Source organism: Xyrauchen texanus, chromosome 20 (genome assembly GCF_025860055.1).
Source record: "Xyrauchen texanus isolate HMW12.3.18 chromosome 20, RBS_HiC_50CHRs, whole genome shotgun sequence".
Lineage (NCBI taxonomy): Eukaryota > Metazoa > Chordata > Actinopteri > Cypriniformes > Catostomidae > Xyrauchen > Xyrauchen texanus.
In genome coordinates, this window is record NC_068295.1 from 5,435,524 (window position 1) to 5,579,702 (window position 144,179).

Below are 144,179 nucleotides of genomic sequence, written 5' to 3' on the forward strand. Positions count from 1 at the left end.
ACGGCCACGCCACCCCCAGACGGAAGAGAGAGAACGACACGAGTGACAGATGTAGATGCAGTGACTGGCGAGTCTTATTGAGTGATTTATTTTATTGTGGAGCTGAAGAATCAGAGAAGTTTATGTTGACAAAGTTTGTGTTACACTGATCTGATTGAACTGAGAAAAGCACCGACAAGAGTGCACACAGAGTGTTGAGGCACAGAAATAAAGAGCCTTAACTTGACTGCATCACTGCTCTCCATCTCCTCCCTTCCATCTCCGAGCTTGATCTCGTTACAGTCAATTTCAAAATATCACTGTCCTGGTCACAAAAGCAAAGTTTGTGGGGAATAATAGCCATTTTCTATACTTTTGAGGCATAATCAATTAGGAAATAACACTTACTACCCATGAACCAAAAACCAAAAAAAGCCAACTAACAAGGAACAATGAATCTGTTAACTTCTGCAGTTAATCCAGGATGGACTTTAAAGACATTAGTCATTTACATTTTATGCATTTGGCAGAGGCTTTTATCCAAAGCGACTTACAGTGCAATTATTACAGGGAGCAAGTGCCTTGCTCAAGGACACAATGGTGGTGGCTGTGGGGATCAAACCAGCGACCTTCTGATTAACAGCCCTGTCCTTTAGCCACTATGCCACCACCACTCCACATCAGTCATTTATCTTAAAGATATTTAATCAAAAAGACATTATAGATATTAGAGTTTAATTGTTTGTTTTCGTTAATGCACTATTTCCTGTAAAGCTGCTTTGAAACGATGTGTGTTGTGAAAAGCGCTATACAAATGAAAACAACTTGACTTATATTCAATGCAATATTTAATGCATATACTGTATTTCTTGAAACATAAACCATATAATGATCTCTTGCTGATCTTATTTAGAAGAACATAGAGCAGGACATTTTTATTACCAAACCGGAGGCATGACAAAAGATTGAGTCGACCAGAGAATGAGAGACGGATGGTGTGTAAGAGAGAAAGATAGAGTGAGATAGATATCAAAGAGACATACACTGAAGGTAGAGACACTTCTTTGCCTTCACTGGAAGAATAGAAGTAATCATGTGTATGAAATTCCATCTCAGGTTTAATATACATTGAGTCTATGAAACTCTGTCTGAGACAGACTACCTCCACCCAGGCCACAGTGGTCAGGCAATGGAGGCAAATACAGTGATCTCTCTCTCTCTCTCTCTCTCTGTCTGTTTTTAAAATTTGATAACGATCAATTGTCATTAGTTTCTTCTAACTCGGGAAACTGAGCCTTTACTCTGAAAACCTCAGCTTGAGCTCACTATCAGCAGGTCAAAGTCATTAAAACCTCTATAATGGTTTATATCTATAGAGAGCCTCTCATGCCAAAACCTCTATGTTAGTCCTGATGTTATTCCTTGTGTTCGTTCTTTGATATAAACTATTTCATATACATTTAAAATCACACACTTTTAGTAATCGAACAACATCAGATTTTGACTTTCGTTGCATTTAATCCATGTCTGTTTTCTTTGAGGACACATAAACTGTATGGAAGTACGTTGTCTGAGTATTTTAGCACAGTGTTCAATCTGCATCGGAGGAAGAATGCATGTTCGAGAACCGTTAATCGACTATCATTTGATTGCGGATTTCTTTTTAAATGTGTTCTCGGTACCCAAACCTAACGAGAACTGATGGAGCCTTAAATGTGATGGGTGGCTGGTAAAAGAAAGGGTGAGGCCTAAACAAGCTCTACACTCACTTTTCTTCATGTTTAGTGGTTGGTTTTATGTTGTATCATAAGTCTTTTATGGTTAGCAAATGTAATCCCTGTTACTCTTATCTCTAAGTACATGAGAACCTGCCTCACCTTGGTTTGTGGCAGTAACCCTCACCAACAGCAGGCTTTCCACATCTCTGTAACTCATTGAAACCTCATCACAAACGATGAAGTGAGGGCCTTTCTTTCTTCCTCAAATGAAATCGTGGAGAGGAGAGTGGCTTTTAAGAACCCGACTGTAGCCACTACATGTCTTGAATCTGTCGACGGGCCACCACAGGCTCTTATTTGCCTGTGGCTACTGTGGATTCATGCAGCTGGGATCAGGTAATTGTGGGTGATATCACTGATACCATCTTACCACTTGTGAAAGTACAGTACAGATTTCTCAATGCTGTCTGACTGAAAACAGCACACCTAGTCATGACCTCACCTATGGTGTGAAGACTTTAAGAGCTGAAACTTCTAAAATCACACTTAATAAAAAATCACACGTTTGGAGTCGTGGGCTCCAAACGTGACCAAATTTTGTGCACTGCATTAAGAGGCCGGGTTTGACGTCATTGATGTCAAATTGGCACGATGAGTCTTGATATTTCATATTTGAATTGAATAGTTAGAAAACTCACATAATGTAAGATGTACACACAATTTCTGAAATTAAAAAATATTTATTTTACACAATATCTACCTTAAATTCACTTAAATTGATTGAAATTAATTTCACATAAATACAAATAATAAAATTTATTTTATTTTGTTCTATCAATTGTTTTTGGTTTTTTAATTTTTTCATTTAGATTTTTGAATTATATCTTTCTATGTGAAAATGGCAATTTGTAAAAACACTGTTTTAGTAGTTGCTATACAAATAAATCTTTACTTACAAAAAATTTGTAACCCAAAACGTGCACTATGCATTGACAATCTGTATATTTTGGATCGGACATATGGTCAAATGACCACTTCTGTTAATCGGCCAATCATGCACAGTAACTGGAAAATGGCGATCATCTCAAAATGACCAAATTTCGGCCAACTTATCGGCCTTGCTGATATATCAGTCTGTTTCTAATTAGGAATGTTAAACCATCATCAGCTCCCTGAGAACAGTGAAAGGAAGTGAAGATGGACATTTTTAAGCAGGATTTTCCAGCGCAAGTCAGCGGTTCTGTGATCGGCCACAACAGAAACTCATTTTTACTAAGTTATTTACCTCAAAGAGACACAAGTGGTGTCTCATGGCATAAAACTACACAGTAAGAAACTGCAATAAGTGTTTGCCCAGTTTTGGTTTCATGTAGGCCTGAGTCATAACTAATAACTTCAAAATTTTGCCCTGCCATGGTTTGTCCTGCCAAGCGTGAGATGTGGTATCACAGGGCAGGAAGGTGACTGGTCTGAGGTGGGAATTATGGTTTCTTACGTTTTGTCAAAAACAAAATTGTGATTTGGTTATTCTGTTGCATGCATGATTCTAAAAATTACCATTTTATTTTGTATCTGTTAATTTATGGTATGTTTGTCTTGATGTCTTCTACTTTTTGGCTGTTTTTACTCTTGGTTTGATTGCTTGATTCCATTTCAACATCCCCAACAGGTTTCTTTTCAAATTGTCCCCACCGTACATTTTACGGCATCAACTTAAGTACCAACAAAGTCTTTCTAGCAAGTCAGTCCACTCGGCGGCATCTTTTGAATGCTCCCGGGCAGCTTTTATCTATGTAAACAAGAGGCATACAAGATCAGTTCCTATCTACATGAATGGGAAAATACCGAAATCTCCAAAGCGGTTGATCAAGATTATGATCAAAGTACTGATTTCAAATCAGCATTAAAATCTGACAACACTGGAAAAATAAATTGTGCATCTTTGCCTCAGATTAAGCTAAATAACTCATTTTACCTGTAATACGGGACTTCTACATCCATTGACAATTTGTTGTTCTACTTTCTCCCATTTATTTTAATACAAGTGGCCTGTATGACACTCCTGTTCTACCTGCTCCGTACGGGACTCGAACCGGCATCGCTGGCATGGGAGGCAGGTGCGCTAACAAGGATGCTAAAGGCTACAGCCTCTAGCATCAGTCGCTAGTGCGCCTCTTGAGGTCAGGAGAGTGAGGTTTATACAATCGTACAGCTATCTATCAGCTGGCTCACGTTACCCCTGTCTCTGTTAAATAGTATCTGATACCACCTAACATGATTATTGGCAGCAGCAGTTTATCACTGTAGGGAGGTAAGAACACTGGTGGAAAAGACGCCATTTTCACTGTTATTATAGTATTTATCCTTATGGTTTAACCAATGAAACTGTACACGCACAGAATGACACTTGCATTCGTCTGACGTGAATGAATTACAAAAGGTGCGCTAAAGCATTCAAATAATGCTAGAGCTTGTTGTCAACCCATGCCACTCCGAACGAGCAACAGAAGTCAAGATTTTCTCTGATTTTCTCGTCACCAAAACCATTGAATGGCTTCAGAATGGTCCATTTTGAAAGCTAAAGTGTGTGAATTCTGTGCCACTATCGTTTATTAAGCGGAACTGCAAAAATAAACACGGTTTTCAAACTTATAACAGAAAAATCTGCCTGTTTTTCATTGGATGAACAAACAGATTGCCCCAAATCATACCATTAATTGAGCCAACGTTGTGGTGTTGGGCTGGACGGGCCACCAACAAACAGAGCCAAAAGCACCACAGAGCCAAAGTCTTGCACTTTTAGGTGAAATAAATCTACAAATGGCTGTTGACTCTCCATATTTAGCTGGGAAACGAGAATTTAACACTGAAAAAATGACACGCATTAGCTTTAAACTTTAAAGTTAGGCACTATGTACTGCGACTGAACTATTCCTGTAAGTTCGAAATTCTATAAACTGTAAATACCTTTAAATATAATTTAAAAAAGGACCTAAAAGCCAAATTAAGTATATACTGTCTGTTAATACAAATTTAGTGTATATAATGTTCGACTCTCGTTCTAGACGTCTGCTGAGTTTTACAGAATTTAGGGTCAGACATTAACTGTTAATGATAATGTTTTAAAGGGACCATACAACTTGTTGTGGGTGGCTGTTAATACAAGGGGCGATGTCTGTTTATTTTTAAATTAAAAAATAAAAAATGTATTTGTTTTCAATAACAAAAATATCTTTCCCACGCCAAACATCTGACTGCCACCCCCCTCTGTGAGAGAAGTCTCAAAACCACGGCAATGGCCATCAAAAAACCAACAACTTCCTCTGTCGCCTGCTCACTTCCTGTTTCTGCGTCTGTGAGTCCAACGGTGCTATGATGATTAGCACTGCCTTTGCGTGACAGCCAGGCAGCCAGACACTCTTAGTTTCCCCCATACAGACCGGAAACTGCACTATTGCAACGGTAAACTGTTTTTCACTTCTGCTACGACACTCACACACACTGTCTGAAGATCTTATAAAACATGTATTGTTTTTTTCTCTAATTTATGCAAGATCATCTGTGAAATCTGTCTGCGCCTTGCAAAAACAGGAAGTGTGATAGATGTGATAAAGAACCTCTCCATTTCAACTTTATGATCATATGGGCATCAGACATCAGCTGTCTCATTGGCTGTTTGCTGTCCTCTGATTTTTCCCCCTTACTCTGTTTTATTATTTGCTTGTTCCATTGACTCAGTACCTTAACCTATGGAGTCATTTATGCATCATACAATTATTTAGACACTTATAGAAATATTTAAGATTCATTACAAGTTAAACTCAATCGACAGCATTTGTGGCATAGTGTTGATTACAGTGAGACACTTACAATGGAAGTGAATGGTGTCACTCTGTAAAGGGTAAAGTAAAATAATGGGCCCATTCACTTCTAGTGTAAATGCCTCTTTGTAAACTTTAGTTTTTGCTTTTTTTAATGAAAAGGAGGGATTAGTCGAAATTATTTTCTGTGGCAATCAACATTATGCCACAAATGTTGTCGCAACATTTTAACATGTATGATTTCACCATCTTGTACTAATATTACAACTTGTTATGAGACCAGGTGGGACTTCATACAACCACTGAAAGTCACCATGACACCAGTTGGTTAAAGGTAATTGCAAAATTGGCTCAGAAAAGTAAAGTTAAAGGTGAACAGGAAGAGGAAAGCTCTAGCATTATTTGTAGATGACATCGTTTTTGCAAATGCAGATTGTCAGTCAGTTATAAAATTAAGAAACAAATTACAAGCAATAGAACCAATCAGAACAATAGAAATAAGATACTTGAGGGAGAACTAATAATACATTTGGAATCTAACACCAAATTAAATTTTCTGAAAGTACAAATAAATATGAGAATAAAAATACATTAAATATAAAAAGTTTAATCCAATGTAAAAAGATGTGTTCATGCATACTTGTTTACTTAGCATATTGGAAAAACAAACTCTTTTGATTATTTCTAAAGAACAAGTACTGTGTGAGTGATTTTGAGCTCTGCTGAAGAGAGATCTGAAGTTTCCGTGAATCACTGGGCTCATCATAACGTCTGTCCAATAAACCTGCATTAAATGTATCATATTAGCATTAAATACCGCCGAGATTAATTTTCATTAACAAAACATATGGGTTGGTCATCAATGTTTTTTAGTGTGTATAAAACAGAAATGGAGAAAGGAAACTATTTCCCCTGCTGAAAAGACCAAAATTTACATGCTGGTTTGGTGCTGATCTGGCTGGTGAACCAGTAAAGCCAGAGTTAGCTGGTGAGACTGGTGAGACTGGTTGACCACCATGGTCTTTATGGTGTAAACCATAGAAGTCTTGCTGGTTAAGGAATAGTTTACCGAAAAATGAACATTCTGTCATTATTTACTCACCCTCATGTATGCTTTATTTCTTTTGTAGAACAAAAACATATTTTTTTTAAGAATGTGCACACAGCTCTTTTCCATACAGCAAAACTTTATAGTGACTTTATATTGTAACAGTAAAAGAATGGGCATGGAGGAGACAGGAACCGGCTGAACAATAAACATCAAATTTAAGGATATAAATGAACTTAAAACAAAAGGACACATACACACAAGCAACGCGGCTGCGTGCATCTCTCTCTCAAACTGGCGTCTCCAGCTGCCCCTTATCTCGCTGTCCCGCTGATCATCTGATTCAGCGCCGGCCATGCTCCATCACGGCCCAGCCACGGCCTCCTCCTCGTCACATCTATACACTGGCATATATACAAAAGTATAAACATATTTATAAAAGTTTGGAATAATGTTTTTGATTTAGCAGTTGCTGAAGGAAATTGGTACTTTAAATCACCAAAGTGGCATTCAACTGATCACAATGTATATTCAGGACACTACTGATGTAAAAAACAGCACCATCACTATTTGAAAAAAGTAATTTTTGATCAAATCTAGACACCAGCATCACTCCAACATCTTATCCTTGAGTAATCATGCTAAATTGCTAATTTGGTACTAGAAAATAATTTGTGATTATCTCAAACACAGTAACAAGGACAGAAAGAGATGTGGAAGACCAGATGTGCAACTAAACAAGAGGATAAGTACATCAGAGTCTCTAGTTTGAGAAATAGACGCCTCACATGTCCTCCGCTGACAGCTTCATTGAATTCTACCTGCTAAACACCAGTTTCATGTACAACAGTAAAGAGAAGACTCATGATTGGAAAAGAGTGTTATGAATCTTAACCCCATTGAGCTTTTGTGGGATCAGCTAGACTGTAAGGTGCTCATGATGAACACAACTACTTCCTGTTTTCCACAGGACTAGAGCTGGTCTTGGAAGCTGCACGCACAACATGCTATCAGTAATGCCAAATGAAATGGTAAGCACATTTAAAATGATGCAAAAATGTATGATTGGAAGTGTTGATGTAAGTTACTTGAAAATAGTAATCCATTACAATTTAACTAATTATTTTTCTAAAAATTGTATTAGAGTACTTTACTAATTACTTCATGTGAAAAGTAATCACATTACAAATTACTTTACTTTTAATAACATAATAAATTTCAGTGAATAACGGCTTAAAATCTGGTCTATTCCCCACACAAAGCTATCTAATGTGAGTAGAGTTCATAATATAAATCGGAACAGTAAGTTGGCTCCCATTCTGTTTGTTATGCAATGAATGATCACATGACTTCAAAACGCTGATGCAATAATATATTAAACCAGCCATTTTTCTTTCATTGGGCTTCAGATATATATATATACGTATATATCAGTGGGGATTTCTTTAAGACTGCAAGGGAAGCTCAGCTTCCCCTATAATGTCAAAAAAATAATGGTCAAATATGTACTATTGTGTAAACAATTTATTGACTAAAAATGCGTTAGAACACGTTCATCTCGAAGACGAGTTCATTCAGAATCAGCTACATTACATATAGCAGGTCGGCTGACTCGATTTACTTCTCATACATTCCCGTAGCGTCAGTGCATTTCCCTGTTGAAGCCGAGCGTCCATTGACTTCAATGGGGCTGCTCTGAACAGTTTTTTCAGTGCTCGAAAATAGACGGTCATTGGATAAATGCTGCGATTATGTCCGCCCACGGACGCTCAGCGTCTCTGGGGGTGAATGAGGAGTGGGCTGGCCCGGACTCCGGGCTTCAGCGTGATGATTGGAGGATCTGTCGAAAGACTGCATCTCCTTTTGATTGACAGCGAATCTGTACTATAAGAAGTCACTGAAGCTATTTCACGCTCAGTCCCATCGCGGATTTCTCAAGTGTAGTCGAAAGACAAACTGCTGCAACCTATTTCTTTATATTTGTTTGGCGAAATTGCTAGTCAATTTGCATAATACATTTCACACAATTATACACCACATTCCTTGTTTCAGTTTTACCAAGTTTAATATATTTTTGTTTTAGAGCGTTCGTTCGTTCGTTCGTTCGTTCGTTCGTTCGTTCATTCATTCATTCATACAGTAGGCTAGGCTAGCGTCGTATGGGTGAAACTGCGCACGATGGCAGACGGTGCTAATATTGTCGACCTGATTTTGGCGAAGCCATTTGAAAGTCTTCCTTACGAGGAAAAAATTAGAATTAAACAGCAGGGCAGATCAACACCTAAGATTGATTTAGTGCAAAAAATAGGGTAAATAAGTTTATAATGTAGGCCGAAAATGAGCTTCCCCTCTTTGAAAGACCAGCAGCCGCCACTGATATATATATATTTGCTCTAAAACAATGGTTCTCAACCCTGTTCCTGGAGGCCCCCAAAACTACACATTTTGAATATCTACCTAATAAAACACACCTGATTCAACTTATCAGCTCATTAGTAGAGACCCTAAGACCTGAACTGGATGTGTCAGATAAGGGAGGTTTGCAAAATGTGCTGTTTTTGTTGGCCTCCAGGAACAAGGTTTGGAAATACTGCTTTAAAAGATCTACTGAGTAAAGCTAAAGAGTTTTACAGAAACAAAAGTTTGAGTTGTGTGTGGTTATATGAGTCATAGTGGGACCAGTGGTTTGTTTAGAAGTGTTTTCATGGCCTTTTATATATTCATGTCACCCACATTTCGCAGAAATAAAGGTACATTTCTTCACATTAGGTTGTATGTGCATGTGACCCATGCATGCGGGCATATGTGTTCACATAGGCACGGTAATATTCCATGCCAGTTCAAATAATAAAATGTAACAAATGTATTCCTAATTTGTCAAAAATATTTGAATTTGAATGTTCTGAACAGCTTAATTAAATACCAAATGACTGATATTGTAAAAGTAGTTATAATAGGTCAACTCAGTGGATTATGCCGATAACGATAACTAAGGAGGTGGGAAACCGATAACCGATTATTCTGCCGATAGTTTTTAAAATCGATTTATATAATGTCAATTTATTGCTTCTTTACTACGTTGGGCAAAGTCAAAGAGTCCAAAATGACTAAAATCCCAGATGTAGATTTTTGTTCAAACAAAAACCCAATAATAACCAGAAAAAAATATATAGATTTGGTGCATAATGTGGGACTTTTAAGTATAAACAAGCCTGAAACCCACCTGGGACTCTTATTTTGAAATGACAAAATGATCTAAATCTATCGTCAGATTTTTGCTGATTATTGAAAGTTCCAAAATAGAACTATCGGCACTGATTAATCGGGACAACTGATATATCGATCTACCTTTTAGTTATTATTTTTGCACTTTTTCACTTTTCATAAAAACTAACATTATGTTGTAATTAGTTCAATTTACTTTTAAAAGCAACTTTTGCAGATACTGTCACAGGAATGGGTTTCACAGTCTTTTGCATATTGCTTGATTCTGTCATGTCAATTATTATTTGAGAGACATTTGTCAGGGAATAAAGATCCTTTCTTCCTCTCACTTTAGCATTAGTCTCAGAGAGCATGCTTGAGCAATGAACCATAACTGGTTTAAATGGTTTAAATTAAAACCAAACTGCTGCAGTATGCTCTCAGTGTTGCTCTTATGGCGGTGTGAGTGTGTGCATGCACTTGATTTGCTCTGATTTCCTTAGCTTTATAATGCAGAGTCTTTTGCCCACAAACCTCTGCTGTGGCCCCAATCACAGAGCCCACAGGAGCACTGGGCTCTTTTAACCTCCTACTGCAAACCTCTCGTATTGATAAACCTGTCCACTCTTCTACACTATAAACACACACCTATCTGCTTTACTACACTACAAGATGATTACATGGAATTATGTATCCCTATAAACCCCTTCACACACAGTAAGAATTTGCTCTGTACCAGGTGCCAGGAAAAAAAATCTAGTTCCAAAAAAAACCATCCTAAATTCACTAACTTTCAATGGGATTTGGCCATTTTATGCACAGCTGACTTACTGACATATAGTAGTAACATTGATCATTATTCATGTTTCTCGCCAAATGTAAAGAATAGAACAGGATATCTATTTCTTTGTGTATTACAAGAGAAATTAGTACTATATTCATACAAATGAATCCTATGTCACATTGACTTTCTGTGCAAAAATGAACTAACAACAGTGGTGAATTATCAGTGTGTACACACATACATAATACGCATGTTATTTTTCCTCAAGGTGACACTGATGTTTCAGTGATTGACTTGATTTACATTTGACATTGCTATCTAAGTACAACATCTAAGTAAACTATAGCAAGTGTAACACATGAACAGTACGATATGACTATTGCCATTTTGGTGTGCTACTGATATAATGTAAATTGTGCATCTATTTAGACCCAACAAGTGCCTGTGAAAATACACATAAGATACACATACATTACACTTGTGTAGATTATGTGTTATGTATAGCTCAATTATGTGTTTGACAGCCTGTTGCATCTCATGAAATTTCAGTGTGAAAATAATTAATCCTATTCGACGTTTGTCCTGATTTGTTGCATTATTTCTTTAATTTAAGAAAAATAAAAACATAAAAATATATCAAAATATGTTTTATTTTATTGTTTTCTAATTGTCTTGAAAATATACAAAAAATGTTACACTATATGGGCATTTTGCACATCCATTTTTGATAGATATAAGTGCCGGGTCTCTAAAGACCCAAATATGTAAGAGCGTTTGGGAAAATTACCATGCATTTAAGGGTTAACCAATGAGGTTTGATGTTATTGATCTCAGTGCTTTATTAATGATTTTACTTATGAGTGAATAATGACTTAAATTGAATTTACAAAGTAATTGAATGGCTTCAGAAGAGGTTATTTTTTTTGTTTTGTTGTTGTCGTCACTATTCATTTTCATTATACGGCTAAGAAACCCTGAGAAACTTTTTTTAAATTCACCTTTTGTGGAGCACAGTGTTCCACAGAAGAAAGTGGGTTTGGAGTGACATTAGGGTGAGTAAGTAATGACAACATTTACATTTTTTGAGTAAACTAAATCTTTAATGTCAGTTGGCCAGTAACTTTATAAGGAACTTGAACATAATACGTGGTTTCAACCAAATTGTAAGAATGATGCAATTCAAATCAAAGACATACAAACCAGCAACTAAAAAAAACAACTCATGACTTGCATCTTTTCTATAAAAAAAAAGTACCTCAATGGAGATGAGTTTATAAGTTTTTTGTTTTTTCCATTTAGCAAAATATTCCTCATATTACCCACCAAAACATGAAAAGATGAGGAACAATAACACGTGTTTTCACTTCTCACGACAGGTGTAGTTTCACCAAGAGACAGACACATACGTATATGCAAAGAAAAGGATCCCATTTTCACAGGGCCAAAAATAAAAATCTTTATAAAATAATGCTAAATACGTTTCTATGTTAGGTAATATTTATCGGCAGAGTGTTTGCTTAACTCACCTACAACTAGACAGTCTTATCTTAACACTATCAAACAAGTGACGACAATATCACTTCATCTATTGTTTCGGTATGTTTTTCAGTAGGGGATGATCTTAAAAGGTCAACCCTGTTACAGGGTAGTATAGTAAACAAATGATAATTGTAAAGTGGATATTTGTGCAAAAATCTGAATTAAATTGTGTTTCTAAGAAGCACATTTTAGTTTCACGACTTAGTCCACTATGCTTGTAACGTCAAATTAGACTGTAAAACTGTCAAACTTGTTAACTTTCTGAATGCATAGTTATATCCAAAAATATTGTGGTGGTGGGGACGTGGTTAAGCTCCGGTTTGTGAATGGAGAGCAAGATCAGGAGATGAGAACGGTAACTGGTACACTGCGGAGGATTGGCAGATGTTCCGGTGCTTGCTGCACCAGGAGGGTGCTGCCGCCACGACCCTGTGACCGCCCCGCCCCAGGTTCCGCTAATCAAGATGGCCCCCTAGATGATCCAGAGGCCTTCTTGGAGCTCTTTAAATGGATGGCGGGGGCATGTGGATGGCCGAGCACCCAGTGGGCGGTGCAGTTAATTTATCTTCCGTCCGGGGAAGCCCAACTCGTGGCGCAGCAGTTACCAGTGGAGAACCTCCTGGTGCACGCTGACTTGAGAAAAGCCATCCTGCAATGGGCCGGCCAAACACCCGAACAGCAGTGAGGGACGGTGGAGTGGGTCCAGTGCCACTGCCTGGCGTCGCTCCAAACCAGTTGGCAGAGGACAACATGATGGCATATTCGGGAGGAGTATTCTATTGGCTGGGCATTCGCAGGGATGTTCGCACATGGTGTGGGACGGTGTGGGACGATGTGGGTATGTGGTGATGGGGGCGTGGTTAAGTGCCGGTTTGTGAATGAAGAGCGAGATCAAGATATGAGAACGGTAAGGATCATCGCCTGGCAATGTTTGTCTCTAACAGCTGTTTGTCATTGCAGTGAGAGTGGAGACGGGCTTTAAGCGTGAGACAGTCACCAGTCCCGACATAGAGTGATGAGACACGAGCTGGAGAAAGACTCAATTGTTTTATATCCGCTGAAAAGCGTAGTTCTGAGTGCAACTACTGAAATGCGGAAATATTGAGTTTAAAAGAATTAAAAACGTACCGCTCCCGCTTCCTCCTCTTCCCTGACTGTGAACATTGTTTCACATATAGTGTTTCTTTTTTTATTATTTAATTTATTTTCATTTATTATTTAACACAATTTTAATATGAAAGAATGTATAAAATCAGAAATGTGCTTTTAAAATGACCTGCAAGATCAACCTGCAAAAGATCTTTATTTCATAGAATTATCCGTCTTATATGTATAAAAAGTTGTGGAAACTTGAATTACTGTATAAAGATTTACACACACACTGAGAGAGAAAAAGAAAGAGAGAGAGAGAGAGAGAGAGAGAGAGAGAGAGGGAGATGTTTCCACACACCCACGCTAAGGCTCATATCGCAGTTGCGGAAACCAGACCTGAGACTATTGTCACGAAAGGTTTGTGTGTGACACAAATGATGCAGAATTCAGCTTGGTGTGTTCTGCAAAACGCACTCGAGCCCGCACAGAGTCAATTCCTTCATTTGTGTGCACAGAAGAGCTTTGACTAAAACCACAAACCCTGCAAACACCTGCCACCATGAGAAAGAGACAGAAAGCTGTGACTATCTCATCTTTAAATCAAACATTTGTTTAAGATCTTTCTACATGATTATTTCACTGATGCTCTAAAACAAGACAACAGATTAGGGCTGTCACGATTCTGACATTTAGGCTTGCAATATTATGTTTAATATATCTTATATAATGTATACATCACACTGTGTGTGTGTGCTGCGCGTGTGAGCGTGTATTTATCACTTTGTGGGGACCAAATGTCCCCATAAGGATAGTAAAACCCGAACTTTTTGACCTAGTGGGGACATTTTGTCTGTCCCCAAACAGCTTATAAATCATACTAAATTATGTTTTTTGAAAATGTAAAAATGCAGAAAGTTTTCTGTGAGGGTTAGGTTTAGGGGTAGGGTTAGGTTTAGGGGATAGAATATAAAGTTTGTTCAGTATAAAAACCATTATGTCTATGGAAAGTCCCCATAAAACATGGAAACACAACAAGTGTGTGTGTGTGTGTGTGTGTGTGTGTGTGTGTGTGTGTGTGTGTGCGTGTGTGTGGCGTGTGTGTGTGTGTGTGTATAGAAAACATTGCAGGGGGTAAAATAACATAATATATTCAGCAGTACTGACAGCATTTAAAGTATAATATTTAAAATATTTTTGCATTACTTTCCATTCACATAGTTTATATGTATATACGTATATATTGTATTATTGTAATAATTATTATTATTATTTGTATCCCAGCCCACCTGAATAGTAATATTATATCAGTATTATTTTTTTTTATTATTTGCATGTCATCACGTCACATGACATCATGTCTTTTGGTCACGAGACGCGCAAGAAACAATTACATTTTATGTCATCGATGCCACTGACGTATTGGATTGACGCACTGTTTACTTATTTTATCAATGATTTCACTTGATCTGTGAATAAAACAACCTTAATTACGTTCTGTTTGTCATACAGGTTGATCATGTGCCTTCAGAAGACTTCAAATGTGATGTACAAGTTGCATGGACTACTTTTATGACACTTTTGTTAAACGTTAAAGTAAGTCTCTGTGTAGGAGGAATGAATGAATGAACGAACATTACATTTATATAGTGCTTTTCAGACACTACACTCAAATACATGGTGAACAGGGGACTCTCCTCAACCACCACCAGTGTGCAGCTTCCACCTGGATACTGCGACGGCAGTCATAGTGCGCCAGTATGCTCACCACACACCAGCTATTGGTGCAGAGGAGAGAGTGGAGTGATGGAGCCAATTAATGGATGAGGATTATTAGGAAGCCATGATTGATAAGGGCCAATGGGGGGGAATTTAGCCAGGACACCTACACTTTTCTACACCTACACCTACTACAGAGAGTCAGGACCTCGGTTTAACACCTCATCCAAAAGACAGGTTCACTGCCATTGTATTGAATCCAGCCAACAGGACTGGATTAAATTATCATTAAATAATCTTTAGTGTTCAACAGAATTTTCATTTTTGGTTGAACTATTTCTTTAAAGTACGTTTTTAAGTTTTGCAAAAAATAATACAATAAATGTACATTTGAAATATAAATTAATTTTCTTCATTTTGGAAAGCATTTCACTATTGTATGGTTTTATATATTCATAATTTAATATTCTCATTGGGCCCAGACGATGGTGGGGGCGATGAATTTAAGCAACAGTCGTGGACAGGCCTGGAATAGACAGCGTTTTTAAATATAAGGCACCAATGACAGTTTTAGCCTTGTGTGTTTGTGTGCTCTGTGATGATATGCAGTAGTGCATCAGTATTTTTCTCACCTCATGTTCACGACTATATGCAGAGTAACAGAGAAAAGTGTGGGAAACATTGAGAATAGAAAATATGTAGAGAAAGAAATAACTTTTATCAGTACTGAGTCAAAAACAATAACATCTCTACACAGTGCAAAACAGAGCAGAATGCTTGCCACAACCACCAAATGAACCAAACACAGAGAGAAACACATTAGATGATGTAAGACAACATACAGGCACACATGATCCTATACAATAAGATGACATGAAAATACCAATTTTTGCAATGTCTTTTAAATTCCCCTCAAGTTCACACAGGTGTCCTATCAGAGTAACCACACGCGTCGTTCATCACATTAACTATGGACATGTTCCACTAACATTTGCCAATGTTAAATGTTTACCTTCATTTTGAACAGTATATCAATTGTTTCATCATTTTCTGTTTGTGAACTATTTTGCATGAAAAGTTCTCTTTAAATGCCACTTTAAATCTTGTTATCTAACGTAATTACATGAATAGTTTTTTAAGTGTCTCAATACTTTTTGGGGCCACTAAATGTCAAGTAAGGACAGATTAATTGGAATTGAAAAGATTGAAATAAATCTCTTTTTCTTACACACACAAACACGTTCTCTGATTCACAGGATGTCTCTGAACTATATGAGTGATGGTCCAACTGAAAGCAGGTCAAACCAGCCGCACGCTTAACCATGGAACACACACATGCAGGTTTTCTACCATGGAAAAAAACACTTTACACACACTTTGCCATGGAACACTAATTTCTCAACCTGTGGTCACATCCCTACCCAGAATGCACTCTGGCTGTGGTGACTCATGGCATTCTGATAATCACCCAAAAACTGAAGTTCAACTGAACTCAAACGTGTGTGTGTGTGTGTGTGTGTGTGGTGGGGGGCGGGGGGCGGGGGGCGGGGTTGGGGTGGATGGATGGATGTTCAGATAGAAATAGCCAACTAAAGAACTGGATGAATAAATAAGTGATTGATGTAAGGTTTATGAACAAATGGATAAATAGATGGATGATGAACAAATGGTTGAATCGATGGAAGGATGATGTGCAAATAGATAATAGATGGATGATGAATGGATGAATGGATGATTTATGTAAGGATGATGAAGAAATGGATGGATGGATGGATGGATAATAGATAAACAGATGGATGGATGGATGGATGGATGGATGGATGGATGGATGGATAGATTGAATAATGGATGATAAACATGGATTATGGATGAATGGATGGATGATAAATGGATGAAGATGTGGAAAATGAACAAATGGATGGACAAGAATTGATGGATGCATGGATTGATGGATGATGAACACATGATGAGTGGATGAAGAACAAATGGATAGATGGATGGATGATAAACAAATGGATGATAAATGAATTGATGGATAATGAACATATGGTAGATGGAAGGATGATGAAGAAGTGGATGGATGGATGGATGGATGGATGGATGGATGTTAAACAAATTGATGATTGATGAATGGATGGATTATGGATGAATGGATGAATAATGCACTAATAGTGGATGATGGATGGATGGATAATATATGGATTAATGGATGATGTATGGAATGTAAAAATGATGATGAAGAAGTGGATGGATGGATGGATGGATGGATGTTAAACAAATTGATGATTGATGAATGGATGGATTATGGATGAATGGATGGATAATGTGCTAATAGTGGATGATGGATGGATGGATGATAAATGGATTAATGGATGATGTAAAAAGGATGATGGATTATGAACATGTTTTAATGAATGATGGATGGATGATGCATGGTTGATTAAAAAATGTATGATGGATGAACAGATGGATGATGAGCAAATGAATGATGGATGGATGGATGGATGATTATGATAGAATTAACATAGTTGATGGATGTTGAACTATTTGGTAAATACACAGATGGATGGATAATAAACAAATGGATGATGGATTAACAGATGGATGAGGGATAGAAAATGGATTGATAATGAACAGATGGATGGATGATTGACAAATGGATAATGATGAACAAATGGATGGATAATGATAAACAAATGGATCATGAACAGATTAATGAATAGATTATGGATGAATGGATGGATGAAGAACAAATGGATAGATGATTAACAAATGGATGATAAACATATGGATGGATGGATGATGAACAAATGGATGGAAGGATGATTAAAGAATTTATAAAACTTTTGATGTTCAAACGGCTCCATATTTAATTCTAAGGAACACACTTGGATCTAGTGTTTAAACATACTGTATAGACTGAATGTATTCATACGGAAGAGACTTTAATTCAAAGTGATTTACGGTGCTAGTTTTATAATCGGTGTCTCACTTTAATGTTCTGTGTGCACTTATTTCTCTTATCACCCAAACAAATTCCTTGTGTATGTGAGAACACTTGGCAGTAAAGCTCATTCTGATTCTGATTCATTCATTTTAAGTGTGGCTTAAGAGTGCTAATACGTTTTTTGTTATCATACATGCATCGTTAACCTGGAAGCCTGGTACAGTATGTGCAAGTGCACACACACACTGCAAGCAGATGTCTCTCTATATTCAGTGAGAACAACATCTCAACTTCCTGTTCCAAGATCTGAGCTTTTCTTTTTGTCTGGCACTTTCAAACCTCTGTCTGCACCACAGGAAATCAACAGGTCTAATACACACTAACACTAACCCATACGTAGACACACATGCAGCCATGCACACTCGCACATACACGCACATTATAAACACAAATGCATTTATGCGTAACCAAAATATTATTGCACTGTCAAACACACACACACACACACACACCAATGCCAGCAAAGGAAGGCAAATAGGTGCATTTGAGGTTATCTAAATCAGTTAGTTGCCATGGTTTCAGAAGTGCAACATTTCTCAAAACAATCACAAATGAGATTACTTTAATATCTCAAGTGTTTCTCGTAGACTGCAGTGAGATGTAAAAGAGAACAATTAAAGACTTCTGAGAGGTTGGTGGTTGGGTTTTTGGTCGACCATGCTCTGGCCCAGATCTGGTGTGATCAGGTCTGGTCTGGTTTGAGGAAAGAAAGATGGTGAATCTTGAGGTGGAGCCCGTGGCTTTCAGCGCTCCCACGCATTGGAGTCTGCCAGTGGAACTCTGTAACCCTACATTAGTGTTTTACCCCGTCAGCAGTACTGATGAGTAATCCCTAACATAGAGGAGGTCATTGTTGTGATGCTATTTTTGCAATCATTTCATCTGCCATTTTATCCTCCATGAAGACAAAGCAGATTAATTAGCCGAGGAAGGTCACTATTAACAAAATCAGACCAGATTTACACTGATTCATTTGCCAAAAAAAAATCGAATTCTCAATCAAAAGCATTTGTGGCATAATGTTAATTTCCATAAAAACTTTTTGGACTCGTCCCCTTTTTATTTATATTAAAAAAAGCGAAAATCACATTTACAGAAAGGCACTTACAATGGAAGTGAATGGGCCAAGTCCACAAACATTAAAATACTGTTCCAAAAGTATATCTACAAGCCGAAAAGTTGTTAAAACGATTTTACAATCATTTACTAACTGTGTGTTATCTGTGTAAAGTTATATCATAAGTAATACCTGTAATCCCGGTATTGGAAATAATTTTACACAGATAAGATAAGAAAGCATTTTTTTCACACTAAAATCATGTTAACAAGTACAGTATAATGTTTGCATCTTGTGGCTATACTTTAGAAACTGTGTGTATTTTAGCATTTATGGACTGACCTCATATACTTCCATTGTAAGTGCCTTATTAGTACCACTCTTTTTTTTTTTTGCAGAGGCTATTTTACATGTGTAAAAAGCAACAAAACCCATCTCCTTTGCACAAAGTGCAAATAGCATTAGATGCTATTCTTTTTGCACTCTAGTGTAAATAGTGGGACATACTATTACACCCCTATTTAAATACTAGTATACTGTATAGTGGCATCACTGCAGCGTTTTAATCATGGTTTTGCAACAGTATCACCACATTTATGGTATTTTGTAGTAAATCATAGTAACCACAAAATGAAACATGGTTCCTATATTAACAACATATTACTGTAGTTACATGGTTACTACAATATTACTCCAGTAAATCCATGGTTCATTTTATCCTGATCAGACCCTTCTCTCAATATCCCCGATCTTTTAATAAACAAGGCATTGGTCTAAATACATTTTTGTATACATATTGTTCAACATTATGCTACAAAAGCTATTGGTTGAGCTTAACTTCTATTGAATCAAGAACATATCTTTTATGAATATCCTTTTTCCATTAAAAATGTATCTACACATCCTCAAACACCTCATGTAATGGCTTGACGAGTGCAAATATTTTTTTCCTGTGTTGACGTTTTCCCTATTAAAACAGTAAGTTGGGGCGGGATGTATTCAAGGGCATGTCCATTTTTTATAAAATAAACAATTTCCATTAAAGCCATGAACCCTAATTGGCTGAAATAGTCATAAAAACAAATGTTGGTCCATTTTTCTGGGAAACGACAGTAGAATTGAAATGTGTATATAGTATCTGCTAAAAGGTCATTGGCTATATGCTAACAGATTTCGACTAAAAGCTACAAAACTCAAATTTAGATGCTATGGGATGTTTAAAGGAATGCTAGCAGAGCTGTATGCGAGCTAGCACAGCATTTTAGCGTTGACTAGTGAGGTCTTTATGATTCCACACATGACTTTTTCAAGTTACGTCTTGTCGTTTTTCAAATTATGTAACTCTCAAGTTGTCAGCTGTGTAGGTGAAGTCAATAATTTTCTGGGAAATATTATGTTATTTTGCACATGTACATTTGGTGCTTTTTATTATTATTAACAAAACACTACTGTCACTCCTAGGTCAATTTCAGAGCAAAAAACATTTGTGAAGAAATTACTCACCATTACGAATTGCACAAGTCAAGTGTGCTAGAGTTTAACGTATTATAATATTAGCTAAGTGAATAGTGACTTTTGTTTTACATGAGTCAAAGTCTGATTATATACGCATATCGTAAAAGAGAACTAACAGTGAGAGCTCAGTCCTTTCTCACGAGAAAGAGTTCCATTGGCCTGCTCTGTAAAAGCCACGTAAACCCGACAGACATAGTCTGTAAGGAACCTAACATGGGTCTGTGGGTGTTAGGAGAAAATTTGACAAATTAAAGTCAGAATTGTGTATTTCAGGCACAAGGAATTTCAAAGCAGTTCATTTGTGTGGAGATCTGACAATCATTCAAGGTTTTGAATTTTGCATCTTTGACGAAGGAAGCCTGTAAATTGATCGAACAACCTGAAAAAATCCATAAAAAAATAAATATATATAAAAAATCATCAAGTAAATAAATAAACAACAGATACATAATTAGTTGACATGTCAATACCATATAATTTGCATCCCCTGAAGGACTTTAAACTTGCAAAATTACTTCGAAACTCGCAACAATAGTGTCTTAGGATTCTATTTTGAATACACAAATTTTGAATAACAAATAATATATTAATTTATATTAATACCCTGACTATGCCTCTTTGAAGGTTGTATTCCTTGTATTGAGCCAAGAAGTCAATATGTGACATTTAAATGCTTTTTCGCTCTACAAATATGAAGGTCAGAGTTTGCCACACTTGGCATGAAAAAAAATTCATACACTTGTGTTATTGTTTTTTCACCTTTGTAGGGCAATGAATTAAATTGAATGAAACTCAAAGTATAGAGTGACCGCACAATTTGAGCTTTTTTCCACATAAAGTTAATGTAACATCCTTTGGGGTGATCATACTTGATGTTCTTTATTATTAAAAGCGCCACATTAAAAAGCACCAATGGGAAAACACATAGCCAGAGCAATTTTGTCGTTAATAAATGTTGAGATTAAAGAGAGAATTTGAGGAGAAATGTGTTTTCGTGCCAGTAAAGGCCCTGTGGTTGAGAGAGAGTGTGAGAAAGCGGAAGGCAAGAGGTGTGGGTACAACTCTGTGGAAATGGGTGGAGCTTATCAGGCTGGCAAGGTGATAAACATGGTAAAGTTATTTTCTATCTATCTTTGTTTTCTCAGACAAGTCTTAATGTTCAAATCCAGTGTTTTTCAAGATTCAAGATTGACAATTACATTGGCGTGACATACTGTTATTGAACAAACTTGAGTTCGGTACGTTTTCAAAATCCCAAATATTTCAACAGTAACTCCTCCTAGAGCTTTCAAGCTACATTTACCAAACTCGGCAAAGTTCTTCATTGTGTTCTACATGCTATGGTTAATTTTTCGATTGTTATTCACGCTAATGCAATAAATGCAAAGCTTGGAGAGGACTAAATACAGTGAAAGCTCAATCCCTTCTCATGCCAAAGAGTTCAGTAGGCTTTTGCAAAAGCCACATAAACAAGACAGACATTATCTTTGAGGAACCCAACTAGTGCTAGTGTGTGTTAGGAGACCAAGTTATATATTTTACTTATTAATATATTCATACTTTGTTTTTTTGAACTTGGATTAGCATTTTTTTCCCCTTCAAAGTCCAATATTATAACAAAGCCCTAGCTTTATCAACTTTCAAAACATTGTACAATTAAAAGTTGGTCTTGAATCAATTTATTTTTCTAGTTTTTATTAATTTGCTTGCTGCATTACGTTATTTTATTTGCTGACTTATTGGATCAAAAAACGTACTACACCATATAAAGAAAACCAGAAGGACTACTGCCAACAAGGAAACTGAATTGAAAAAACTGAAGCTGAAAAAAACTCTACCAGCAGCTATAGGGTACCTGTGAAAAAAGGATACAACACTTTATTTTAGCTGTATATTATTTATGACATGTGAGATACCAGGGATTGACCCAAATGTTATCTTTTGCTAACACATCTGAGTATCCACTTCCCCATAGAGAGGATCTTGAACAGGCTGGTCAAAAACAGGCACAAAAATTCAGCGTAGAGAGAGTGATATTCTAATATAATAATGATGTCGAGTGAACTACAGTAGGGTTCCAAAAGTACCAAAAAAACAAAAGAAACATAAATAAATCCATTTATTTTCTCCACATAAATAGATTTTTAACACTAGCACATCAAACCCTCAAGACAGACCTACTATGAGCTCCAAGGTTGTAAAGGGATGGTATATGCTTTTGTGTAGGCCACAAGCCAATGTGATTCCAACATATTTTTTTCAACCATATTTAATTGCAGAATTCCTGTTGAAGAACTACACTACCTATAATCCTGGCGAGAGATCCACCAATCAGAGAAGATCTCCCCAGTAACCGCCCACCCCAATGAGACATGACATATTTGAGTCAGTCTCGTGCTCTCAAACGGCCTATTTATTTTCATAATTACTAATATTTTACAATAAATCTCAAATATATATAATTGTAGCATATGTAGCTTTGTATAATGAGTCATGTTTAATAACTTAAAATCAGTAGATTTATATTTTACCATATTTTTGGATGCAATTACCTCATTCCCAATGATTCATGGGATTAGTAGATAATTTACAAGGTAGAAGATACACCGTTTTGTATCATATCAAAGTGATATAATGTTAATTGAACATTCTGAGTGTGACATTTTTCATTTTCATAGAGAAAGAGGTGACCGAAAAACAGAAAGCGATTGTGAGACATACAGAAAGTACACCAACATATAATTCGAACATTGCTTGTAAGTGCTTGGTTTTGAATTGTGGTGCATTTTCTGCTGAAATGGCCTAACAAACTATCTATTTTGCCTGTCGTTGAATAACGACACCTTCACACCTTTTGGTGGATGTCGACACAGCTTGACAAAGAAACATGTCAGCAAATAACTAATTGTTGATCATGCATTTTCATATAGAAAACATTGCACCAAAGGAAGTGCAAAAATACTGAAAAATAAAGGTTTGCCGGATACTAAATGTTAAACAGATAGACCCGCCCCAAACTCACGCCATTGGTTAAGCTGGTCAGGATGCTCAAACAAAAACAGAATAATGTTTTGACAGAGCTGCAGTTTTTACACTTTCTGCAAATTTAACCTAAAAAAAAAGCGTACTTATAGTTGTCTTTGCATATTAAGGGATTGGAGAAAGTATTTTTACCGAACAAAATGACACACTGCACCTTAAATATGGTCAATTTTCATTGCAAGTTGTCTTTAATATTAGCAGATGAAACATCACAGGATAAACTTTGCACAGTAGTATAATATTTAAAGTCATTCATCAAATCAAAGATGGCGGACTCTTCTGATTTGGTTTGTTTCTCACATTCGTTTCTCATCCAAGATCCTTGATCCCCCTTCAGCAGGACAAACAGATTTAAAACGTCTGGGCGTTCACTTTTTGGTCCGAGAAAGCGTTTGAAGTGAAGATGGCCACCTCATCACTGTATTTTCCCTTCTGTCCTTTGCTGTGTTCCCCTTTATGAGTTACACATGGGGCAGCCTGCAATTTATACACCACAAAATAAGCCCCAGCACATCTGCACTCGCGACCGCATGCTCTAGCCACCACCCCGCTCTGCCCCACCCATGGGGTGGAGGGACATTGGCAGCATTCGGCCCACCACAGTTCTTTCACAGCAAAACACTGCAGTTATATTAAGCTTAAATACAGGGGCTTGATAAACAAGAGAGAGAGAACGAAAAAAAAACATCTCCATCCGATCGCAGCACTGCTGCGTCGCCATTTTTGCTTGTGGTTTGTGAATGATGGTCCTATGAAACCCTTTTCCCAAAACACAGAGCAGATGGTGTTTTTGTCTGTGGAAAGAAGCTGGACAGCCCCATCCCCAAAATCTGTTCGGGATACACACGCTTCAGGAATACACGCACTAGTGGTCTCCATGCTAAGTTTATACAGTTACAAAAGCAAAGATTGAGAGTGTCTTTATGGTTTTCCTCCTTTAAGACAAAATGTGAATGTTGGAAGTGAACATCAAATAAAACATTTAAAATGGCCCCTGTTTAATTTTCTGTGCCTTTAGTGTGACAACAATAATTACTGTTTGCAAACAGGGTTTCCAAACCACTCCCACATTAGCCATTTGTCTGATAAATGGATAGCCCTGCCCAAATTCTTTTTTTTACAGTGTTTTGTGCAGATGCCGTATAAAATTGAAAACAACTTGTTAAAAACGTGTTGCGAGACACATGCGTTGTTTTTTATTCGTGGTGCTGTGTCTAACACTATTTTTTGCCATGGACAAGTCAGGCTTAATTGACAGCATTTGTAGTATAATATTGATTACCACAAAACAATTATTTCGACTCATTCCTCCTTTTTATAAAAAGAATGAGCAAAAATGTAGGTTACAGTGAAGCACTTAAATGGAGGTAAAAGTTCTGCACATATAGCACCTTTTTTAACCTTATCGGTTACCAAAGCACTTTACACTGTGTCCCATTCACACACACACACACACACACACACTCACACACACACACACTCACACACTCACACACCAATGATTGAAGAGCTGCCATGAAAGGCATTAGCCTGCCATTGGGAGCAACTTGGGGTAGTGTCTTGCCCAAGGACACTTCGGCATGTGGAGTCATGTGGGCCGGGAATCGAACCACCAAACCAGGGATTAGCGGCCGACCCGCTCTACCACCTGAGCCACAGCCGCCCCATTTTAAAATAGCACTTACATTTATTCTTCTGTTAAAACACTTTATTAAGTTGTAAATCTTTATTGAGCTGTAAAGTTGTTTAAATTGACGTTTTCACGGTGAAAATCTAATTAACGGTATTAACGGTATTAAAGGCAAAAGATTTTTGCTTCTTCTTTTTTTAAGGAGGAAAAAGACAAGATTAATTTATATAATAATCCACATTATGCCACAAATGTTGTAGATTGATCTTAAAGCTGCATTCTGTACATTTCTTTGGTTAAAAATGAACAAAATGCCATCATTGATAAGTACATAAACAATCAGCATTCAAAACAATGTCCTTACCTTACCCCAATTCGTTTCGGTAAGCCTTTACAAATAATTTGTATTTTGAGCTGTTGGGTCGAATTTGGCGTGAAATCGCTGGCTTATGTTGGTCCTGTCCGTAAACACAGGAAATAAGTGCCGACTGTCACGTATTCTGGCTGAGAACGCTGTTCGGTTTAGTCAGTCACAATCACGCAGTTCACAGCACCGCTGCAGTCTGGATGTATGTTTCCATGTTATCCGTTTGGTGAAGTCGCTAACCTGCTATAATGCTTGGAATTGGATACAGTATGTTGCCTGGTAGGGTTTTCATGCTTTTATGAATCGAACATTACTTGTGGGTTTTACTGTGCATGTTTACTAATATGCATGACATTTTGAAATTGACATATATGACTTTACACTTTATTTTCATGCTTAATAAAGTATATTTTTCCCCATTATTGGTCGTTTTATGTTTTTAGTTTACAGTGTTATTTGGCCTACAGTTTCACTTGCTTTATCAACTGCCGTGTTCATTTTTTCCGTTTTTAATTTCAGTCACATTTTTAGTATTTTGACAAAAATTTATTTTAAAAATAGATCATATTTTGTCATGTTATATTCATATATTTTAGACAGTTTTACAAAAATGGCATACATTTTACTCAACAAAAATAATATATTTTACTTGATGATGATGTGCAAAATGGACAAAAAAGTGTCAAACTATAACAGAATAAACTTTAATGAAATATTCAAATATTTATAAAAAGAATGATATACATTTTCTAATGTAAACATGTGTCAAACATGCAGTATAAATGTGAATAGGCCTACTTTCCATGTTGTGAAAAACATGAGCTCCTGAAAAAATTATGAATAGACTGAAGTATTGGCTAATTTTGAGAAGTCAGACTATTGTTTTCTCAATTCCACATTCTTTAGAGACATTCATTTTCAGTGAACTCTTTAGAGACTTATTCACCAGCTCGCTGCACCGCATGCAACAACAAAACCAGCGCGAGAGCGTCTTGAACAAATGACTCTTTTGAACCGGATCTTTCACATGAATCACCCAAAAGAACTGAGGGTGTGAACTCAGGAGCTCAGATTAGTTTGAATCAGACTCACTTTCTCAGAGAATAATCCATCGGTGTGTTCACAACTGGAAGCGCAGACATTTCAAAATAAGAGTCCAGTGTTTATTTCAGGCTTCTTTAAAATTAAAAGTCCCTTATTGTGTACCAATTATTTCTTCTTCTCTTAATTACTGACTGGGATTGGAGTAGCACAATACACTGCATCTGGGATTTCAGTCAATTTGCACTCTTGTAGTCTCTGTGTCTAGGGCCATCTGGTAACAGTCAAGAAAGACTAAGGCAATATTTTAAACCAATAATAAAAAAAAAGAAATATATATATATATATAGAGTACATATATATGTATATATATATACAGAGTACATATATATGTATATATATATATATATATACATAGCATATGTACATACATAGAATTTTATATATACCTCAGCCAAATACATTTAAACAACAATCACAATTCCTGACATTTAATCATAGAAAAAACTCCCTGTCTTAGATCAGTTTGGATCCCTACTTTATTTTAAGAATGTGAAATGTCAGAATAACTGTAGAGAGAATTATTTATTTCAGCTTTTCTTTCTTTCATCACATTCCCAGTGGGTCAGAAGTTTACATAAAATGTGTTAGTTTTGGTAGCATTGCCTTTAAATTGTTTACTTGTGTCAATCCTCTTGGGAAGCCTTCCACGAGCCAGGTTTGAAGGTCTCCTTGCTCGCACATGGTTTTTCAGTTCTGCCCACAAATTTTAAAATCAGATTGAGGTCACGGCTTTGTGATGTAACTTGGCTTTGTTATCTTTGGGTATGCTTGGGGTCATTGTCCATTTGGAAGACCCATTTGCGAACGCTCTTTAACTTCATGGCTGATATCTTGAGATGTTGCTTCAATATACCCTCATCATTTTCCTTCCTCATGATTCCATCTATTTTGTGAAGTGCACCAGTCCCTCCTGCAGCAAAGCACCCCCACAACATGATGCTGCCACCCACATGCTTCACGGTGTTCTTCGGCTTGCAAGCCCTCACCTTTATTCGATGGCCAAACAGTTAAAATAAATTTCATCAGACCAGAGGAAATGTATCCAAAATTAAGATCTTTGCCCCAAGGTGCACTTGCAAACTGTAGTCTGGCTTTTTATTGTGGTTTTGGAGCAGTGGCTTCTTCCTTGCTAAGCAGCCTTTCAGGTTATGTCGACGTAGGACACGTTTTACTGTAGATATAGATACTTGTCTGCCTGTTTCCTCCAGCATCTTCACAGGGTCCTTTGCTGTTGTTCTGGGTTTGATTTGCACTTTTTGCCCCAAAATACATCCATCTCTAGGAGACAGAATGCATCTCCTTCCTGAGCGGTATGATGGCCGCATGGTCCCATGATGTTTATAATTGCGTACTATTGTTTCTACAGTTGAACATGGTACCTTCAGGCATTTGGAAATGACTTCCAAGGATGAACCAGACTTGTATTTTCTGAAGTCTTGGCTGATTTATTTTGATTTTCACATGATGTCAAGCAAAGAGGCACTGATTTTGAATGTAATCCTTAAAATAAATCCACAGGTACACCTCCTATCCTAATTTTCTGGAATTTTACAAGCTGCTTAAAGGCACTGTTAACTTAGTGTATGTAAACTTCTGACTCACTGGAATTGTGTTATAGTCAATTAAAAGTGAAACAATCTGATTTTAAACCATTGTTGGAAACATTACTTGTGTCATGCACAAAGTAGATGTCCTAAATTACTTGCCAAAGCTATAGTTTGCTAATATTAAATCTGTGGAGTAGATAAAAAATTTGTTTAAATGACTTCAACCTAAGTGTATTTATAATTTCAACTGTATACATATGTAATAGTTGTGGACAAGTTCCTCAATTGTCCTAAGTGTCAAAAGTTAGATTTTATATATATATATATATATATATATATATATATATATATATATATATATGGACAATTGAGGAACTTGTACACAACTATTACACACGTTGCAAAAATTCATTGACGCTCAAGAAGACAACACACTACTATATGCATACTATAATTTATGTAAATATCTGTAATGTAGATTCTGAAGAGCAGTACTAAATAAAACGATTGTTTTTTTATCTCTTATGTTTGTATAAATTCTGAAAAGGGTGTGAATATTTATGAGACAAAAGACAATGCAAACTTATCTTCTCAACTATATGTCAGGGGCGTAGCAGTCATTTTAGAAGTGGGAGGGACACAGCTGTAAGTAGGTGGCTCGCACAGACCCAACACTTACACTGTAGTATTAATATATTACAGTATATATTAATATACTAGTATAAGTATTATATAAATATATACATATTATTTGCTTTTATTATTTGTAGCATTTCAAAGATTCAAGTTTTGCAAAATAATTGCCAAATTTAGCTAAATTAGCTGCAAAAATAAAGGGCATCATGTGGAGCACTTACTCCACTTACATCATGTGAATACATTTTTTAATAAATTACAATAATGACAGTTGTGCATGTGCACAAATAAATGTTTTACTCTGTGCTTGTGCATTATGGGATTTATGCACATCCTTCGGATAATAAGTTAAACTGAGGCCCTGACTCTTTGTGGTCATTTAAAATCCCAGGACACTTCTCGAAAAAGAGTAGGGGTTGCTGTTTGTGAGCTGCTGAATATGACTTTTATCGAAAGACAACAATAATAGTCTTATAATAATTATAATGACTTCCGATAATGTATGTACATTTTCATGTAGAAAAAGGTATGTGTACATAACTATTAACTTCAGTAAAGTGTGTTCTAAGAACACAGCAGATCTGTCTTTTTCCTACAGTTTGTTGACTGCATACCAACATATAGATAAAAAGCAGGAGGTGATATTAAAAATAGCTTTACATATTTAACACAGACCTTGTAATCAGCTTAAATTGGCAAAAACAACTGATCGAACTATTACCTCACAAGCATAATGTAAAAAGCATTTAACATTATTATATCAACATGAAAATAGCACATTATAACTCTGAATAACTTCCAGTCATGATCACACAGGCGATGTCCAGGTAACCTTAAATCATGAGATTCATTCATAGTGTTGAAATATGACAGATGTAAAGCACTCTTCGGCAAATTGCTTGCCATTTCAAACACAGATGTCGCTAGAGAGAACAAAGTTACATCGTGCAGCTTTAACTTGTATCGATCTATGAATATTCCTCTAAGCTCAGATAGGGGAAATCTGCTGTAGCCCCCACCCCCTCCCCATGCTAGTAGCACCCCATGCCACCCCCTGAAAGATGCCGCCGCAGGCCTCTGCCCATGTTGCCCATGCCTAAATCCACCCCTGCCCATAAGTCATTCTGTGGCCTCACCATAGGCCACACTATCTGGAAGTGTGTCATTTGCCTTACACATACAGTACACATATACACACTTCTACTGTGTCATTTTCCCTGTGTTGCCAGCTGACCAGCACACAAGTGCTCATTTTCAGGGCACTGTGGGTGCAAAGTGACATCAACATCAGCTCAATCATAAACACACACACTAGGCAACATGTTCAGCAATAAATCAGCATGCAAACGTAAGCATGGAGTCCTTCAGTCACACACACAGCATATAGAGTGTATGCATGACATTATAGGGACCGGTTCAAAAACTTGCTAGGAACCGTCTTGCAAGCAGCCTGAACACATTAATTATCTATCTATCTATCTATCTATCTATCTATCTATCTATCTATCTATCTATCTATCTATCTATCTATCTATCTATCTATCTATCTATCTATCTGTCTGTCTGTCTGTCTGTCTGTCTGTCTGTCTGTCTGTCTGTCTGTCTGTCTGTCTGTCTATTATTGTATCCAGTCATTCATCCATCCATCATTGCATGTATCCATCCATCCATCATTGCATCCAGCCATCCATCCGTTGATCATTGCATTCATCCTTCCATCATCATTGTATCCATCTATCATTCCACTCATCCATCCATTATTTTATTCATTCCTCCAACCATCCATCAATCCATTATTGTATCCATCCATTTATCCATCCATCATTGCACCATTCATCCATCCATCCATCATTGCATCATCCATCCATCATTGTGTCTATCCATCTATTCATCCATCCATCATTGTGTCTATCCATCTATTCATCCATCCATCATTGCATCCATCCTTTCATAATCATTGTATACGTCATCCATCCTTGACTGTATTCATCCATCCATTATTGTATCCATCCATCCATCATTTCATCCATCCTTCCTTTATCATTGTATTCATCTATCTATCCATCCATCCATCATTGTATTCATCCATTTATCCATCCATAATTGCACCATCTATCCATCATTGCATCATCCATCCATCCATTAATCCATCCATCCATTAATCCATCCATCCATCATTGTGTCAATCCATCCATTCGTCCTTCCATTATTGCATCCAGCCTTCCATCATCATTGTATCCATCTATCCATCCTTGACTGTATTCATCCATCCATTATTGTATCCATCCATTCATCATTTCATCCATCTTTCCATTAGCATTCTATCTATCCAGCAATCTATCCATCATTGTATCCTTCATCCATCCTTATATTCATCCATTCATCCATCCATCATTGCATCCATCCTTCCATCATAATTGTATCCATCCATCCATCCATCCATCCCTGATTGTATTCATCCATCCATCCATCCATCATTGCATCCATCATTGCATCCATCCTTCCATCATAATTCTAACCATCCATCCATCCATCCATCCCTGATTCTATCCATCCATCCATTATTGCATTATCCATCCAATACATCGATCCATCCAATCCATCCATCCAACCTCTTTGCAATTTTTAGAATAAAAGAAACAAATTTTCTCTATTATGAATGACTTTTACCTTGAGGACTTCCCCATATGGATGTTTTTTTCTGATTTATCTTGCTTCTGGGGACAATTTGGGCCCCAAAGTACCCCCCCCCACCCCACCCCCACACACACACACACACCACCACCACCACACACACACACACACACACACACACACACGTATATGTTCACCTTTATAAGCAGTTACTTAACTGCTTTGTAGATGGTGTAGTAGATAAACAGATAAAAAGTATAAAAAAGCGTTATTAAAACCAGGCCATACATGCAAAGTGTGTCAAATAATGTAGATATTTCGGAAATAAAAAAGTAGGCCACCACAACCAAGTCAAATCCCTGAAACATTGAGTACTGGGTAAAAATAAGGGTGGGGAGTGGTGAAATGACCGGGACGGCTGTTTATAATGAGGCTAACATTGAGATACTATCAAGTGGTGAGTGAAGGTAGATGGGATGGTTTAACAGGCCCCAAAATCACCAAAACACACTTACACACACCCTCACACACATTTAAACACAACTCTACATTCTCTTTTCCCTTTATAATCCTCATCAGTCCTGCATTTTTCAAGATTTTCCTTCATTCAAGGGTTTGTGAGCAGCGTATTTTTGTGGTTACTATTCTGGAACGTCCGACAAGCTCTTAGAAGCCATTCAAAAACACCTGTCAGCCAATCAAAGGGACCAGAAACACACCGTGAAGGAAAAGAGAACTATTTTTCATGCGAGTGAGAGAGTGAGAGTCACATGCCCTGAGTTCCACCAATCAAATCGTAGGATGGCCATGTAGCAGCATTACCGCGGGAGCTCTGACCTCGGATACCTCAGACATGCGTCTGACAGGCCGTTACCACGGAGATCACTGCTGTGAGAGCGAAAGACACCTGAACTTTCAACTATCTGTCTCTCTGGCGTAAAACCACGTAGAAATTATAACAACCACATTGAGAGAGAGACACAGAGAGAGAGAGAGTTGTCGTCATCAAAGGTAAGTCCATCTCAGGGTTGGTTGGTGTTCTTTACTCGGTGTCTCTCTCTGTTTCACTCTTGCTCTATCGTTCACCACACTGCACATATGCTGTTCTGTTAGTCGGCTTGTGGCGAAAGATTCCTGTGGCACTCTCAAACCCCAAATTCTTGGTTGCAGGCAGTCTATGTAGCTCCAAAGATCTCTCTCTCTCTCTCTCTCTCTTTGCCGCTCTCTCAGGCTGTTGTCACTAAGGCAGTGGAGAGGCCAGTTCATTGCCTCCTGAACGGGACATATGGCTTCAAACAGCATTTTCGACACGTTCTCCAGTTACCCATCCAGTTTACTGCGAGGTAAGTCATCCATCGTAGCGGTCCTTTCCTCTTTAACTTGACGGTGGTGTCCAGCAAACTGACAGTTACCGTTTTGGTAGTTATATCGGTCATGTGTAGTGTAACTCTGGCAGTTAAACAGTTATGAATGTGTTACAGTGCATGTGTGTGTTTGTGCATGTTGAAGGATATATGTAATACAAACTCCCCTGAGAACTATTATCATAACACCTTTGAGAGTGCAACTGCAATACAGTTTATAGCCTGTCAATTTACAGTAAAGCCCAGTTTTGGACATTATAACAGTTGTTGTGTCTTGTATTGCTCTGCTTTTGTGCAAACCAACTGCTGTAAGTACTTTGTTGATGTATAAGAGCACATAAGAGTGATGTATGAATGTATCGTATGGATTAGAGTCTGTGTTTTGCTTCAGATCCTTCTTAGAAACCATGACATGCTTGTTTAGGGTATGAACACTGACTCAAATTAGGGTATTCAATGCAGAAATGCGTCATTTAAACCCAATCAGACTTCAAATGCATCCAGGAACTCTGGCCCCTACTTGAGGAGCATCGTATACCTGCACGTTTATCTGCTGCCTCATGTTTGTTTTATAACGCTTGGAGCAGTTCTGATGGGTTTGGATCATAATGGGCTGCTCACCGCAAGCATTAGCACAATAAACGCACTCTCAGCGCAAGACGCAAGGGAGGAACCAGCAAGACCAACCTTTACTGGAACTCGCAAACCAGTCAACTTCTGGAGCCAGGGCACTCTCGGCCTCTCTGTGGTCGCTGTGTATATGTGTGGGTACGAGCCCAAGTCAACATTAGTGATTTACTGGCATCTACATCTCCTGAGCTCCTCAGAAGGGGCCATTTGTCACCATGGCAACGTCGACACATGTAATGAGGTGCTTCCTATTTTCAGATTGAGTCCTGTTTTGATTTGAAACATGTTTTAAGAACAATGCAGTGGTGAGTTCAAACGGTTATCTTCATGTAAGGGTCATTTAGAGTGAAAAGATTCAACATGAAATCAAGATCCAATCAATTCCCAATGGATACAATTAAATCCCATTCTACATTTTTACTTGTTGAGTATCCTGTGATTAATTTTGTCCTTAAAGGGACAGTTCACACAAAAATGAAAATTCTCAGTCACCATTAACTTTCATTGTATGAAAAAAAGTTGCACTGGACGTGAATAGTAACAGAATTCCATGGATGAAAAAAGTCAAATAGTTTTGGAATGAAATTAGGGTGACTACATTTTTATAGATTTCTCATTTTGAGTAAACTATCGATTTAATCAGGCAATAATTTGGTATAATAACACTAATTTTAGTATCTTTAATGGGAGAAATGGTGCTATTATGTCATAAATAATGCAATACACCAATCTGCTTCACAGTGGTTTTAAAAACACCCCTTTTTATGTTCAAATCTCTAGAAGCACGGTCTTGAGTGACTTATTGCTTTTATAAAATGGCAGCAGCAATATGATAGAATACACTATTTTTCAATAAATAGTGACTAGTTTTCATGATAAGAATAATCTGATTTAAATATTCTTCCACTTAGTAAAATAGCTTGTAAGCCTTATTGTAGGCTATTTATGGTTGCCAAGCAAAATAGAAACTTTAATGGCATTAAACAACATCTATAGGCATTTTACAACAGCTTTGAATGTGGCTCATCCAATCAGAACATTGAATCATAACTAACCTTTTAATATAGTTAGTTTTATAACTCTTGAGAACATTGTGAAAAAAGACGTGGGGAACAAATCATTCCTTGCCAGATTATAAGTGATGATTTTGGTCTTTTTAGAGGAATAGTTCATCATTCAGTCATCATTTACTCAACCTCGTGTTGTTCCAAACCAGTATGATTTCTTCCATGGATAACAAAAGGAGATGTTTGGCAGAACGTTAGCCTCAGTTAACTTTCACTCGCCTTGTATCATTTTTCCATACTGTGAAAGTGCATGGTGACTAAGGGTTGATTCCTCCATTGCCATTCAGAAACAAATATTTACGCCTTCCACTTTGTGGACACTTTTCATCCACACATACATCCGTCTCAAACCACTCTCTGGAAATTGAATTGGTCCAATGTCTCAGACTGAATGCCTGAGTTTGTGTTTACATGCAACAGCAGAACACTGAGCTGGTTAACATTACCAACAGAGCCTGGGACGGATCTGTGTGTTAAATAAAGTAGCTCAATACAGAAGTCAACGCTGATGTAATCCACTGTATGTAGTAAACAGTAGCTAAACGCTAGCAGGGTTTATGTTTGCTATTTTCCAATAAACTCCTAGCATGCCGTTTCACTCTCACTCTAATCTGTGTAGGGATGAGGCAAGGGTTTTTGGGATTCTTCACAATCCTCATATCCAAATGTGGGGAGAAAAGGGAAAACAGTGACGGACAAATTCAGAAGGGTTCAAAAGTGTCTTTGCTATAGAAACTGGATTGCCCAAACAAGTCTGGGCCAACAGTGGGACCAGCTCCAAACTCTTTGCATGATATTTTTTAACCATTTGGTTTCTGATTAAACTTAAAGCAAGAAATGCTGTTCTCAACCCACTTTACTTTCATGATCTAATGTTCTTCTGTGTAAAACAGGATATTTGTGGAAAAAATGCATTGGGCTGTGAAAAGTGGGCATTAAAAACCAAGTGGTCTTTCTTTCTTTCTATCTTTTTTTTGGCAAATTGTGAAAGACTGAATGGGCTCTGAATGCTGCTTTTGAGTATGTCAGTGTCAAAGCCGTCTGGCTCGGCGCAGATATCAGAAAGTAAAACACTGCTATAATCACCACTGGAAGTCATTAGTGAATATGCAATATCCTTTTTCAATTCGTTCAGCTGTGAAAATGAAACCAGTGTGAATCAGTTGAAAAGCCAAAAGCCTTTAAGTTCTCCAGTCTGGGTTGATCAGATATTTTTTTCATATCGTGAATGTAAAAACTCACAAGCTAGCACAGCGTGTGCTTTTGTAGCAAGACATACACTTTTTCTTTATGAAATTCGAATCCATTTTAGAGCATTTGCAGTGTTTGTATTTAAACTATTAAAATCCTAAAATGTAATGCAAAAATGTATATTACACTCTATATTAAAAGCCATTTTTACTGATCCAAAATAAAAGATAAATATTTTAGAGTCAAGTGCAATAATTTTCCAACATTTCTTCCTAATTTCAGACATTTTGATTGTTTAATACTGAAGTTACTGCATGTATGTTGCTCTAAGTCCATCTAATGAAACACAAATTCAGTCTTTATTGGATAATGAGAGCCAATACAAATATCCAACTAATGGACAATCAATGTACGATACAGACTAGTCATGCAAAACACTATACATACAAGAAAGAGAGTGAGAACGAGTGTGGGAAAGAATATTTTCGATAAAAGTTGTGTGTGTGAGTGTTTGCGTGTTCATCTGATGCAGACTCTGTTTGCTTCTGCTGCTCAACAGCAACCACAATGAGGTCACACCTGTTGCACTGAAACAGCGATCTAAAATACACACACACACACACACCAACACATACTAAATATATAAGCCTGTATACTCACATAAATGGACACACGCAGATACACTACCACATTGCCACACGTAGAAAAGCAGGTGTCCACATGCATGTTTACTTTTAAAAAGGACAATAGTATGTCAACACAACCTCAAACACAAAGGTTACACAAACATACGTCTGAGTTCATGCTAGTTGTCCAAAAAAGTTGTTGGCGAGTCTATGTTTACTCTATGTAAATGACTTGCTACTCTCCATGCTTGAGCGGTCTAACGTCTATCTAGACGTGATTCTGCTTGTGTTGTCATTACCAAATAATTCAAAATGAATTTGGATCATCTTAGAAGTCAACCGTGTGGTTCATTTAGATTCACTTGTGCATTTTTACTGCAAAGCTCTAAAATTTCAATAACTTTTCACATTCTCATAAGTCTGCTCAATATCTGGTTATACTGTTTACCATTTAAAACAAATAACACACAAAAACAACCCAGATTGTAGATGGAAGAATTCTCCTCCTGCCGTCACCATATATAGCCAATGCAAATGAGGTCCATGACTAGTTGAAACAGGCCCAAAGCATTGACTAGCTGTGGATGTAATCGACTAGCTTGTACAAATCTTGGTTCACATCTAGTTGTCACAGGTCCAAAACATCAACTACTATAGTTGCCAAACTAATTCATTAGTATGTACAACATCTAGCCTATGACTAGTTGACAAATGTATAAAGCATCAACTAGTGACTAGTCAACACAAGCCAAAAGCATTGACAAGTTGTAAAACTAATTGACTAGTCTGTAAATACCCTAGATCATGACTAGTTGACAAAGGCCCAAAGCATCAACTAGCTGTAAAACAAATTATATAGTCAGTACAACTTCTATTTCACGACTTGTCGACACAGGCCCAAAACATCAACTAGTTATAGAACTAATAGACTACTTGGTACAACCCATAGACCATGAGAAGTCAAAACAGACCCAAAACATCAACTAGTTATAGAACTAAATAACTAGTCAGTACAACGCCTACATTAGTTCACTGTCAACACGATCCAAATGGATGGACTAGTTGTAAAAACAATCGTCAAGTCTGTACAAACCCTAGTTCACAACTTGATGCCCATAACATTAACTAGTTACATAACTAATTGACTAGATGGTACAAATCATAGTCCATGACAAGTCAACACCGGCTCAAAACGTCAGCTAGTTATAAAACTAATTGACTAGTTTGTACAAACCATAGTCCATAAGAAGTCAGCACAGGCCCAAAATATTAACTAGTTATAGGACTAATCAACTAGATGGTAAAACACATAGTCCGTGACAATTCAACACAGGCCCAAAACATCAACTTGTCATAGAACTAATTGACAAGACGGGACATCTCATTGTCCGTGACAAAATAGCACAGGCCCAAAACACCAAATAGTTATACAGAACTAGTCAACTAGTCAGTGCAACCCATAGACCATGAGAAGTCAACACAGGCCCAAAACATCAATAACTGCATAACTAACCGACTAGTTTGCACAACCCCTTGCCCATCTCTAGTATCAGAGTGAATGGACTAGTCTGCAAAACCACTAGATCAGGACTTGTCAACACAGGCCCAAAACATACACTAGTCATAGAACTAATCAACTAGATGGCACAACTCATAGTCCTTGACAAGTCAACACAGGCCCAAAACATCAACTAGTTATAGATCTAATCAACTAGATGGCACAACTCATAGTCCTTGACAAGTTAACACAGGCCCAAAACATCAACTAGTTATAGAACTAGTACAACACCTAGTCCACAACTAGTTGTAGAATGAATCGACTAGTCTGCACAACCCATAGTTCACGACTTGTCAGCACATGCCCAAAACATCAACTAGGCATTGTACTAATCGAATAGTTGGCACAGGTCAAGAACATCAAATAGTTATAGAACTGATTAACTAGTCAGTACTATCCCTACAGTAGTTCACTGTTAATACAAGTCCAAAGTATTGACTAGTTGTAGAACTAATCTATCAGCATAATCCCTAGTGCACAACTAGTCAATACAGGCCCAAAGCAGTAAATAGTTGCAGAACTAAACCGAATAGTCAGTACAACCCCTGAAGCCTGCACACACAAAGTGAAGCCACAATTGAATTCTGCCCAAATCTTTTGCCTGAATCCTACTACTGACGTGACCTTACATAACTCCAAGAACAGAATTCCAAAGCAAAGAAAAACTCTCACTCTTCTGTCAGTTGGAGCTAAAGAAAACATCTTTCATGGCACAACTTAAGAACACTGAGCGCTTAGACTGCAAATGTGCCAATGCAGTATGTAGGTCCTGCACGACGTTGAGTTGTCTACACAGAGTTTATTAATTTCATAAACACATGGTTCGTGCTCCTTTAAATTGATACTTCACTGCACTGGAGCGCATTCAAAGGCTTTCTACTCCTGCCCCATTACCCTCGGCCCCCAAAATATCAGCATCCACAGCAAGAACTGAAATCTGTAACCAGATATTGAGGATCTGAATATTGGACAGGGAAGATGGTAATGAAAACTGCATGAGAGTCTCAGCGGAGGGTCCGGCTTCTGTGTCTAATTTAGCTCAGAACAATTCCTATTTATAAAGCGCCATCTCATGTGGCTCTGGAGTTGATTAGGGAAATGTTCCGAGTAAGGGGGAGTGTTTTACAGGGATTTGTTGTCACTGGTCCTGAAGCTGCTGATCAGAGTTAGGGGGTATCACAGTGATGAGTGAGGGAGCTTTTCTCCTGTAATCACTCTGTGTTTTCTATGGGATCATTATTTAGGTTACAAGGGACGTTTTGAAAGCTTCCTTCTTGTGCAAAGAGGAACTTTAAGGGGGTGCTATTCTGTGTTTTGCAATGGAACATGCCTTTGGATGTTTTAAGTTGTTTGCTTTGTTGTCAAATACTATTTCAAACTAATTCTATTTAGACTTGGTGCATTTTCTATAATGCTTCTTAAATGGTTCTTTGCAGCAATCTTAGCACTTTGACTGTACAGGGTTCTTGAGTTGGCTATATGGAACTTTAAAAATGTTCTTGATGTTACATTACAGGTTCTTTAGATCAATATTTTGGCTTTAAAGCTCAAGAACTTCAATGTTTTCTAAAATTGTCTCTAGAGAAGTCTAGAACATTCTCTTGGCCCAACATTCCGTCAATGTAAGTCTGTGGGAGTTTGTGGATAATTAATTGTCCGCTATGGGATAACCATAAGTCTGATCATTTCGAAAAGACGTAGTGACCCGAGTTGAAATAGTCTGAAGGTCTGTGCCAAATTTGGTGGATTTGAGTTGTAGTCAGAAATATTGGTCTTGGTTTAGGGATTAAAAAAAGAAAGAAAAAACCCCCTAAACAAAGTCTTTAGAATGCCAGTATGTTCGCTTTGTCAGGCCAACATAATAACTTCAATACAGAAAAGTATCAATGAAAATAGTTCTGTAATTAAAAATGTACTATTTTACCCAATATTTGTTTGTGCAATGTAATTCTATGCTCATTAAGTATCACATGCAACATGCTAACATCAAAAACTACAAAGTTTTCTTCATATAAGGAGCTCTATTCAAATGATACACAAAGTTTCTACCCATGTAAAGTGTTCCAAATCAGTTACTGATCTGCTTCCATTTTAGTTAGGATGGTTTCTTGAAATGTTAGGATGGTTTCTTAAAATGTAGCTTCCTAGAGTATGTAGGCAATTGACGTCAAAGCAGCTCACTATAGGCTCTCCAGAGCCAATGTGTCTCTTTTGTGACCTTTAAAATCCTCATTTAGTATGCATCAAAAATGTCTTTTATGCATGCGATCCATTTTTATGCATGCAATCCATGTTTTTTATGCAGCGGAGTGTACTGAGTTCACCCAGAGTTAGTGTGTATTTTCAGTGCTCGACTGTGTGATTGTGTGTGACAGTGGCGAGGGAAGCCGATTCCTAAACACATTACCACAACACACACTATTTGAGGAACAAGAGATATACGGTGGTCCTTACATAACCAAGTGCAATGATATGAGGAGGTAGATGGATGTCAATGTCATTTATAATGTCTAGACAAGCTATTTTTGAGAGACTTTCTCTGCAGTGGAACAGAATACAATCCAGAATATCCACAGCACTGGAAAGCTCAGTGGAAATGCTCATAAAATCGGTTCTGTTTGAATGCATGCTGAAATAAATCTAAAAATCATCTCTATAGCTCATGTGTTCCAGTGAGTAATGGACTATTATGACTGATTGGAATTCTACAGTACAGTTTAATACTTTTGAAACTTTTCTATGAAGTAGTTTTTCTACATTAATTGTCATACTGCTATGCTAATATTGTTGGCTTCATATGGTTAGTTGCCATATGGTTATTTATTTATTTGATTTTTGTTTTCGGTTTGTAAGTCGTTTCGTATAAGTGTATGCTAAATGAATACATGCAAATGTACTACATTTATAGACCAATGCAGCACAAAGTGTTTTGCTGTATTAAAGTAATACTTCACCCAAAAAATGTAAATTCTCTCATCATTTACTCAATCCCAGATGTGACTTTCGTTTTTTTCTGCTAAGCACAAATAAAGATTTTTAGCTCTGTAGGTCCATACAATGCAAGTGAATGGTGGCCACAACTTTGCAGGTTCAAAAAGTGTATAAAGGCAGCATAAATGTAATCCATAAGACTCCAGTGGTTAAATCTACTTTCACACAGCCCTCCTATGCACATTTACGAGAGTTCATCCTCTGTTTTTCTTCGATTCGCATTCTTTGTGCAAATCACCACCTACTGGGCTGTTATGCAAATATGATTTATTTATTATTTTCCTTTGCTTTATCCCTCCCCCTTTTTATCTTTCTCCTCCCTGCCCAGTAGGTGGCGATATGCAAATCGGCAAAACAACTGTGAACGTGCATAGGAAGGGTTGGTGAATGAGTACATTTATAGTAAAAAAGGACTTAAATATTGATCTGTTTCTCACCCACACCTATCATATCACTTCTGAAGACATGGATTGAACAACTGGAGACATATTGAAGGCAAATATGCTTTTTGTACATTCAAAGTTCTTGCCACCATTCACTTACATTGTATGGACCTACAGAGTTGAAATATTGTTCTAAAATCTTTTTCATTTGGGTTCAGCAGAAGAAGGAAAGTCATACACATCTGGGATGGCATGAGGGGGGGAGTAAATGATGAGAGAATTTTCATTTTGGAGTGAACTGTCCTTTTAAGTGCTATGGGTCTTCAATGCACAGTGGCCCCCAACATTTCTATGAACATTTCTATGAATTTTATTTAATTAAATAACAAACCAAGTGACATCTGCAAACAATTAATTTTTTGTCCCATATTTGCATATTTAACCAACTGATACATTTGATTGATTTGTTTAATTAAGTACTAAATATTTCTATTGTCTCATCAGTTAAAACCAAACACCAAAATGTTGTGAACTTGTGTGCTATCTTGAAAATAAAAAACGATTGGTTTGATACGCTACCTAATAAGTGACATTTTAATTTATAATGCAATTTAATGTAATTTCAATGCAAAATACTTGCAGAAACACACAGTCTGACTTGCACTTGTGCTGAGCTAGATGAGTATATAAAACACATCCTGTATAGTTGACCTTCCACAAGAGAAATCAGCTTGTTGTAGTTATACATGCAAATAGAGGCTGTCATGATGTCAGTGTGTGGAGACAACTTATTTGACAGTTGTGTAACATACAATACTGTTGTTTATGTTATGTTCTAAATATAAAAACAAAAACAAGTTAGAGGAAGTAACATGTTTACATCGTATATACATAAACTCTGTCAACAGCTTGCAGTATTAATAATCCTTTTGGGGGAAAATTTGATTTGCTTTTCCAATATATTTGTCTCATTTTTTTTTTTTGCTATGGTGGGCTTTATGGCTCTTAAAATGTTCCTTCATTTAAACCTTTGCAACAATTCGGAAAGAAAGTGGCATAGTGAAATGGAACTCTAATGCGGTCAACAAATCTGGATCTACTTGATGGCCGCGTAGTTATAGAAAATTGATCAACAACTTGGAATTTTTGTCAACCAATTAGAATCAAGCACTCGACTGCCATGGTGTAAAACTTAATAATGGGTTTACAGATTGGACAATTACAGTCATTTTGACTAATAAGAACACACAAAATAAAATTTGAAACAGACTGAGTCGTGCTGAGCCACAGACCACAAGAATTTTATCAGACAGAGTGTGTCTCTACAGAGTGTGCTTCAGAAAAACGCCATTTTGAACATGAATTTGAATTTTATTGTAGTGTTTCAGCCCTGGATCTTGCTAGTGTTTGATCTTGCATGGTTACCACAGCTATACACCTGCTCTTAAACACTATTAAGCTTGTTTTCCATTTCTATATATCATGAGCAGACCTCACCCAACACCTGAATGAAAGAGAATTGCACCAAACAAACATTCGCTGTTTTCAGTAGATGCACACAGACCCTCCCAAACACACCCCATAACTGTTTTTACTACTGCCCCACCAAGATGCAAAACCACAAAAAATATTAGCGCAGCATTTTCAACCCTCACGCTGTATTTTTGTAGAGCTGCATTGCTTTTGATGGAAACTGATGTTTAAAAACTACACCTAGAGACCCAGCTAAATTGCAACACATGTTTAAAGCATTTGAATAGGAGTTTCTTTAAATTTGGGCATTTACATAGATTTTTATTAAAAGTAAAAAAAATTTTTTGGTGATATGTCTCATTAAACCTCAATTTTTTACCAGGACTTTGTTTATTTTTGGTACTTTTGAAATGCCTTTTATGTATAGATTTAACTTTTTTTTTGCCTTGTCCCAGACCCAGATTTTCAATATGAAATGCATACCTAAACAAAGGGTGAAATAAACAAACCATTTCGAATGTCCGACAGTTGTGGATTTTTAGATATTTTAAAATATTTGTATTGTTAATATTATATTCAATATTCTCAGATCAAAAAAATTGTTCTCCAGTATAGCTGCGAACAGTAGCGGTTCTAGCTTGATTGGCGGCGCCCTTGGCGAAACCCGCTTCAACAAGCCCCCAATGGTTCTGCCACCTCATGCCGCTACTGGGCGCTACTGCCCTGGGCGACTGCCCATGTCGCTCATGCCTAAATACGCCACTGGCTGCTAAAGTAAATGTATGTTGTTTCAAAGGAGTTTTAGATATTTATATTGGGGAAAATAAGCCAAAACAAAAACAAATCAAAAACATATTTTGTTGCCCTGTATAATGGGGCAAAGACTTCACCTCTCACACATTTGGTTAATGGTTAATTTCAATCCATCTTTAACTCACAAAAAAACTAACTCTCTTATTAATAAATCTGCATATTGCCAAATTTCTCCATGATAAGAAATGCAGTGATACATATATATTATGATTCGATAAGTTGCGAGCCATCACGTTATAATCTAGCTGCATTTAGCGAGTGTGCATCAGCCGGGTGCAGTTTAAATCTCTTCCCCCTAAGATTGGGACACTTTGTACAACTCATAGAAGAGGCGCTGACCGCACAGAGAAAAGCCAGTTTTGGAGTTTGAAGTCATTTACATGATCTGCTTTCGTGTCATTTGAACTCATTAAATATAATTGCATTTAAGATGTAACACTGGGGTGTTTCCTTTAAAGATGCTCCAGCTCCACTTATTCCACCACGAGAGTGTTTCTGTATTTACTTATTTTGTATTTTTGCATTATAATTCTCTCATAATGTGCGATCTACATCACCTGACGCTGTTTGGAATAATTAGGGTGCATCTGGACTGTGATCTGTGTAATTCTTGCTCTCCTCAGTCAGAACTGCAGTGCTGCTCTCACGCATCATCATTAGAGTTTAATGTGGTCTCATCGTACGTTAAATGAGATCAAACAACTATTCAAAAACTAGCATTTTTGTCAAAATTGTTTTAACATCGACTAATCGTTTTAGCCCTACTTGTGAGCAGGATATTTTATTGAGCGTCATTTTTAATCAAGCTTTAATTTAGCCAACTCACTCAAAAAGTGTGAAATTGTTATTTAATTGTGCGTATTTAGGATACATAAAATGTTACCTATGAAATTACCCTTAGCAAGACAAAGGAAGTGGCTATTTTATTTAGAAAATTATGAAAAGGTCATTTCCATCAGCATGATTTCCACCACAGATTTATACACAATTCAGAATTTGAGGTGTACTGGAAATGACACTGTGGTGGGAATTTTATTTTTATGACTTTCAGAAAAAATTACAACGCCCTGTGGTTCATGTACACTCACTGTTGGACATTGTTATTAGACAATAACAAATGTTTTAATGAGACTTTGCTTTCTAGAAATCTACAGTGCTTAAAGTGCCTGAAGTTGAAGAAACTCCCACTAATTGTTCACAAAATATGGGTTAAATCAGCTTGCACAATTTGAACATCCAAGCATGTCAAAGTCACGCAACACCTCCTTAAAACTACTGATGGTTTAGGATTCAATTTAGCCTTCTTCCAAGCAAGTATTTGACCTGTAGTAATTTGTTCTCAGTTCTCATCATGTTTAGTTATATAAAAATGTAATCAAATTGTGGAATGTGTCGATTTCATTTGGCTCTTTAAAAAAATGCCCTGAAGGGTCCAAACATAATCGTTTTATTTGTCGTTAAAATTATGAATCATCGGCACCTCCAATTTACCGTCTGATACGCGACGGAGACGAGACTCTTCCACCGTGAGAATTCTCTGACACAGACAAAAATCCTTAATCATCTTCAAAACCTCTCCCTTCCTCTCCCCTTATTTGCCAGAGTGCAATAAAACAAGTTAATTATGGTGTTGAAAATATGAGGATAATGATAGGTTATAAGATGATGGACGCCCTGGGTTATGAGTTTTTGATTCTCTCAGTTGATTCTCTTTTTATTTTTTTAGCTAGCTAAATCCCAGGCACTCTTCCCAGAAAACTGAGTTGTTTACAAGCAGTTCGCTGACATTGTGTCGGGTGATGGGAGATTTTCAGATTCATCTTTGTGAAAGAAAACAGATCAGCCATATTAAAAATAAACAAGACAGTTATTTTAATTCACTTACATTTACATTTATGCATTTGGCAGATGCTTTTATCTAAAGCGACTTACAGAGCACTTATTACAGGGACAATCCCCCTGGAGCAACCTGGAGTTAAGTGTCTTGCTCAAGGACACAATGGTGGTGGCTGTGGGGATTGAACCAGCAACCTTCTGATGACCAGTTATGTGATTTAGCCCACTACACCACCTCCACTCTGTGTGCACTTGTCGTACACTCTTAAACAAATGTTTCAGATAGAACCAATTCCATATAACAGAACATTTTCTGTTACACAAATAACTTTTTACACCATAGTTCTTTGGAAAGGTTTCTATGTAGTGGCGCTTTAAAGAATCCAGAAAGCAATATGCTGATCTGAAGAACCTATTATGTAAATGTAATAACTTTTTTTTTATCTCTAAAGAGGTGGAGCAAGTTATTAGGCTACATTTTGATAAAACCTTATGAAGACAAACTTTGTTGTTGTTGTTGTTGTTGTTGTTGTTGTTGTTGTTGTTGTTGAAAATAAGACCGGGAACATGTATTAAGAAAGTAAATGGAAACGTAAAAAAAACTCCATACGATGCAGTTAGTGGAGAGACAAACATTGAGAGGAACAGGACTCTGACTTTACAATAAATGTGCGTATGCAAATAGCTATAATTAACTATATAGTAAGCGTATATATAGTATTTATAGAATATGTATATAGCAAGTGTTATACAGGACGTGTGTTCAATGCAGATGTTAAAGGTGTCCATAGAAATGATTAGTTGTTGTTTTTTTTCTTGCTTATGTGGATATATTACAGTGAGGGACAGGGTGAGGACAGCAGCCAGGCAGACATTTCAAAAGAGCAGGTAAGAATTAACATTTTCTGATAGGGAAGAATGTTTGAAATAACACACGATACAATACACAAATATTTAAAGGTATGCAATGAAAGTGATTTGAAAGTGAGTTTTGTTTTTAGTCAATCTGTGCATTAATTCGAACTGTTATTATGCACTGTGTAATGTATCGTAATGAAACATAATCTTTTAATCATTAGTACTTGGGGACTCACAGTCCCGTAGTTATTATTGTAGTCTATAAGGATAAATTATGTTTAGGGAATGATAATTATTGTACTAGTACAAACTCAAATATACATATAGATAGAGAAGCTAAGGGAAATTAAAGGTGCTGTAAGTGATTTTAGCCATTCTGCAACTTCCACCAGACTATGTAGAATTAGCCACGCCCCTCTTTCCAAAACCCAGCAGTCCAAAGAAACGCTTACAAACACAGACACACGATAGACAGTTGTATTCGACCAGATGGAGGGCAAGGGGTTATTTCATTGTCCGATCGTTAGCATTTCACAGGAGTAGGACACCATACAGGCACTTATACCAGCATATATGGGCTACCCTGTGAACACGCACAATGATCGAAAGGCAGAAAGTGTTCTGACCGCTGACATCTTTACCCCGCTGTTTACAGAGTCCAGGGCTGTTACAGAGACAGGTGTGATATTTCATGGCACCTATTTCAGTGATATCTGACAGGTGAAATGGACGTTTTCTGTATGTCATTTCATTAAAAAAAATCACATACAGAACCTTTAAGAAATTACACAAAGATAGAAAGGTCTTTTATATATACAAATATATATATATAATTCTACTTGATTGGAATTACAGTTTTCGCACAGCAAATCTCGGAAAAACCAAATAGACTTACATTAACGGAATGTTCAAACGGGCCAAGACTATTAAAACTCTAACTGTCTGTCTATTTGTCTGTCTATCTATCTATCTGTCTGTCTGTCGGTCTGTCTGTCTATCTATCTGTTTGTCTGTCTGTCTGTCTATCTATCTATTTGTCTGTCTGTCTATCTATCTATCTATCTATCTATCTATCTAACCAACATCAAAGTTTTTTTTTTCCCCCTTTTCTCCCTAATTTGGAATGCCCATTTCCCAATGCGCGTGGTGGCGTAGTCAATCCGGGTGGTGGAGGACGAATCTCAGATGCCTCCACGTCTGACACCGTCAATCCGCGCATTTTATCACGTGGCTTGTTTAGAGCATTACCGCGGAGACCTAGCGCGTGTGGAGGCTTCACAAATGGAAATTGTGTGTAGGGTGGCCAATGGGGTGCCCCCTAGCTCCGCCACTGCCCACCCTAGTAACCGGGCCAATTGGTTGCTTAGGAAGTCTGACTGGAGTCACTCAGCATGCCCTGGATTCAAACATGCGACTCCAGGTGTGGTAGTCAGCGTCTTTACTTGCGGAGCTACCCAGGCCCCCTTGTCTGGACAAACTTGACTAGTTTTAGTATCACAAGTAAACATTCTAGTTCTCATTTTAATTGAGAATATCTGTTGTAATTTATTCTGAAATTGTGTGTGCGCTTGACCTGAAGTAACACTACGTGTGTGTGTGCGTGTGTGTGTGTGTGCGTGTGTGTGTGTGCGCGTGTGTGTGCGCGTGCACGCGCGGTGTGTGTGTGTGTGTGTGTGCGCGCGCGCGCGCGTGTGTGTGTGTGTGTGTGTCTAGCTATTGCAGGAAAAGCCCCAGACATATAGACAGGGATTCCCCTGTCTGACACACTTTCTCTTTTCCCATTCCACTGCACTTCCATGTCTGGACTTTGGTCAGACTGTCTGGATTGCTCTCACGACATTCCCACACACACAAACACAAACATGTTACAAAATCTCTCACACTGTCTTTCCGGCAGACAGATGATCGACAGCACGTTGCTGACTCGTTATGTCACAGTGATGACTATGTGAAATCAGCCCATCTAGAAAACTTTACAAATATTCGCACTGTCACTTCCTTTTGGGCATTCCATGCTTAATTTCTCTGTTGTCTTAAGTGTGAGTGCGAGAACTAATTTAAGGAACTGAATTCAGAGTCAAACAAATGAATCATTTTCATAGCATGAATTGAACTCAGTAGTGTGAAAACACTATGCTTTTCTTTATGGGCCGGTTAGTCAAACTTGGCAAGTCCTTTAACAAGCTTGTTTGAGGGCTTTGTCTATAATCAACTCAATGACAAAAGCTTAATATGTGCTTGGATTGCACTGTCCAGCACTATGATTGTTTTTACATGCACACATTCACAGGTTGCATTTTCCCTCTAAAATAAAATCTTTACTCCATTGACGGTTAGGTTGGTTGGGGTTTGGGTTACGGGGTGTGGTTAATAAAATATGCATTCTTGTTGACTCTATTACATAATTTATAACTAAAAACAACTTCCTTTACAATTCGCTTTTGGCGCCACTCTGTGGAGATTTCAGGCAGAAACTAGAGCTCACATGTGCCCATATATTCAACAACACTTCCAGCTTTGACCACTGGGGGCAGTGGATTTAATTTCGGGAAGCACTGACTGTAAGTGATGTTTTTGATATCTTTTTGAATTTTTCTGGGAAAATCTTGTTTCTCGTTGATACCTGATGAACTTTTTGCTTTGGCAATTCCATCGTTAATCAGGACATGGTGCATACATGTGTGTGTAACACTTTGCTGTCAGAAAAACTGCATCAGCATTACTGTGCATGTTCACAGCATGCAATCATGTGCACATGCTCTGACAAGTGTGCTGTTTTGATTAAATCCACTGTTTTTTGTCAACCTACTTTTTAATTTAGTTTAATTTAATTTGCACTAATTGCCATTTTCAGAATTACCCACTTGTCATATTTCTTAGTTTGTTTCTGTCTTTCTTTTCTATTGTTCTTCTTTTCTTATCTTATCTGATCTTTTCCTTTCTTTTATCTTTTCTTTTCTCTTTCTTTTTTCTGTCTGTCTTTCTTTCTTGCTTACTTGCTAATTTGACTTTACATTATTTAAAGAGATAGTTCAGCTGAAAATGAAAGTTGTATCAGGAAGACTTGCAGACTTGAGTGAAATTTAAGATGACATTTATTTGATGAATATAAAACAGAAATGTAATGTCTCTCTTTGGCGTAAGCCCCGTCTGGTGGTCCGAAGAAGTTGTACTCGGAACCTTCGTATCCTGCCAGAGATAGGAGGCAGGGGCGAGGAGCCTACCCCCGTGCAGGACGGGACTCAACAGGTGGTGGTGGGGTGGAGGAGGTTGCCGTGTTAGCACACTGAAACAGCAATGTTATAGATTGTGAGCAGACTTTTAAAGCAATGGCTTACATGTGATTGGCTGGGAATTACCCAGCTAATGGTGTGATGATGTACAGCTGCTAGTCTTTCCACTAGAACTACGCTGCACTAACATTTCTGTCATCATTTACTTACCCTCATGTTGTTACAAACCTGTATGATTTTCTTTCCTCCATGGAGCACAGAACTAGATGTTAAGCAGTATACAACTTAACTGAATGGTGACTGAGGTGGTTAGTCATATTTGACGTTTCTTGGAGAAAAAAAAAATTCAAATGGGTTTGGATCAAAATGAAGGTAGGAAATTGATGGAATTGTTTTTGCCTGATCTATGCCTTTAAAGACTGATTTTCCAAGAAGCAAGAAAATTATAAAATAACAAATATATGAATGGAATTCATTATAAATGTTAAACAAAATGGAAAAAGTTAATCTAGTTTTGGATGTTTGTAAACTATTTTTGGACTATTTTGAAGACTTGGATAGATTGTCCACTGAAGTGCGAAATTAAAATATTTAGCTTTTTCACTTTTTTACTGCTTTGGTAGAACCTAGAATCAGAGTTGAGTATGAAAACATGAAAAATTAGTTTGAGAAAGAATGGTGTGTGAAAGTAGATTCATTGTCGCTTTGTGAAGATGGAACTACCGTATATTGTTCAGTTGGTGATACTGTGTGTCTGCATCGAATAACCTATGCAATTAAGCCATTTTTACGTTTACATTTTAAGTGTTTGTTTTTAGCTTATGTTTGATTAAAGTGCTTTTAAATTGAAAAGTCTTTATTTATTTATTTCTCTCTCTGTGGTCTGTCTCTGAGAGGTCCCACCACATGCAAACACAAAGGAGCATTGCATTCCAAGTAAAATGTGGTAAGCAGACGCTGGTGGACAGCCCTAGCGGTCGCTGGCAGGTAGACACACTTCCTAACGCTGCCGGCACATGAGCTCTTGTTTTGAGAAAGCCCTGAGTTATGGCGGTTGTGGCCAGGGGCATTTATAAAAGCGGGACGTGGCTTATTTTGGGAGCCAGTGGGGTGGATTGTGAATTTAGGCCCACCGCAAGGTCACCCCTGGATCACTTTCTCTCTCGCTCCCTCGTTAAGACATCTATACATACATCTATTGTCAGGGTGGGACCACCATGTGCCTACTGCAACTCATTTCTCACTCACTTCATCAAAGCAGCTATGAAAATACATCTCTATCCCAGTGTTCAGGGTCTATTCCAGGGGCTTTGAAGTTTTTTTCTGGAGGGTCAGACTTCCCAGCGGTGGTGGAGAATTACTGTGGTTCTGCTGTAAAAATAGACCCAGATAACAGAACTGTGTGCCAGCAGAATTATCTCCAGGAGAGAGTGTTATATACAGTAGAAATGTGTGTGAATGTGTTGTTCTTCAAATAGGCGACCTGTTCAGTGTTCATGTCACTTACTTCGTCCTATGCAAGCTTAATTTTTATGGACAATTATAAGGAAGCTGTTTGATTTCAGTGAGCGATCTCAGAAATGTGATTTCTCAAGATTTCAAATAGTCAAAAGGGCCACTAATTGAGGAATTGCATGTGTGTGTGTGTGTGTGTGTGTGTGTGTGTGTGTGTGTGTGTGTGTGTGTGTGTGTGTGTGTGTGTGTGTGTGTGTGTGTGTGTGTGTATGTGTGTGTGTGGGCTTTCTGGTTAAGCAGAAGTCTTTAAAGCCTGTCTGTGCCTTAGATCATGGTGTGTGTATGACATCATAAGCATGCGACAGAGTCATGGTGATAGCATGTGTTGTGAACTCATAAATGAATGCCGCTGGTCTACCACAATCACAGAGGCAAAAACTGCTTGGTCAACAACATAGTTTTATTGAAACATTGTACATTGTCTAACCACAAATGAAAGGGCAAACTGGTTACTTTTATCCAAGAGTCTGAGAAAATGCATTTCTGGCTTGAGTGACACAGAAAAAGTGACTTATCACATTATTGAAATGTGTTAGGCCGGGTTTCCCAACAGACTTGCAAAATTCTTATTATCTTAGATTGTACGTTATTTTGTGGGCATCGCCATCAAAGTAGAACTGAAGTGCATAGTCATGGAAGCTGTCAGGACTAATGGAAGGCCTACTGAAATAAGACCAAAAAAAACTTGACCAGCGTATTGCCAACGTACGGTCCGGCTGAACATGTTTAACATAAATTCTTGCAGTACACACTAATGCAGCCTGATCTCATGAAAATGACGTGACCGTGGCAAAATATTTGCAAAACAAAATTATGTGCTCCATTACACGTTTTGCTGCGGTTTCCCAGTGAAATATCCAACGGGGGGGTGACAAAAGTGAGCGGAATGTTGTCGTAATCAGACGAGGTTTTTAAGGCGAATGTTAAATGGGGGTTTTAATATGTAAAATGTATCTCCCTAACCTATAACTTTAACCTAAACCTAACCGATAGAGTCCTAAAAGCAAGCGAGAGGCGAACAAAACAGACATTCTTACCATAAACCAACACCTAAACCTACAGATAGTGTCCTAAAAGCAAATGCAACATGAAAAGCAAACCTTGAGAAGCAACCACATCATTTTGTGTTATTTTCATGAGAATTTCAGCTTGGCTGGGCTCGAGCTTCGGTCTTCCGCGTCCAATGTCCAACACCATGAGGTGAGCTACCACGCAAGTTAATCAAGTTATAATAAGTGCGTAATAATAGGTGGGTCTGTAATACAAGTGTTTAAACATAAAGTTTTTCAAATGAAGCATTAGAGTAAACAGTGTTTGAATAATAGAGCGAAAAATACTTGTTTATATAGTCATAATCAGTTGTTTTACTCGTGATTTATCTGAAAGTTAATAAAGTGCACAGACTAGTAGTCTCTGGTGTTGACTGCACAGGAAACTGTGGCAAAACTTTTATTATCCTAGTAACATTCATTCTATGAGACTAGGTTGCACTTATGTCAGCTATAGCGCCCCTTGTGGCAACTTTGAGAATGCAACGTGTACTCTGACACATTTTGGATCGTAACTACTCATGAAACAGAGCTTGCATAGCTAGAAGCATCTGCAGTCATGCACTTGCACAGAGTATGTTTCGGCCCTACGTGCTACTAATTTTCTACTAGTTTTTCAGTAGTGTCAGGACAGTTCAGGGCACAGTTGCCAGAAACCCCTCTAGAAAGTTGTAATTGTATGTCTATTGTCACTAAGGGTTTGCTTAGCGTAAGGGGATTCTTGCAACCAGCTGTAAAACTTTAAACTGGTGTTGATGTAGATTTAAAGAGAGAAAGAAAGCGATGGCTTTGTCTGATAGGGATGGGGTTTACTGTCATTTTGACAGCTTTGTACTTCACTGCCATCATTTAAGCATGCAATTACTGCAGATTACAGATCTAATCTCATAGCATCAGACATGCAAGATCAAGTCAGAGTCACGCATAAGTGTATCAGCAGCTTTAATGAATCAGAAAGCTGATAGTTGATTTAATACACATTCACACAGGTCAGGGTTAGAATGTGTGACAGTGTGCAAATAAACATAACGAACATACTGACGCTTTCTTTGTCTCTCGCTAGTGATAATTCAGAAAGCTCATGTTAACCTCCGCTGATGCAAACACCATAGCCTCCTCTAGGGGCCGGGAGGACAGCTATACCAGCATAAGGAATTACAATGAATATAATGCATCTATTTCTCAACGGATACATTTTCTCAGACATTTCTTGTCAAACATTACCTCAGATCTCTCTCTGTAAGACATTTCCTGAATGCTCAATGAATAACAGGCATGTTTTGATTACATGTTTCAATATGCAGTTTCAATGTGAAGTAACGTTGAACTTCTATACATGTTAGTGGACATCACCAGCTATTTAACCTAGTTTACATGTCAGGCACAATATCTTCAAGCGGAAGGGTGGCACTGTCTGAATTTGCTTAATAAAATAGCTTCTTAATAAAAATGTGACCTTCATATTTTTATTATGTACTGACCACTTTTTTGTTAATGCAATAAAGAACTTGAGGCCATGTGAATATTTTGTAAATATAGCCACATTTAAAAGACATTCATCACCCATCAAAGAGCTTTTTGGATGCTCTAAGTTTATTCATCCAAGGCTAGTTCTATGAGAAAATAAGGAGAAGTGGAGAGAAGGACCACTTGTGTATAGACACCTAGCACTTTATTAGGTACACTATGGTCCTAATAAAGTGCCCAACACAGACTTCTACTATTGTAGCCCATCCGCCTCAAGGTTTGATGTATTGTACTTACTACAATTTTACAGAGTGGTTATCTGAGTTACTGTAGCCATTCTGTCAGCTCGAACCAGTCTGGCCATTCTCCATTGACCTTTCTCATCCACAAGGCGCTTCTGTCCTTTTGGCACTATTCTCTAAACACTCTAGAGACTGTTGTGCTTGAAAATCCCAGGAGATCAGCAGTTATACTCAAACCAGCCCGTCTGGCACCTACAATCAAACCACGGTCTAAAGGAGATCACATTTTCCCCATTCTGATGGTTGATGTGAACATTAATTGTAGCTCCTGACCCGTATCTGCTTGATTTTATGTATTGCACCGCTGCCACACGATTGTCTGATTAGATAGTCCCATGAATACGTAGGTGTACAGGTCTTCCTAATAATATGCTCCATGAGTGTACTGTACAATGTTAGATGTTATGTATACTGTACATAACAGATGACTTCATCTGTAATATTCCAGAGTGCTAACACTATTCTGTTTCATCCATCAACACACATATGCTTTGATCTGACATGCTTTACTTTAAATATGAAAAGGAATTACTGCTTTGAGTGAATCACTCACCGCAAGCTTCACTGTATTTGAAGAAAGGCGGTAAACTTTGTTTCATTAAAGTCAACTGTGCCAGGAGTATCTTAATGTAGGTTATATTAGTATGAGCGTTTTGCACTGATGTGCTTTATCTAATATGAATTTGCATTCATTTACAAATTATTAGCATTGCAAACAATGAAAAAGTGACATCACAGAGACTTAAGAACACCAAAAGGCTTCTCTATCTGATGGGACAGTGTAATGATGTCATAGGGACACCTGATATGAGGTGGGGCTGAAATTCAAGCATGTAAACGGGAGATTTCAAGTTGACTGCAGGTCATCCGTGCCTCTTTCTCAGGCAGACAAACCCGCAGCTGAAACACAAGGAGACACTGTACGGAAGGAATTCTCTCTGCGGCTTGCAGACTTGCTCCCTCTGTAATTTGTAAACGTACAGAAATGTGCTGCCGCCCACAGTGGGGGGAAGATAGCAAATCCACAGACTTATGTCAGCATTTCATTCCCTGATCTGATTTTTATCTGCGGATATGAAGGCCTGTGTATGTGTTAGTGTACAGATACCCCCCCTCATTTAAGGAAAAATACTCAAAGTATATGGCGTTTGAAAAAAAAAATTTCTTGTTATTGCATATAAAAGAAGATTGATTTAATAATTCAAGTACAATTAAATGCAGCTTCTCCACACTTGGGGCAAAAGGCCTCTTGGGCCGACCATAATGGTATGGCAATTTTAGTCCAAGCATATTTTACTAATTAATCTCCATTTTGATTGGAACAGTCCATGTGGGCCCACTTTGCACATACATTGCAACTAATATGTTGCCTCGTAGTTATGAAACACAAATGATTGCAGTTCAGGTATTCTGTATCGTTCTTCTCTGCCAACCTTAATAGTGTTTTTGGTAGTTGTTTTCATGGTGGTTTGTCTGAAAGTTATTGAATGGATATTTTCAGGGATTCTCATTAGCTACATATTAAAATAATATAACATTTTACATCAAATGATTGTAATGGAAAAAAAAAAAATTCTTTTCTTTTTTCAGTGTTTTTGGAGAATATATAGCCTAATCAAAAAGGCACTTTGACATTCAGCACCATTGTGCCCTATAGTGAAGAATAATGGTATCTGCATGCTCTCTGATAGTGTGGTTTTAAGTTGTGTCTGGAATATTTTTCGTTCTTTGAACTTGAGTTCTTTATTTGAAGGCTCGTGCTTCTTTGTATGTACTCACATCATTTCTCAGCACGTGATTGCTCGTTGTCCCGTGTATTTGACGCAGGATGTGACCTGCGCCTTCACTCAGATCATATTTCAGAGGGATGCGCGTCATTAGGGGCGAGTCTGTAACCTTAGAAACTGCGCGCGGAGTCCGAATTTGACAGCTCTGAGGAGTCAGTCTGAGCGTGTGCGGTCACATATTAATGATCAGATGCTGAAATTTCACTTAACGATCCCTGTGTAGACTTTGAGGATAGTGCTTGCTTTGGTGTTTGGTGGCAATTTTGGAGGTTTAGGATAGCACTTCTTATAATAATAATAATACAGTGCCCATGTTACACATATTTGACTATAACGAACTGCTATAGAAAAAAATGCATTATAATGCAATAATGCACTTTGCATTTTAACCTAAATTAATTAATTAATAGTAGGCTTCTTATTTATATAAATACACACGCAGTAATATAAAATGTGACCGATTTGTTGCACGTGATTAATAAAAATATTCTTCTTGTGCCAGCCTATACTTTGTTGAAAGGATTAAGGGAGTTTGCAATAGGTTACTCGTCCGCCAACCCTGGATTGTGCCAACATCTATTTCGACGAATAGTTTACTCAATGCATGTAGCTTTTTTTGAAATTTTGAAAGGCGTAAAAAATAAAAAGAGGAAGATGCATTCGCAATCAAGCAGATGTTGACGAAACGTTAAAGAAGCTGCTAATTTTCTCGACTCGAGATGTAATGTGCTGATTTTGGCTCTCTTAGACCATATTTGTGTGGGGGAGACTTTGACTTCCCTTTTGCGCTATATTCACATTATTTCCTCACATAGAGACAGATAAACATCAGGGGTTGAACAGCAAAATAATGTGGTTATTATTATTTTTTACTCACATTATTTGTCACATGTAGGCTATTTGAATTGTTAAACGCACCTGTATTTGTTTTATATTTAACGTGGGTGGATGTTCTCGCCATGTAACCAAATGCTGGTTTTAAACCCATCTTTAGCATGTCAGCCCGCAGAGTTTTGGCTCGAATCCTGCCAGCACGGTTTACACCTCAAGCCCACTCCACACATAGGCGAACACACACATATAAATAAATACACTCAGAATTAGTTCATTAAAAAACGAAAGACATAATTAAATTAATAATTGAATGCATTATTATAACCTTTACGCATTAATCTACTATGTAGGCTACATTAGGGTATACAGGCTTTTTTGTTGGTATAATGTATTATGTTGTGATAAATTATAGGCATGAGGAATTTAAAATGTAAAAATTATTTAAGATGATTACCTTTAAACTGTAATATAAAATAAAACATACAACTGCATTTTATATAAACTGTTATGTAAACGAAAATAATTTATACACTATATTATTATTATTATTAATAATAATAATAATGCGTGAATTTCTGTTGTGAATTATTGAACATCAACGAACAGAATCAGAATGAGCTTTATTGCCAGGTGTGCTGACACAGACAATGAATTTGTCTTGGTGACAGAAGCTTCCAGTGCACAAACAATAAAGCAACAAGACAGAGATAATAATAAAAAATAGAATAAAATAAAAAAAATAATAATATAGGCTACACACACAAATCCGTCATGATTTAGGCAAAAATATTTTAAATCAACCTATTTGAACGCTTCTTTTGTATTGTTTGTATACAAAATGACAGAGAAAATGTATTTTAAATCTCGTTTGCTTATTTTATTTATTTTTTATTTATTTTTTTACAGTTAGGACATGTATAGAGGGCATTTGCTTTCTCCACTCTCTCAGCACAAAGTAGGCCTACCTTTCTGAATTGAACACTTGAATATTTTAGCGCTTGTGATGAGCCCAATTTATTCATTTAATTTGTTTGTTTGCCATGTTGCTTTTGTTCTAAAGCACATAAGAACATTTTATGCATCATCACGAATAACCATCCAAAGATAAACTGATAAACTTTGTAGAAAAGAATGAATTAATTCAAATGACTAACTTTGGCAGCAGTTATTCTCTCTCTCTCTCTCTCTCTCTCTCTCTCTCTCTCTCTCTCTCTCTCTCTCTCTCTCTCTCTCTCTCTCTCTCTCTCTCTCTCTCATATTCTGATTGCGTTTAATGTGCTTTAATTCTCTCCCCGAGGCGCACTGAGTGTATTAAATGACAAATGCGCCTACTAGTGGTGACAATGTGAGCTCAGGGCGTGTCAACCACACCAGAACACATTGAATACTAATTAGTAACCATGTATGATCATGCCCTTATAAAATCAGTTATCATAATTATTGTTTTTATGTTAAGATGGAGCAATTATGTGACTATTAATAATTATAAATGTAATTTCATAACAAGATACATGGCAGATAGATCAGACATTTCCCAAAATAACTTTTTTTTAGTCTGATTTAAAAAAAAAAAAAAAAAGTAAAAAAAAGTCTTATTCGGATATTATTACATGTTTTTAAATTATTGTTATTGATATTTTTTAAAATTCTTGATTCTATTGCTGCAACAATTATTGTTAACAATTCTTAGATTCGTCAATACATTATCCAAGAATATATATATATATATATATATATATATATATATATATATATATATATATATATATATATATATATATATATATATATATATGTTTACAAAAATAATATAATATGAAATATAATCGCACGTGCAGCCGTAAAAAAGTTTTCTAAATTAATTTAATATTTCTTGTCTGTGGTTTTAAAGGTTACACTTGACAGACTCTAAAAGTTTATTCATTATGTGCCTTGTGCCATAACATCAACATTTTTACTTCGGCGCGTCTGAAGTGTGCATTAAACCCAGCCCTGCTCGCTGATTGGTCGATTAAACCCAGCCTTGGGCGCTGATTGGGCGAGTAAACCCAGCCCTGTGTGCTGATTGGTGGAGCGCTCAGCGCACTCAAGGCTATAATGAGTTGAGTAAATAACACTCGCCTACACCGCGCAGAGCGCAGCGGTTGCATCCACTCAGTCTTATCCGACACCTCATCTGCTTTTTTTCTTTTTTTAGTTTTTACTCACTTTTACGAGTCATTATCCAGTTGGAGACGACAAATTGACAACTTATCGGGACTTTACTGCAGAAACTTTCCTGAAACTTTGGAATGTATTTGAGTGGACTTTATAGTCAAAGACTGAAAGTGGCGATCAGTTAAAACTGACAACCAGGACCAAAAGCAGCGCACACCTGCAGATCACACTTTGGAATAAATGCTTATTATTGGCTCATTTAAAAATGATTGTTATATAGTAGGCTCTGAAAAGCAGAGTTGATACTTTATATCCGCTTTGTGATACATCTGGTGCGTGCGCGCGCGTGTGTGCATAGCTATTTGCGGTTTTTAGTTTTTGCTGAAGTCAGTGGGAAAGTCAAGCGCACTTTAACGCTTCTGCATCCTGCGCGCGCTGCCGTTATTAGAGACTGAGACGCAAAATAAACGGTCACGGAGGAGATTTTCCCACGGACTTTTCAGAACTCTTATCGAGGTCTCGTTTGTAAATCTGTTGTGATGCATATTCCCGTAGATCCGACCACGAGCAGACGGTTCACGCCGCCCTCCGCCTCGTTCCCGTGCGGCAAAGTGAGCGAGAGCACGAGCATGAGCGCACCGGGTCCGCTGAGGACCGGACGGCCCGTGGAGACCCGCTCTGTGGTGGACGTGCTGGCGGACCACGCCGGAGAACTGGTGCGCACGGACAGCCCGAACTTTCTGTGCTCGGTCCTACCGTCACACTGGCGGTGCAACAAAACTCTGCCCGTGGCTTTCAAGGTAAAAGGCAACTTTACTTCATTTTCTAATATAACTCATTTTTACACTTTTTTTCACCTTTTATCTGTCCAAGCTGTGAATGATTCACTTTATGCATCAAATGCATTTGATCAGTTTTATTGCATCAGTGTCATTGCATTCGTCCAAGCCTGATCACACTTGAAGATTTGACTTAGATGTCGCATGCCATCATGCAATACTTCTGATAGTGAAAACAAAATATAAATCACGTAAAAGGCAAAATCAGAACGATTTTGCATGGTCCGTCTTTATTATTAGCCTGTTATTATTATTATTATTATATTATAAGATCGTCAATCATAATATTCTAAGATTTATACGAACAATAAACATTATTAATTATTATCATTATTAATGTAGTTTATTTTATATTAATTTATTTAATTATATATATATATATATATATATATATATATATATATATATATATATATATATATATATATATATATATATATATATATATATATTTGCGAAATTCTTTATTCATCTCAATAGCCTATAGCCTACCTTATTTAGCATAGATACAAATCACAGCCGGACAATACTAGCAATCTTAATAAAAAAATAATACATTTATACATATATATATATATATATATATATATATATATATATATATATATATATATATATATATATATATATATATATATATATTATTATTATTTTTTTTTAATTATTATTATTTTTTTTTATATATATATATATAAAAAACTAAACAATGCAGTCGCACGGAGCTTTAAAACTAATTTATATTAGTATAATAATAGGCTATTGACATTAACCGCCTTACATAATGGTCATAGTGTGCATTTCTGTCGTCTTTTTTACATTATACATTGTAATTAAGAGTAACTATATAAGATGCGTTTTTGTGTGTGAGGTTTGATGGGGTTTATTGTGTTTGTATATATTATTAGGTGGTGGCTCTGGGTGATGTTCCTGACGGGACTCTGGTGACGGTGATGGCGGGAAATGATGAGAATTATTCCGCGGAACTGAGAAACGCGTCTGCCGTCATGAAGAACCAGGTGGCGCGATTCAACGACCTGCGCTTCGTAGGCAGAAGCGGCCGAGGTATCTATCTATCCAACCACCCATCCATTCATCCATCCATCTATCTGTCTGTCTGTCTGTCTGTCTTTGGTGCATGCAAAACACATTAAATGTACATTATAATAATAATAATTATTATAATAATGGCCTGATATATGTAAATTGTCATGCATTTAAACTTCATTACTATTTAAAAAACAAATTGGATAAAGTAGGCTACAGTTGAGAGAAAAAAACAATGCTTCTCTGTACAAATAAAAAAAGAATAAAACAGCATGCTTCAGTTACTTTTTCCAGAGAAATAATTTCTCCACTGCTATTTTTCTTTATAAACGATTTGAGCTTTAAAAAAAACGCTCTTGTTTACACACCTAAAAACACCCTACCTCTCACATAGCTCACATTCTTTCACAAGCTTTCCTTCTTTCCGTCCTTTTCCTCTTGGCCCCGCTCCTTGCGCTCACATTTTTCCTGTAAATGTTACATTTTAAATAGTTGCAGACGGATGAGTGGAAAGTGCAGCAGTGTGCGAATTAAAAGTACCTTTCATTTCTGCAGTCAATTACCCCATCCTCATACCCTTCATACAAGCCACAGCTTTCTCCCCTCAAAGCACCACTTCACTGTGTTTAGAGCACACACACACACACACACACACACACACACACACACACACACACACACACACACACACACACACACACACACACACACACAGAGCAGATTCCCGGGAACAATCTGGAACACATTGTCTGACTAATCCACATCATAAACGCATTTCAAAGCGCATCAAAGTGATGTTGTCTCTTTTCAAAATAAACTCATTCATCTCTCCCAGCTGTATGTGATGCGGGATTGTACATGAATCTTTTATTCATGCAGCTTGAGGGAGTTTCTGCCTTTACCTGCAGGGATTACTGGGAGTCTACCTGATATTGTGTAGTTATTTGTCCTGGCCTTACTGATGGCAATACATTATTATGATGGTCCCGTACGCCTCTTTCTGATCACGATTTCCACAGAATGGCTTGTGAATAAAATCCACTTTAAAAAAAAATTATAATAATTTTTACATGGAAGCACATTGCTAAAATATTGACTGCACAAAATACTTACTAACCCGAAATGATTTTTATCTTGTGTTTTTATCTGCCAAACTCTCTTAGGAGACCATAGTTTTTTTTAATTAAAGTGTTTCCAGTACATATGACATCATATAAATGTTTTCTCAAAACCATGGCCCATGATATTCCAGTATGATGGTAGCTCAGGACATCTGACGTTTTATACAAAGGAGTTATTATTTTCAGTGTCACAATCACTAATTTGCTTAATTCTGATAAGTTACCTATAGTGCAGAGTCTTAAACCTTTCTTTCTCATTTGCATTTATGGATTTGGCAGATACTTTTATCCAACTTTTATCCATTTTTATCATTGTTAATCAAACCCATAATGCTGCTCTAATGATTTACCCGTTGAGCTACAGGAACCTCATTAATGTCATAACTTTAATTAACTATTTTTAAAAATCAAATTCCAAACTTTATTTCCAAGTTTAAATGAAAGAAAATCCAATGCAGCCAATGTTATTGTGATGTTTTATCTCCTGTGTTGTTTGTTGTCCTCCAGGAAAGAGCTTCACTCTGACCATCACTGTATTCACTGGACCACCCCAGGTCGCCACATACCACCGTGCTATTAAAGTCACCGTAGATGGACCCCGGGAGCCAAGGCGTGAGTACCCAAAATTCCCCTTCATAACTTTCAAAGAAAGTAATGACAGAGATGTGTGATAGATTCCAGGTCTCGAATCCAAAGAACTAAGAAAAATGCAACCTGGTCTCACAGTGAAAACGTGACTATATGTAAATTTTTGCAAAACTTGTAATACGGGTCTCCAAGTACAATTTCCTGCAGGTTTTAGGTGAAAGGAACACTAGGTGCTACAACAACTGTGTGTTTTATATACTTTCAATCAAATCATGATTTAAATGGCTGATAATGACTTTATAAGTAGATATTTTTCACTCTATTACTCACACTTTTACTCAAATGCATCTTTTGAAAAACAACACATTTGAATGCTTTTATTACAGACTCACCTACATATATACACTTATTCCAATGCAGATAGCTTGTACGGTAGCCCACCTGATAGGGTGTTGGACTTAGAGTAAGAGGACCACAGTTCAAGTCCAGCCATGAACTCAAGCTAACACATGACAATATGGAGTCATAGAAACAGTACGAAATGGGGTGGTTCAGAAAATTCGCTTTTTCATTTCGCTTCTACATTTTAAAACACTTATGGTTAGATTTAGGCATTGATAAGGTAAGGATTTCTTTTTTAAACATATTATTTATATTTTAAAATGCTATTGATTAGGTTCAGGCAAAAGTGTTTGGTTAGCCTAGGTTAGATCATAGGAGGGGGGGGTCAGGACCCCCCATCTGAGGGTTGTCCCCCCCCTAAAATATCATTGAAATATGTGTATTGTAAATAATATAATAATATATTCTTAAAATAATTGGTTAAGAAATAAAATAATACAAATGCAAACGGGGCAACAACAAAAAAAAACTTGGTGTCCCCTTCAAAAATTGCTCTTGAGAATTGTTATGTTTATTGTCCCCCCCAACATTTTGATGAAATTTTCGCCCCTGGGTTAGATGAAAAAAATATATATATTATCTAAAATTCCCCTTTAAACCGCATCTGAATACGATACAATTTTACTTGCTTTTGGCGCCCCCAGCTGGACATTTCACTGAAAACCTGCAGTCAAATGTGATATACAGCACGTACATTTTGAACTGCAAAAATTTTGTCATGTTCATATACATTTCATGAGACCAGGCTGGAAAAATAACATGCATATCTTGTTTGGTAACCACATCTTTGCATGACAATTTTCTGCTTTTTGTTGAACAGAAACATTGCTTGCTTGTAATAGTTGATGACAATGTGTGGTATTCAGTTTTTGCAGCAGGGGAGCAACAAAACAGTCAGAAGGCTAATTCAAATCAATAACTTGTGAGTTTTTTGGCTGATTCATTAAAAGAACGGGCTCATTAGAGTCATTTGTTCATAGGTTGCGTTGTATGTTTGTTTTTGCATCAGCCAAAACAATGCATTAGAAAGACATGTTGTCTATTAGTACTTATTGCCCATTGTAGTATTTCACGGGACCCTGTTTTAGTTTACAATATTTCCCCTTCACAATTCAGACTTCAAACAACATAATTACAATATCATTTCTTTTGACATGTCGCTGTAGTGGTGCAGGAAGGGAAAGGTATTTGAGAAGATAATAAGAGATGATATGAGATTAAGCTTAGTACATGTCCGTCACTGCAGTAAAAACCAGGCTGAACAGTCTTTGGAATGTGTGCCAAGTAAAACACTTAATCTGCTGGTTCCTGGAGTTTTTCTTACTGTGTTAGAGTGGTAGGTTGAGTATTGTACACTAGACTGCTGTGCTCAATCCTCTTGCTACATATGTAAGGGTTTTGACATTATACTGTGGTGTTCGATGAAGTATTTGGACGTGAGAGAAGAGTATTTGAATTATTTCGGAACACCAGTGTCATTTGAAGAGCTATGAGTCATCAGGTGATACCATGGAACCGAGCCACAATATGCGTACATGTGTGTGTCTGTTTTCCCAAAACGTACTGCGTATTTGAGTAAGTGTCAGTTTCAGTCTTCTTTTATTCGGGTGTGTTTGGGTGTATACACACCTGCAGTGCTGTGTGTGTTAATATTAAACAGCGAATAATCCTTCGTGGTCTCGATGCCGACCTCAGATGTCAGTTGTGGTGTGTTATTAAGCCGGGTCGGGCATAGAGATAGAGGGTGCATCTCCGAGCCGCAAACATGGAGAGTACAATGAAAGTGGGCACTCTCTCTGGCCAACGGGGTTAGCAGTGCCTGACCACATTAGAGCCCACTGAATTAACACAGCACTGAACGCCTGCTAGGGGGGTGCAGATCCATAACACTAATGCAGCTCTCGACCACAGCTAGAAGAGAACAGAGAGAAAGATAAAGAGGAAGACATTGCTGTTGTTTGCCATTTAAGAGAGCACAATATTGTTATGGAAACTTAAAGCTCATTGCATTAGATAGTAAAATACTATGTTCAATTATTATTATTATTATATGAATAATTATGTATTTGTATTAAATATATTAATATATATGGACTTATTATAAAATTAGTATTTTAATAATATATTCATAGTTATTCCATAACTATTTAATAGTAATAAATACATAATAATAATGAAAATGTTTACATTAATTTCAAAATATTAAGTGGAAAGTGGAATTTATTTTAAAGAAAGATTGGAAAGACTTTACAAAAAGGTTCAGTTTGTTAAAATGAGTTAACAACATTAGTTAACATGAACTAACAATGATCAATACTTATTAAGCATTTATTAATCTTAGTTAATAATTAATATTAATTTCAACATACAGTGATACATTTTTTTAATCAAAAGTTGTATTTGTTAACATTAGTTAATTCTCTATGAACTATCAGGAACTAACAATGAACAATAGTATTTTTATAAACTAACATCAAAGATTTGTAAATGCTTTAGATAATATATTGTTCATTGTTAGTTCATGATGCCTAGTGCATTAACTAATGTTAACAAATGACCTTATTGTAAAGTGTTGCCGAAACATATCTTAAAGAGTTAATTTACCGTGCAAAAGCACACTTTTCAAGCCAAACATTAAAGCAAAACTGTTCAAAATGAAGACAAAAATATTTGGACACTTTCTGGTTGTGAAACTCACAGCTCAGTTTAACTCAATGTACCATGTTTAAATCGTTTGCACAGAATTTTGCCCAAAATCAGTGCAGATAATGCAAAAGAAGTCTGAATATAGTCCGGTCCAGGTAATGACTCTTTAGTGCTGTTGGCGAAGATCACATAGGCTGACCTGTAACTCATGTTCACTCATCTATCACTAATGAACAGGTGCTTCAGATACTATGTAGTGGCAATTTGTGTGTATGTGTGAGTGTGTGGTTAAACACGGTTAATGTGCGGTCACACTGGGCTTTGACCATGTGAGATGACTTCAGACCCAGCAACAAATATGGGCAACAGAATTTGATGTCACAACATCAAAAGTACTTTTGTTTTTAATAAATATATATTTTTTTATTTGTTTGCTAATAATTTGATGTGTATTCTATCTTCTCCTGTTTCCTCAACAATGCAAACTAGGCTTGGGATCAATGCCATTTTCACGTATCGATAATCAGAAGATTATTGTTATATATCACAATTGTTTTTTAGATATACAGTAAATAGGGCTGCTTGTTGCACAATAGCCTATTAAACATATTTATCAACACAACTTTGGTAAGGTGTGAGCGGCAGGGTTAAATATAGTGGGTCGCGCACCAGACGCATCTGCGAAACAACATGGTGCGTTCTAAAATTTGAAGTTATTATTTTCTATGAAGGTACATTTCTAATCGTTCGGTTTGCACAGGCACACCGGTTTCATACACTAACCTGCAAACTCATCAACGTCACTTTGTTGATTCTTAAAGTACAAAAACTGGAATCAGTTTGTAATGTGTGTGTGATATTTGCGTCTTGTTCATGCCGCGACATGCGGCTTCAGTAAATGTTAAATTGCACCCTTGTGGTCTCCCAAAGATATTATGTGAGACTACATTGAATGGAACGCAACTGGCTGTGAATTGAAAGCACACAAATTAGGCTTCTAATTTAAATGTCGGCTGATGTTAATATATCGATGCCTCAAAAATGTATCGATAAAATAACGTGCCATTCAATAATCTATATATCGATATTTTATGACATCCTTACTGCAAACCAAGTAGTTTTGAAATTAAGGTCATCAATTGGTCAAACATATTTTAGCTTTACGTATTCGCAGGTCCAAGTTCACAGAACATTGACTTTGGTACGTAGCGGAGGACAAAACCTTTCCGGTCTACTATATTTGCAGGTGTATGCATGGAAGTGAATTAAAACACAACGTGTATTGTGACCTCTCATTAAGCCCTGTTCACACTGACAGTAATCCAACTGTGGCCACATCCACATTAATATGATTTCTATTGAAAACATTTTAATTTCTCTACATTTAGGCCTCTCATCCACACTGGAACAGCATTTTCTTCCACCGTACACATAGCGTGTCTTAAACACTTTCCATTATCACTTACTTTGGATGATGTTAGAAAACTGAAAACAGAGTTTTCAGACAATAGCAGATTACAGTGGATGTGGCCTGTTTCAGCAGCTTTATCTCACATAAAAATCAGTAAGTATGTGCCGATTTTTCTATAGCCGAAATCGGTATACGTTGGCCGAATTTGACAACACTGCCTCCAGAGGCGAAAGCGGTAAGTGTTTCAGAGCATATTCACAAGTGTGACAACCATGTATATCCAGGAGAGGTTGCCAGAAGCCAGTTGTAAAAATAATTGTTTTCAGCTGAACAGGGTGTAATACAGTGAAGAGAAATGCTTATTTTATTAAATCTACCCCCCAACCAAAACCCAAATCTAAACCTAACCATTAGTAGAGACAAAATGCAATGTTAGGGACAAAATTGCAACCTCCTCATCATGCTCGTGATTGTTTATACAAACGTGATTACATCCTCCTTTGATGGGGCATTGAACTGTGGTCTCCCCTGCAACTGATGCAATGTGCTACCAGTCAAGCCACGAGGGAAATTAATTGTTGTTGAGCCATTCGAAATATGTCCGATGGGAGATAGAGTATGTCATTGAGTCGGTATACTATTGCCAATCCTAGGGTAACGGAACTTTCGGAAACAGCATGCCGACTTCCCATGTGATCATGTTAGCTTCAGGTGGTGGATGCTATCTGCATTCCCATTGGTGTTCGCAACATCTCTTCACTGCTCATTTGCATAAAAATTGGATTGCTGGTTGCTGTCACTCATGACGCCAGAAGCCTCCAACTCTCGGTGACTCGATGTGCAGCCCTACTTCAGGTAGGACTGCAAAATGAATCATATTTTGATCGTGATCACGATTTCCGCCTCTCACAATTATTTAAGCATAATAGTCTGCGATATTAGTGAGCTGGCAAACAGAAATTACCTGCCAGATAAAGTTGCAAATTTTTATAATAGGCTGTGTCTACAGATGATAGGTCAAATCACAAGTGCTTTTGAGTCTATTTTCAACTCACATGACAAATCGAGCTCTCTTCAGAAGTTCGCCACTGACTAATCACTTTTCATTTTCGAGCATGCACTGACATATGGAGCCGCAGATGTTTACGAGTATGTTTCATATATCACTTTGATTGATACAAGGCTTGCATCAGAAAGCTGGAACATGCTGCCTTCGGAGACTACGTGGAGGGAGGATGAAAATCTGGTGCCTTTCAAACTATTCTGAGACCAGTCATTCAACAACTCTGTCTGTTCAGCCATTAACTGATTATGCAGCTAGTCAGCTGAATAAACTTTGGTTTCAGTGCGCCGTTACAGCGGTTTTAGAGTGGTTCTGTGCTCAATAGCCATGAATTACATCTCCTGCTCTCATTATACACGGCAGCAGTGCTCCGAGTTTGGTATATAAGAAAGAAACTTAAACTTATACACCAAACTCGGAGTACAGTGTGTCAAAATGAATGGTTTCCGTTTCTGCTCTAAAGTGACGTCATGTTAGAGCTGGCCTCGCCCACGACTGGTGACAGACTCCACCCTATTATCATAGATCCTCCCGAGTGATCTACACACAGTCCGCTATATTTATCCCACGCTGGAGCAGATACAGTGAGACTAATAATGTCTCCGCTTCGTAAACATCATACACCGGACTGCTTTGTGAATGAGTGTCGATATAAAGCAGGATTTTCAAACAATTTGATTCTCATGCATGGATCAGTACCAACTGTTTATGTTCCAGCTTTATATCCTGAAGATGTAAGTATCGCACTTTTTGTGAATATAAAAAATATATGTCTTTATTTTTTAATACTGTCAGTGTGGCAGGGTGGTCCTACACACCCGGTCCTGTATTAGGCTAATTATGCCTCAGTGAGGGATAAAGGTCGACTGCAGAGGATCGTGCGGGAGAGAGAGATCGTTTACGGACATGTCCGTCATGTGTGTGTTTGTGTCTTCTTTTAAGTTTATCATTAAACCATTATTTATATTGAAAAGCATATATCGCCTCCTCCTTTCCATTGATCCCTTTACAGTTAGTTACCAATGATTGTATTCACTGAGGCCAGATATACATATATATTCATACATATATGGCTGATTTACGCTGTCAGTCATATTGGTTCTGATTTGATGCAGTATCCGAAGCACGAGCTGTAAAGGCACATCCCTTATCCGGAAAGGGGGCGGGGAGCAGCAGCTCATTTGCATTTAAAGAGAATATTTTGAGCTGAAACTTCACAAACACATTCTGGGGACACGTGAGACTTATATTACATCTTGTAAAAAGGGGCATAATAGGTCTCCTTTAAGAAAGAAATGTCAAAGTGGTGGCAACAGTATTGATTTAAAAAAAATTAATGCAGCCCTGCAATAAAAATAAATAAATAAATATATAAAACTTCAGTGGGCAGAATAATCGTGATTAATAATCGTGATAATAATTTTAAGCAAAATAATAATTTTAACCATTATCGTGCAGTCTTTGTGTGTATGTGTGTGTGTGTGTGTGTGTGTCACATTGTCGCTGCAAACTGCTGTCAATGTGATCACTAAACTGAATACTAATATGCTAACGTGTTTGCCTCAAGTAAATATTGGTGTTTATGAATTAACTGCGTCGTTCATTTGCTGTTTGTGTGTGAATGCGAGCTGGTGTGTGTGTGCATTATGCTTTTCTCAGATATGTTGTGTTGATGGCATGTTTCAAATGAAAAACCACACCCTCCTCTCCCCCGGGCATAGGTTGTCTTAGGTTATGTATGAGTTATTGCGGGGGTGTGCCAGCGATTCTTTCATAGTGCTGCCAGATGAATAATACCTCATTAATTTTTACCTTCTGAGGTGATAAACCTGATGGACGGGACCCCACACACACACACACACACACACACACACACACACACACACACACACACACACACATACACACAAACTTGTATATATGGTTTGCAAGGACCCTCCATAGACATAATGATTTTTACCCTGTACAAATGTACTATTCTATCCCCCAACCATAGCCTTACCCCTAAACCTAAGCATCACTTAAGAAAAAAGCCTATGTTTTTTAAGCCATTTGAATTATGGGGACACTAGGCATGTCCTCATAAACCACCTTAATAGCATAACATAATTTTAATATAATTGTTTTGGTTATTAATTGTAAAAACATCTTACCACTACATCAAAACTGGCTCGTGCAAGCATACAGGTGCTGATTTAAATGACGTGTGATGTTAAAATAATAACTCCAAACTAGAGTGCCATGTCTTGTGTTTGTAAGTGGCCAGGTTATATAGTAACATAGTCAATTATGTCATCGTTGATCTCTCAAGTCTGTGAAAAAACATCCGGTGTTAAATTGAGAGGAACTGACTTCATCCACTAAAACTCACCTTGACATGGAACGTAATTGCAAAGTGGCTTACGAAAAAGTTAAAGGTGATTTATGTAAGATTGACAGCAAGCGTTTGAAATAGGTACTGCAGTCCAAATTCAAAATATTGTCTGCTCCACCCCAGACTCGAAGCTCATGCGGGGTGCCAGAATGTTGACCTGCAAATTAGCCAACTCAGCGTCCGTTTCAAAGGAGTTCTGGGCTTTAAGCTGTCTCCATCTTCCAAAGGCATCTCCAATATTTATCCTTGTTTTACTACGCCTCTGGTCATGGTGGTTTTTAGACGGATGGCGAGGCTTTTTAGGTCGGGTGTAATCTGTTATCTCTGATCCAGTTTGTTTGCTGGCTTCCATGGCAGCAGCACGCAGTGTTGTTTGCTGCAAACTTGTTCAAATCTGGCAACCCGACGGTGTCGAAATACTGTTGGTGAGTGGGCAGTGGGCGGGATCAAACAGGCCAAACATAAACAGAAATTCAGTCCCGGAACGGAAACGTCAAAGTAGAATATACTGGCTGTAGCATTGTTATCGGAGATTCTGTAAATCTCTAATGACATATTATGGTCATTTTATGATTTATTACAGTAAAAATATTACATATAGTGCCTTCAAGTTAGTTCTGCGAATTTTTTTGGATCATTTGGTTGCAGATGCCACTTGGTTTGATACTTTGTTATGTAATGAAGAAAAGAGAATGAGAAAAACATTTATTGGAATCAGGGCTTTAGGGCTGTATTTGCATTTTGACACAAAGCTTGCATAGTATGTAAATCTGTTCACAATATCATTTGCTGTGTTATTTTTCCACACATGTCACTTGTTCATTTCCGCAATCAAAGGAATGTGCATGCATGCTCTAGTGTTTGTGTCTGTAAAACACCTGCCAGGTGTGCCGTACTGTAAATAATGCATAGCACACACATAGATATGAAAACTTGGATAGTGAATTAGGAACTGTTGCTAATTACAGCAATATGTATGCACATCTACCATGGTCACAAACTGTATGACTGACCACATTTGTACTTCAAGGAATCTTATTGGCTGATCATTAATTTGCCTTGACCAGTCACAGAAATATATATTGGTAAATCTTAATACCATTTAAGGCATAGTTTAGATCTCTTTTAAAACCCTAAAAGATGTGAGATTGTAGGTTGCTAAAAAAAAAAGCAGGACACTTAAGCAAATCTCTCCATTTCATCTCCAATTAATCACTTAATTGCTGTCAAGAAGAAGCATTTACATTTACATTTATGCATTTGGCAGACGCTTTTATCCAAAGCGACTTACAGTGCACTTATTACAGGGACAATCCCCCTGGAGCAACCTGGAGTTAAGGGCCTTGCTCAAGGGCCCAATAGTGGCATCTTGGTGGTGCTGGGGCTTGAAGCCACAACCTTCGGGCCAGTAACCCTGAGCCTCAACCACTGAGCCACCACTGCCCCGTCTCTACTCAATGTCTCTGCATTTGAGACATTGAAGAAATCTCCTTTGAGGTTTTTCTTACCTATTTGGTTTGGTAGTGTATGTTCTGCAGATTTTTAATGGTGATATCACACTAATGTTATTAACAGTGGTTCTACTATCTGTGCATAATAAGAATGTGTCTTCAAAGCAATGCAGCTGTGCATCGCTAACGGTGAGCAGTCGCCACGGCATTTGCTTCTAAATATGAATTGAGCAAAAAAATCAGGCGTCAAATTAATGGAATGCGTTTGAAAATGAACAGGTGCTTCATTACACTGAATAACAGACATACACATGCACACAGAGACAAACACAGTCATGTATGCAATGCAGATTTATCCATTGGATCTGCACATTGCTGCATTAGCATACATAGAACCAGGGTTGAGGAAGCTACTTTGAAATTTGCCACGCTATAAGCTACTCATAATTTACATAAATTAAACTACAGTCAAGCTACCCATTTTAAAAAGTAGTTTTTGGGGGCCTGGGTAACTCAGCGAGTATTGACGCTGACTACCACCTCGCGAGTTTGAATCCAGAGGGTGCTGAGTGACTCTAGCCAGGTCTCCTAAGCAACCAAATTGGCCCAGTTGCTAGGGAGGGTAGATTCACGTGGGGTAACCTCCTCGTGGTTGCTATAATGTGTGGTTCTCATACCTGGTGGGGCTCATGGTGAGTTGTGCCGGCGAGAATAGCATGATGCCTCCACATGCACTACATCTCCGCGGTAACGCGCTCAACAAGCCACTTAATAAGATTGACGGTCTCAGACGTGGAGGCAACTGAGATTCGTCCTCCGCCACCTGGATTGAGGCGACTCTCTATGCCACCACGATGACTTAGAGTGCATTGGGAATTGGGAATTCCCCAAAAATTTATTTTCAAGCTACTTAAAAAAGCCAAGCCCTATTTAAGGACACAAAATACAGTTTATAACTATCCTTTTACATTACAGGTTATAATTTAATCATAGCCATATTTTTCTGGCAATGACGCAATTAATCCTTGCTGGTCCCAGAGCAAAACTTAGTATATGACAAAAAGTATCTTTGAAGATATAAAGGATGGCACTATCATCTCATTATATTTACCGCCAAGTCATATTTTATTTTCTTAGAGGGATCAACTCAACAAAGGCCGGAAAGAGAGGCGTTGGGTCTACAAAATTCTAGAGACATTCCTAATATAAACCCCACACAAATACACACACATGATCTCTCTCTTGTGTCTGTTCCCAGTTGATTTTCCTCTGCAGGACAAGACAAGCCCACCTTGTCTTTGAGAATGTCCTTGTTTATTCTTTCACACAGTAGACACCATAGACACAGCAGCTTTAAAGACTAATTTAATAAAGTTACATAATAAATCCACCTCACAGTCCATGATAAAAGTCTGAGAAAGAAATTGAGGAAGAGACACAGACAGAGAGAAAGAAAGCGAGACATGGGAGGGAGGAGTGTTATGGGAATATTGTAGTGAATCATCTGTTTATTTTTCTGCCATTTTTAACAGTGAGGAAAATTCTGCAAATAGCCTAATTGAAGAAACGAGATGTGCCCGGGCTTCCAGTAACACAAACACCCACACACACACACACACACACACACACACACACACACACACACACACACACACAGAGAGAGAGAGAGAGAGAGAGAGAGAGAGCTTGTTGGGGAAAATAGTGTTTCTCTTTGTCAAAGTATAGTGCTTCAGCATTTTAAATGGGTCATATCATGAGGAATTAAATTTTCCTTGATTTTTTTTTTTTAATAGTTCATTTTTAGTATAAAAACATACTTTAAGAACTCTCGACATCCATCCCCAGTCCAAAAAGACCATTTACTGAAACTATTCTGCAAAACACTTCATTTTGCATTCCTTCACAATACGTTTTGCATTTACTTGCAATTATTTTGAGTTCCCTCGCAATAATTTTATCCATCCCTTATGAAAAGTAACAATAATTATTCTACAGTAACCATAGCCCAACTATGGTATTTGTAGTGAAACCATAGTAACCACAAAATTTACCATGGTTTTACTGAAGTAAACATATTTTAACTATGATATTTGTAGTAAAGCCGTAATACAGAATAATAATAATACAGAAAACCAAAACTATAGTAAAAAGAATCAGTCATTCTGCCAAAGAAATACAACGTAATTCAAAACGTACTACAGTTTTACTATTGTAACACCATGGTTAATTTGTGGTAAAAGTTACATGGTTTTTAAAACCATGATTTATACCAAAAACAAACAAACAATAGAAAAGCATGCTCTTTTGAAAATGAAACATAGTTTCACTATAATAACATTTCAGTAACCATGACTGTAGTAATCATGTTTTTTGGTGACTGTATTGTTAAATATGATAACTGTAGTAAAACCGTGGTAAATTTGGGGGTTGAACTTTGGTTAGAGAGAACAAAAAATGATGGTGAGGGAACGCAAAACTAATGCAGAACAAATTCCCTCCATGGTCCCCTTAGGAGCTCAGCGACAAAGACAAAGAAAGCATTAAGAAAGTAAACGGCGTCACTTTAGATTTCATGTTGATTTTGAAGGCAAAAAGTTATTTCCTTTTTATTATTATTATTATTATTAGAACCATAACTCTGAAACAACACTATATGTTATCGTAAGCAGCTAATATTTAGGCAAAAATAGTGAGGTGAATATTGAGTGTGTGATGAATGATTGTGAAAACTATTCTACGTGACAGATGTTGTGTTCTCACACTCCTGCAAGCTGCATTTGCGTCAAATCCTGTCTCACACACACGTAGGCGTCCACACTTTAAAGGGTCTCTTCCTGCCATTTAACACCTCTAACAGTTCTCATCAGTGCACCTCAGCTCCTTTCTCTGTCATTTTGTTAATGTCCTCTGTAATTTCAACTCAATCTTCCAGAATAACCTCAAAAAAACTCTTCATACAGACAGTCTCCTCTGAAATACCTCATGCTAAAGCTCAGTTGCATTTGAATTTCATTAGTTTGGCAAGGAAATGCACTAATAAATAACTCTCCTTAACTCCAACTGCACTCTCTCTGTTGTCCCATAAACCCCAGGTATTAGATTTCAGGACATTCCCGCAGCATGCAACCAGCAGAGAGCAGAACGGGCCCGTTAGACGCATGTTTGCTTGAAGATGCTGTATGCTTACGAGTTTGCATGTGCACATCGTATGATCTGGATCAAAAGTGTTTTATGAATTGAGCTATGACTGGATGTAAGGGTGGGAATCATTAGGCACCTCAATTTGATTTGATTTTAATTCAAGGAGTCACGATTGGATTCCAAAATGATTCTTTCTCGATGCATTCTTAATATACACGTTAGTTAATGCAGTATGAACTAACATGAATGAACAATTAACTATATACTGTATAGATATATATACTTTGCATATGCATATATATACTGTATGTATATATATATATATAATATGTATAATAGTTTATGATACCAATGCATTAAATGCATTCAGGTTTGAAAATCTGAAAGACGCAAGCTGATTGGTTCTTTAAACTTCTTATCTGTTAGACAGTCAGCTCACTCATATGTGAACTATTTCAAGCCAGTCGGTTCACATGGTGTAAGCTGTTAGGTCCTTAGACATGTAATCGTGTAGCCAATCAACTTACAGCTACTCTCTCTCTCTTTGCCTAACATGTAAATATGCTCAGTTTGCAAGTAAGCCAGTTTCACTGCAGCGGGCTGCGACAGTTTTCTCTGAAAATGCCATTTGCACGGTTAGGTCTGCTTTTGGCTATGACACATAGAAGTGCACTTTTATCAAGGTAAGCCATAGCCAAATTAATAAATAAATCCCCACATAGCTAATGGGTTTTCCTGGTCCAACTACACATTATGAGTCAGGTCACTACCCATTTAAACCTTCGGCTAAGCAGGCCCAGGCACACGTAGAGATTTAGTTATTACTATTGTGCCATTTCGCCAAGCACAAGAAGGCACACATAGCAAGCATACACTCGGTGCACATTGCTCTTTGCAGCAGCAGTACACAAGTCTTGGCGCAGATATACTTGTTTGGGGGGTTGTGTTTTGTGTCTTATTTTGTGCACATAGCTCTTTGGAGCATCAGCAGAACACAAGACATGGCGATAGATCTGCTTGTTTGGGGGGGGGGGGGGGTAGTGTTTAGTTTTTTTCTGTTACGTGTTTGTGCAGCTTCCCTGCTTTTGTTGGAAGATTGTATTCTGTCTACTTGTGAAGCATGCATGTCCATATAGTTAACTCAGTATATCTGTATATGTTCTAGTAGTAGCAAGTCTCCATACTTGCTCTTCAGCAGCAGCAACGAAGCATACCTAGTCCACCAAGACCGATTTATCCTACCAAAATGTCATACCCACATCAACATGATACATCTTTCAGAGAGTTTTCATGACTGAACTGATGTTAGCATATAGAACCTTAGTGTAAAGTGTTACCAATGTAGGTCAACCAAACCCAACCAAACACCAAACCATGCATTTTGCAGGTGCACGCACACATTAGCACTGGCATGCACATGCTAATACGCATACACCTTCATGTCACACAGATTGATGTCACAAATACCCACAAAAACACATGTACACTGTTACACCCTCTTTTCTGCTTTTTCTACACAAGGCCTAAACAGGAAATACAAAAAGGGCATGACAGCACAGACAGAGAGGACACAAAGCAGCGCTGACTGCCTCTGGCTCGCATATTGTCCATCGGATCTGTGCACTTTTAAAGGGTCTTTTCACCTCTAACTTCCTCTAACTAAAGAAGAAGTAAAGAGAGAATGGCTCAAGGATCACAGATAATAGATAATATTTAGCAGAATGCTAGCCTTAGTCACCATTCACTTTCAATGCTGTAAGTGAATGGTGACTCAGGCTTACATTATGACCAACATCTTCTTTATCTTCCTTTATATATTTTCTGCAGATTAACTGCAGCAAATGCGAAAAAGTCTGCAGATTCTGTCACAAGGTTACATTCTTGTGGGAGTCAAACCACCTACCTTTCTGATGACAGATTAAACCACCTTAAACTGATTTGCTGGTTTTAGCTGATTTACCAATATGGTCAAACTGGTCTCTTTGGTGGTTTTAGAGGGGTTTTGGGCATTTGGGGTTTCAGCCGCATGCCTACCTAAACCACCACAGCTAGACTGGGAGACCAACCAGCTAAGACCTGCAAGCAATCTTAAGCTCATTTAAACTGTTTTGGGTATTTTTTTCAACAGGAAACCACTGTGCATGGTTGAATATGAGATAATATGAAGAATATATTTGAGGTGCAAGAAAGTTAAAACATCAAAAAAGTTGTGTAGTGTGCAAGTGATGTGTGTAAACTCACACGTCTTGATGTTGAATAGAGGCTCTGTTCAGTTTAGAGCTCACAGTTCACTTTACTGGCACAAACCCACTTCCTGTCATGGGCTGATGGGATTGGTTACGCAGTGGTCTGACATCATGACATCAAACCGAGGAAGACAGATGGAGAGAGAAAGTCTGATAAGAAAAGAGAGAGCGAGAGAGTACAGAAGGGCTATAGAGAAAGGAAGACAGGTGCAGTGATCTTAGCAGATGTAGAAACGTCTTCAGCGTTCGTTACTACGGAAATACACTTTCATCTGAGGCCTCGGTTCCACACCTAAACGCTCTCTCCTTAAAAACACACACACACACATATGCACATGCTGACTCCTGCCAACTGTCAACTCCACCTGTGAAGGAAAAGACCGAAATGGTACTGGAGCCCTCAGAACCAAGCTGTGTTTCTACTGAATTAAGAGCTGAACGATTGCATAACTGACTGGGTGACTACATAACTTGCCCATAAACAAATATGCTGCATCAATGTCTTTCTTTTTCAAGTCCTTGTGTTGAGAACATATTTTAACATCCCAAGTCATTTTTTTTAGCAGTTTTGTGCTATTACGAGCTGGCTTTGATGATATCCAAAATATGTATATAAAATTCAATGCAGTGAATTCACACGATAGTTATGAAAAAAAATTCAGATGGCCGAGAAAAATAAAGAGGCCGGAGTAGCTTTCTAGTGCAACAAAAATAGAAATGTTGTGTCCGTCAACTGAATAAGCATTGCATAGAGTGCTTAAAGTCGAGAGAGCTTTGTTGAACAATTTCAGATACACACACTCTTAAAAGGATCGTTTACGCAGAAGTGAAAATTCGATCAATGTAATTTTCACCCTCGTGACGTTCCAAACCCGTATTCATTTCTTTCTTTTATGGAAAACAAAAAGAGATTTTAGACAGTAAGTTAGTTAGTCTCAGTCACGATTTAATGTCATTGCATCTTGTTTCCATTCAATGAAAGTCAAAGGGGGACTGCTGCTGACGTTCCGCCTTGTATCCCATTTACATTTATGCGTTTGGCAGACGCTTTTATCCAAAGTGACTTAGTGCACTTATTACAGGGACAATTCCCCCGGAGCAACCTGGAGTTAAGTGCCTTGCTCAAGGACACAATGGTGGTGGGTGTGGGGATCGAACCAGCAACCTTCTGATTACTAGTTATGTGCTTTAGCCCACTACGCCACCACCACGGAAGAAAAAAAGTAATACGGGTTTGGAACGAAATTATAGGTAGAAAGTCATATGGGTTTGGAACTACGTGAGGGTTAGTAAATGATGACAAAACAACATTTTTGAGTAAACTATCCCTTTAACACATTCACTTTAAAAAGCGTGCAGCACATGCAGACAGGATATTTGTTTAGATAAATCGCATCCTTTTGCAGTTTAATAATCACACTTTTTATTTAAGGATTGACTTGGTACCGAAGTGCCGGTGCATTTACATCAGTTCTATACAGCAAAAGAACTGCTTTTGACTGCTTTTTGAGTTTCTTGTGAAGTCTTCTTTATGATTTTCGATCCCAGCTGCAAATTTTAAGACCCCTACTGTACAGTACATCTAAAACGTCAAATGCGGATCGATTTCACAATGTTATCAAGAGCCTATCACCCCCATTTATAGACACCCGAACAAATATTTATAGTGTGCCTGCCATGACATGACTGGTCTTCCACAGAGACTGTCGAGTTTCAGCCCTGACCCAACGCACACCCACACACACACACACACACACACACACACACACTCACTCTGACTGCGCTAAACGATCCTGTATTCAGTCCATCCAAAGGAGAACATATGTTTCTTTCTTTCCTTCATTTGAGAAAGAGAGAGAGAGAGAATGAAGCGAGAGAGGAGAGGAAGGAAGCGGAGCAAATCAGTCAGTTGATCAGTAGTGTGAGCATTTGAGAGAGTTATGTGTGCTGAGAGGACCTCTGTGAGCACACTACACACTCAGCACAGACTGTGTGGTTGAATGATCCAAATCCACATGACATTCTTTCTTCCCGAACAGAAAATGTGATGTTAGGCAGAATTTTTGCCTCACTCACCTTTGGGGGTCAAAAAGATGCAATGACTGGTGACTGAGGCTTTCCTTCTGCCTAACATCACCTTTTGTGTTCCACAGAAGGTTTGGAACAACATGAGGGTGAGTAAATGGAGACAAAAGTTTCATTTTGCAGCTGTGTTCTGAGTGTTCATACCAAACCATTTCTCCATAAGACTGTGTGTATGTGTGTATGGGAGAGATCCACTCTAATGAGTGTGCAGTGTGTGTCTTGTGGTTATGATATCATTCTCACAAAAAGTAAACATTCCCGTCTAAGTGCCCCCTTACCTATGAAATATTCATTCAGCCATGATAATTCAGACAGGGTGAATGTGCGCAGGGCAGGCGCAGGGTTTGACCCTACAACCGTCCAGACACAGGAGAGAGACTTTAAAACTGCATTAAGAAAATATACCTCACTCTAAGACTATAACTTAAAACAGGAACACTTAGTAAATAGTGCTCGAGACTGGAAATTTCACATATAAGTCTGCACATTACACTGTGGGCTGCATAAATAGACATTTTAAAACCAGGATTTAAAATGAAATGTAGTAATCAAATGATTATTTCTTTCTTTCTTCCTGTCTTTAAAGACATCTCAGTTTCGTTTTAAGTATCAACTTTAAGAGTAAAGGGGCGTCTTGCATGGCCATCATTGGTGTATGAGTGTTTGTGTGTGAATGGGACACAGTGGAAAGTGCTTTGGTAACCGCTAAGGTTAAAAAAGGTGCTATATAAGTGCAGACCATAGAGCTATAAAATGAATGTGGATAGAGTAACTCAAATAATTTGATCTTTGGAGAATTTGATGAGTAATGTATGAATAAAAACGAGGTTGAGATCTCTTCTAAAGCTGTAGAGGACACATATGTGAGATTACTGGGTCATGAGACCATCTGAGATCTCCAGTTAATCTCATTGCTGTGTTGGAGAAACAACTGAGACATTGATGAGATCTCATTTGTGTTTTCCTTCTCACTATGTCTCATTCTTCATAAACAAATGAAAAGTAAAATAAAAGTATGACTTTTTCCCATTTAAATTGAATGAGAGAGATAGAAACGGTGTCAACAAATGAAGGTAGTAAAAACGTAGAGTGAGGTATTGCCCTTGGGTGAACGAGAACAAAATCTATATCGCAGCGTCTGTTATCCCTCTATCTGAATAAAATATTCAAATCCAGCCATTACTCCACATTAAAAACCACAAAATGTTCACATGTTCAAATTAAACTCATCCATTAGAGATGACTAGACTACACATATGATGATGACGCTGTGTGTGTGTGTGTGTGTGTGTGTGTGTGTGTGTGTGTGTGTGTGTGTGTGTGTGTGTGTGTGTGTGTGTGTGGGTGGGTGTGGGTGTGTGTGTGGGTGTGTGTGTGTGTGTGTGTGTGTGTGTGGGTGGGTGTGTGTGTGTGTGTGTGTGTGTGTGTGTGTGTGTGTGTGTGTGTGTGTGTGTGTGTGTGTGTGTGTGTGTGTGTGAAATGGCTATTCACACACTCATAGTGAGGGTTTTCATGGTGATTTCCTCTGTGGATCATCATATGAGTCATGACTGATGCAAACAAGTACAAAGCTCAGTCTGAAAGCAGTAAGCACTGTTCTGAAACCTAGTGAGCTGCCTACCGAGACTGCATTTTAATTCAGTTCGATACACTTTTATTTCTAAAGTGCCTTTTGCGATAGAGCATAACAGTGCTGGCCCACTTGTTTAGCCATATTGGTTCCGGAAGTATTTGTCCCTGTCATTTCTTACATAGCGATTGTATAAAATCCTTCATAAAAGAGTTCTAAACCATGAACCAAACCAACCAGCTCCGAGGTGAATCACAACATTACAAACTTTGTTTTGAAGCAAGGGAGTATTTGAAAATCAGAGAAAAACAAAGGTAATAGACTGTGTTAACGTAACATAGACAGAGTAGGAATTACAATCCAGTGAAGCATTGTGAATGACATTAAAATGTAAAACTATTAATTGAAAAGTGTTTATTATTAGGATTGAAACAATGTATTTAGATTTTATTGCAAAATATTCAGATATTTGAAAATATACCAGTATTTTGTGAATGTAGTTCTTCACCAGTATTTCCAGATTTTTATGGTAAAATAACATGGACTTATGGCTTCAACAGAAGTATAAACTGTACCATCCATTAACAACCTCTGATCTTGCGGTAGTATGTCTTTAAAGCTTATAAGTTATCATTAAAAATCAGTTTGTCTATGGAGAAAATGAATTTGAGTTTTACTTCTGGAACCAGACGTATTTTTTGTGAGGTTAGAAAATCTGTCCTTTTGTTACAGAGATATTCTAAGTTATAGCATCATGCCAGCTAGTTTTCTGGAAAATTAAATTAGTGGATTTGTTTTAATTATTTTCTGTGGTAATCAACTTTTTGCCAAAAATGATGCCTATGGAACTTAACTTGTATTGAATAACCTGTATTGAAACTTGGGAACACACTAGGAGTGGGCATTTCAAATAAATTTGTCATCAAATATTCTTAACACATAATATTTACAATTTAAGTTCAACCTTTTTAACCTATTTTCCTGTTTATAAAAAACAACAAGATCTAGATAAAAAAAACGATTTGCACACACATAGAAACATACTTTCCAAGTCTTCTTAAGCAATACAATCACTTTAAATAATGGCAGAATTTTATTTTTGGGAGAGCTAACAGCAGGACTTATGTGAATAAAGCAGTTTCAGTGTTGACCACAAAAGGGAAAGACAATTAAAATTGTAGTGTCAAGTAGTGTTTTTACTAGTCAAAAAATGTAAAGCTAAATGAGTACTCGATTAGTTGGCAAGATTTTGGTGAGAGAAGCCGTTTCAATGTTGCCCACGGCAGGCAAAGCACAGAGAAAAATCAAATTGCAATATTCAAGAGGTGTTTTTACTAGTCGAGTAATTAAAGTTGAATGAGTACTCGATTAATCGGCAAGATTTAGGGGTAGAGAAGCCGTTTCAATGTTGCCCACGGCAGGCAAATCACAGAGAAAAATCAAATTAAAATATTCAAGTAGTATTTGACAAGTTCAATATTTTAAGCTGAATGTGTACTCGATTAATCGGTAAGATTAAGGTGAGAGAATCGTTTCAATGTTGCCCATGGCAGACAAAGGCACATAGAAAAATCCAATTGTAATATTAGAGTAGCGTTTTTGGTAGTTGAATATTTAAAGCTGAACAAATACGCGATTAATCGCCAACATTTAGGTTTGAGGAGCAGTTTCAGTGTTGCCCACAGCAGGCACAGGCACAAAGAAAAATCTGATTACAATATTCGATTAGTGTTTTTAATATTCGAATATTTAAAGCTGATGAGTACTTGACTAATCGGCAAGATTTAGGTGAAAGAAACCGTTTCAGTGTCAACCACAGAAGGCAAAGGCAAATACATTTTTTAATATTCAAGTAGTGTTTTTACTAGTCGAGTAATTAAAGCTGAATGAGTACTCGATTAATCGGCAATATTTAGGGGTAGAGAAGTAGTTTCAGTGTTGACCACAGAAGGCAAAGGCAAATAATTTTTTTTATATTCAAGTAGTGTTTTTACTAGTTGAATATTTAAAGCTGATGAGTACTTGACTAATCGACAAGATTTAGATGAGAGATGCAGTTTCAGTGTTGCACATGGCAGGCAAAGGCACATAGAAAAATCAAGTTACATTATTCGAGTATTGTTTTCACTAGTGGAATATTTAAAGCTGAATGAGTCTTCGATTCATGGATTACTTGTGCACATCCCTAGAACATGCATACTGATATTATATGCACCTTGTATATCGCTTTATATGCACCTTCTTCTTAATATATTTAATGTTATGTGTTTTATGTTATCTAAATGTATAATTCCTTTAATTAGGAAACAATTCTCATCCTAATTATTCTCTTTCTCTCTTTCAGGTCACCGTGTGAAGCCAGATGACCCTCATAAGCAGTTCTCCGATCGTCTCAGCGATATTGAGCGTTTTCAGAGGGCCAGTCTGAGGATGAACCCTGGCAACGGGACCACCCGCCCCCACCAATCACATTACAACCCCTCCAGCACCTCACAGATACCAGGTATGTGTGTGATTGTCCCTGGATGCCCTACACATCTTGTGTATATGTTTGTTTGAGTCAGACGAAAGCTCGTCACAACACCTCACACCTCAGAGTCTGGAATCTAGCAACCCCTCTCTATCTCAGCACCCACGTCAATGTGTGTGTGCAATAGTGAGCGAGAATACATTGTCAGACTACAGTACCAGTCAAGTGTTTGGATACGCTTAACTTGACACACTTAACTAGTAAAAGGCTTATTGGCCTACCAAATGAGTTTGCTAGACAAATATAATATGGATTACTTTCAGGAACACTTGTCCAGAATACATCCAGATATCAAGTATATAAAATGTAGATTAATTTCATTCTTTTTTTTTCTTCTATTTATTATGGATGAGTTGGACCGGATAGTAAAAGAAAAGCAGCCAACAAGTCTCTAGCCTACATGGGAACTCCTTTAATACTGTTTGTAAAGCGTCTCAGGATGCACCTCATGAGGTTGGTTAAGAGAATGATCAAGGTGCGCAGAGCTGGAATCTAGACAAAATGTGGAGACTTTGAAAAAGCTAAAATATAAAATAGTTTTGATTTGTTTAAAAAACATTTGGTCACTACATAATCCCCATACTTCCATTTGTGTTTGATTAGATTGAGTACTATTATTATAAAATGTGGAAAACAGTAATAATAAAGAATAAGTATATGTGTCCGAACGTTTGACTATTGCATGTAAAGACCTCTAAGTGTGATGTCTGCTAGCAAAACTTTGATTACTGTCATACTTTGGTCACTGTCTGTCTTCCTATTTTCTCCCTCTCGCTCACATTGACATACACACCCAGGCAGATTTCACACCCCACCCACCAGTTCTCATAGTGTGTCTGCGCTGCTGAAATGGTATTCTCTTATTCTATTCATGTTTGCTCACTCAATCTGTAGTGAAGGCAAAATTGCTTACATTTCGTAAGAGCTCAAACAGAGCTGGTGTGATTCACATCTATCTGCGATCAATCAAATTGGTAAAGTACATCTAGTATCCATATCTGCAGGTGGATTAGTAGAGGAATTATCTCTTTATGGAGCTATCATAGACTGCCGACATGCACTCACACAGACACACTCGCATACTAACACACATCAAAACCAGACATAACATATTAACAGAGCTTTAGTTGTCGGGAGACTGTAAGTCTGACACCGCTGCAGGCCACTGTGTGTGTGTGTGTGTGTGTGTGTGTGTGTGTGTGTGTGTGTGTGTTAAACCAAATATTAGCATTTCTATAACTTACCCCAACTGCACTTCTGTCTATCTGTGTGTCTGTCTTTTGATATATCTGTTTGTTTCTCTAGCTATCTGTCTGTCTGTCTGTCAAAGTTTACAATCTTCAGTCAGAAGCAATTTTAGGAGAAACATTTTGAGACAAAGTTACCTAACTGAAACATCAGCGAGAACTCCATTAAGTCTCCGGACCTTTGAAAGATCAAGCTCTGAGCAATAAATCATTTTCATCTGTGTTCCTCATGTGCTGTCTGAAGCGTGTCTTTGCAAGTTTAATTCACCTCCTCTGCCACAACAATCAGCATGTGTATGTGTGTGTTTGTGTATGTGTGTGCATGCGGGACAGCACTTTGTGCTTTGACAAACCTGTTTAAGCATCAACCAAGCCTGTGTTTGTGCTGTGAATTTTGTAACTATCTATCTATCTATCTATCTATCTATCTATCTGTCTATCTGTCTATCTGTCTATCTGTCTAGCTGTCTGTCTGTCTGTCTGTCTGTCTGTCTATCTGTCTGTCTGTCTATCTGTCTGTCTGTCTATCTGTCTGTCTATCTATCTATCTATCTATCTGTCTGTCTGTCTGTCATTCTATCTATCTATCTATCTGTCTGTCTATCTATCTATCTATCTGTCTGTCTATCTATCTGTCTGTCTATCTATCTATCTGTCTGTCTGTCTGTCTGTCTGTCTATCTATCTGTCTGTCTGTCTGTCTATCTATCTATCTATCTGTCTGTCTATCTATCTGTCAACTATCTATCTATCTATCTATCTATCTATCTATCTATCTATCTGTCTGTCTGACTGTCTGTCTGTCATTCTATCTATCTATCTATCTATCTATCTATCTATCTATCTATCTATCTATCTATCTATCTATCTATCTATCTATCTATCTATCTATCTATCTATCTATCTATCTATCTATCTATCTATCTATCTATCTGTCTGTCTGTCTGACTATCTGTCTGTCATTCTATCTATCTATCTATCTATCTATCTATCTATCTATCTATCTATCTATCTATCTATCTATCTATCTATCTATCTGTATGTCTGTCTGTCTGTCTGTTTATCTGTCTGTCTGTCTGTTTATCTGTCTGTCTGTCTGTCTCTAGGCCTTAAAAACATCTTTCTATAAATCTTTATACACACACTGACAGCTCTCTCTTCCTGTGTGTGTGTGTGTGTGTGTGTGTATGTGTGTGTGTGTGTGTGTGTGTGTGTGTGTGTGTGTTTGTGTGTGTGTTTGTGTGTGTGCGTGTTGTTTGCATCAGTTTGGAGCATTGAGGTTAGCAGACTGTTGCTGACTGTAAACAAATATTAGGTTACAAAATTCACAGCACAAACACAGGCTTGGTTGATGCTTAAACAGATTTGTCAAAGCACAAAGTGCTGTCCCGCATGCACACACATACACAAACACACACATACACATGCTGATTGTTGTGGCAGAGGAGGTGAATTAAACTTGCAAAGACACGCTTCAGACAGCACATGAGGAACACAGATGAAAATGATTTATTGCTCAGAGCTTGATCTTTCAAAGGTCCGGAGACTTAATGGAGTTCTCGCTGATGTTTCAGTTAGGTAACTTTGTCTCAAAATGTTTCTAGTAAAATTGCTTCTGACTGAAGATTGCAGACTTTGGTGTCTTGGCAAATCTGAATTCAGAGACATTATCGAGATCTCCTCTGAAACACTATAAGAGACATATGAGATTACTGGGACTCTTTCAGGACAAGCTGGAGACTTATGCAAAAGTCTCCATGTGCTCTCCATTTCATCTTTCTGACTTGAAAAAACTACTGATTTTCAAGAGACCTAAAAATAAAAATTGTATATTTTGCCTAATGAAAATGATCTATTTTAACTATTTTAAAGCCATTACAAAATGGTTGCATTGTGACCTTGTTTTCATGGCAATTAAGCATGTTTCCCCCAAATTCTCAGATACCATGTGTGTGTGTGTGTGTGTGTGTGTATATTGACTTCAGAGTGTGTTTCAGTGTTTTTAAGTAGGTATGGTGAAAGATCTGAGAGCAAAGACAGACCTCATGGTAGCTGAAGATCTACATTTCTGCTTAATTAGTGCATTTATGAGATGAGCACACATGAATGGAACCACAATGTTATAATTACCAGTAGTAAACTCAAAATGTAATTTAAACCCTGACTTCTGACTGTCAATTAAAGGATCATGGTGAAAGCAAAAATGTCATTGTGATTCTCACAAAACCTTTAAAGTAAATGTCATGGTCCTATTTTACTCCAAAATCAAAAGAAACAAACATGAAACTCCTATTGGTACTGCATGTTAGGAATCACTCTATTAAGTTATATATTACAGTTTTTTTGTGAATGCTTAAACACTAATAGTGATTCTTGAAGCACTTTCTCTGAAACCATTAACACTTGTGGCCAATGCAATGCCAATGCGTTTACCAAGTGTGCCAAACTGAATGCACGCTCCCCGCTTTACACTCAGTTTGCGATTTAATATCACACTTCTAGCAAAGCTGTAAACATTGATCATTGCTACACTATTTCACCAATTGCCTTTGATGTGAAATTACTTTTAGATAATGAGTTCACTTACAAATCAGAGCTTGAGCACACAGTCTTGTGGCCACACCCACAAAGCTGATATTTAATTATTTTCTGATCTTTTTCCCCTTATTTGTATTGATCGTGTGTTGCTGTAGACATCTATACTTTACACATGTGGATGCCTGTGTGTATGTGTGTTTCCTACATGTATGGCAAAACTTTATTGCAAACTGTTATGACCTGCACACAGAAAAAGCAAACGCCACGTGTACACCATAATAATAATAATAATAATTACCTATCAGCTTTGTGGGTGTGGCCACAAGACTGTGTTCTCAAGCTCTGATTTGTAAGTGAACTCATTATCTAAAAGTAATTTCATATGTGTCAATGTAAAAGGCAATTGCTGAAATAGTGTAGCAATGATCCATGTTTACAGCTTTGCTAGAAGTGTTATTACACTAATTAAATCGCAAACTGAGTGTAAAGCGGGGAGCGTGCATTCAGTTTGGCACACTTGGTAAATTCATTGGCATTGCATTGGCTACAAGTGTTAATGGTTTCAGAGAAAGTGTTTCAAGAATCACTATTAGATTTTAAGCATTCACAAAAAACTGTAAGCTTAATATATAAAAAAATATGAAATATTCCGACCAAAATCCCGACACACATCACATCGAAATTAAACGTTCCGAGCTCGCTGTTACTTACACATTGTACTGCTCATAGACTCCCACACAAACACGCTGTTTCTGTCTAACTGTTATTGACATTGTAAATCAGCCAATCAAAATATTTGAGTGAGATGTTTATTTTTAGCAGCAGCAGCTGTGGCTTGAATAAGAGCATTTATACTGAAGAATTTATCATTGTGCAGAGAAAACCAGAGAGAGTGAGACTGGAATGAGTTTGTTAGTAGTGTTTGCTAAGGCAAGCGTCACTGTTAATATTGCTCATACTTAGGGTTGGGGATTTGTACTACAGCCATGAATGATACCTCGAATCATGCGCCTTGTTGAAGAGAGGTGTATTATTACTTTTCGACTAGTGGACGATAAAACATGTAACAACAAAAAATGCCATAGACTTACATTGAAGGAGGGACTCAAGTCATATCTCGGGACCAGAATCATCATAGAGACTTTGGGATGGACTCCACATAGCAACGCCCTGGCAACCACTTAGCACCATAACAATGAGTTTTGCACAGGAAAGTGCCACTCATTTTTTTATACTATAAATTTTGTGTGTATGTTGTAACGATTAGCTTGTAACAACTGCCTCATCTCTGAGTAAGAGCAAACAGGATTCATTTGCATGTCAAATTGGCAGTTCAGTGCGGCGTGACAGACACAAATACACAAACACATACAATAGTCTAAAATATATTCTTATTTTAAAATTGTTCAGTGACTGTTATGTGTATGCGTGACAATTGGTTTACTGCTGATAGAGTGTTTTAAAGCATACATCCAGACCATATACTCACAAATAGACATTATCCGCCAGCGATGAGATATGCGTGATAACACTTATATATTAAACAGACACCCAATGTATCGTGAAGAACTGATGTTTTAATAGCGTTTCAGCAAAACAGAAAAAACTGTTATGTGTGTGTGTGTGTGTGTGTGTGTGTGTGTGTGTGTGTGTGTGTGTGGGCGGGTTTGGGTGGTTTACGAGGACATTTTTATTTGTAGGTTACAAACTGGTAATTACAAGGGTATTATGCTGTAAATGTGGTTTATGAGGACATTTCTAGTGTCCCCTAATTCAAATCTGCTTAAAATTAAAATGTAAAAATGCATTTTCACTTTAAGTTTTTGTGAGGGTTAGGGGATATAATCTATAGTTCATACAGTATAAAAATCATTATGTCTATGGAGAGTCCTCATAATGATAGCTGCGTGTGTTTGTGTAATGTCATACCAGTGTAAGATTTCAAGTGTTTGTTTTTTCTCGGCACCTTTGATAAAAACTCTAGCAAAACGAGACAAGATCTCTGCTGCTCACATACAACGTGTGTCGACAAATACATTCTGTCGAAATACTACCTACTGCACACACACACACACACACACACACACACATACAGCCTGTCTTTCTATATACACACACCTTTTGACGATTTTTGACCTCCTGAGACCTGGGCGTGACTGCTGTGTGCATTTTCCATTTCCTTTTTTGATTTGTAACTAGTAGCACCTAATAAACATGCAAAAACATTATAATTCTTGAGAAAATGTGTGTTTACATACTGGACGTGGACAGTGGGACCAAGTTGTGAAATGTTAAATAAGACTAAGCTATAGAAAGTCGGTTTATTTTTATTAAATTGTTTATCATGTTTCCATGAGTCTTGAGTATTCATGTTTTTGGGATATTATAGACATTGCGTCAGAAATTAGCATAATGAATTCTGATTCAAAGTATTGGCCAGAATAATACAAACACTGCCAACCATGATAAAATAAAATTATACATTATAAATTCTGAATCTAAGTACTGAATAACATTGTCTCATGTCTGCCAAACATGTTGAGTGGTCCAAACATCATCTGCAGCCTGAAATTGAACTTTTGGTCGGATTCTATGAGTGAATGCACTTAATGCTGGATGCTGCATAGAGAGCTATAGGATGCTCCCTACTTAGTGAATGACTTAACCTCCATTGTGCTGTCTTCTGGTCTCAGAACAGTTCAAAATGCACCTTTTTTTTTACCCTAACTCCATATACAGCCTCTGAAAGCAAATTTTCTCCCATTGGATCTCAATGTGAAAATGCACAGTACATATAGGATTTCTTAGGAAAAACATTAGTGAACATTGTGTTTAGCAGTGTGGCATTTCGCAATTAATTGCTCAAATTTAAAAAAATGGCAAAATGGATGAAACTAGAGACTCCCAAAGACAAACTCTGCTGTGGGTGGCACCATGTTGTTTTGTCACATGACATAACCCTTTACTGACAGCACAGATTCTCCTGAACTGAGATTTATTAGTTAAAATTCATTTAAATGATGCATTGCATATAGTGAAGCAAAACACAACATGCACGCATGTGAACGCGGGGTCACGTGAGGTTAATATATACAAATACAGTCAAAAGGCTAGATATTTTTTTCCCGAATGATTATATTAATGCATGTTTCTGACAAATGGGTTGCCAAATAATCTGTCATTAATCGTAATTATATATTTGTATTTTTTGTATAGGATTATGGCCAGATCAGATTGACACTCCTGCATTGAAGAACTGCAAAGTGGAAGACGATTTACGCTGGACAGGTAAGAGACCTTACAGACACACAGCACACACACACACACACACACACACACACACACACACACACACACACACTGCTGTCCTCAGGTGACGTACTTTTTTAATATACAGAAGTGTGTATGAGTATTAGTGTGTGTTTTGCCCTCAATATTGGGTGAGCCATTAAATTACTGATCCAATAAGAATCCAGCACTTTGGGGAGGGGCATTTAGGATAACTTTTTTTTTGTAATTTTACAGTAATATCTATAATCTGAAACAGTCGAAATATACTACATAAGCAAACTCATATGGGGACTTACCATAGTTTATACTGGATTGTTTATACATCCCTGAATATCCCCCCAAAAAAAGAGGTTTTGTCTGTTTTAGTACACACACACATTTACACGTATAAACTTATTTTAAGACACAAAATTCATATATTTGTATAGACGTGTTCTGGCACCCACGGATACACATATACACATATTACCTCCCTGTCTCGCACACACTCACACACACATACACACCAGCACCCAAAAATATCAATAAACAAATGTTCTCTGTGTGTGTGAAATACACACACACACACACACACACACACACACACACACACCTGCTTTGGCAAGCTTTTCAGCAACACACACATATAAACACACTCGGCGCACTGAAAAACATTCACACAAACTCTGGCTGCCATGGTCACACAGTCACATACCTGGAGCTGGCAGTGTTTTCCATCCCCACGGCAACACAGAATTCCTGCCCTCCCTGTTCCCGCAAACCTCAAACATCTAAACCAGCTGAGTCATTTTACCTGCACCACACACCAACACACAGATAGATTCACTGTCATTTAAGTTAAGCCTTTCTTTAATTGCATTTTTCATTGATTTATTATTCCTAATAGACTCACAGCGTGTCAGGTGGCACGTTACAAAACACCATTATAATTCCTCCACTGTGATGTGAGGAAATACGTTAAAGCTGAATGGCTCTATTTTCGTGAGTGCGCAAAGCTCTCTACCATTTTCTTATTAATGTGCTGTCTTTGTTTAAAGCGTTGGTGCTTCACTGAATGGACTATATATTAAGACAGATGCTGAATAACCAGCGAAGAACCTCCGAATTAATTGGCACTTGGTTACGCCCTCTGTAGGTTGTGCGGGTGATTTCGCCAAACCCACTTGCGCCTAGACTTTGCGCATGCTTATACGAAAATACCAAAACTTCATGCCCATGGCAATGCCCATTAACTTTGGCCTTATGACTTAAGGCATTGTTTTGCGCATAACGCTTATGCTCTGAAAATAGGGCCTGAAGTGTGTTTTTTCTGCGCCACTCGCGTCGCCAAACTGAACTCAATGAGTGCGTTTACATGCACGATAACTACCAAAAATTTGTTTGTTCAACAAATCTGAAATGGGCCGTCTTTTCCCATGAGAAAAATCAGAGACTCTTCATTTAATCTTATTGACGTCTAAGAGAAAAAGTTTAGATATCAAAGAGATCTCATTTGTGATTTTCTTTCCTATGGGTTCAGAACAGCATGTTTTCTCGACTGTAGTCTTGCGTGTGAGTGTAATGTTGACTCAACGCTCTGAACTGCAATGATCAAAAAGCCCTGTGGCGGTAATTAGATCCAACAGTTCTTATATTTCATAATAAAAGCTTCAGAAAGATCTAGAGACTTACTGCTTATTGATTCCTTTCATCGTCCTGTGGAACAGCAAAAGCTGCTTAATAATTGTGCTTTTGGGTCAATCATGATGCAATTGTTTCAGCAAATTGATTTTAGAGTCAGCAAGGTCGCAATTCCTCACTGGAGGACTAAATAACCCATGATCTATTCCTGACCTGATTTGTAAATCTCCTGTAGAGTATCAAATATTTGTGAATGGTAACCTGATCCGTCCTGATGTCGGCAGTGTATATATGAGAACGCAGGGCAGCACATGTCTGAGACGAGCTCGTTTGCATGCGACGTGCCGTGTTGTCTTATGGACTACAGCTCTAACATAAACACACAAGATCTACATGTTTGCCTGCGTTTCAGGTTCTCTGCCCCATCTGAACGATATGCAATTACCTTCAGTTATCATTTATCAATGTCCAGCACAAGCATTTAGTCATCCTGCTCCAGTTTCTGCCTCTTTATAAAATCATCAGTTAGTCAATTGAAAACTAGGATATAAATGTGTTGGATTGCTGCAAATCACGTTACTATACCTTGCATTTTTGCTCAATGATTTTGACATGGCTCTTTGTATGTATCACTGCATTTTGCTAGTGAAATGAACACCAGTGGCGCTACAACATCAATGACTTTTATTCACTATCACACAAATCATAAGTAAGTTTATCAGTTCATATACACTTACTTTTTGTCCCATTGCTCACGCAATACTATCTTTTGACATCCAAAAATGTTTGCTTTAGTGCATGACATTTTAACATCTGCTCAACATAACTAACTACATTTACAGGCTTATTGATAGAGCGTTGTACTTGCAACGGCAAAAACTGGGGTTCGATTCCAGAAGAGTAGGCGAGTCGACGCATGAGCCAAAACTGTCATAGAAGCACCCCAAAATGACATGTTTGCTTTAGCAATTGCATTTTTATTCAAACGTTCGCTTTCTATGATGCTATCCGTTAGGTTAGGTATCGACAGCACTTGTGGATTAATGTTGATTAGCTTAAAAAAAGCAAAAATCTGGTTTCCACCGAGGCACTTACAATGGGAGTGAATGGGGGCCAATTTGTAAATGTTCCAATACTCACTGTTTCAAAAGTATAGCCACAAGATGTAAACAATATGTGTGTTGACATGATTTTAGTGTGATAAAATCACTAACTAACCTTTTCTTTGTAAAGTTTTAGCCCATTTCTATTTTCAACTTCATTGCCATGATGATGTAATGTCAACAAACCCTAAAACGACTGTAAAAATGACAATTTAAACAACTTTACAGCTCAAATAAACATGAGTGTTAACAGATTTACGATTGTAAGTGCTTTTATAAAATGATAAGTTTGACATTTCTGCCTTAAAACCCTCTTTTTAAAAATTTGCCCCATTCACTTCTATTGTAAGTGCCTCACTGTAACCTCCATTTTTGCTTTTTTAAATAAAACGTGGAACAAGTCAAATAATTGTTTTGTGGTAATCAACTTTATGCCTCAAATGCTGTCGGATGAGCTTAACTTGTATTGAACCCGGAATATTCCTTTAAAGTTTATGGAAGGTAGGTCGGTTTTGTTGATTTAAAACTGGATTTGTTTTAAAACTCATCTGTTTTTAGTGCCTCACTGTGGACACTTCGCCTGAGAACGGCCTCGATGCGTGCCATGAACCGCTTAATTTCATTTAGCAAAAATGTCACCACGGTCACAAAATTTCATGAAATCAGGCGGACACTTTTCAAGCAAAATATTTCGTTTATTAGGTTTTAAATGATTAAACAATAGATATACTGTTCAAAAAGTGTTTCAAAACTTCCACTGAAAATCCCCTTGAAACCAGTTGCTTAAGAAGGGTCAGTTAAGTTCTGAAAAATGCCCTTGCATCATTTGTATGCAGTTGGCATTTGCTTTGATGTTTTGTTATCTAATGTAATGATATTCAGACATTTATAGTCTGTACTATAGTAAGTGTACTAGATATTCTAGTAAGTGTGACTTAAAATACCTTTTGAGCCCATTGTATATGGTGCAGTTGAAGAGATATATCTAAAGTGAATGTTCGTGTGGATTTGTGTCACCAGTCTTGCATAAAACCACATAGTATAAAGTCAAACCATGAACAAGGCAGTAAGCCTGGTATCCAAATTGGCATATGAAGGTTGTATTTGCCATCCAGTATTTGTGACATTGTACATACCAAATCAATGATACACAATTTGATTAGGTCATATAGAGTTTCATGTATATATTTCTGTCTTTATTTGTCTCTATATCTCGCTCGCTGTTTTTTTTCTCTCTCTCTCTCTCTGTCTGGCCACATCATTTGCCTGGTCCAGGTGTAATCCATCTATCTTTGCATTGCCATTTCACATGTGAAGGCCAACATTTGCATCCTCACCAGGGACCTGATCCCACAACAAAACATACACACAGCGACTGCCCTTACACACACAATTGCAGCCGACTAGCTACTGCTTGCTCTTCTGTTAACAAACAAAATCAGTTTCTACAGCAGTCAAATGAGGCAAACCTCTGTAGAGAGCTGGGTTACACGCTTGACTGTGGTCTAGTGGAACACGCCAAACTGAACTGCTCGCTGTAGTGGGCAAAAACACGACCGGTTGTTGGAGGTTGAACAGCTTACATGCTAAAAAAAACGGACAAAAATATTCTGGCAGGAAAGCAGAGATATTCTCAGGAAATGGTGCTATGTATTAATGACATAAAATGCCATTTTTTTTGTATTTCATTTGAAGGTTTTACTGCTGAACTTTCAATAAAACGCATAAAAAAAATCGAACTTTTCCAATTGACTGCCATTGTTTGTTAAAGTCACACAAAACTCACCCCCGAAAATAAAATATGTCTTAAGTGTTTTTTGTCAGCCACTGATTGTAAAAACCAAGATTTGAGGTAACAAGGAAATATATCATCATTGTCATTGTTTGGGTCTCTGAGGGTTAATGGTCAACCAATATGGGTTTTTCAATGGCCAATTTTTTAACTATTACCCCAATCCTAAATATGTGGTCACTGCCACCATGCAAAGTACCAATAGTTATGTATTGTTACTAACCATAACCATAACCCTAATCACTACATTATCAACCCCATCACAGTACATCTTTCAAAAAATGCTCTCTCTGTCATGCTAATGTGTTATATACATAAATACAGAAAATTAAGAGTTACTTTCTAATCTAGAGCAACACCCTTTTATGTTGTCAACACCCTCTAGAGGGAGCCACTGAGTCGGTGCACTTATTAGCCAATATGGTAGAAGAACAATAAACTTCATTCAAGATATATTCTCTGAAAATAAGTCTTATTATATTACACTATTTTGTTTCTCAATTATATTTATATTGTTTTAAGGGTGTTATTATAATTATATTTTAATGGGAAAACAAGCTGTTTTTGCAATATGGGCAATTTTGTTGAATCAACACCAGCTGAAATCTTGAGTTCCCTCTCTGAGAATCAGATACAGACCCCCAAACATTTATAAATGGGTAAAGAAAAAAAAAATAACCCCCCTCAAAGAGAGGGAGAGACATGTGAACTGCAGAGAATGTTCTACGAAGACATATCCCAGAAGTTTAGGAAATTAAAATGGAACTGTATGTTTTTTTCTCTCTCGCTCGCTCAATCTTTCTGTTTCTGTTTGCGAATGGACCCAGTGCAGACGGGGAGAGACATTTCAACAAGTCAGTGGCACGCAAAGCCGGCATTCTCCTCCCCCGGGCGCTGGCATGCCAAAGCATGCTCCAGTATCCCAGCAGCCCCTGCTCGCATTTGGGCAATATGCACAAAATAAAGCCAGACTTAAAACAAACTTACCAAAACAGACCACAGATAGTGTTTGAATTGTGTCAAGGCATCTAAGCATGTTCTTATGTGCCATTACACATATATAGTGTCTAGTTGGGCCAGAGGTAAGTGTAGTACTTTCAATTCCAATGTTTGAATAAATTAATGTACCCTTTTTATTCAATCCAATACCGTCTCATGACAAGTCCTATAATTAGCATGATACATTAAATCGTATGAGTTGGCTCGTACAAACATTTACAACTTAATTCCCATAGAGGGGAAAAAATCTAAAAATATCATTGCGATTTTTCCTTAATGTAAACCTTAACCCAAACCTAAACCTAACCATGACTTTTAATACCTTTTACATTTATCCAACTTATCATTGGTGATTTTCCGCCATAAAGTGTGCCATGCGTCAGGGTGTAACGTAAGAGTAGCGTTACAAATCTTTGTTAACTCCACTGATTTACCTTTACCTTTTTTTTATCATAAGTGATTTGAAAATAAATTCTGCAGAGCAGCAGATCACAGACTGGTTTGTTTGTGTGTGTGTGTGTGTGTGTGTGTGTGTGTGTGTGTGTGTGTGTGTGTGTGTGTGTGTGTGTGTGTGTGTGTGAGCGTGTATTTATCACTTTGTGGGGACCAAATGTCCCCATAAGGATAGTAAAACCTGAACTTTTTGACCTTGTGGGGACATTTTGTCGGTCCCCATGAGGAAAACAGCTTATAAATCATACTAAATTATGTTTTTTGAAAATGTAAAAATGCAGAAGGTTTTCTGTGAGGGTTAGGTTTAGGGGTAGGGTTAGGTTTAGGGGATAGAATATAAAGTTTGTACAGTATAAAAACCATTATGTCTATGGAAAGTCCCCATAAAACATGGAAACACAACATGTGTGTGTGTGTGTGTGCGTGTGTGTGTGTGCGTGTGTGTGTGTGTGTGTGTGTGTGTGTGTGTGTGTGTGTGTGTGTGTGTGTGTGTGCGCAGGTGCACAGCTATTTTTCCTTACAGCCGTTCTCATCTTGTGCATTGACTTGTGTAATAACTCCTGACACACATGAACACTAAACTCAATAAATGAAACTCCAGACGTCATATCATACCAGTCTTCATCATCATCTTCCTCCTCAGACTCATAATGTTTTGGAACAGAGCTACACTTACACTGTCTGTTCTGTACATTGACTTGTAATTATGTGTCCTGAGCAACGTAATTATCATCGTCTGCATGTCGTCTGTCCTTCATGTAGTGTTCACTTAATGCACCATGTGGCAGTGTGGAGACTCCAGATTATCTTAAAGGAAAACGCACAGAAAGGCAGCATAAAAGTAATCCAGATGACTCCAGTGCTTTAATCCATGTCTTCAGAAGTGATAAAATCGGTTTTGGGTGAGTACAGACCAAAATATAACTCCTTTTCCACTATTAATCTTGACATCACAGTCTCCTTGCTGATCATGCTTTTAAGCTCGATTACATGGATCATGATTACCAAGGAGACTGCAGATGTCAAGATTTATAGTGGAAAAGGAGTTATATTTTGGTCTGTTATCTTCCAAAACTGACTGGATCACTTCAGTATACATGGATTAAATCACTGGGGTAGTGTGGATTACTTTTATGCTGCCTTTATGTGCATTTTGGAGCTTCAAAATGTTGCTCCCCCTTCACTTGCATTGTTTGGACCTACAGAGCTGCGATATTCTTCTAAAAATCTTTGTATTCTGCAAAAGAAAGAAAGTCATACTTTGGCATGATTTGGGGGTGAACTACACCTTTAAAGGGAAACTATTCCTTTCTTTCATATGCCAAACACAAAAGGAGATGTTTTAATGATTAATACTGGCCATCTTCTTATTACAATGGCAGTTTTTAGTACCTCACTTTAACACTTAAAAAGTCCATGCAACTCATGTGACATATTCCAAGTCTTCTGAAGGCATACGACATGGCTTGGGCTAGAAACAACCCCAAATTTAGGTTGTTTTTCTGTCAAATATAAAAATAAAAAAATCGTGACATCCATTGCATGTTTTTGAGCATAGGAAAGAAGCTTGGAGAAGCATGTTCACGCAAGAACGTGCATTGGTTTTAGCGCTAAACAATTTCACTTCAAATGTTTTGCTTTGCTTTGAACACAAGTTTCACAAATAATCAAGTAAAAGTGACACCTCTTTCTCTCTCTGTCATTCAGGTACAGATCTGTTCCAGCCGAGAACATCATTCCCATCTCTGTCTCCATTAACACCTTCCCGATTCTCTGATTCACATATGCATTACCCGGGTCCCTTCACTTACTCCACCAACCCGTCCAGCACTGGAATCGGTGGTCTCAGCGTGGCCGGGATGCCCGCCTCCAGCCGCTACCACACTTACCTGCCACCTCCGTATCCTGGCAACCAGAACCAGAACTCTCACTTCCAGACCAACTCCTCGCCCTATCACCTGTACTATGGCACCGGATCCGGCTCCTACCAGTTCTCCATGGTTCCAACCGCCGGCGGTGCAGGAACTGGGGGCGAAAGGTCGCCAAATCGCATGCTGTTATCCTGTACTGCGGCTGGAGGTGCCGGGGGTGCTGCAGGCGGGAACAACAGCCTGATCAATGCTAGCCTCGGTAACCAGAGCGACGGGGTGGATGCTGACGGAAGCCATAGCAACTCCCCCACAGCGATGAACGCCTCCACGCGCATAGATGAGTCCGTCTGGAGGCCTTACTGAGAAATAGAGCGCAGAGAAACTGAGTCTTTGAAAGAGAGCACAATTAAGAGAAGTCTTGCATGTTTGACTTTTTTTTATTTTTCCACGCCGTTCTATGGCACGTCTATCGCTTCCAAGACAACAAAAGACATGGAGTGACCAGAGATGTTCACAAACAGTTGAGCTGTGATTGCCGTCTCCTCTGGATGCTCTATATCAGACAGAAATGGACCTCAAAACAGAGGAAATAAGTTTCATAACATAATAAGGTATACATAGAAGAGTAAAAAATGATCATTAAAAACGATAACAGAATAAAAGCATCCCATAGTAATATATTGGCAACTTTTTTATGTTACCAAAAAAAACATTAACAACCAAAGAAACAAAAGCAAGTGATGTATGGACACATTCTGAAAAAAAGCCAATTCCTCCAGCCTTATAAGCAAATCTGCCTGAAAACTGTTAGTCTGGGAGTGCTTTTGGACCATGAAATGTTGCAAAGATCGCAAACATTTGTCATGAAGACAGTATGAAAGAACTCAGAGCTTCACAGAGTTGCAGGACTTTGTTGGTGTTGGCCTTAAAAGGCAGCGTGTGGGACTTTTAATGTGTAAATACACCACAGATATACTGAGAATTCAAAGCTGTGGCCCACAGGTTTCAGGTACTTCCCAAATGGCTGGACTAGTCTTAAATGAAGAGATGTGATAATATAATACAAGCCTGGGTCAGTGTGAGCTAATGTTATGCAATCTCAGCAAATTAGTATTTCATTGAAAGGATTTTAGGGGGAATAGTCTCACAAAACCCATCAAGAACATTCTGGGTCGTATTTCACCCCGAAATCTAAAGAAATTAAATTAAATTAAGCCTGTTATAGGACTATTAAGAATTTTTGCATTATTTTAATAATAATTAAGCACATTTCCTCCCAGTTGTCAATACCATAAGGCTAAAAAATTATCATTCTCATTACTTTATTTAAAAAATATAATTATAAATTTAAATTGTAACGTATTTATACATCATAGTAGTATTTGTTGTACTCCCTTAATGCTGATTTTTTTTTTTCAGTAATAAAAATCAAATGAGAATTAATGGAATGGTAAAAAATCTAAATGTATTGAGAATTTGGGTGGAAAATGTGCTTAATTTTCATATAAATATCGTCATACAAATGTAAAAAAAAAAAAAAACATAATTGTTGTACTAAAAATAGGCTTTATTTTCTTCATGTAAAATAATTTTAATATATTAAACAAAGCCTGTTTTTAGGCCTATTAAGATTTTTTTATTTTTCATTTTTCATGGCAATTAAGCACATTCTCAGTACCCTGATACAAAAAAATCATCATGCTCAATACTAAAAAATTGTTAATTAATCAAATAAATAATAAAAAATATATATATTTAAATTGTAATATATTTATACATCACGGTAGTATTTGTTGTACTGCCTTTATGCTGATGTAAGTAAAAAAACAACAAAAAAACAATACAGTAATTACAGTAATTTTTACTGTACTAAAAACATTATTGAGAATAATTGGAATTGAAAAAAAAAAGAAAAACTAAATCATCCATGTATTTAAAGTTATTATAATTTGTGTGAAAAATGTGCTTAATTGTCATAAAAATGTTCTCATAAAAATGTTAAAAAATATATATATATATATAAAATGTGGTCCTGAAAATAGGCTTTATTTTCTTCATGTAAATTAAATAAAATTAAATGAAGCCTATTTTTAGGCTTATTAAGAAGAAACAAATTTTGGGCATTATTTTCATTGTAATTAATCACATTTCCTCCTCAGTTCCCATTGCCATAATGCAAGAAAATCAAACTCTCATTTAATTTGGAAAAAATAAATAAAGATATATTTAAATTGTAAAATATTTATGCATCACGGTAGTATTTGTTATACTGTCTTTATGTTGATGTAAATATAATTTACAGTAATAAAAATCAGAAGAGAATAATTGGAATTTCAAGTATTTACATTATATTACATAAAATGTATTTATTACATATATTATATAAAATTACATAAATTATATAATTTGGGCAGAAAATATTCTTAATTGCCATGAAAATAGTGTCATAATGTAAAATATTTTGTGGTCCTAAAATTAGGCTTAATTGTCTTTGTGCAAAATTTAATTTATAATTTTTCTTTTGATTTTTGGGTGATGGTTTTTGTGTGAAACACTTCAGCTGTGGGTTTGTCGATTTGTAAATCGCTTATATGTGGGGAAAAAAAAGCATGTCCATACCCAGAGACAGACAGCCGTTTGTGTGTTTTTATGATTAGTTTGTTTTTGCTTTGCGGCCAAAATCATGAACAATTAATTTGTCTTTTGAACTTGTGAAGACTCGTCTTTTTTTGGAATAGTTTTTAGAGTAATTTTTTTTTTCTCAGTGTTGATCGCTTTTAATGCCATTTTTCTGACTAATGTTATGTTAGTAATGGTTTTTTTTAACTAATTTTTATGGTTAGTACTTTTTAATTTTTTTGTATTTATTTGAGCCAATGAGGATACGTTCCTATTTTGGATCGGGTCACAAAACATTTCGCATTTCTGTTTTATTTTTACTATGCTTTTGGTTTTCTTTTTTAATCTTTAATATAAAATTGGAAGTTGTGCTACTGTAATATATTCTTTCTAAATTATACAAAAACAAATTTAATGTAATATCTATGTTTTCCAATGCAGCTTTAATGCACTTAAACATTTATTTAAGAGGATATATGTCCTTGTTAACCACATAATGGAGATGCGCCATATAACATTGTTCCCAGATAGAATTCCAGATTATATTTAGTCATATTGCCCGAAAGGCCTCAACTCTTACTAGCCAAAGAGTCACACAATCTCCTGTTGTCATTGTACGTCTCGAAAGTGTGAAAAATATGTTGCTCTAAGCACCTACATTATCTGTCTAATTTTCCTACCTTGTTCTTAGAATGACTGAAATCGGAGACGATAATTGGGCACGTTTGAAAGGAGATCAGCCTTGATTATTTGAATAACAAAACCATGCGCAAGCTCATACAAGGAGGGTAAAGTGGCCATGACACACACACACACACATTTGCAACAGGTGTAAGCGAATATTTCAGCGCATAACCGAGAGGCTTTTCCCATGCTCACACCTGCTCCAATTACCTGAGGCCAGAGCACCCTAAAAGAGTGAAGGAAACAGGTAGAAAGATAGATGAAGAGAGAGACAGATCTCCTTTCACAATCATTGGTCATCCTTTAGGCCTGTTATCCAAGCAAAAGTGCCTGTGTTCAGTTTGATTCACAGCTGCTTTGAAGCCTTTATGGGGGCAGTTATTTGCCTTTCCATTGTGCCTCTCGTATGATTATTGCCTGAAGTTGAAGGCAGCATGCAGGAAAGATGGATTCAAAATGCAACATGGTCTTACATGCTACATGCAGGGGTCATTTTCCTCCTGCAAGGGTATTCTGGAACATGGTATGGGAAACTGTTTGCTACTGCAATTCTGTCTGATGTTCAAATGAAGAGTTGTTGATTATTGTCTATCAGTGCCTCGGTTTCAATCAATAAATAATCAATTTTCTTAATCAGTATTTTTGTCTTGTTTTCCATAATAAATCTTTACATTTACGTGTATGCATTTGGAAGACCCATAACCTCGGCATGGAACCCTGAAAACAAGATACATTTATGTACAAAGCTAAATTGCATAAGATACATGAGTGATGGTGGCATAGTGTGCTAAAGCACATAACTGTTAAGCAGAAGGTTGCTGGTTCGATCTCCAGAGCCGCCACCATTGTGTCCTTGAGCAAGGCACTTAACTCCAGGTTGCTCCGGGGGGATTGTCCCTGTAATAAGTGCACTGTAAGTCGCTTTGGATAAAAGCGTCTGCCAAATGCATAAATGTAAATGTAGATACTAAGACTATTTTTTTATTTATTTATTTTTTATAGGAAAACTGTTCTTACCCCGTCTGCAAATAGTTTTTCTTGGTTCAATCATAAAAATAACAAAATGTATTGTTAAAAAATTACTGAATAAGAAAATGTTTTGCCGTGTGTACTGTATTTTGAGAATACCCGATGTCTTGAATAAACCTGGATTTTCTTACCACATTGGCAAATCGTTTTTTTGTTTTAAGCACAAATCAGAATGTAATGAGGTGTATGCTTAAAACAACATGTAAATAAATTGTTAATGGTGTAGAATATACACTGGCAGCCCAAAGTTTGGAAACATTTACAGATTTTGCTCTTATGGAAAGCAATTGGCACTTTTATTAACCAAAGGGGCATTCAACTGATCACGATGTACAGTCAGGACATTAATAACATGAACATTTACTATTACAACCACTTCAAATATTTCTCATCAAAAAATCCTCCACATGCATCAATAACAGCTTTGCAGATCCTTGTTATTCTAGCTGTCAGTTTGTCCAGATACTCATGTGACATTTCACCCCACACTTCCTGTAGCACTTGCCATAGATGCGACTGTCTTGTCGGGCACTTCTCACACACCTCACAGTCTAGATGATCCCACAAAAGCTCAAAGGGGTTAAGATCCGTAACACTCTTTTCCAATTATCTGTTGTCCAATGTCTGTGTTTCTTTGCCCACTCGAACCTTTTATATTTGTTTTTCTGGTTTAAAAGTGCCTTTTTATTTGCAATTCTTCCCATAAGTCCTCCTGAGTCTTCTCTTTACTGTTGTACATGAAACTGGTGTTGAGCGGGTAGAATTCAATGAAGCTGTCAGCGGAGGACATGTGAGGTGTCTATTTCTCAAACTAGAGACTCTGATGTACTTCTCCTCTTGTTTAGTTGTACATCTGGTCTTCCACATCTCTTTCTGTCCTTGTTAGAGCATGTTGTGCTTTGTCTTTGAAGACTGTAGTGTACACCTTTGTATGAAATCGTCCGTTTTTTTTGCAATTTCAAGCATCGTATAGCCGTCATTCCTCAAAATAATGATTGGCTGATGTCTGACATTTTTTTTACCTAATATTGACTTTAAGACATGCCAGTCTATTGCACACTGTGGCAACTCAAAAACAAACACAAAGACAATGTTAAGCTTCATTTAATGAACCAAATCGCATTCAACTGTGTTTGATGTAATGGCAAGTGATGCTCTAGTACTAGATTAGTAATTTAGCATGAATAAGGTGATGGAGTGATGGCTGCTGGAAATGGGGTCTGTCTAGATTTGATCAAAAATGACTTTTTTCAAATAGTGATGGTGTTGTTTTTTACACCAGTAATGTCCTGACTATACTTTGTGATCAGTTGAATGCCACTTTGGTGAATTAAAGTACCAATGGGGTTTTCAGTGGCCCTAAACACTTTTGGTAAGCAGTTATATATATATATTTTTTTTTTTTTAATTCACAATTTTGCCATTTTCTGAGGAATTCAAAAGAGGTTGAATGAGGTCCCGGGTCACTAAAGACACAAGGTATGCATTAAAGGGCTAACAAAGGTTTTGACAAACAGTTTTAATCTTTATAAACATTTACAATCCTCCAATAATTAAAAAATAAATAGCATCTTCTCGATGTGTCTTCATGTGACATATTTGAACATACACAGAAAAAAAAAATTATTTTAGAGCTGTGGCAAAGGGGAAGATTTTCCAATAATGACATACATTTCAGTCTGTTCCTCACACAAAGATATTGTATGGCCTCAGAGGACTTGGAATATAGTGCTCAAGTCTTATGGACTAAGTTTATGGTGCATTTATGGTGTTTTTGGACCTTTCTGGAGCTTTACTGCCATGATAGTTTTATGGAAAGAGCTGTATGAAGATGTTTGGGTTCCATGGAAAAAAGGATAGCATAAAGGTTTTGGAACAGCATGTAAGTAATGGCAGAATTTTTATAACTGGCTGAACTATTCCTTTAATTTACTTTGTGAGCGTGCGTGTCTAAGTGAGAACATTTACATGCGCTGTCAGTTTATAGAGGAAGTCCATACTAACAACTTTGCACTTCTCACAATCATATCTCAAGAGTTCCGTTTTCACGCCTTCCACAGGGCAAACAGCCTCTAGATATTTCCTCATACTGTGAAAGACGTGTGAAAATTCTCATAGTTTCTGATGTTTCTACCATCTCAGAAGATTAGATTAACTGTTAATGCTCTCCTACCAAGCCATCAAGACAAACACACTGTGCCATAGTACCAACACAGAACAGAAAAGTACTGTTTTGGTCCATTTTTATAAGTGTCTGCTGCTCTGTTTTGTACCAAACCTGGACTTTGTCCATATGAAATGCAAATGTAAACATGTCCACTCTTCCAAACCTGTCATGCTGTCAGCAGGCATTACTGTCAGTCCAGTCAATTATTTGAAAATACTTTTTGGATGCAGTTACTTGCATCAACCTCAGTGGAGAGTAAATAAAGACAGTGAATTCACCTATTGAGCTGAGTTTAGTGAATATGACGGTGTTGATGGATGTGTGCTGTATTCTGACACAACATAAGGACGTTACGGTCATGTTACTGGAGATGTTGTCATGCTCAGTTAAGTTGTAATTGTACAAACTAGGGTTATGGTTTCTTGGCCTCAAAATCCTTGAGCAAGTCATAGCACACTAAGCTATAAAAAGCCATATAAGCGACAACATATAAAGCTTTTAAAAAGCCTATGTATGTGTGTTTTGGTAGTTTCAAACTGGATTTTACAGACATATTTCTAGACATTGTTGAAAGGTCTCTTATAATAATGATAGATGTAGTATGTTTAATCTCTCTTTTTAAAATCTTGACAAGAGCATGCCATGGATGAAACTTTGTATCATTTGAAATAACATCAGTATAACATCAGCAAGGACTCATACAGTTTATGTAATGATAGTAGAGGCGATAGTAAATAAAGAGTTCACAGAATCATATTGAGTGTGTTGCAGAGATATTATGTGCAGTTCTCTTCATTTACACTAATGTTTTTGGATCATTCTGCTAACAAAACATGGAAAAATGCGCCAGAGAAACTAGCATGCAGCCATCTTGAAATTTTTGTTTTGCAACTTCCGGTCTAGTGGTTGCTATATTCACCTTATTTAGCCCCACACCTTTTCAGTGATCCATGCTCAGTAGCGAATCTTGGCATTGCCGTTATAGGCGGGCACCTAGGGCGACAACACTCTCTGGGGTGCCAGGACTGGATACCTGATCGATCGCCCCTGCACAGAGCTCGCAAGTTCATGATGGGAGAAAGGTGCCATGAATTGTGCCACCCCGCCCTCGCCTTGAGCTCAAGATCGCAATGGGAGAGGTGCCCCAAATCATGCCACCCAGCTCCCGCCCCAAGCTCAAAATTGCAATTGGGGGAAGGTGCTCCGTGTTGTTCTGACGGGCTACTAAGCCTAAAAGGTTCTAAATGGTTAGGATTATAGAAGTTCATAATGCATTCTTCCATTTTGAACAAACATAAGATAACCATAATCAACAGGATAGGTACACCGTGACACAGGATCGACTCAGTGGTCTTGGGAAAATAAGTATCAACCATGTGATTGCTGGGCAGATTTGACAAAGTTCTGCATTGTGAGTGTGTAACCGTTTCACCCCTTCATTTCTGAGTGTGTGTTTAACATTATGACTGATTTTTATTTATTTATTTTTACAAATGTAAAAAAGGGTTCTGCGTTTTTGTCTCACCAGTTCATGTTTGTGTGTGTGTAAGTGCGTTTGTGTAAGTGGGTGTGTATGTTTTGCACTGAGGATGTTTTAGAGTCTCACCCTGTAATTTTGGTCTGTTATTTTTCTGCATTGTGGTTTATTTATTGATTGTCTTTGACAGATTAAAAAATTATTGCTTTGTTTTTTGGTCTTTTCCTTTAATTTGAATGGTCTGTCAATTTTGACTGAATAGCATAAGTTTTACGACTACTTAGACTTATATAATAAAGCCCAATTTTTATTTAATTTTTATGTTCAGATAGCAAATGGAGGAAAAGAACACCAAGTCTTTTTATAAATTTAGGAAAATAAATTTTGGTCAAAAATGACCGAATACCATAGGAGGGTTAAAACAAGAGTACTTCATTCATAAATGTACAAGATCTTACCTTTACGCAGTGGACGTACTGATATGCTTCTGTGCTCGTGAAACTCCAAGAGACAACACAGAGTCATTAAAAATATCTCTAGACATCTGACCATCTTCTCATGTCATTCACCCATTGTGTTATATTTAAGGTGATTCGATTTTTTGAGTGTTAAACCGGTGCGGGGGACACTCAAAATATCAGGAATAAAGGATTATTAGGAACACCTGTTCAATTTCTCATTAATGCAATTATCTAATCAACCAATCACATGGCAGTTGCTTCAATGCATTTAGGGGTGTGGTCCTGGTCAAGACAATCTCCTGAACTCCAAACTGAATGTCAGAATGGGAAAGAAAGGTGATTTAAGCAATTTTGAGCGTGGCATGGTTGTTGGTGCCAGACGGGCCGGTCTGAGTATTTCACAATCTGCTCAGTTACTGGGATTTTCACGCAAACCATTTCTAGGGTTTACAAAGAATGGTGTGAAAAGGGAAAAACATCAGTATGCGGCAGTCCTGTGGGCGAAAATGCCTTGTTGATGCTAGAGGTCAGAGGAGAATGGGCCGACTGATTCAAGCTGATAGAAGAGCAACTTTGCCTGAAATAACCACTCGTTACAACCGAGGTATGCAGCAAAGCGTTTGTGAAGCCACAACACGCACAACCTTGAGGCGGATGGGCTACAACAGCAGAAGACCCCACCGGGTACCACTCATCTCCACTACAGATAGGAAAAAGAGGCTACAATTTGCAAGAGCTCACCAAAATTGGACAGTTGAAGACTGGAAAAATGTTGCCTGGTCTGATGAGTCTCGATTTCTGTTGAGACATTCAGATGGTAGAGTCAGAATTTGGCTTAAACAGAATGAGAACATGGATCCATCATGCCTTGTTACCACTGTGCAGGCTGGTGGTGGTGGTGTAATGGTGTGGGGGATGTTTTCTTGGCACACTTTAGGCCCCTTAGTGCCAATTGGGCATCGTTTATATGCCACGGACTACCTGAGCATTGTTTCTGACCATGTCCGTCCCTTTATGGCCACCATGTACCCATCCTCTGATGGCTACTTCCAGCAGGATAATGCACCATGTCACAAAGCTCGAATCATTTCAAATTGGTTTCTTGAACATGACAATGAGTTCACTGTACTAAAATGGCCCCCACAGTCACCAGATCTCAACCCAATAGAGCATCTTTGGGATGTGGTGGAACGGGAGCTTCGTGCCCTGGATGTGCATCCCACAAATCTCCATCAACTGCAAGATGCTATCCTATCAATATGGGCCAACATTTCTAAAGAATGCTTTCAGCACCTTGTTGAATCAATGCCACGTAGAATTAAGGCAGTTCTGAAGGCGAAAGGGGGTCAAACACAGTATTAGTATGGTGTTCCTAATAATCCTTTAGGTGAGTGTATATGTGAAGTGTGTTAAGCCTTACAAATGTAATTTCCTTTAATGTCATAAACTTCAGTTGTCAGTTGTCACAGTAGTGAGGTAAGTGGTGTTTTTTTGTGATTGACAGGATTATATTTACATTCTCATACAGAACTTTCGTTTAGAGCACCATTTTATGTATTTAGCCCTCGTGTTTGCTGTTGTTTCTAGTAAGGCCATATAGTATGCTACATTGGTGTTTTTAGCAACCCCATGTTCATTTTCTTGTATTTGTGTAGCCCACTTTTTGCTTTGTAAAAATGTTGCTATTATAGTTCCCCAACCTCTGCTTTCTGAGAAGCCCACATTACAGTTACTCTCCCACAGAGTGGAGAAAACGTCAAGCTTCTAATTAAATGAAGCTCATGGGAATTACTCATACACAGGCTCAAAAAATTGACATTTTGTGTCTTTGACATACACATACACACTTATACCATGATGTGGGCATCACATTGTCTTTCAACCAGTCGTTTATCTGGTTTCTGTTGTGAGAGTTTTCTGCTACGGCTGAGTATCTTTTTCCCTTTATTGTTATTTCACCTTGATCTCCCAAAGGTGCAGCAGTAACCATTATTACATAAGATGTTTGTTGTATCATTGCAATCATGTGTATTCTGAAAACCATCTTCATCATTATTTACTGAGGCTGTGGGAAGAAGGCTTCTCTTGATTAAAAAAAAAGAAAGCATAAAACATGTTTACAAAAAACTAGAGCTGATATATTTTGGAACCATAGTCGTGGACTGTCAAAAGCTGCTTTGGTTTCTCATGGAAACCACTTCCTGGGTCATGGGGGAGCCCTTTGGTACCTGCATCCATACGAAAGCCATTAGAAGTGTTCTGACCTCTCTCTTCCCAGCCTCCGTGAGAAGAGGGAACAAGCGGGCTGGAACCGGTTTGCTTCGGGACCAATGAGCGCGGGACTATTTTTTAACTGGAACGGAGAAAAACACACTTGACTTGGGATGGGAAAGCGAGTGGGTCCAAAATCATGATTCCCACACAGAGACCGTGAAATGGAGACCACTGGGACCAAAAACTAATGATCATCCTCACATCCTACTTACATAGAGAGAGAGAGAGAGAGAGAGAGAGAGAGAGAGAGAGAGAATGACCTAGAGCTCCTATATTTAAGAGAAGAGAATTGATGACAGTGTTGAGGTTTTTGACAATGTTTTTTTTTTTTTATCTTTTCTTTTTTTAATCTAATATACTGTATATGACAAATATTATAACAAAACAGAAGTACTGGGAAAGTAATATAAATAAATAAAAACAATGGAAACTGTAGAAACCACATTCCCTCAATTAAGAATACATATTTTCGTATATAAATCAACATTAAAAAGTAGAAAATACATTGATATGTTGAAATAGACAATAGCGATTCATTTTGAGCATATTTTTAAAGCTTTTCAGACTAAGATCATTTAAAATAAATCCACTGAGATCAGATCCGGTGACTATCTAAAAACAAATGCATTATATCTGGCTTGATATCAGTTATTTATCTGCTTGTTTGACAGGAGAACAATAATACAAGCATGAATGTACACATCTAGAAAGCAAAAAGCCTTTGAAAAAGAGGCCCATTTCCCATAATGCATCATGAGAACTCACACACTCTAGGCTTTCTCCCATAAAAATGACATGCAATCAAACTAAAGCAAGAATAGATATTGTTTCCTGCAGAACCCGGGAAATCAGGAGGAGGTACACAGAGGGCTTGAGACAGTATCTTATAAAGGATCATGGCTCATTAGTTAATTTAGGGAGACGCAGAGATGGGGGTTTAAACCCTCTCACACACCATCTTCTCCCTGAAGACATAGTGCACGGGAACAGCACTCCTCACGAATGACAGTTCTGGGAAATTATCTCCTCTTGTTACAACACTTTTATTTGTTGCCTTTTAAAATCAGAATTATAAAACAGACAGATATAAAGTTATATAGACATACAGATAGATAGATAGATAGATAGATAGATAGATAGATAGACAGACAGACGGACGGACGGACGGACGGACGGACGGACGGACGGACGGACGGACGGACGGATGGTAGGACAGACAGACGATGGATGGATGGACAGATGGATGGACGGACAGACAGAAAGACTAACCGACTGACTGACAGACAGACAGACGGACGGACGGACGGATAGATGGACAGATGGACGGACAGACAGACAGACGGACGGATGGATAGATGGATGGACGGGCAGACAGACTAACCGACTGACTGACTGACTGACAGACAGACAGACAGACAGACAGACAGACAGACGGACAGACAGACGGACGGACGGATAGATGGACGGACAGAAAGACAGACAGACAGACAGACAGAAGGACGGATGGATAGATGGACGGACGGACAGACAGACAGATGGATGGACAGATGGAAGGACAGACAGACAGACTAACTGACTGACTAACCAACTGACTGACAGACAGACAGACTAACCGTCTGACAAACAGACAGACAGACAGACAGATGGACGGATGGAAGGACAGACAGACAGACAGATGGATGATACATTTTATATTTTCATGAATAAAGTTTAATGATAAAGTTTAATGAAGTGTATATTTTTAATTAAGTGAAAGTTACATAAAATGTGTTTTATATGAAAATAAATGGTTTAATTTGGTCATTTAGTGGTAAATTAGGTCTAAAAATTCCAAAATAAATGCATAACGTTAGTGTTATTACTTTAGTGAAGATCAGCAATGAGTTTCAGCCAAACATCAGAAGAAATAAGACCATCAAACAAACTAAAAACACTTATCAGGAACACAAAGTGCATTAAAATGATATCGAACCCAGGAAGTCAAACTATGAAGAATTGGAAGAGTGTCTCCTGACTGTCAGATACAAAGCAAAGGCCGTTTTCGACAGGTGAGGTCGAGACATAGGTGCATTTTCTCCTTCACTGACATTAATTTAAAGCAACAAGCAATTTCAGCAATTTATATGGATACATTTACATACAGCCACTTGAAACCACTGAGATCGCCTTTTTTCCCCATTCTGATGGTTAATGTGAACATTAACTAAAAGTCCTGACCCATATCTGCATGATTTTATGCATTGCACTGCTGTCACACGATTGGCTGATTAGATGATTGCATGAATGAGAAGGTGTGCAGGGCTTCCTAATAAAGTGGTTGGTGAGTGTATGTGAATGGAGACATGTCAGTGGTCTTCAGTTATGTAAACACTGCGGTCTTCAGCAGTTCAAAATGTTGTGGTTTAGTATGTTGTTTAACATAAATGTAATTAAAGATTAAAATGTTCATAATTTTATATACAACCTCTGCATTTATATTAATTACAGTTATTCTAATAAAGCCACTTTGAATTGATAGACAGACAGACAGACAGACAGACAGACAGACAAAGATATATATGATGTGTTTAACATTCTCAGAAATCAAATTCCTTCACATCTTTGCTGAATTTACCGTGATGGTGCTGAAAGAGAGAGAGATGACAAGGCATTTTTTTCCATCTGGCAGAATTGAGATTCACACATAATTACTGAGATAAAACACGCAGTAAGAGAGGAGAAACAAAGCTCACACTCTTTGGGGCCTGGAAAGAAAAAGTCATGTTGATGAGGGGGTTTTCCTCAGCGATGACAGAGAGTTGGTGGATCACAACGCATGTTTCAAACGTGTTAATGTTCCAGATATGACCTCACCTATCCCACCATGTGTGTGTGTTCTTTGAACGTCTCTGATTCAGATCCTCCTGAGAACTCTGATTTTATCCGAAACTCTGGTTTTGTGCCATAGAAAAATGAAGAGTTGATTCTGTCTTCCTGTGTGTGTGTGTGTGTGTGTGTGTGTGTGTGTGTGTGTGTGTGTGTGTGTGTGTGTGTGTGTGTGTGCGTTTTTGTGATAAACCAGGACAATTTTGTAAGTTATAAACTGGTAATCACAAGGTTATTATGCTATAAATGTGCTTTATGAGGACATAGACTAGTGTCCCCATATTTCAAATCGCTTAAAAATCATACTAAACAATGTTTTATTGAAAATGTAAAAATGCAGAAAGTTTCCTGTGATGATTAGGGTTAGGGGTTATGTTAGGTTTAGGGGATAGAATCTATAGTTTGCACAGTATAAAAATCATTATGTCTATGGAAAGTCCTCATAAGGATAGGAAAACAAACATGTGTGTGTGTGTGTGTGTGTGTGTGTGTGTGTGTGTGTGTGTGTGTGTGTGTGTGTGTGTGTGTGTGTGGCGTGTTTTTGTGATTTACTGAGGACAATTTTGTAAGTTACAAATTAGTAATTACAAGGGTATTATGCTATAAATGTGGTTTATGAGGACATTTCTAGTGTCCCCATAATTTAAATAGCTTAAAAAACATATTAAACGATGTTTTATTGAAAATGTAAAAATGCAGAAGGTTTTTTGTGAGGGTTAGGTTTAGGGGTTGTGTTAGGTTTAGGGGATAGAATCTATAGTTTGTACAGTATAAAAATCATTATATCTATGGAAAGTCCCCATAATGATAGGTAGACCAACATGTGTGTGTGTGTGTGTGTGTGTGTGTGTGTGTGAGCGTGTATTTATCACTTTGTGGGGACCAAATGTCCCCATAAGGATAGTAAAACCCGAAATTTTTGACCTTGTGGGGACATTTTGTCGGTCCCCATGAGGAAAACAGCTTATAAATCATACTAAATTATGTTTTTTGAAAATGTAAAAATGCAGAAAGTTTTCTGTGAGGGTTAGGTTTAGGGGTAGGGTTAGGTTTAGGGGATAGAATATAAAGTTTGTACAGTATAAAAACCATTATGTCTATGGAAAGTCCCCATAAAACATGGAAACACAACGTGTGTGTGTGTGTGTGTGTGTGTGTGTGTGTGTGTATGTGTTTGTAACAGGTAGTAATGGTCCATAACGTAGGGTGTTGTTTCATATCAGGCCTTATTAGCCAAACTGCTTTTGAGCAGCTCTGAGAACTAAGTGAAATTTTGGACATGAATAAACATCCTAACACAAAAAAAAAAAAATTTCCACATTTTGAAAATGTCAGTGTTACGTGTCTTTGAATAAAAGCAGTCTTTCTTTACTGCTAACCGGATTATCTGGACACTTGTTTTGTGGTCTTCAAATGTGACTTGCTAAAACAGTCCTAAATGTCAGCTGTATATAAAATAAAACATACAGCTGGAACGCTGCATTAATTAATAGGTTAAGCAGAATAAGCAAAACGGACAGAGCAACACAGTCTAAAAGATCATTTAGCATTGCAGAATATGCTTTTAAGAATGAACTCACACACACAGACTTACAGAGTCACATCAATCAAACTTAACACACACAAAGACCACAAAAAACAGAAATTGCGAAACAGACACAGGAATAGAGGAAACATGATGTGACAAAAGGACCAGTGGGGGACATACATGGGGGTCCAAAAGTCTGACATGTTGAAAATTGGAAGAGAAAGGAAATAAAGAAAGTATTAGGTAAAAAAAAAGGGTGGAAAAAAAGAGTGTGTTATTGATGGTTAAAGCAGTCAGTGCTGTTATGCTACTTAATGCCAGACTAAAGGTAATGGAGCTATTAGACTAAAGCCCTTAAACCCCACAGAGTGAGCGAGAACGAGAGAGAGAGAGATGCTGAGGAGAGATCAAGGGTATTGTGTTCTTTATTTATAGCTGATGTTTGCTTATTTAGTTTAATAATATGCATTCAGTGACAAAGAGAGTGGATCTCAAGAAAAGGGGGGGGGGGAGAGAGAGAGAGAGGGGGAGAGAGAGAGAAAGAGAGAGAGGGGGAGAGAGGGTGAGAGGGAGAGAGAGGGGGAGAGAGGGGGAGAGAGAGAGGGGGAGAGAGGGAGAGAGAGAGAGGGGTTAAAGAGAGAGAGGGAGAGAGAGAGAGAGAGAGAGAGAGAGAGAGAGAGAGAGAGAGAGAGAGAGAGAGAGAGAGAGAGAGAGAGGTGAAAGAGAGGGGGGGAGAAGGAGAGAAATGGAAGGCAGTTTTACCACTTCAAAGAACAATTTATTGACTTCAGACGTTGCCATCAGAGAACCTGCTTGTCCTCTTATATACATACACACACACACACACACACACACACACACACACACACACACACACACACACACACGCACACACATTCTGCATTATAACATCTCTCTTATAAATAATATGTATTTTATTTCAGTTTGATGAATAATTATGAATAATGTATGGAGTCATTCATCAATACTATTCGATTATTTTAAATATGCTGCACTTACATTGTAACATTCTAATAGTTAAATCTGCATGTGCCAGCTTTCTAAAGCGCAACTATTTTAGCATTACTGTAGCACTTGAAAGTTCTATGTGAATATAGCGCCCCCTAGTGATCAGTTCTGCAACTTACAGAGAAAAAAACATCGCATTAGAGAATGCATAGTGGAACAGTCCACCAAATAATACTAATAATAACAATAATAATAATAATTATTTATTATTAATAAATTCTTGTCTTATCAAACCCTTATGCTTTTTAACCATTCATTAATTTATTTATTTATTTTTATGGGGGCAAAATGAATGTAAAACAAAATGAATGTAAAAAAATCTACAAACTCCTTTTATTTATAACGTGACAGTCCATTGTGGCCGTTATCATGCTCTAAAAATGACTAAAAAGTATCATAAAAGCACATGAAAGTTGTCAATATTGTGTGCCGATCAGACCAAATGCTTTCTGGCACTAAAAAAAAAAAAACAGATCCATTAACAGAACACATTATTTTAGACATCCGTTTGATGCGTGTTATCACACTAAAAACAATGGGGGAAAGAGTGCAGATGCACACAAAAACACATTCGCTGTGAAAGGTCTTCTGAAGCCACCATAGGCTATTTCATTTGAATACAAGTGCAGATTTGACAGCCCCAGCTGAGATTTATATATATATTTATATGTGTGTGTGTGTGTGTGTGTGTGTGTGTGTGTGTGTGTGTGTGTGTGTGTGTGTGTGTGTGTGTGTGTGTGTGTGTGTGTGTGTGTGTGTGTAAATAACCACTTAAATTTCAGTCTGTTCCTCACACAAAGCTATCATATGACATCAGAAGACTTTGGATATAGCGCAAGAGTCATATGGACAACTTTTTGACACTTTTATTGTGCTTTTTTGACAGTGTCGCCTGTTTTCACTGTATGGAATGTATAAACTCAGACAGAGAATAATACGGGGTTGGACTAAAACTAGAACAATATATAAGGCTTTCTTATATCTCATTGCATTTTGCATAGTCTAGAACATTTTGTGGCACAAATTCACTCCCACTGCAACCTCACTCCATTATCTACATAATAAAAGTATTCAGCAGCTGCTAAATGTATTTGGAATGAGGGTGAGCGAATGATGACAAAATTTAATTTCATGGGTGAACTATTCCTTTAACTGGCACAAAACAAAAAAATTATTCTGCTTTAAATTTTGAATCTCAATCCATCTTTTGAAGGGACTGGGTTAAAGTGGGAATGACAGCAGCATACCTGCTCACGACGACTTCAACTGTTTATCCTAAATCTATCTTTCTCTCTTTTTTATGGCTCTAAAGACAACAGTGCTTTCAGAATTTTCAGGGGTATCATTTGAATGGGAAACTTTCCGTTCACAGCCGAACTCTTGTTCTGTGAAAGTGCCTTAAACTGGGATACATTCATAGACACACATGGTCACTAGAAATTATATCTGACCCCTGGTGCTTTCCTGAAACTACAGCAGGCTTAACGTCACTCCACGGGCTCATGGTTGGATCGAAAGATCGCGTGCGGATAAAGTAGCTGGATTGCATTAGAGCATCTATGGTTTACAGGGCTGGATAAATGTTCCTGCTCTTAAGACTTCCAAGAACAACAACCGTGTGGTCTGGAGGTAGTGCCAGCGGCGGGCGTTTTCCTGAAAACGGTAAGCTTCGTAATAGAATACATGAAACTACTTACCTCTGAATATTTATTGGCAGAAGTAGACATTTGCTTTATTTAGTATTTTATATATATATATGTATATATATATATATATATATATATATATATATATATATATATATATATATATAATAAAAAATAAATTATCCCCTTTTCTCCCCAATTCCCACTACTTACTAGGTCCTCATGGTGGCACATTTACTCACCACAATCTGGGTGGCGGAGGACAGTTGCCTCCGCTTCCGCATGTTAATACATGGCTCACTGTGCATGACACCGCGGAGACTCACAGCGTGTGGAGGCTCATGCTACTCTCCGCGATCCATGCATAACTTACCACGTGTCACATTGAGAGCGAGTACCACTAATGGCGAACACGTGGAGGTTACTCCATATGACTCTACCCTCCCTAGCAACCGGGCCAATTTTGGTTGCTTAGGAGACCTGGCTGGAGTTATTAAGCACACCCTGGACTTGAACTTGGGACTCCAAGTACCCCCCTATTTTATCATTTTTAAGGAATGGAAAGCCTATCTATCTATCTATCTATCTATCTATCTATCTATCTATCTATCTATCTATCTATCTATCTATCTATCTATCTATCTATCTATCTATCTATCTATCTATCTATCTATCTATCTATCTATCTGTCTGTCTGTCTGTCTGTCTGTCTGTCTGTCTGTCTGTCATCTATCTATCTATCTGTCTGTCTGTCTGTCATCTATCTATCAATCTAACTGTCTGTCTGTCATCTATCTATCTATCAATCTGTCTGTCTGTCATCTATCTATCTATCTATCTATCTATCTATCTATCTATCTATCTATCTATCTATCTATCTATCTATCTGTCTGTCTCTCTGTCATCTATCTATCAATCTAACTGTCTGTCTGTCATCTATCTATCTATCAATCTGTCTGTCTGTCATCTATCTATCTATCTATCTATCTATCTATCTATCTGTCTGTCTGTCTGTCTGTCTGTCTGCATGTCATCTATCTATCTGTCTGTCTGTCTGTCATCTATCTGTCTGTCTGTCTGTCTGTCTGTCTGTCTGTCATCTATCCATCAATCTATCTGTCTGTCTGTCTGTCTGTCATCTATCTATCTATCTATCTATCTATCTATCTATCTATCTATCTATCTGTCTGTCATCTATCTATCTATCTATCTGTCTGTCATCTATCTATCTATCTATCTATCTATCTATCTATCTATCTATCTATCTATCTATCTATCTATCTATCTATCTATCTGTCTGTCATCTATCTATCTATCTATCTGTCTGTCTGTCATCTATCTATCTATCAATCTGTCTGTCTGTCATCTATCTATCTATCTGTCTGTCTTTCTGTCATCTATCTATCAATCAATCAATCTGTCTGTCTGTCATCTATCTATCTATCTATCAATCTGTCTGTCTGTCATCTATCTATCTATCTGTCTGTCTTTCTGTCATCTATCTATCAATCAATCAATCTGTCTGTCTGTCATCTATCTATCTATCTGTCTGTCTTTCTGTCATCTATCTATCAATCAATCAATCTGTCTGTCTGTCATCTATCTATCTATCTGTCTGTCTTTCTGTCATCTATCTATCAATCAATCAATCTGTCTGTCTGTCATCTATCTATCAATCAATCAATCTGTCTGTCTGTCATCTATCTATCTATCTGTCTGTCTGTCTGTCATCTCTCTATCTATCTATCTATCTATCTATCTGTCTGTCTGTCATCTATCTGTCTGTCTGTCTGTCTGCATGTCATCTATCTATCTATCTATCTATCTATCTATCTATCTATCTATCTGTCTGTATGTATGTATGTCATCTATCTATCTATCCGTCCGTCCGTCCGTCTGTCCGTCTGACCAACTGACCAGCAACTACTCAGAACACCTTATAACAACTTACCGTGGAAAATACACACAGGGGGATTAATCCATGAAGGCCAACCCTATGAAGCACCTATTCCAGTACAGAGTAGTTAGTACCCATAGTGGATCTGGTCGGGAAACATGACTAATGTTTATATTGTAGTCTGTCGGTGTGAATAAAGTCTGTGCTTCATAATCTTATGAGTTGTTTATTGACATTAGTATATACACATAACAAATATACTGTAAATTGATATTATAGTGCTTTTTTAATTTGTATTATTATTATAATGTGTTACAATCATGCATACCATAGTCTGTGTGTTGAACTTATATACATGAATGAACATATATACTGTATTTGATATGTGCACAGATGACTGAAATGTCTAAATAAAGCAGAAACATACAAGTGTTATATCTCTGTTCTCCCCATTCATCGCTGCTTGACTTGGGTGAAATTAAGCTGTGTCACCTGAAAGATAAAAGTTTAATAAAAGATTTATATATAGAAACACAAAATGTGCTGGCTGTTTTGCATCCCACGCAGCACACTGTCTGAAAGTGAATTTAATTTTGGTCACAAAGGCAGCATGATCATACAGTGATGTCACATGTGACAGGTCAACATGCTCATGCATTACCGTGAATTATTATTATTATTTTATTTATTTATGCACAAATTGAGTGTATAGGAACTTAATATAATAATGCCTGATAAATAATAGCTACAGGAAATGACAAAGATAGGCCTCTGCATTATTATTATTGTGTGTGTGCGTGTGTGTGTGTGTGCGTGTGTGTGTTGGAGGCCAGTTGGAGGCAGTCGCCCTCCAAACACAATGGAGGGCAGAGGAGCGACACTGACAACAACAAGCAGAGCGCCGGTTGGCTAAAGCACAGCATGTTGGCACAGTAGGGGGCACAGGTGGTGCATCAGCCAGTCATCTCAGACAGTCGACCCATGTCACCTGTTGGATCTGTACCGTGACCTCCTGCCAGTGGGCGTTCGACACTTCACGTGGCCTCAACGTGCACATAGCCTGGCATACTTAGTGGCGAATGGCGGTTGTTGTTGGTGTGTGTGTGAGAGAGATTATTAATACTTCAAATTAAAAAGTGTGGAAGAAAAATATGACATTTAAGGTTTAAAGATCACTTTTGATCTTTCACATATGCATTGTATTTTTAACACGGTCTAATTTTAGTAAGGGTTACAATCCCAGTGCACATATTACAGAACACTTCTATAATGTATATAGATGAAGCCCAGATTTGTATTATCATGAAGGTAATGTGGTCTACCTGAAAATAATCATATATAATACACTGACACATCATCAGCAGCCTGCATATGTAATAGCCTGCATATGTTAATATAAAATATTAAAAAGTGAGATGAATGCTAACTCAAGCAATCCAGACTGGTGGGAACAGAATGTGTGTTGTACAATCGAAGTTCACTATATTTTCATTTAACATTAGTACATTTGTGCAAGAGAAATTTACATATAATTATAATAAATATGATAACTATTATCAAGCAGACAAGACATGCAACACACACTTACAAAACAGGTAAAGGCGGCTGTTGTTTCAGTCGGTCATAGGTCTGTATTATTTCACTTATTTACAGTAACAACAAGAGATATCTACCCGATTCATGTTACCTTGGATGTAATGATTAAACACTCTCTGTTGTTCTCTGAAGGAATTATATATATATATATATTCATCCATTTTTGATCTCACAACCATTTAACAGATATAGGCCTATATTTTATTTTTAGACTTATTATTATTTATTTATTTTTTGTAGATTTGCAGTTAAAAAGAGGTAGTTTGAAGATTTGTTTCCAATGGTAAATGTAATGTACCCATATTGTCATGAAATAAGGTTCTTGATGAAACTTGCTATTATGTGAAGGGTCCAATTTACTGATTAAGTTGATAAAAACACATTAATGAAACATTATAGTAAGTATCCCTAAAGTAAACCTTTTTTGTGTTTTCACAGTGTTGTTGTAAAAGTTGATTAAAATATTTTTTTTAGCTATTTTCATCGCATTTGAAAAATTTCACGACTTGAAAAATAAAAACTTGAATTTAACCTTAATTTATTTTATTTTTTTGGTGAATTCACACAAAATATTTTCAAATATTTTAAATTCATCAATTTACACCCAATCTGTTTTGAAGATCATGAATTCGGAGGCTTTTTTGAATTTTTCAAATTCAAGTTCTGGTGAGATAAAAATGACGCCATAGTTTGGGGCCTCACTTCACTCTTGCAGCAGATAGCAGCACTTTTATTACAAAACCAATGGAGGTGTAGAGTCTGATATCTTCCTCTAGAGGGCGCTCACAACACCTAAATAATGAATGACATTGAACTTTCCAGGTTACAAAGCCTCACCCTTTTCATAAACCTGTTTCAGTTTTTCCCTACACAAATAAAAATGTGCATGTCAACAAACACTATATTTTCCCTTCCACTTCATATACAGCATGTGTTAATATAATGGATAAAACTTTAATGTCTCACATGTCTAAAAATGTCATAATGTTTTATTATTATTATTTACTATACATGCTGTCTATAACTTCCCATGCTGTTAGTCTTTTCTAATAGATGGCCTAAATTTAACTGACAAAACCCTGTAGGGTGTGCCACTATTTTAATGGGAAAACAACACAATCATAAGTACATTTCATCAATAAAACATCTTTATATTACTCAAAAACATCATCTTCAGTTTAAGGTTCGGCTTATGCAGACTTCTAAGGGTGTCTTTATACAAGCCTTCAGCATTTTTGTGCTTTTCTCATGCATGTAAATGTAGTATTTTCTGATCTGGCCTATTTCCTTGACATTGTACACGAACTATTTTATGTTGCGTCCAGACCATAAACAACACGCCGGTCTCTTTAAACCCCGCCCACGTTACAGACGAACCAATCATAGCGCTTTATTTTCTCAGAGGCGTGTGCACAGCGCGTACAACTACAGAACCGACGCAATCTGACGTCACATTACAGTCTGAACTGTCGTTAGCTTAGCGTTTCCAACTCTTGCTGTATTCATCTGGATTTTATTTCGGACGCGTTTTATCTGGTTGTAATTCAAAAGTAGGCAGGTATAAAATCCGGATCGACACTTCTGAACGCTGACTGATAATCTAAGAGCTTTACAGTGCTCTGTTTTAGTGCTTCAGAGTGAATTTCATGTGCTAGCTCAAACTGATCTTAAGCACTAACTGCAATCATGGGCTCAAGAGCTTCATCCCTACTTAGAGAAGAGGACATTGAAGAAATCAAGAAAGAAACTGGATGTGAGTATCAGTTGTGGGTGGCTTGATTGTATGTTTCTTATACAATCTATAATAATAATGAATTACAATTACAGTCCTGTCTCATATGTATAGTTGACTTATCTTGCAGTGTATCTAAAACTGTTTTAACAGCATTTTTTTATATTTAGCCACCTTTTGTGACCTCATTGTTTTATATTTAGCCACCGTTTATGACCTCATATTTATTGAGAACCTACATGGAATATTAGCAGTTTTATGTTGAAAAACGTAATTTGTGGAGAGTCACATCACCTAAAGTGTGCTCCTTTCCTGATATATTCATATAAAATGTACCCTTAAATGTTGTTGTTGTTGATTTTCAATAAAAACTCATGGGCCTTTTATGTATCAACTACCCATTTAACAACTCATCAGCTCATAGGAGAATTCATTACCTGATTTGGTGGGTCATTAAATAGGGTACACATCCAAAATGTGCATTTTGGGGTAAATGTGCTCCATGTTTGAAAACTACTGATCTAAACTAACTTTTTTACCCACCCGCTTCTATGGGGCTGATGATCTGGAGTGTGCGTGATATGAGTGGTGGGATGTTTTAAAGAGAAGCCGATGTATATCTCTCATTTTCAGAAGCTGCTGGTGTTTTTGGGTGTGTCAAAGTTGGTTTACTGTCATTTGAAAAACGTCCCAAAGAGCCAGAGTTCAGAACATGTAAAAGAGCTTTACAAGACAAACCTGTATACACCAATCAGTCACAACATTAAAATCACATGCCTAATATTGTGTAGGTCCCCTTGTGCTGCCAAAACAGCGCCAGCCCACATCTCAGTATAGCATTCTGAGATTATATTCTTCTCCCCACAATTGTACAGAGTGGTTATCTGAGTTACTGTAGACTTTGTCAGTTCAAACCATTCTGACCATTCTCTGTTGACCTCTCTCATCAACAAGGTGTTTCTATCCCCAGAACTGCCCCTCAGTGGATTTTTTTTGTTTGTTTTTGGCACCATTCTAAGTAAACTCTAGAGACTGTTGTGTGTGAAAATCCCAGGAGATCAGCACTTACAGAAATACTCAAACCAGCCCGTCTGACATCAACAATCATCCATGTGATTATCTGTGGTTTGAATATTTCTGTAACTGCTGATCTCCAGGGATTTTCACACACAACCACAGAGACAAACTCTTAATGCGTTCAGCAAGCTATGTTATAAGATGTGCGGATTGACATCTCGTACATGGAGGCAGCTGAGACTCGTCCCCCACCTCACGGATTGAGGCGAGTAACTACACCACCTTAGAGTGCATTGGGGATTGGGCATTCCAAATTGGGGAGAAAAGGGGAGGAAAAAAAACTGCAAGTATCCAAATTTTGTCTCTCAATTGATGTTAGGACATACATTTGTGCATGCTTAATCATTTTTCAAGAATTAGCTACATTTAGTTTTTGATGTTAATGTCAAAATACTTTTGGGAAAGTTCACAACTACCCAAGATACCCAAGAACCCAATGTATGGAAAATATGGGACTGCCGTCCCATTAATTAAGAGTAATGATTCATACAAATCTTTGAATCACTGTTTTCGATATACATGTTGAGCCCGTCGGGATGAAGTTATGTCTGGATTTTGGTCAGTTAACAGCTGACTCTAATCTGCACTGTGCTGATGCAAATCATTTTATTTAAATGACAGTGTTTACACCCATGCAGCTGTAATTTGTAGCTTAGAAAATGTTACGTGATCGATTGTATCAGAGCCAAGAAAAGTAGTATTTTCCAATCCCTGCCCATCTTGGTGCTGTGGCGCTCTTTACAGATAAACCACAGAGAGAGACATTCACCCCCACAAGATCTAGAAATAGGCTGGGAAAGTGTTATTTGTGTTAGTGGAAAACTTTATTTTCAACTCTGATGAAAGAACACCACACAAACAACCCAGATTTAACAGCAGATGTTTTCTGTTGCTATAATGTCCATTTTGCTTCCATTTGAAATAAATTCTCTCCCAGCTAACGCTGTTAATTATACAAGGGACCTTCTAATTAGATACGTTAAGGGTGGGCGATATGACCAAAATCTTATGAGTAATTTTATATCAAGATAATGATATATATCGTGATTATCGTTGCGCGACACCGTTTGCAGATTACATTTTTAATCTGTTTCGGCTTTTGTGAACCTACACCACAGATGTCGCACCTGTTTTAACAACAAGTTCCCCTTCATTTTCTTGACTTCTATTGATCATATCAGCAATAATTCATCAAATGATGGATAAATAGGGCTACAGATGTGCGGTGAAGTCAAGTGAACCTCGGCATGTTAAAGTGATGATTCAGGTGTCTGGATCACAATGGCGCTTTCCCTGCAGAATGTATCAGATCACGGTGGACTGCTGCATACTTCACTATAGGCCGCTCAAAATTCGATCAATAAATATTATATTGCATGCATTATATTTGGTAACCTGCTTTTTTTATGCTTAATTTAAACTATTTACAAGTATTTATGTTGATTTGAATCGGTACTGTCTCCAAGAAAACTAGCAGTTTGCTAAAGAGTGTGTCGAAATAAGTGCATATTAACTATATGTGATTTATACCTTTTTTAAAGGTCACTGTCATAATAATATCCTAATACATGCTAAAAAATATTTAGCCTATTTTTAAGGTTTACACATTTACATTTCATAGCAAAACTTCATAAAAATGTAAGCGAATTGTCTTTAATGAAATTACATAAATAAAACTAATTTAATTTAGTTGACATTTTGTTATGAATCGAGTGTATTGACTTGATTGTGACGTGGAAAGACGGCAGCAGCCATGCTTTGGATTGTTTGCGATTCACTCTTTGGGATTTAGGAGTCCTCAGGACGACTTCTCAGTCGTAGGTTTAGGAGCTACTTTTTGTATTAAAATTCTCTGTGAATTAATTTTAGATAAAAAATGTTACTAGTCCTAAAGTTAGGAGTGACACACCCTTAATTTAAGTTAAATGCCTTAACATGTTTTGTGAAATAGTGTTAAATATATTACAAATATTCAATATACTGCCCAGCCCTGCACACCATGGAAGGCCTCTGTTTCTTTGACATGACTCTTTATTTGTTTGTTAGCCCAGATTTTACTACATTCCTGTAAAGCCACACCAAATACTTTCCTCCTTGTAATTGTCTGTCGTTCCGTTCTCTGGTGTCAAACCCTACCAGGATTTCACACTGGATATTTTCAACTCCAACTGTAATCTTCATCAGTTGTGATTGTGTTATAACTCTTCAGTTAAACAGGACTGTATGTGCTGCTTTATCTTGTATACAGTGATTTATTTAATCTTGTGGAATAGTTATTCATTCGCTTGATCACTCTGTAGTGTGTTGATTAAAGTCAGTATTGTTGGGGTACATGTTCCATTGATGTGGTTAAATGGAAAGCAACAACCAGACAGACTCAACTTTTACATTCTCCATTTAATTCATTTGTATAGTGCTTTTCATAAATTCCTAAAGTTTCAAAGCAGCTTAAATTGACCAGTTGTCCTAGTTTACCTGGGACTGACCTGGTTTACTAGGTGTGTTCTGGTGTCCAGAGTTCACAAAAAAATAGGGCTGTCAATAGATCTTTCTTTTTAATCCATCTAATTACATGATATGCCGATTAATCACATGTATACATATTAGCTGGGAATGCCACTCAAATAACAATTCAATATGTAATGGTTAATTATAAATGGTTATTTTAAATAATTATATATAATTTATAATAATTCAGATGCATTTTATAAGCATTGATAAGACAATACAAAAAGGGGCTTAGAAGGCAATATATTGTTTATTACTATATTATTGTACATAAGCCTGTCATTGATCTTCAATCCACAGCAATTCATTTTGCTTTTATTATATGGGCTTTTCTATGAAACACGTCAGTGTACACATACGTCAGACGGACGCTTTTGGAGCATCTCGCTTTGGTTGTGTCCCATCATAAACTCAGCGTTTTAGGTCGATGTGTAAACATAGTTTGAAGCTTAAAAACACATCATGAGATCCCTGCTTTCGGAATTGCGCTCCTTCCACCTGCGTTTGAACACAAGAATGCACTTTCCTCTTGTGCTGTTGCTGGTGTCAAGCAAGCCTAAATTCGGTTAGTTACAGCTGGAGATTCGCTTACTGCCCCCTGATGAAAACAGGTGGTACTTCAAGCTTGATTTGCTCATATGGTAGGAATATTCCTTATGGTCCTGGGACATGATTTCGTTGTGTTTAGTTTTTTTTACTCATTATTTTATGTATAATTAAATTGTCAGCCCTACTAAAAATGTAAACATTTCCCAGTTAGGCTCACCGACTTTTTGAGCATCCTAAATGTCATTTTTGGTTCTCATTAGAAAACCTGGGGGATAAATAATAGTCAATAGTCTTTTTCTTTGTCATTGCAAGTTGATTAGATGATACTTTCATTACAACGTCTCTCTGCAAATCAGCTTCCAGTGTATCATTTAAAAGCCAAAATAACTAGTTTTTATTTGGATATGTTAATAACTGACCTGGATTAGACACAAAGATCCTGGTCAAAATGTTTTTTTTTTTTTACACATGCAAAATATTGGTTTGCATTGTGTGGGGCACATATTTTTAATACATTTCTAATTAGAAAAAAATCTCAATCAAGTTCAACTTTTGGTCCAAAAGGTGATAAAGTTCAGTAAATTCTGCCTGACCTGATCTCAAGTGTCAGCTGACGATAAATCACTTCCCTGTGATATAATGCCCCTCTTTGTCGTGGCTCTTGATAAATCATTAGTGTCAGAAGTCATTCAGATAAGACTTTAAATGGCACTGTTAATGTGTATTTTTCCCCCTCTCTGATGACATGGAGCACTGCGACTGACATATTTTACCATTAAATGGTACATATCGGTATTATATCGACATCTCTAGATATTGTATCAGTTAAAACTCATATTGATCGATTGCTTGTCTTACATGGGGAAAAAAAATCGTAATACTCTTGTATTGTTCTAGTACAAATCATAAACATTGGGTAACATCAACTAACTAAGTGTGTGTGTGTGTGTGTGTGTGTTGCAGTCTCCCACAGTCAAATCACTCGACTTTACAGCCGGTTTCACAGTCTTGATAAAGGAGAAAATGGAGCGCTAAGGTATGACAAACACAATTAATATGCTACTTGAGTTAAGTAATAGTGGGGTGTATCAGTGTGATGTTGTAATGATGATGTCTTTGGCTCATGACCCGAGAGGAAGCGAATGTTGCATAAGGGACACAGTTTGGTCATGTCTGCATACCAGACATGTTCACTGAAGTAAAGTCTCAAGCCTTTTTTTTTAAAAAAAGTCTAAAGCTGGGTGCACAGTGTACAATTTTTACTCCCCTTTCTGATTGTTGCTTGTCATTCTGTACATTATGATCCCAGTGAGATCTTTGGGGGGGGAGGGAGTCACGTCATTCTTTGTGACGTTGGACTGTACAATGCACTTTGTCACCAAGACTTTGTTCCCAATCGTCCCGATTGACAGCGTCGACGGTGTGTTTTTTTAATGTTATCTGGCAGTCATAGAACACGGCACGTCTGCAACGCAAAATGTCTGAGACTTAATAAGTGATCAAACGCTGATGATTTTGCCCTACGACGAGAGAAATCTACAATTCCCGAAATTAGTCTCAGACGGCATAATTGCGACCCATATTGTACATTGTGAACCCGGCTTTAGTCAAATCTCAAGCATTTGCCACATTTTCAGATCTAGTCTCTTTTGGTAATATGTTAATGCTACTAACCTAGGTTAGTATTTATTTTTATTTTTTGGGAATTTACATGTTTGAAGTGTGTAATTTCTGCACCACTAGGCTAGCATCACCAAACTTTTCAAAGAGGTCTTCTGAACACTCCCATGTTTCATTGGTCATCCAAACAAATAGCCCCACCCCAATCTCACACTATTGGCTTAGCCAGTTGAGCTGGTCAGGGGTGCACAAACAAACAATATTTTGAAATTGCCACAGTGTTCTCACATTTCGGTGAAGTGAACCTACAAATGGCTTGTCGTTGTCCATGCATATTAGCCTAAGATACTAGAACGTATTTAACTTTATTTTTCTTTACCTTTAAAATCCCTTGTCCTGAATCTGTTCAAACTGATCATTTCCATGTGAACAGTTTCAGGTGCACTGGTGAACAGTCACGCAGGCCTCAGGCTCTGAACAGAGAAAGTTAATGTGTTATGGAATGATTTCCTCAATGTTTGAGACGTTTCCCCCATTACACTGCTAAAAACATGAGTTACATTGTAAATATTTCTTTTAAAAGCAACTTTTAAGATGTAGATTAAAAACAGTCGACACTCCCACAGTTATAAAGCGTTTGTTTCCTTGATTGACATTGCCAAAATTTGTTCAGATGCAGTATGTTCATATAATGTCCTCTGTATGGAGTGACCTCTGGTCACACTCATCGCATATTTTTATTTAAAACTGGCTTGACTGTAAGTAAGCCATTTGTAGCCTGAAAAGAGCACTTTTCCACCCAATAGTGTCTGTCCGACCAATGGTGGGAGTCTTTAAGGTTAAGTCTACACCTCGTTGTATAAATCAAGCTGTTTGAATCCAATGATTCATATGAAGCATCTTTCCAAACTTTAAGAGGATACTAACTTGTTCTGTTTACCAAATACACTGAAGTCACCGGTGTTCTTGTTAAAATTGTTTGTTTTTAATGACAACATTCTCCATGATTTACGACCTAATGAAATTATGGTTAGTGGTTGGTGGTTGGTACTAGCTCGATGGTTGGTATTAAAAAGAAAACATGTGCAGTACGCAAATACGTTGATGAATGCATTTGTTGACACCCAAAACATCCGTCAGACTAGGATTACTAAATGTTCAGAGACGAAATGTTCTTGTGTTTGAATGATAAATATAAACTCAAAAAATCAGGGCATCAAGGTATGTGTCCTCTGGGTGAGTGTGGAGGTCATTTATGAAGTCATTGCCAGTGCAATGTTTAGATGTTTTGATAACACTTGACAATAAGGTTCTATTTGTCAACATTTATGTATTAGGTATCATGAACTGAGTATTTACAATTCTTGGTAAATGTTAATTTGATAAACGCAATTGTTATTTTGCATTAACTGATGTTAATAGCTTAAACAACTTTAACGTTTACAAATTTATAAACCCAAAATACAATTAAGTTCTGTTAAAATGTTGTTCATTGTTAGTTGATGTTACCTAATGTTTATGATTTTTATTAGAAAACAATACAAAAGTGTCAAGAATAGTTTTTTTGTTTTGTAAGACAAGCAATCGATCAATATGAGTTTTAACTGATACAATATCTAGAGATGTTGATATAATACCGATATGTACCATTTAAGGTTAAAATATGTATCAACATTTTTGGAATTTAAGTGAACCTTTAGTTGACACAATATTTACTCTCAATTAACTAAACTATTTGAAAACAGAAAATGTGCATTATCCATTAGCAAGACTTCTGGTAAGTTTTGGATCTGACAGCAGGCGATTGACCACTTCTGTTAATCAGGTACAAAGCTGGGACAATAATCAGCTGATGTTGAGCAAGTCATGTTTTAACAGAATAAGGAAATGGCTGTCCGGTAAAGCACTCATTAAACATTACATGATCCAATGTCAACTCAAGAACACAGTTAGTGGAGACATTTGTGCATTCTGAGTAATGCTTATAATTCAGAAATAAAACAACCTAAAATGAAGAAACTGTGTCATGTTTTGACAGATTGCTTATATATTGTTATATTCTTATTGGTAAAGGCCATAAATCCAAAATAATATGTGAGCATTTATGCTTTACCATAAATGTTACATTTTCAAACCATTTTCAACCAATGGCATATGGGGGAGTTTGGGAAACCTGTTTGAAAACACTTTTAAAATACACACTTCAGTGCAGAAATGTCATACTTCACTACCTTAAGTTAATATGCTATTTGAATTGAATGATTCATGTTCATGTGACCTGTCTGTATAACTAAAACTCTTTCTCTTTACCAAATACACAGGTTGCATTCTTGTTAAAAGTGTATTTTAAGAATGTTTTTAATGACAACATTCTCTGTGGTTTAAAACTTGGTGAGATGATGGTTAGTTCAACGAACCTTCCTTCGGCCATTCTGTTACCTTAAATCATCAGTCTTTGAAATCCTATCTGTAATGCAAGTAGGCAATTGTTTTCAATAATAACAGTCATTTTCAAGGGATTACTGATAAATAAAGGATTATGTCTCACGTTATTTCATTATAGAAAAAAGTAATCTGATTACAGCTAAGTGTTACACCAGCACCTGTTTCCATAGAGCTACATCTATGTGTGCGTATAACCTGAGAATCTTCCAGAACAGATTCTCACACAATAAACTCTTTTGCTCGCTCTCTTTCTCTCTTTCAGCCGAGAAGACTTCCAGAGGATTCCAGAGTTGGCTATTAATCCTCTTGGAGATCGGATAATTAATGCCTTTTTCCCAGAAGGGTGAGAAAAATGTGATGTCATTTAACACAAGTTAAACCTCAACCTGATCTGTTGGTTTTATCGCACTAGTTATCATTGATTATAGAAAACTTGAATGCTTTGCATTGTTTCATTTTAATGTTCTTTATTGGCATGACAAATTACTAGCAATAACCATGGACAAAATGGGATTTGTCATTGTTTGGTACGTTCACAAATATGTGGTGTACATGTTTGGTTTTATGGTTGAAGTTTTCCATATATTTATATAAATACACTGATCAGCCACAACATTAAAACCACCAGCCTAATATTGTGTAGGTCCTCCTCAATCATGCCAACGATCATGCCACACTCCAAATCATTAAATCACATATATTCCCCATTCTGACGGTTGATGTGAACATTAACTGAAGCTCCTGACCCGTATCTGCATGATTTTATCCACTGCACTTCTGCCACACGATTGGCTGATTAGATAATCACATGGATGATAGTTTGTGCCAGACGGGCTGGATTGAGTATTTTTGTAACTGCTGATCTTTTAGTATTTTCATGCACAACAGTCTCTAGAATTTACTCTGAATGGTGCCAAAATAAAAAACATCCAGTGAGGGGCAGTTCTGTAGACGGAAGCGCTTTGTTGACGAGAGAGGTCAACAGAGAATGGCCAGACTGATTCGAACTGACAAAGTCTACGATAAAGGCCCAAACATACTCTACACAAGTACGTTAACTCAGACGCACCTTGCTACGCAAGCTCGATTACACGCATTGTTGTGTTGTGAAATGTGTCAGCGCACAATTCATAACACAACGCAAGTATGCGCTGCATTCTCAGCATTGTCGCCAGGGGCGCTAGAGTGGGTTTTCTTCTATCAATCAACAACTGTCATGGCAGACTCGGGCAGCAATTTGAGTTGAATCTTTTTGAAAAAATACATATAACTTTTAATCCCAGTTTTTTCCTCCGTGTCTCGCCCCATTCCTCATTGATTAATCTACCACATCCGGGCTGCATCCGAAAATGTAGGCAGCTGATTTGCTGCCTAATCAGTTAATGGCTTAACTGACAGCTGTTTTGAATGTAAGGAACTCTTAAGGAAACTGGTCGCCGAACAGTTTGAAAAGCACCTTATTTTCATCCTGCATCCATATACAACCTCCGAAGGCAGCATTATCCTGTTTTCAGACGTAGCACCAGTTTTGTGGTCACGCCTACAAAAAAAAAAAAAATCTATTGCCCTTTTATGGTAACCGCCAGAGCAACTGCATATGTTGGCCAATCGCTCACGTCTGCATTTAAGTACTTGCGTGAAGTATGTTTCGGCCTTAACTCAGATAACCGCTCTGTGCAATTGTGGTGAGAAGAATATCATCTCAGAATGCTATACTAAGATTCGGGTGTGGCACTGCTGGCAGCACTATGGGGACCTACACAATATTGTGTGTGTGTGTGTGTGTGTGTGTGTGTGTGTGTGTGTGTGTGTGTGTGTGTGTGTGTGTGTGTGTGTGTGTGTGTGTGTGTGTGTGTGTGTGTGTGTGAGAATTCAGTTCTGTGCAAAAGTTTTAGGCACATAAAATGTTTAACAAAAGCCTTCATCTTTAGTGTGTCAATAGGAAAAATAAATGTTAGACTCCCAAACATTAATTTTGCAAATAGAAAAGATTAGAATAGAAGAACAGTGAGTCCTGCAACCGATGTCATGGCCCCCAAAGAACCCCCCACTGAACATCGAGTCAGTCTGAGATTACATAAAGAGACAGAAGAATTTTTTTTTTTATGTTTACTGGACTTTGTATGACATGAAGTGATAAATGAAAACTTATTTATTTCATTATATTTGAAGACATCTATTTGAAGTGCCTAAAACTTTTACACAGTACTGTATATTATATTATATTATATTGTAGATCCAAAATAAAAACAAAAGCCTATTTTTAGGAACAATTGCATTTTTGCAATTTGTGACACTATTTTCAAGATGATTAAAGGAATATTCTGGGTGCAATTCAAGTTAAGGTCAGTTGACAGTGTTTGTGGTATAATCTTGATTAACACAAAAATAAATTTAGACTCTTCCCTCCTTTTCTTTAAAATAATTTATTTTATACTTACAATGGAATTAAATGGGGCAAATCCGTAAACGTTAAAATACTCACCGTTTCAAAATTATAGCCACAAGACACAAACAATATGCATGTTAACATGATTTTAGTGTGATAAAATCACACCTTTTCTGTGTGTAGTTCCCAACTTTGTTGCCATGACGACGTAACACTGCAAACCCTAAAACCACAATTTAAACAACTTTACAGTTCAAGTAATAAACAAGTTTTAACAAAAGAATTAATGTACAGTAAGTGCTTTTATAAGCTTCAAACTTCTGCCTTTTTAATCCTCAAAAAATGTTCCCCATTCACATTTTATTTTTAAACATTTTGAGAAAAGGACGAGTCAAAATAAATGTTTGTGTTAATCAACATTATGCCTCAAATGCTGTCGAGTGAGCTTGACTTATTTTGAACCCGGAATATTGCTTTAAGTACATTTCCCTGCCAAATTCTCATTTGAAATTCCCATTATTTTAAAAGTCTGTTAAGTATAAGACCATTATGTATAAATTCTTTATAGTTAAAATTGTATTATTTTTTATTTAAGTTATTAAAATGTAATAACATTATGATGTTATTATAAATATATGACCTGAACATGTTCTTGACTGGTTTTGTGATCTAGATATTTCAGAGGACATAGTTTCTATAGGAGTTCATCAGTGTGTGTACATTTTGGTCATGACTGGTTATGTTTCATGTGACTTGTTCAGACTGCATCGTTACACATGCGAAACACACGACATGTGGGTGCTTTCACATGGCTCTTGTTTACTTCATGGGTTACTTGGTTTCAAGTGTTTTAATGTTACAGTGTGTTCAGATTCCTTGAAAAGTATGCAGTAACTTTCCTGTGGCCATGTCAGTTATAAACCTTTAACTCTAAAGTAGAACAGCAGTTTGTCAAGGCTTTAGGAAACCATTTCACCAGAGTAAAGTAAACAGCAGTAGTGCTAGTTTGTTCCTGGTTAAAATATTACAACTCAAAGTACGTAACAGTATAATTGTCTAGTGTATGAATGGAGAGAGATACCAGCTAGGCAAATTAATCTGTTGATATCTAGCCATTTAGATATAACCGTGCATGCTTGACCAAATAAGAATATACTATGAAAAATAATTTTAAATGCACTACCGCTGTAAGCTGGCCACTTCACTGTATCTATTTAATCATTTTAAATATATATATTTATATTAACATTAATATAAAAATAACATAAATTAATGTTTTAGTTTGCAGTGAAATTCAAATAAGGTACACAAGCCTTCTTTTTGATAAGAAGGTTAAGATCATGAGAAAAATAAATTCAGTCAAGCACATCCGAATCTGCAATTGGTCACCCTGCTCTCTAGATATGGCATCAGCCATTGTTAATCTCATAACAGTCGATAACTTAACCTTCTTATCAGATCTCAGCAGAGCAAACTTAAAATCAGTTCAAACAAATGCAGTGTCCATCGTCCTTGAACTTGTGGTTTTAACATCTTTCTCTCATGTTTCTCAGTGAGGATCAGGTGAATTTCAGGGGCTTCATGAAGACTCTGGCTCATTTCCGTCCTGTTGAGGATAATGAGAAGAACAAAGACCTGACTTCAGGCGAGCCGCTCAACAGCAGAACCAACAAACTGCTCTGTGAGTTCAACCCCAACATTTCTCATATCAACAAATATTTACTTAAGCTATTTGGTAGCTTAGACTAGTAATAGATTGTGAAATAGTCTCATCTAAAGGGCATAGTTAGGCATGACACGCAGTGGAGACTATACTTACTATTCATAGTTATATAGTTATTAATATAATCTAGCATTGCCTTAAGTGCTTTATTTCTTTTATATAATCTTTACTACATATGAATATTGCTACAAAATTGTAATTCAAAAACATTATTTAATGAATATCCATTAAGTGCCATCCTTCCGCTAGAAGATATAGTCCCTGACATGTGAACTTTGGCTTCTATGTACGCTGTGTTTTCTTTACCATGCTATATATAACAAAAAACTTGAAATATCTAAATATTTTTCAGCCGTTTAAAAATATTAAATGTATAACACTGTAACTTGTAGTTGACCTTCCTATCAAATTTTTCAGATGTAAAGTTTCCTTTATCTGAACGGTACAAGACTTTTGTCTACTTTTCATCCACTTGCCATCTGAACACACACCAAAACATTTTGACTTAATTTGATAAGTCTAAGGGGTTGAAAAAAAAGGAAGCCTTTACTGTTTTGGACAAAACTGACTTACCATAGGAAATGATTGGGAAAGAAAACGTTGTCAAATAAAATCTGTAAATCAGCCACAAAAGAGATTACACAACATGCAGAGTGCAAAACATACACACACGCATGCACGCACACACAAATTAACTTGTTACACTATAACAAGCTATCCATTTTTTTTGGGTAAAAAAAAAAAATCTATAAATCAGCCACAATGCAGAACACACACGCATAAATGGGGGGTGAGACCATAACACCCACAATGCAATGTGTGTGTGCACAAACACACACACTCACAGATAATAAAGTATATATTTATACCAAAATGCAAAACTTGTGATTAAAATGTAGAATTATTACACAGTGGGCTGCTGCATGGAGCACTGCAGCCATCTACTGGCTATTATTGTCATAACATGATTTTCAAAACCGGTTATTTTTCTTTTTTTCCCCGGACTGGCAGCAATACATAATTTCTTTGTTTCAGCTAGGTTTTTACTGTAGTGAATTTACATTAGTTTACTTATTTGCATATGCAAATTAATGGTGATATGAAGATATTGATATGTACAGTTGAAGTCAGAAGTTTACATACACCTTAGCCAAATACATTTATACTCAGTTTTTCTCAATTCCTGACATTTAATCGTAGAAAACATTCCCTGTCTTCGGTCAGTCAGGAGGCATTGCCTTTAATTTTTTAACTTTGGTCAAATGTTTTAGGTGACCTTTCACAAGCTTCTCACAATAAGTTGCTGGAATTTTGGCCCATTCTTCCAGACAGAACTGGTGTAACGGAGTCCGGTTTATAGGCCTCCTTGCTCTCACACTTTTCTATCAGATTGAGGTTGGGGCTTTGTGATGGCCACTCCAATACCTTGACTTTGTTGTCCTTAAGCCATTTTGCCACAACTTTGGGGTCATTGTCCATTTGGAAGACCTATTTGCAACAGAGCTTTAACTTCCTGGCTGATGTCTTGAGATGTTTCTTCAATATATCCACATAATTTTCCTTCCTCATGATGCCATCTATTTTGTGAAGTGCACCAGTCCCTCTGAATGAAGGAATGAATGTTACATTTATATAGCGCTTTTGTGACACTACACTCAAAGCACTTTACACAGGGGACTCTCCTCAACCACCACCAGTGTGCAGCATCCACCTAGATTATGCAACAGCAGCCATAGTGCGCCAGTACACTCACCACCTATTGGTGGAGAGACAGAGCCAATTAATGGATTGGGATTATTAGGAAGCCATGATTGATGAGGGCCAATGGGGGGGTATTTAGCCAGGTTACTGGGTTTACACCCCTACTCTTTTGAGAAATGTCCTGGGATTTTTAATGACCACAGTGAGGCAGGACCTCTGTTTAATGTCTCATCCGAGGACGGTGCCTTTTTACTGTAAAGTTTCCCCAACACAATACTGGGGTATTAGGACCAACACAGTCTGCAAGGTGAGCACCCCCTGCTGGACTCCCTAATACCTCTTCCTAAGCCACCTTAGTGTTCCCAGGAGGTCTCCCATCCAGGTACTTACCAGGCTCAGCCCTGTTTATCTTCAGTAGGCAACCAGTCTCAAGCTAGAGGGTGATATGGCTGCTGGTGTTCTTCGGCTTACAAGCCTCACCCTTTTTCCTCCAAACATAACGATGGTCATTATGGCCAAAACATTCCATATTTGTTTCATCAGACCAGAGGAAATGTATTTTTGTCCCCATATGCACTTTCAAACTGTAGTCTGGCTTTTTATGGTAGTTTTGGAGCAGTAGCTTCTTCCTTGATGAGCAGCCTTTCAGGTTATGTCGATATAGGACTCGTTTTACTGTGGATATAGATACTTGTCTACCCGTTTCCTCCACCATCTTCACAAGGTCCTTTGCTGTTGTTCTGGGATTGATTTGCACTTTTCACACCAAACTACGTTCATCTCTAGGAGACTGAATGCGTCTCCTTCCTGAGCAGTATGATGGCTGCATGGTCCCATAATGTTTATACTTGAGTACTATTGTTTTACAGATGAGCATGGTACCTTCAGGTGTTTGGAAATTGCTCCCAAGTTTGAACCAGACTTGTGGAGGTCCACAATTATTTGTCTGAGGTCATTTCTTTTGATTTTCCCATGAGTTTGAAGGTAGGCCTAAAAATGCATCCACAGGTACACCTCCAATTCAGTACACCTCCTCTCAGAAGCTAATTGTCTAAAGGCTTGACATAATTTTCTGGGATTTTCCAAGATTCTTAAAGGCACAGTTAACTTAGTGTATGTAAACTTCTGACTCAGTGGAATTGTGATAGTCAATTAAAATTTAAACAATCTGTCTGTGTGCATGACACAAGTAATTTTTCCAACAATTGATCAAAGTAGACGTCCTAAACGACGCCAAAACTATAGTTTGCATATATTAAATCTGTGTGTGGTTAAAAAAATTTTTTTTAATGACTTCAACTAAAAGATCACAATACATTATATTTAATTTGTGTATTATTTTTTTATCCACAAATTTAGCAATGCATAGTAATATAAAGCAATATTTACCACAAGATGTATTTTTACTTAAATGTTTAGTATATAAGCAATGCTACATGGAGATTTCTGTTAATATTTTAAGTTATGATGCAAACTAGCTAGGTGAACACACATTTTGTGTCATTGCTGTTATTTTTATAGTGTACTTGACCAATTTGTATTGAGGACCACAATTATCCTTTTTATATTACTTAAGCTTCTACATCTTCAAAGCAGGTAAGACATAATTTCCCAAAGAGAACAAAGGGCTTGAAAAGGTCCAGATATTAAACTTAATTACACTGTTTAAAGTGATCCTCTAAAACCTAATCCATGGCTATACTTAGTCTCTGCTCAGGAAACCAGGAAACCGGTTATCTGCCACAAGCCCTTAACGTATGTTCTTATCGTGTGAGTTTATTACTTACAGGTACTGTTGCAATTTAAAGCTTCTCATAATATTTTGCTTATCTTTTCTTGTCCCTGCCAGTCGCTTTCCGGTTATATGACCTTGACAGAGACGACAAGATCTCCAGAGACGAGTTGCTACAGGTGAGAATCACGTTTGTTAATGTACAATAGAGGTCCTCTCCGCCCGACTTTGGCATGAGAGACAAGGAATGATCTGTACTGCCTAAACTGTACTGATTCACCTGACCCTGCCATCTGAACCCAGCTAGTTATAATCACCCAGTAAACAGAAGATGCACCGTTAGACAGAGACACGTCATAACCAGCTGCTTCTCAAAATGTCAGCCCTAGTTTCTAGCAGTAATAACAAATCTGTGTATAATTTTTTGAATTTCTTTTATTATTATTATTTGTAAGTGTTTAGTTTGTGTAGTGTTCATATTTCTGGAGAGTTCTTCCTTGCCTTTGTCACCTTTTAGCTTTCTAACTGAACGTAGCCTAGCGGGCTGCGCTCATGACATGTAGTGCTGATGCAACACGGGTGACTCGAGTTCGAGTCCTGGCTCGTGAGGTCCTTTCCCAATCCCATTCTCAATCTTCTATCCCTTATTCGATTAAAGCCAAAAGGCCATAAAATAATCTTTAAAAAAAAAAGATGTTAGATGTATGAATCCTCTGGTTCATACATCTAACATTTACTTTATATTCAAAGTAGACTTTTTAGACTACTATTAAAGTAAATATTTTCCAGATTAATATTTTAATTTATTTTGGTGTTCGTACAATGACCGCATAAAAGCTACTTTACACCACCAAGTAAAACTCCATTTAACTCATTTGGAAATGTCCTCTCTCACCAAAATAAAACAAAAAGCTAAAAATACAGTAATTAAGCAACTTTCCAGCAGTTCTTCACCGTTTTACGAAGGCAAACATAAATTGTTACCTGAGAGACGAGCCTCCCATTGGTATCATACATCTTTGCAAACAACATGTTTTTATTTTTAGATTTGAACACATTATAAATGGGCCTTTATACTTGAAAATGGATAGCTGTCTTTATATTTTAGAAATGGGGTCCCTCACAAAGGGATGATATTAATATTTCGGTGGTCCTTGGCATCAAAATGTTGGATTATGATCAGTAGTACATTTATAAATTGAAATGGAAATTCTCTCAATATTTACTCACCCTCATGCCATCACAGATGTGTATGACTTTCTTTCTTCTGCAGAACACAAATTAAGAGTTTTAGAAGAATATCTCATCTCTGTAGGTCCATACAAGTGAATAGTGACCAAAACTTTGAAGCGCCAAAAATCACAAAGTCGGCATAAACATAATCCATCAGACTCCAGTGGTTTAATCCATGTCTCCAGAAGTGATCCAATTGGTTTAAGGTGAGATCAGATCGAAATGTAACTCCTACAGTGAAACAGGTGTAAAATTTTGGTCTGTTCTCCCCCCAAATCGATTAGATTGCCTCAGAAGAAATGGATTAAACCACTGGAGTCGTATGGATTACTTTTATGCTGTGTTTATGTGGTTTTTGGAGCTTCAAAGTTGTGGTCACCATTCACTTGCATTGTATGGACTTATAGAGCTCAAATATACTTCTAAAAATCTTTGTGTTCAGCAGAAGAAAGTCATACACATCTGATATGGGATTTTGGAGTGAATTATTGCTTTAAGAGAGATTAATAAATGTTGTTAAAAAAATGTAGTTCATGTTACTTCTGGATTTTGGTCCGCTTGGACGTCTTTGGTCCATGTTGCGTTCATATATCAATCAAACCGTACCAGAGTTCTTTTGGAAGCGGGCCGAGACCCACTTATCAGGCGGTCTCGGTTTGCTTGTTTAGTGCGCAACAAGGTTCGGGTGATAGCATTCACACTTGTTCAAATGAAACACACTAACAGAGCAATCGCTCCAGAGTTTATTTTAATCGAACCAAACCTGCCAAGTGTGAACACACCCTAAAATGTGCCAATTAGGACAGATTTCAATAGTCCAACTAGTAAAATATGAAAATTTTTATATAAAATGGCATGTCAACCAATGTATGTAAAGACTTACTCATCCAAAATTGTATCCTCGGCCTGATCAAGTTGCTCTTCAGAATGCAAACGTTCATCGTCAGAGTCCCGCTCGTCTTCTGAGGAAGATGTGAACTCTTCATCACTGTCCAGGACCATCTGTAAAGAGCTTCCTCAGCTGTGCAGCATGCCATCTTCCAAACGCGCAGGAAAGTGAATGAATCTGATGATAAACTTGATGCTTTTTAAGGCACAGTCGGGGGTGTTTACCATTTAGCTTTGATCGCCTCATGAATGGCGCCCTCTTTGCATGGGTGGGATCACATTAGGGATAATTAGCTGAGCCAGGAGAAACTGTACATCGCTTTGTTTCATACAGATTACATTGCAGGGAATATTTGTTTTAAAAGTAGACGTTTTAAGCTTTCTTTAGACATGTTTCACATTTGTGTGATAAGTATTACATTTCAAATGGTAAATGGTCTACACTTATATAGCGCCTTTTTAACCTTAACGGTATTCAAAGCGCTTTACACTGTGACTCATTCACCCATTCACACACACATTCACACACCAATGGCGGTAGAGCTGCTATGCAAGGCGCTAGCCTGCCATTGGGAGCAACTTGGGGTTCAGTGTCTTGCCCAAGGACACTTCAGCATGTGGAGTCATGTGGGTCGGGATTTGACCCACTCTACCACCTGAGCCACAGCCGCCGTCTTTTAAAGTTATAAACATTTTACGTTTTTTCCGCTGTAATGAGGGGAAAAAATCCAGCAGGAGGCGTTGGTGCGTCCGTCGACCCCAGAGGGAATGTTTAAATAAAAATGACCACTAGAGGGCACCTATTAACAGCACAATATAAAACCAATGTTAATGTAACATTAAACTTGTGTGTGTTTCCAGGTGCTGAGAATGATGGTGGGTGTAAATATTTCAGATGAGCAGCTTGGCAGTATTGCAGACAGAACAATCCAGGAAGCCGACACAAATGGAGACATGTGTATCTCCTTTAATGAGTTCACCAAGGTATTGCCTAAACTACTGTATTGTGTTTGTGTGTCCACATAAATGAACAGTTCAGCCAAAAATGAACATTTTGTCATCAATAACATCTCATCGTTCCAACCCTGTTTTTTTGTTTTGTTTTTATTCTGTGAAATTCAAAAGGAGATGCTAGGCAAAATGCCCGAGCTTCTGTGTTCCATACAACGAAATTGGATGGTAATTGATTTTGACAAGCTATTAAATAAACACCCCACATGCAGTTATATTTAATGTGTTATAGCTTTATTAAAGTTCAAATAATAAGGAAGCAGATCATGTAAATAATTAAAAACTCAGAAACTGGCATTTCACTGTGTGGTTACAAGAATGTCCCGATCTAAGGGGGAGAGATTGAAACTGCACACGGCTGATGCACCCTCGGTCGCGGGGATGCTCGTCACTCGAGCGTGCATGCTAAATGCAGCTAGATTATAACGTGATTGCTTGCGACTTATTGAATCATAATATATGCGTCACTGTGTGTTTCTTATGAAGAAAATTGGCAATATACAGAATTATTCATTATTATTATAAATAATTGTGAGTTAAAGGTTAATTGAAGTGAACAGAAATGTGAGAAAGGGTAGTTCGTGCCCCATTATACACAGCAACAATATATGTATTTGATTTGTTATTGTTTGGGCTTGTTTTCCAATATAAATATTTAAAACTCCTTTAAAACAACATACGTTTACTTTAGCAGCTATACTGCAAAAGAAAAACAAAAATTATCTTAGAATGTAGAATATAATATTAAAAATACAAATATTTTAAAATATCTTAAAATCCTTTTTAAAAAGATTAATTCAACTGCAAAGCAGCATAAAAGATATTTAGACTTGCTTTTATAGAATATATCTTGAATACAAGAGGAAAAAATACACTTGTATGCAAAATACAATTATTTAAAATACATTCTCCTAAAGCAAGTCTAACTATCTTATATGTTGCTTCTCAAGTAAATGTATTGTGTTTTAAGGATTTGTAGACTATTTTAAAGAGACAAACGCTTGATAACAATAGGATTTTTTGCTGTGAATTTGTTTTACTGAATTAAACTTAATAAAAAGTATTTTTTCCCTTTAATTCAGTGAATGTTATTTTGAGGTATTTTTAAAAGATGATTTTGTCCTCTTTATGGTTAGTAAGCACATTTAATACAACCTTTTAAGTCTGGGCACAATCGATTAAGAGCTAATGATTAATCGGTGCAATAATCGAATAATCGTTCTAATAATCGTTATATATGTTATAAGTCAAGGAAACATTTCTGCTTATCAGAGCAGGGTATGCATGGATATATTTTTTTGGTTGCAAAAACAACACCAAACCTTTCAATTCTAATGACATTGAGAGAATTTATTTTGTACATTTTCTTCAGTATGTGAAGCATTCATATAACGAATGGCTAACGCTCCTGCGTAAGCCACACTGGAAACACTTCGATACATGGCATAATAGTCAAAAATGTCCATCTAACAGATGTTTACATAGAAAAACAACGGAATTACAGCATGGATGAATGCAAAAATGAGTGGGGTGTGAACAGCCCCTTATTTACATGACACAGCACCAGTTTACGTTTACATTTATGCATTTGGCAGACGCTTTTATCCAAAGCGACTTACAGTGCCCTTATTACAGGGACAATCCCCCCCGGAACAACCTGGAGTTAAGTGCCTTGCTCAAGGACACAATGGTGACACAGAATTGGCATTTCTTGGCATTATTGTCCTGGAATATGCCTGTGCCATCAGGGAAGAAAAAATCCATTGATGGGATAATGTCATTCAGTACATTCAATTAGTCAGCTGACTTCATTTTATTGCCGCATAACGTTGCTGAGCCTACACCAGACCAATTGAAGCAACCCGAGATCATAAAACTGCCTATAGAGGCTTGTACAGTGGGCACTAAGCATGACAGGTTCTTCATGCACTTCCCTTCTTACCCTGATGCACTCTTCGCTTTGGAATAGGGTAAATCCGGACTCATCAGACCACGTGACCTTTTTCCATTGTTCCACAGTCCAATATTTATGCTCCCTAGCAAACTGAAGTTGAAAGTTTTTCAATTAGCCTCACTAACAAGTGGCCACACATCTGTTTAGTCCCAATCCTGTAAATTATCGTTGCATTGTGCATGTGGAAATGCTCTTACTTTCACTATTAAACATAGCCGTAAGTTCTACTGTCGATTATTTTATTTTTTACAATGTGACAAAGCGTTTTAGTGATTTCCAATCATGATCATTCAAGATCTTTTTCCACCCACATATCTTCTGCGAAGCTGATTGTTCACTACTACCCTTCCAGCTTTTAATAATGCATTTCTTTGCTTGATGCAGGCCAATAATTTGTCCCTTCTGAAACACCTTAACATCTTTTCCACAACCACAGGATACGTCTTCTAACATGGTTGTTTATGAAATGAGAAGCTAAACACTGCATCAGTTAGGGTTAAAAGTATTGTTGCCAGCTGAAACATATTAATCACTGCAATAATGATAAAATCATAGGCTCTTAAATATCTGCTTATTTAAATCCTTTTTATTTTATTTTTGCAATTGCTGATTGCATTAACTTATTCAGTTAGGACTGCATGAGCTAGTGGCGCCCTCTAGCCTCTAGTTCAGCCATTCAGCACTACTCCATTGGAACACCAAGGAGAGTCCTAATAATGTCCAAATTCTGCACTCCGTTTGGGTGCTTTTGGGTCAAGAATTAATTCAATACAACATGTAAAAAAAAAAAAAATAAAAATTTTGGTCTGCAATCTTTATTATCCTCTGACATTTCTGGACGGTGGAAAAGGTCTAAGTGTTCGCTGAGACTGCTCGGTAAATTTTTCTGCTTTTATTTTTGTCCTTTGCCGATAACATGCCTGCAATTGGCTTCTTTTATTAGACTACATATATGTTTTTTTTTTTATTATTATATTTTTTTATGGAAAACAGAAGCTCAAAAAACTGCATTTGTTTCGCAGACAAAATAAAAAATTATGTGGGGTTGGAATGACAAAAATTTCAAAATTTTCATTTTGGGTTAACCGTCCCATTTAAGTAATCCTTGTTCCGTTTACAGGTGTTGGAAAAGGTAGATGTTGAACAAAAGATGAGCATTCGCTTCCTGCATTGAGCACCAAACCAGGTCTGAACTCTGATTGGAGACCATCCCTGTCAATATAAGCAAGACACACCCCCTGATTCTTCTCTCTGGGCTACTGTGACCATTATTGGGAGTCTCTTGGTGTCTTCATTTTTTTCTTAGAACGTGACCGCAGCTTTTCTCTTATTTGTTAAAATAGTATTTATTCCAATTCTAAATGGAACTGCTCGTGACTTTCCAGAGGGGGAAGCTGTGGTTTATATTGACGGACATTTTGCTGTCATGATGTCATGCTCATTTCACTATAATCACCATCTTAAAGGCCAAATTTAATGCTTCTGTAATAAAGGAAATGTGTTCCTTTTAACAGATTCCTCTTGGGAATTCTATACTTTTTTGTCTAACTTACCCAATGATGATGATTTGTTGCTAAGCATTGTGTAAATTGCAGTCAGACGTACCTCACACTTCATTGATTTGTTCTAGTAAGTTTGGGGCCTGTGCACTGTTTTCTTTCGCATAATGGATATTGATGGCAAGTCAAAGGGTGTGAATTTGCTGAACGCCTCTTAACCAGAAAAGTTGATTTTCAGATTCAGTGTCTTGTTTGTCCTTAAACGGCAAACAAGCAGAAGAGAAAAACAGGTCGGTTAAGTATTTAGGACCGTGAGCAAATGTCTTCTTTAATTTCCCTTTAAATCGCAAGCCTATCAATGAAAAGCACATTTTCACATTGTTAAATGTGCTCATTTTTTTGTGTCGCTAGTGACCAAAATTACACACTTCATCTTTAAAATGTCCTTCAGTTGGTCCAATCTGTTTCATGAAACTAAACAATTGCTCTGTGTTGTGTGCAATCTCTCTCAAAAAAGATGTGACCGTTTCCTCTGATACTACAGATGTAAACACTGTTGATTATTTGATCATGTGATGCTGTGAGCTAAATTCACATGCAGGTACTTGGAAAAATATTTATGTGCTTCTTGTGGATTCTTGCTTTATGTACAGATTTCTTACTTTAGTTCTTAAAGTTTGAATTGTAGTATGAGATTTTCAGCATCCTGGGCAGATGATTGAACAAACTAAATGATTAAACCACATTGAGAAGTTAAATTATTTAATCATATCATGCAGTTGAGAGATGTGAACTTTGTGATATGTATGGTTTTGTTTCAAATAAAAACAAGTGCCATCATTTCCTTG

The 144,179-nt window shown here is 37.3% G+C and overlaps 2 protein-coding genes across 3 annotated transcripts; both read left to right on the forward strand.

Annotated features, from left to right (window-relative positions):
• Positions 1-32,362: 32,362 nt before the first annotated feature.
• On the forward strand, positions 32,363-102,452 carry LOC127660693 (runt-related transcription factor 3-like). 2 transcript variants are annotated; one of them, XM_052151062.1, is made up of 8 exons: positions 32,363-32,451; positions 32,671-32,783; positions 59,130-59,374; positions 60,319-60,475; positions 62,086-62,190; positions 82,900-83,058; positions 90,086-90,157; positions 97,835-102,452. In XM_052151062.1, exons 2-8 carry the CDS (start codon positions 32,726-32,728, stop codon positions 98,359-98,361), a joined length of 1,323 nt encoding a protein of 440 aa, XP_052007022.1. In that variant the 5' UTR covers positions 32,363-32,451; positions 32,671-32,725; the 3' UTR covers positions 98,362-102,452. The 2 variants fall into 2 exon arrangements, with proteins under 2 accessions (XP_052007022.1, XP_052007023.1); XM_052151063.1 differs by lacking the exon at positions 32,363-32,451 and having other exon boundaries at positions 32,582-32,783.
• An 18,277-nt stretch (positions 102,453-120,729) lies between these two features.
• LOC127661162 (calcineurin B homologous protein 1) lies at positions 120,730-144,173 on the forward strand. The gene is made up of 7 exons (XM_052151757.1): positions 120,730-121,023; positions 126,100-126,172; positions 129,464-129,544; positions 133,144-133,271; positions 136,864-136,925; positions 139,729-139,851; positions 142,953-144,173. The coding sequence occupies exons 1-7, from the start codon at positions 120,957-120,959 to the stop codon at positions 143,004-143,006; spliced, it is 588 nt and encodes a 195-aa protein (XP_052007717.1). The 5' UTR covers positions 120,730-120,956; the 3' UTR covers positions 143,007-144,173.
• Positions 144,174-144,179: the final 6 nt, after the last annotated feature.

Bases quoted from the DNA above. Each gene is read 5' to 3' on its own strand.
- LOC127660693 (XM_052151062.1), top strand. From the start codon at position 32,726: ATGGCTTCAAACAGCATTTTCGACACGTTCTCCAGTTACCCATCCAGT. The intron at 60,476-62,085 runs GTATCTATCTAT...GTTGTCCTCCAG, and splicing joins CGTAGGCAGAAGCGGCCGAG to GAAAGAGCTTCACTCTGACC. The intron at 90,158-97,834 runs GTAAGAGACCTT...TCTGTCATTCAG, and splicing joins AGACGATTTACGCTGGACAG to GTACAGATCTGTTCCAGCCG.
- LOC127661162 (XM_052151757.1), top strand. From the start codon at position 120,957: ATGGGCTCAAGAGCTTCATCCCTACTTAGAGAAGAGGACATTGAAGAA. The intron at 126,173-129,463 runs GTATGACAAACA...TCTCTCTTTCAG, and splicing joins GGAGAAAATGGAGCGCTAAG to CCGAGAAGACTTCCAGAGGA. The intron at 129,545-133,143 runs GTGAGAAAAATG...CATGTTTCTCAG, and splicing joins AATGCCTTTTTCCCAGAAGG to TGAGGATCAGGTGAATTTCA.